Source organism: Artibeus jamaicensis, unplaced genomic scaffold (assembly GCF_021234435.1).
Source record: "Artibeus jamaicensis isolate MK-2021 breed Jamaican fruit bat unplaced genomic scaffold, CSHL_Jam_final contig_387, whole genome shotgun sequence".
Classification (NCBI taxonomy): Eukaryota; Metazoa; Chordata; class Mammalia; order Chiroptera; family Phyllostomidae; genus Artibeus; species Artibeus jamaicensis.
In genome coordinates, this window is record NW_026521812.1 from 41009044 (window position 1) to 41123388 (window position 114345).

Genomic DNA, 114345 nt, shown 5'->3' on the forward strand with positions numbered 1-114345 from the left:
TTTTGCCATTTTGACAAAAAATATGTATTGCGGTTCGATTCCCAGTCAGGGCACATGCCTGAGTTGCGGGCCAGTTCCCGGCAGGGGACATATGAGAGGCAACCACACATTGATGTTTCTGTCCCTCTCTTTCTCCTTCCCTTCCCCTCTCTAAAAATAAAGAAAGAAAATATTAAAAATATATATATATATGATTTTGATTCGTTCACACCAAACAGCTATTTTGTGTTGGCCGTTGTCACTTTTTTCTTTTTTGACAGTCTAAGGGAAAAAAGGTCAATGCTGCTGAATAAGTTACTGCATCTTTTAAAAGTTCTCACACCACCCAGTGTACCCTTGAAGCACACCAGCTGAAAACTGCTAACTTAGAAACTAGTCTTCCTTTTATTTCCCCAAGAGTTGTAGTTGAAAAACAATAAAAATATTTTTCTTAATCATTGAGGCATTTAATGAAAGAAACTGTATACAAACAAATATAACCTCTTTGTGCCTGAGTTTCCTGTACAAAGAGATGGTATTGATTTAGCCAAAGTCCATTTAGTTTTTTCTGTAAAATAAAGGACATTTTTTATTTTCAGCAATAACTTTATTGATTTGGATATTTTGATTATGTCAGCTATCTCCCATTATTGATTCCTAATGGGTGGAGGCCAGGGGTGCTGCTAAACATACTGCAGTGTGTAAGCACCCCACAGCAAAGAATTATTTGGCCAAAAGGTCAATAGTACCAAGAAACTTCATAAGCCACCTTTCACACCATCCACCAGTCATGGTACCTTCTCCCTACATTGCACAAAATTATTTTTGTGTTTCAGTGTGTTTTTACCTGTCTTGAAATCATAATATGTTGAAAATGTTACCTATTTTTTTCCATCTTCAGTATTAAAATGGCTGCACAAAAATTCACTAATTTCGATGTTTTTTTTAAAAAAGTTGACATGACAACTGTCACAATACAATCTTAAAATTGTTTCAAATGAAGTTAAAGACAACTAAGTGCTACTAAAGCAATCGTACAGAAAATAAAACTTTTCAGCTGACCCAATAAATTCCAATTTTTCCCCCCAGCTGTCACCATTCTGTGAGATAACAGCTTGTGTTTTGGTAGAATTCCGTCTAGAGAATTTCGTATTTCATTTCATTCATACTTTTATTTTGAAGGCTTAGTTTCACAAAATATAGGAAGTGTTATATTGAAAGTTTTCATTGATCTCTGGCTGGTGGATCAGTGGTTTGAGTGCTAGCCTAAGAACCAAAGGGTCGAACCAGTTCAATTCCCAGTTAGGGCACGTGCCTTGGTTGTGGGCCAGGTCCCCAATAGGGGATGCGTGAGAGGCACTTGCACATTGATGATTCCCTCTCTCCCTCTCTTTCCCTTTGCCTAAAAATAAAATCTTTAACAAAAAAAAAAGTACGTCATCTTTGACCCTGTAATACCTTACATATATGAACATTTCCTCATACATTATTTTTGTGATAATTAGTTTTAGGGAGAGAGAGCAAGACAGTTTTTTGTTTTTTTTACAATTAAAGATACTGTGGAAGAATATCCTCCCGATTATTCTGTGGGAGAAAACAGTTTAGGTTATTTTCAGATAACCCTAAGTTACTGTGTTAATATTGTACCAGATGGGAGTCATTCTGAATAACAGATGTAATTAATACATGAGCAACATGGGTCTAGTTTTGTAGTAGTGACTATGTTTTTTAATCTTTAGAATTAGTATTCATTTATCTCAAGTCTCTTAGTTCTGAAATTCTAAGCAAAACTCATTTGGTAGAATGGTAATATACTAATGAACCTGATCAGGAAATAAAAAGCTAAATTGCTAAACCAACCTCCTGAGTTTGCTTTACTGCTAATAATTCAAATATGTTTTAAATATTTTGGAGTTGGTGAATAATCCAAAAGAGTATTGACTGTTCTAAGCATCAGCAGTCTCTTCCTCCACTCCCCTCAGTATAACTGTCTTAAGGTAGAAACCCGACAAATTTCATTAGCAGGATAAAGCATTTTACTTATTTATTTTTAAATTTCATTTATTTTCAGAGAGGGGAAAGGAGGGAGAAAGAGGGAAAGAAACATCAGCCAGCTGCCTCTCTCAGGCTCCCAACTGGGGACCTGGCCCACAACCCAGGCATGTGCCCAGACTGGGAGTCTGGCTGGTGACCTTCTGGTTCACAGGCCGTCACTCAACACTAGCCGGGGCAGGATAAAGCATTTAATTGCACCTTTTTCTAGGCAGCTTGGTGGTTGTGAAATGATTTCCCATTTAAATTGATTTCCCTCTCCTGTTTTTAAGAGCTATTCAAAGGAAGGGCAGCAGTGGTCTGAAAAGAAACTTACATTTTTTTTAAAAAGCTTTAACTTTTGCCTTGACTGGTGTGACTCACTGGAGTGAGTGCTGGCCTGTTTACCAAAAGGTCATCGGTTTGGGTTCCCAGGCTGGGCACGTTGCCTGGATTGCAAGCCAGTCCCCAGTTTGCATGCGAGGGGCCAGCTGATTAATGTATCTCTCGTGCATTGATGTTACTCTCCTTCTTCTCCTTCCCTTGCTCTTTCTCTAAGAATAAATAAATAAAATATTTTTAAAAAAACAAAAAGCTTTAACTTCTCACCATGGCTGGTGTGGCTCAGTTGTTTGGAGCATCGTCCCATAGTCAAACCAAAAGGTGGGTGGTTTTGATTTCTAGTCAGTACACATGCCTGAGTTACAGGTTCAATCCCTGGTCCTGTTGTGTGCGATTTTGGTTTGGGCCTGTACAGTGGGCGACCAATCGATGCTTTTCTCTCACATCAATGTTTCTCTGTCTCCATTCCTCCCTCTCTATGATCTCAGGTGAGGATTAAAAAAAAAAAAAGCCTTAAGTTACACTGAGTCACTCATCTGAAAAGTTTTCATGGTACTCAGCTGGTTCTCTAATCTTTTCTGATTATCCTGTTCTTGTCTAGCCTTATTTCTCTTTTTTCCTCTCTACTTGTCTCCTTGATCTCAACTATATTTACAAGTTTCACAGCACATCTATGTGGCCTCCTGTTTAATGTCAGGGCTTGATTGATCTGTGTGTTATGTGCAGGTCTGCATTTCAGCTGTTTGTGTACATGTTAGAGTGCTCTGCTCTGTCAGGGATTATGTCCTGTGAATTTCTCTTATCCAGCTAGCTACATTTGACCATTTTGTTGTGGTTGTTGTTAATAAGTAAGCCTGAAATATCCTCTCTATCCAAGTCTTACCCTATCCTTTCAGAAGTTCAGGTCTGGATGAACTTCACGTTTACAAATCTCTTAGATCACAGGTGGCAAACACAAAGCCTGCAGGCCAAAATCTGACCCTAAGGAGGGTCAAAAAAAAGGTTTTTTGTTTTTTTTTTTTGCTGGCCCAGCACCTTGTTTCTACCCAGCGGCAGTGCCGAGCTCCTTGCCCCTAGTTAGAGTAGTTACATTTACAAGGTCCTAAACTTACATTTGGCCGTTTAAAGGCAACCACGTGGCTGATGTGGCCCCCCAGTGAAAATAAGTTTAATACCCCTCTCTCAGGTGGTTCCTAAAGACCCAAGTTTCTGAGTGGCATGTTTAATTATAATCACTCTCCTTCATATATATAGTGTACAATAGCAGTGTACAATAGAAATGAAATACAAGCCACATATGTAGTTAAAAATTTTATAATTTGGCCCTAGCTTGTCCTTCAGCCTAAGCTTCCATTGATTCTATAAAGACACTGCTTGCCTTGCCTTTGGCTCACTTCATGCTTGGGTGAGTTCTACCCTACCCTAGTCCAACCACTCAGACAAAAATCCTCTTCAGCCAAAATAGTCATTTTTCCTTGCTATTTAAGTGAAAACCCAAAATTTATCAAGCTGATATAAGATAACTTTAGGAGCAAAACGATGGTTTAAAAGCATCTGACAACACTTTAAAATCTGATATTTCTGTGCTTTGTAACTGCAAGAAGAATCTTTAGAATCATTTGAATTATATTATTGTTATACCCTTCAAATTCATTTTCTGCCAATGGTGTATGTGGTAATTACAATTTCTCATCCTCCTGTGATCAATTTCATATGCTGCTTTACACAGTTGGAAAGAAAGCTATTTAACTGGCAGAGGCTGAATATGTAAATAGGCTAAACCAATTTAAGAATAATACATACTGTGTTATGAGCATTTGAAAACTCGGGACATGGAATGAACTATTTACATAGGGATATTTGTTGGTTTCCTAACTCTGAAGCCCTACAAAAATTGCTACAGTCCTGCCATCAGTGCATCTGTGAGCATTCTTGCAGATTTCTTAGCCTCAGGAAATAAAAAGCAGAAAGTGAACTAATTACATTTTCCTTAAAAACCCTGAGAATACAAGTGGTAGAACTGCTGTCTGAACAGCTCACGTAGAGTTCTTAATTACACTGAATAAAGATAGATATTGAACTCTTTTGCAAAATTGAAGATTATAGGCTATAATTTTAGCCTATAATCTTAGCTGCATAACTTCTGAAAATTACAGGCTAATGCTCAAAATTCAGATTTTTAAAATGTGTTCATTGAGCTAAAATTCCTAAATTTAATGGTAACTATCTTTCAATATATAGGAGAAATTTTCCAATGTTTTTTTTTAAGATTTATCTTAATAAATCTAAGGGAAGGAGAGAGGGAGAGAAATATCAATGTACGGTTGCCTCTCATGCGTCCCCTGCGGGGAACTGGCCTGCAACCCAGGCATGTGCCCTGACTGGGAATTGAACTGCAATACTCTGGTTCACAGGCCCGCACTCAATCCACTGAGCTATACCAGCCAGGGCCCAATGTTTTTTAATAAAAATTTCCAAAATTTTCTTACTCAAGATTTCTCCTTGGATATACTATATTGAGTTTATTATAGCTGAATCCTTTTACCAAAATGGGAAAAGTTACTATTTAGTGAAGGTAAAATTGTATTTTAATTATTTGGTAGCAACACTACTAGAATTGGAATTAAAGTACCAATATTAGTGATTTTAATAATTCTGAACCAAGCTTAGTTGTATGGTGGTTTATATGTACCATGTCAAAGTGCTTTCATTTTTACATTTTAGATTATAGCCTACAGAGAGATAAGAGGAAGGATTGCAAAGTCTTTCCAAAATATTTTCCAAAGTGATTGAAGTCAGGTGAAAGCTATACTTAAGCATCTGTATGTAATTAACATTTTTCTTTTTATGAAAGAAAGCCATTGTGTCTATCTTTAATAAGAAATAAAGTGGAATGTTTTACTTAAAGGGTAACTTTTAAAAGAGGATTAAGAAAACATTGGCCATCTTATATAAGATAATGGTGGTGTTAGATTATAAGCAGCTTTCCAATCTTTAATATTTATCAACAGGCAGTTGGGTATATTTTCAGTTTCTAATCAGTTACTAAATAATTACATTTTCTGAATTTATGACCAACTACCTATTAACATGAAAGTGAGGTTGAAGAGGATGGTTATTCCATCCTATTTTAGAAAGAAAATGACAAACATTATATTAAATGCTTAAACACTTGGTGCTAAGAAGAGACTACCCAGAAATTTCATGGTCAAAACAGCTTTTACCTAGAGAGTACCTATTTGAGTTACTGGTTGTATAAGATTGTAGTTCTTCAGATCTTCAGACCCATTTGAGGTTTTAACTCATTGCCACAAAAAGGGGAGAAGCATTAAATATGCCAGTAATAATTGCACTTTGAACATCTCAAACTCCTATTCACAAAAATCCCGAATGCCTTGAATAACATATTCTCCATATTAAAGAGTTCCTATTTCGAAAAGCCAGGAAAGGGATATTTCTTGGAAGTAAAGAAGGCATTTCAGTGGTTCCTAAAACAAGCAGCACTATTTCCAGAGGTTGATACATAGGGACAGGTTGTACAAGAGGGTGTTATGAAATATAAAATTAAGACTGCAAAAACAACACCACAAAAGCTAAAATATGAATGAACCTTGATGTTTTGAGACATGGGGAGAAAACCAGGTTTGGAAATGCCAATCCTGTGATAGGAGAGAGAATGCTCCCAAAATTATAGGAGGCATCCGTGAGAAGTAAGGACCGAAATGGCTCCTAGGGGTGGGTAGCTTGTATGTATTCGTTTATCCTTTTCCTGACACTTTTAGGCCATATACATAATGGCCTTCAACAAACGGGTGGATATTCAGGGTCATCAGAGATAAGCAGGCCTAATTACTGGTATTCAGGTCTTCAACACCACCTTTTCATATTACTTTGCCAATATAAAAAGCAATTTGTATAATTTGGTGGGTTAGGATTTAATTATGAAAAAGCATTTTATATAGTTAACATTGCTTAGTGCTGTAACTTCTGAGAATTAAGTGAAAGCAGAGATAAATTGTAGTTTTTTATTGCCTTCTCAGGGGCTTCTCCAGATTCTCATCAGTTGAAAGTTTCCCTGGGATATCACCCGTCATTAAAAACAACAACAACAAAAAATCCTTAGTCCTTATATATAAATATGCCCTGTATTACACATTTTTCATGAATGAAATCTCCTTCATTATACTATAAGCCTTTGGAGGTTAGAAAAAATGCATCTAAATCATTTTTTCTGCCATATCTAGTGCAGTGCCTTACACTTACATGCCAGTTCAATAAATATTTGTTAAAATAATGGAGATACTACTGTAGTTGGACGTTTGTGAGCCCTCTAGGTGAATGCATTATCAACTATGTTTTACTTTTTATTTTTTGAAAATATACCCTTAGCATACATAATTGCATCATTTATGAAAAATTTACATATTTAATTGTACTCGCTCTCCATAGCAAACATTAGTGGAACCAGTACTGTCTAGTAGGTATATAGTGCAAGCCACAGATGTAATTTAAAATTTTCTAGCCCTGACTGCCATGGCTTAGTTGGTTGGGTGTTGTCCTGCAAAGGGAAGGGTTCCTGGTTCCATTCCCGGTCAAGGCCTGTGCCTGGGTTGCAGGTTGGATCCCTGCTTGGGGCAGGTACAAGAGGCAACTGATCAATGTTTCTTGCTAACATTGATGTTTCTTTCCCAGTCTGCCTCCCTCTCTTGCCCTCCAAAAATAAATTAAAAAATCTAACATTTTCTAGTTGGAACATTACAGAAGAAACAGGTTAATTTATCTTTCAGCACATTAGTTCTAAAATATCTTTTAACCTGTTACCAAGTTTTAAAATTTGAGATGTGGCCTTGGTCAGGTAGCTCTGTTAGAGCATCATACCAATACACCAAGGTTGCAGATTCGATCCTTGGTCAGGACACCTACAAGAAACCAGAGAATGCATTAAGTATGTGGAACAACAAATGTGTTTCTGTCTCCCTCTCTCTAAAATCAGTTAAAAAATCTTTTTGAGTCATTTAAAAATCTGGTGTGTATTTAATACTTACAGTACATATCTATTGAAACTAGACACATTTCAAATGCTGAATAGCCAGACAATGGCTATTAGCTATTGCATTGGACAGTGCAGGTGCAGAACTTAGGGCAGACAATACAGCTCTTTGGGCCTTAGTTTCCTTCCTGTGAGGTAACACAGCTTTGACTTCGTGTCATCAGCATTTTAGATCCAAATAAAGCTAATTGGTTGGCCTATTTTTGTCATGTTCATAAATCCATAAAATAAGAAACCTTTTTGTATAAGCATTGAATAAAGACATTTTAATAGGTACTTTCTATCTGATAATAGTCTCTAAAATTTATGAAGAAGATGTTTTAGAGTTGAGGATCCAGGAATTGAGATAGATCAAGTTAAGCTTGCTCAATGAAGTACTCTAGTAGAAGGTGGAGTTGGTTTTAGCAACAGGATTGATTGGATATCCCATATCCCCACTGGAAGTTTTAATAAAAGATTAGAAAAAAAATTTCAATCTTGTGTGTGTGTTAAAGTGGACACTAGATTATAAGGTTAGAGAGAAAACATTTAGAAAATAGTATGAAGTAATAGTAACTAATGTACACTGTAATTAAAAAAGAGAATCACTAATGAAATAACTTTCTGAATGAAATAAAGTTTTATTTCATTAAATGATGTATGTATCAACAAGAAAATTTATTTTTTTTGGTTTAGGTGTAGATTTCAAAGAATTGTCTTATGACAAATTTGTTTTCATTTTTTTAATTTCCTGAACGTAAGAATAATATGAAGGTTTAAATTGCCTATTGTCTAGGCAATTTATTAACTTATCCTAATTTCCTCTGCTAAGAAAACTATGGAAAAGAAGTCTTAGTTGATTGTTGTAAAAATGTTTAAATAGAACAGAACATTGGATCTTTAAAATATTCTGGCTATCAGTGAAAAGTTGAGCAGTAATTTCAGAATAGGCCCTTAAGGAAGCAAAAATTTTAAGCAGAAAAAAGACTGGCAATGTAACTTCCTGGAACAGTTTAATAAAATAATTATTAAGTACTCAAGTCCAGAGTAGACATTTGATACATATAGATTAATTCAACATACACCTTTTGTTTGTTCTTAAGCATCCCAAGGGTTTATAGTTTAAATACACTACAATGGCTGCAAAAAATGTTTATAAATGTTTAATTACATATTATCTCAAAACATTAAAAATAGTATTAAACTTCCCAATGATGTTACACAGTAGTCTTTTAAACGGTTTAATCAGAGAATTGTAGCCCAGCTGGTGTGGCTCAGTGGCTTGAGTGCCAACCTGTGAACCAAAGGGTTGCGGGTTCTGATTCCCAGCCTAGGGCACGTGCCTGGGTTGCGGGCCAGGTCACCAGCAGGGGGTACTCCAGGGGCAACCACACAGTGATGTTTCCCTCTCTCTCTTTCTCCCTTTAAAAAATAAATAAAATCTCCTCTCTAAAAAATAAATAAAATCTTTAAAAAGATTGTATAACATGAGTGTATTTGTGATGTTAACACCTAATGATAAGAATCAGTGAAGTGGACACTTTGATGTACTATTGTGGACCATTCTAGGAAGAAACGACAGAATGTATCACGTTTTTACTTTTAGATCCAGTAATTGTATAGATGTTGATCCTAAGGAAATTATTAGAAATGTGTATAGATTAGAGGTCAAGGGTGGTGGTAATTATATTAAGGAGATTAAATAATTAGCATTAACAGAATAAAGGTACATTCTAATGGAAATGTACCTGCATTCTAATGGAAAATGTACCTGATCGTTAAAGTTGGTCCTGTATTCGGAATAATAACATGGGAAAATATTAATGAAACTATAGGTACACTTTTTTTTTTCTTTTGAATCATTTTTGAGCACATCTGTCTCCGCTCTTTGGGCGAGTAAGGTCTTGAGGAGGAGAAATGAAGGCAACATGAGCATACCAGCTCAGGGGTTAGAACATCTTCAAATCCCAGTTTCACTAACTGAATAATTCTGAGCAAGTTCCTCTCCGTTTTAGTAATCTAGCTCTAAAATAAGAGAAACCAAAGTACGTATTGTACAGCCTGAGGGAAATGTGTGAAAGCTTATCACGCCACCCAAATGTTACTTATTATGGTAAGGTTTTCCTGTATCTCTCAGAATAGCGATGAACACACTAACTAAAAACTTAGTAAAGTGAAAGCCCTACCTGACTACAAGGGGATTTAACCTAACTCGTGTATACCCGCCTCACTCAAACACTTGGATTTTGGCTAGGGCCTTGGGGTTGTCAGGGACTGAGCTCCACCTCGTCCACGAGCGCGCAAACGACGCGCTCTCGCGTGTTCCGGCCCAGTGGGTTTGACTTGAACGTAATTCAGAGTCGTATTACTCACGGCCTGCGCAAAACTAGTACTCAGGGGCATCCCTCCCTTCTCCCCTTAGGGGCAGGACCCCACGTTCCATTCCTCCGAGGGTTCGCGTCACAGATACAGTCCCCAGCAGCTCTTTGAGCTCGGGGTGCCATGCAGGCAGGGCCCGGCAGTTGCGGGGGAGGGGGACTGTAGTTTCTCCTGTGTTCAGACACAAAAAACTCTCTTCGCAAAACAGGAGGTTACTGAATGCTGCAGTTTTACCCCCCATTTCCGAGAAAGGTGTCTTGCCAGAGCAGCAGGATCTTTCTTGGGGATGGCGTGCAGCTCCCGCCTGGAGAGCGGGGCGGCTAGACGCTAGGGGGCGCGCCCGCGTGTGACGACCTCGAGCACAACTTGGGGCTCTGCGCTCAGCCCGCGGCTGCGCACGCGCGGCAGGGCCCTTGGGCGGGGCTTTGGGCGTCTGCAGCCGGCGAGCAGTCCGCCAGCAGGCAGCTCTGTGAGTCGGCACTGTCGGAGACACAGAAGCTTAATGGGGGTTTCCTCGACCTCAGCCTCAGTCTTCAGCACAGCTTCACAGCCACGCCAGAGATGGTCCCCTGGGTGCGGACGATGGGGGAGAAAGTGAAGCACCGGCTACGGCTGGACCTGGGACGCGAGATCTGTCGCCAGTACCCGCTCTTCTGCTTCCTGCTGCTCTGCCTCAGTGCCGCCTCACTGCTCCTGAACAGGTAACGCCGCAGTGCAGAGCCAGCCGGGGCCCCTGCGGCTGCTTTCTGAACCCGGGGCCGCTGGCCTGTATGGCTTGCCTCTGTGGCTGCCAACCTGGGCTGTGTAGCTGAGGGGTCTTGGGCCGGCCGCGAGGCCTCTAGGGAGAGCGGTCTCAAGGAGCCCGACCAAGAATCGGGGCCCCGGAAGTGCGGGCGCTGGTTGGGTTCAAGTGTCCCCTTTCCTCAGGCCTAGTCTCCTAAGCTAGCTGCTCTCGATTCTTACCTTTTTACCCAGATGTTTTTCAGAGGGGTGCAGTTTGTATGTCCAGCCCAATTCGAGACCGCACGGGGGCGGACCAGTCAGCTGACAGCGTAGGGTTCAAGGTCCTGCGGGAGCCGCAGTTTTGGCAGTCTCCCCTGGCTCCCCCACCTTCCGCACACCGACGCGGACAATCTCACAGCTGAAGCCGTTCCTCGGTGGTGTTGGTTAAACGGGCGGTCACAGAGATTTGTTGAACCTAAGTCAGAAAGCAAATTGCTACCTGCCTCATCATCTCTAGAATATTCCTAGAAGAGAATATTCTAAAAGAATATCCTAAAAGAGAAGACCGAGGGTTAAAATTGGTAAATTCAGTTGACGTTTTGAAATTGGAAGGTTCTGCCCCTGAAATAAACTTGTAGATTTCTGTTATTTTTTTTTACTACTTATAGAAAAGGTAGCGATTGAATAGGCAGTAGAGGAGGACTTTTCCTTTAAAATTATTTCCAGACTCGCTTTTGGTGGAAAAACGTCTGAGACGTTTGTCAGCGACAGCATCTACGTGACGTTTTCTCTCTTTTGAACATGCAGTCAACCTTACTCTTATTTTTATTGAATTTATTGGGGTGACATTGGTTAATAAAATTATATAGGTACAATTCTATAATATAGCATCTGTATATCATATCTCGTGTTCATCACCCCAAGTCAAGTCTCCTTTCATCGCAGTGTACCCTGCTCTACCTTACCTACCCCCCGCCCTTTTTCTGGTAATCGTCATTGTGTTTTCTGTGTCTGTGTTTTTTTTTTCTTCTTCTTTGGTTTTGCTTAATCGTTTCACCTTTTCACCCACCCATCCCTCCAACCCTCCTTCCCCCTGAAAGCTGTCAGTCTGTTCTCTTTTTCTCTATATTTTGTTAGTTAATTTTGTTAATTAGATTCCACATATGAGTGAAATCATATGGCACTATCTTTCTCTGACTGGCCTATTTCACATAGCAAAACTCTCCAGGTTCATCCATGCTGTTGCAAAGGGTAAGATTTCCCATTCTGTTTTTAACGCTAAATAGTATTCCACTGTGTTTACTACTCATGTGGTACTCAATGTACCACAGCTTTTTTATCCACTCATCTACTGATGGATACTTGGGCTGCTTCCAAATCTTGGCAATTGTAAATAATGTTGCAATGAATATAGGGGTGCTTATGTTCTTTTAAATTAGTGTTTCAGATTTCTTTGGATATATCCTGAGAAGCGGAATTGCTGGGTCATAAGGCAATTCCATTTTTAATTTTTTAAGGTATCTCCATACTACTTTCCACAGTGGCTGCACCAGTCTGCATTCCTGCCAGCAGTGCAAAAGGCACCCTTATTCTTTATCTCGAGGTAGTTGGTCCCTGAGGATAGAAACAGGAGTGAAATCACAGGGAATTCAGTAACTTAATTTAACGCTGAATTTTTCTTGTGACTATTGATGCTTTGATTTCTTATTAGTTGATTCTAGATTTGTATAATATTAGGTTTAAATAGCAATTGATATTTTACTGGAATATGTGCTTTGATTTTCATAGTAAGATGTCTGTAGGAGTATTGAAGAAGTAGAATCCTCAACAGAGTACAAACTAATTATTAAGTACTTACTTGCTTTTTCTCATCTCTGGAAGGTATTCCAAACTAGACTAACAGATTTAGTATGAAAGACATGTAACTTTATATGATTATTAAGTTTTGTCCAGGGATTCTTACTTTTGTCCTTTGAGAGTCAGGTCATTTTAGGTCATCTAGGTAAGGCAACCATGTAGGAGCATGTTGAACTAGATTTCTGAGCTTCCTGACTTAAACATAGTTTTGATGTGGTTAAGGAGTCCTAGAATACTGTATAATTTGTATACCATATCATCTGTACACTCTATCTTTATTTGTATTATACAAAGAAAGAAGGAAATAATACTTGACTGTTACCTCCAAGTGGTTGAGCTTTTGACTGAAATTGCTTTTGCACGTATTTTTTGGTATTTTTTATTTGTTGCTGTTGTAATCAGCAGAAATGATCTTAAGCAGTAGACTTTTTAAAATTTATTTTAATTAATTTATTTTATTTTTAAAATATATTTTATTGATTATGCTATTACAGTTGTCCCATTTCCCCTCCGCCCAGCACATCCCCTCTTACCCACGTTCCCCCTCCACTTTAGTTCATGTCCATGGGTCGTACATATAAGTTCTTTGGCTTCTATATTTCCTATATTATTCTTACCCTCCCCCTGTCTATTTTCTACCTACTATTTATGCTACTTATTCTCTGTACCTTTTTCCCCTCTCTCCCCTTTTCACTCCCCTATTGATAATTCTCCATGTGATCTTCGTTTCTGTGGTTCTGTTCCTGTTCTAGTTGCTTGCTTAGTTTGCTTTTGTTTTGTTTTAGGTGTGGTTGTTAGTACCTGTAAGTTTGCCATCATTTTACTGTTCATATTTTTATCTTCTTTTTCTTAGATAAATTCCTTAAACATTTCATATAATAATAAGGGCTTGGTGATGATGAACTCCTTGAACTTGACCTTATCTTAGAAGCACTTTAGCTTCCCTTTCATTCCAATTGATAGCTTTGCTGGATAGAGCAATCTTGGATGTAGGTCCTTGCCTTTCATGACTCGGAATACTTCTTTCCAGCCCCTTCTTGCTTGTAAGGTCTCTTTTGAGAAATCAGCTGACAGTCTGATGGGCACTCCTTTGTAGGTAATTATCTCCTTTTCTCTTGCTGCTTCTAAGATTCTCTCCTTCGTTTTAATCTTGGGTAATGTAATTATGATGTGCCTTGGTGTGTTCCTCTTTGGGTCCAATTTCTTTGGGACTCTCTGAGCTTCCTGGACTTCCCGGAAGTCTATTGCCTTTGCCAGATTGGGGAAGTTCTCCTTCATTATTTGTTCAAATAAGTTTTCACTTTGTTGCTCTTCCTGTTCTCCTTCTGGTACTCATATAATATGGATGTTGTAATGTTTAAGATGTTCTAGAGGTTCCTGAGCCTCTCCTCATTTCTTTAAATTCTTGTTTCTTCATTCTTTTCTGCTTAAATGTTTCTTTCTTCCTTCTGGTCCACACTGTTGATCTGAGTCCCAGTTTCCTTCCCATCACTATTGGTTCCCTGTACATTTTCCTTTATTTCACTTATCATAGTCTTCATTTTTTCATGTAATATGTGACCAAATTCAACCAATTCTCTGAGCATCCTGATTACCAGTGTTTTGAACTGTGCATCCAATAGTTCTCTTTCTCTTTGTTGCTTAGTTGTAGTTCCTCTGAAGCTTTGATCTGTTCTTTCATTTGGGCCATTTTTTTTTGTCTCCACGTGCCTGTTACTAGTAAGGGGTGGAGCCTTAGGTGTTCACCAGGGCAGGGCAACCCACATCACTGCGTTGTGACACTGTATGTGGGGAAGGGGTCTGAAAGGGAGCAATGGCACTTGCTCTGCTTTCTGCCATATTTCAGTCACTTCCCCTGCTATCCACAAGCAAAGTGGCCCTTCTGGTGCTGATTCCCAGGTGGGTGGGTTTGTATATGTTCTAGGATCCTGCGGGTCTCTCCAACAAACTCTCCTGTGAGGTTGGGAGTTTCTCCCGCTGGCGCCTCAACCCCCACAGGTGTTTTCAATTAGTGGTTTGAGGCTTTATTTCCCCGGTGCTGGAGCCCTGGGTTGCGTGGTCTGTTTTGCTCCCCAGCTGTTCCTCCTGGTTTATCTGCACACAAATGTGGAACCACCCACTCCACCAGCCGCCGCCTGGCCAGGTCCTCCAGTCCCGGCCTTGCTGCTAGTCCTCTTCACCCAGCTGCCCATCTCTGCCCCTCCTACTGGTCTCGATGAATGCTTCTTCTTTAACTCCTTCGTTGTCGGACTTCCATACAGTTCAATTTTCTGTCAGTTCTGGTTATTTTTCATTTTTAAATTGTTGTTGCCCTTCTTTTGGTTGTGCGAGGAGGCACAGTGTGTCTACCCTACACCTCCATCTTGGCTGGAAGTTCCATTATTCTTTTTTTTAAAGAAAAATTTATTTACTTTTAGAGAGAGGGGAAGGGAGGGAGAAAGAGAGGGAGCAAAGTGAAACATTGATGTGCTAGAGATACACCCCCAACCAGGGATCTAGCCCACAACCTTGGCATGTGCCCTGGCAGCGAATTGAACTGGCAGCCTTTCAGTTTGTAGAAAAGGCTGGTGCTCGGTCCAGTGAGCCACACCAGCCAGGGCATGTTAGTTGTGAAAAAAGAATGGTTAGAATCTTTTTTCCCAGGAAAAACCCTTTGTAAGATGCAGAAATGTGCATATAGTGTACTTTTCAGTGTACTATTTGATTTTCTTTAAAATTCACATGTACATGTCTATTCACATGTACATACAAACACTTATGGTTGGACTATCTCTGGAATATTGTTATCCCAGGAAACATGCCCCTTCTGAGAATGGAAGAGGGCTAGGTACATCTGTTCAGAAATTTAAAAATATATTTAATACATAAAAACATTGGGGACATAATGATGGAAATAGAAGAAATGGGAAGATAAGCTCAATATCTATTTTCAATAAATGATTTTTAAAAATATTATTTATTTTTAGAGAGGGGAAGGGAGAGAGAAAGAGAGGGAGAGAAACATCAGTGCATGGCTGCCTCTTGCATGCTTCCTGGCCCACAACCCAGGCATGTGTCCTAGACTGAGAATTAAATCTGAGACCCTTTGGTTCACAGGCAGGCACTCAGTCTACTGAGCCACAGTAGCCAGGGCAATAAATGATTTTTTAATTGAAAGTTACTAAATGTTTAATGAAAGAAGGACTGATTTATACTCCTCATCATTTTTTTTAAAAGATTTTATTTATTCTTAGAGGGGAAGGGAGAGAAACATCATTGTGTGAGAGAAACATTAATTGTGTTGCCTCTTGCATGGGCACCCTGACTGGGGACCAGGCCCATAACCTAGGCATGTGCCTTCCACATTGTGGGACAGTGCCCAACTGAGCTGCCCTGGTCAGGGCATACTCCCCACTCTTGAGCCATGCGACAAAGAAGGCACGTGCATTTTGAGACATCCTGTAGGCAAAAGATCACAAATGTCTAATAATACACATGGCAAATATAGCACTTAGGAAGATGGTCCTGTTTGTAGACCACTTGTATTAATCCTTCCATTACAACTGTTTCATCATCAGTAAGTGATTTCTACACAGGCACTTTACCACTTCGTTTTTAGAAATAACTTTAAAGGAAATTTTCACTTTTAAATCTCCACTGGTTAGTATGAAGATTTGAAGCTTTCCCTGTGTGTGGTTAAATTTATGGAAGTTTTTGAAATTTTTTTCTTATAGTTTTGAAACGAACTCCGTAAGATCTTTCAGGGTGTTACTTAGCATATAAATTTTTCTTTCAATATGAATTAAGATTATGGATTTTATCCATGGTAAGATAAAGGGATATAACCTTCAGACATTGTAAGTGATTTGTTGAAAAAGTAGAGTAACATACTTTATATATTTCAAGTTATTTATAATCTCACCTTTATGCTATTATTAGGACAAATTAGGAACATAGTTACAATTATAAAGATTTGCCACAGTTTTGAATATTTGAATGTTAGAATAAGGAATATTTTAAGTTAATTCTAACAATAATAGTAATAGTAATAATAGCTAACACTTTGTGAGTGCTTTGTTTGGCTAAGGTATTGTGTTGAGTTTTCATTTATTAATGAGGCAGTTTATTGTTGTGGTGGAAAGTTTTAAATATGAAGCTTGACTGTAAGAATTGGTTCTGACTCCTCCATTTACCAGTTATATGACTTCAGATAAGTAATCTAGCTATTTTGTGTCACAGTCTCCTCATCTCTTAAATGGGGATAATGCTAGTACCTACATTATATGGTTATTTTGATGATTAAATAGGTTATTACATGGAAATAGTGCTTAAAATAGTGCTCAATACATAGAACATATTCTTATTAAATGTTAGCATTTACTTTTGGCTCATATATTCTTAAAAATATTGTAAGGTAGGTATACTATTATTAGCCTCAGTTTTTTTTGAGATATAACTTACAGAAAACTGTCTAACACATAATTAATTTTTTTTTAAATAGCTCTTTTTTCTTTAAGATTTTATTTAGTTATCTTTAGAGGGGAAGGAGAGAGGGAGAGAAACATCAATGTATGGTTGCCTTTCGTGCATCCCCTGCTAGGAACTGGCCTGCAGGGAACTGGCCTGCAACCCAGGCATGTGCCCTGACTGGGAATCGAACTGCAATCCTCTGGTTCACAGGCTTGTGCTCAATCCACTAAGCTACACCAGCCAGGGCTAACACATAATTAATTAATTCATAGAATTTTTAAATGTGATTGCCTACGTAACTTAAGGTAGAAAATTATCTCTAGCACCTCTGTAGTCTCCCTTGTTAATAGCCTCCTCAATCACTGTTTATCACTTTGGCTTGTTTTGAATTTCATGTAAATGAAATGGTCTTGTGTCTGGTTTCCTCCTCTCAACTCAGAGATTTATCTATATTTATGCATAAATCAGCAGTTTATTCTCTTTTCTTATTTTGTAGTATTCTATTGGGAATATGCCATACTTTACCCATTCTATTGTAGAAGTGCACTTAAGTTGTTTACAGTTATTTTCTGTTATGAATAACACTACTGTGAATATTCTTATTTACATTTCTTTTGATATACATATGTACTTTTTTCTCTTTGGTATATGCCCATTAATAGAAATGCTTCATCATAGTGTATCCATTTGTTTAAATTAAGTAGATACTGCAAGACAGTTTTCCAGAGTGGTTACAACAATTTACACTTCTTCTAATAATGTTTGACAATTCTGAATGATATTGTCTGTAGGGTTTAATTTAGCTGTTGTAGTGAGTGTATAGTGTTAGGTCATTCTTGTTATACTTTTCAGTTATTTGATAGTTATTAGCTCCATTTGACAAATGAGCAAAGTGAAGCTTGCTGTTGTAAAGTAACTTGCTCAGGCTCATAGATAGTAAGGAGCAGGTGGGATTCTAATGCAGGTCATTCTGATTCAGAAGTCTGAGCTTTTAAAAATTATATTACAAAGACATGAAGAATAATATTTATTATTAACTTCCTAAGTAACATTGATTCCTATAAATTATGAAGTAAGAAAATACAATGATGTTAAAAATCACTCATAAATTTACATTCAGAGATGACTACGTTTGTTAACATTCTAATCACTTTTATCTGCAATTTATAATTTTATCATATATATAGCCTTCTGTATATGGTACCTACTTTTTAACACATTATTTCCTTTATTACTTTTTAAATTGCCACAACTGACTTACGTACACTTAACTTAGTATGTAACAGGCTTTTAGCACTTTTATATATTTATTTAGTCATCCTAACGACTCTATGGATTACATATTATTTTTTTGTGTGTACTTTTACCTTTATTTTTTAAAGAATATTTTATGAATTAGGCTATTACAGATGTCCCATTTTTCCCCCTTTATCATTCATCTGCTCTGCACCCCCTCCTTCCAGCATTCCAGCCCCACCTTAGTTCATGTCCATGGTTCGTACATATAAGTTCTTTGGCTTCTCCATTTCCTATACTATTTTTAACCTCCTTCTGTCTATTTTGTACCTACCAATTATGCTTCTTATTCCCTGTACCTTTCCCCCCTCCCCACTGATAACCAACCCTCCATGTGATCTCCATTTCTGTGATTCTGTTTCTGTTCCAGCTGTTTGCTTAGTTCATTTTTGTTTTTGTTTTTAGGTTCAGTTGTTGATAGTTGTGAGTTTGTTGTCATTTAACTGTTCATAGTTTTGATCTTTCTTAAGTAAGTCCCTTTAACATTTCATAATATAAGGATCTGGTGATGATGAACTTCTTTAACTTTACCTTATCTGGAAAGCACTTTATTTTCCCTTCCATTCTAAGTGGTAGCTTTGCTGGGTAGAATAATATTGGATGTAGGTCACTGCTTTTCATTACTTTGAATATTTCTTTCCAGTATGTTTTTTTTTTTTCTATAAAGTTTCTTTTGAGATAGCAGCTGGTAGTCTTACGGGAACTCCTTTGTAGGTAACTGTCTCTTTTTCTCTTTCTGCTGTTAAGATTCTCCTTATCTGTGGCAGTTTAATTATGATCTGTCCTGGTGTCTTTCTCTTTGGGTCTAACTTCTTTGGGGTTCTTTGAGCTTCCTGGACTTCCTGGAAGTCTGTTTCCTTCTCCAGATCAGGGAAGTTTTCCTTCATTATATGTTCAAATAAGTTTTTAATTTCTTGCTCTTCCTCTTCTCTTATGCCCCTATGATTTGGATGTTGGAGCATTGAAAGTGGTCCCAGATGTTCTGAATCCTCTCCTCATTTTTTTTGGAATTCTTGTTTCCTCATTCTGTTCCGAATGAATGTTTATTTCTTCCTTATGTTCCAAGTTGTTGGTTTGAGTCCTGGTTTCATTCCCTTCACTGTGTTGTTCTCTGTATATATTTTTCACTTTGTATAGTTTTCATGCTTTCCTTTATTTTTTGGTTATACTTAATTATTTCTGAGAGCATTCTTATTACCAGTGTTTTAAACTCTGCATCTAATTCTAATGGGTTGGCTATCTCCTTATCACTTAATTTTTTTTTGGAGTTTTGATCTGTTCTTTCATTTGGGCCATACAAGCTATTTCTTTATCTGGACACACCTGTTATTTTGTAAGTGGTGGAGCCTTAGGTATTCACCAGGGTGAGACAACCCACTTTGCTGCATTGTGTCGTTGTTTGTGGGGGAGGAGTCTGAGAGGAAACAGTACCACTTGCTGGGCTCTTGCCCCTCTTTCAAGAGACTGGCAGTTTCTCTCGCTGCCACAACTCCCACAGGTTTTTACAACCAGAAGTTCTGGGGCTTTACTTTATTTGTGATAGAGCCCTGGGTGTCGTGGTCTGTCTTGCGCTGTAGTTGTTCCTCCTAGTTTATCCACATGCAAATGTGGGACTGCTCAGTCCTCTAGCCACTGCCTTGCCTGTGTGTCCTCTCTACCCAGGCTGCCCATCACTGCCCCTCTTACTAGTTTGGATGAATGTTTCTTCTTTAACTCCTTGGTTGTCAGAGTTTCATACAGTTCAATTTTCTGGCAGTTCTGATTGGTTTTTATTTTTATTTTTTAAAATATATTTTATTGGCCCTGGATGGTGTAGCTCAGTGGATTGAGCATGGGTCGTGGTTCAATTCCCAGTCAGGGCACATGCCTGGGTTGCAGGCCAGATCTCCAGTGTGGGGCGTGCGAGAGGCAACCACACATTGATGTTTTTCTTCCTCTCTCCTTCCCTTACCCTCTAAAAATAAATAAATTAAATCTTTAAAAAGTATATTATTTGATTATGCTATTACTATTGTCCCATATTTAGCCCCTTATGCCCTTCTGCCTTACACCCCCTTCCCACCTGCATTCTTCTCCTTAGTTGATGTCCATGGGTCATACATATAAGTTCTTTGGTGATTTTTGTTTTTAAAAAACAAAAACTTTCTTTTGGTCGTACAAGGAAGTGAAACATGGATCTACGCCTTCATCCTGGCTGGAAGTTCTACTTTTATTCTTTAAATTAATATTATTTATTTATTTTAATATATCTTATTGATTATGCTATTACAGTTGTCCCATTTTTTCTCCCCTTTACTCCCCTCTGCCCTGCACCCTAATTTCCATCAGCATTACCCCGCCTTAGTTCATGTCCATGGGTCATACATGTAAGTTCTTTGGCTTTTCCAGTTCCCATATTATTTTTAACCTCCTCCCCCTGTTTGTTTTGTACCTATCATTTGTGCTTCTTATTCTTTGTACCTTTTCCCTCATTCTTCCCCTCCCCTGCCCCTCTGATAACTCCATGTAATTCTACTTTTGTGATTCTGTTCCTGTTTTAGTTTGCTTAGTTTGTTCTTGTGGGTGTTTTTTTAGGTTCAGTTGTTGATAGTTGTGAGTTTCTCATTTTACTGTTCATATTTTTGATTATCTTCTTTTTCTTAGATAAAACCCCCACTCCAGCTGTCATCATGCTCTCTGTTTATGAGTCTGTCTCTATTTTCCTTGTTAGTTCAGTTTGTTCATTAGATTCCGCATATGAGTGAAATCATATGGTATTTGCCTTTCTCTGACTGGCTTATTTTACTTAGCATAATGTTCTCCAGGTCCATCCATACTGTCACAAATGGTATAGTTTTCTTTTTTTATGGCCAAGTAGTATTCCATTGTATAAATGTCCCATAGTTGTTTTATCCACTCATCTACTGGTGGACACTTGGGCTACTTCTATATCTTGGCAATTATGAGTAACACTGAAATGAACATAAGGCTGCTTGTGTCCTTTTGAGTTAGTATTTTGGGTTCCTTTGGATATATTCCCAGAAGTGGGATTGCTGAATCAAAAGGCTGATCCATTTTTAATTTTTTGAGGTATCTCCGTACTGCTTTTCACAGTGGCTATACCAATCTGCATTCTACCCATAGTGTAAAAGAGTCCCCCTTTTTCCACATCACATTTCCAAATGTGAGAACCTTTTTTAGGTTGAGGGCTCTACCAAAGCACGTGGCATTTGGCCCAGAAGCCATAGTTTATAGTTTGTTATCCTGACTTAGAAAATTCTTCATTGCTCTCTCTTTTTCCCCTCCCTGGCCTTTGATTTCTTGAAGAAATTTGGTGATTTGTGCACACTCTGGATTTTGCTGTTGGTTTTCTCATGTTGTTTTTTTATTCTCACTCTGACATTTTTTGTAGACAGGGAGTTAGATCTGTAGGCTCTTTTAGGTTTAGATTTTTTCAGTGGAGTACAAGAATACTTTGGTACAAGAAATATTTCACTCAAGTATTTCTGTTATATCATTTTTATATCAAAAGTAGCCTCACTTTTTGTGGATTCAGGTGATGATAGCTGATACTTTGCTAGGTAAGGTATAAAACAGACTTTCAAAAACCAAAACAAACTTTCTATTTGTTTTACCACTTAGTTATTCCCTGAGTCAGTTACTTCATTATAGTTACTTCATCATGATGATTTTCTCTTTCTTTCATTCCTTCTGTAGTTTTAAATTTGAATTTTTTTCCTTTTTTTTCAGTAGAATTGCTTTATTCGATGCAGTAGGTCTGTTTAGTAACAATGAAGAGCAGCTCAAATTGGAAAAGTAGGGTAAATGCTTAGTTTTCTCTTAATTAGTGTTTAGAGAAATTGGTGACCTAGTAACTTTCAGTAGTATCCAGCTAGCGGTTTCCTTATTTTATTAATTTTTCCAAAGAACTAACATATTTTGTTATCTCTGGTCATTGTTGTTTATTTTATTGATTTGTTCTTCTCTACTGTTTCCTTTCTCTTTTGTACATTTCAATATGCTGTTCCCCCCCCAACTTTCTGAATGCTTAGCTTGTTGGTTTTCAGCATTTCTTTTTGGTCTTTTTTTCTGATTAATGCAGGGTTTCTCAACCTCACCACTAATTTGGGTCGGATACTTTTTTGTAATGGGGGGCTGTTCTGTGTGCATTTTAGGATATTTAGCAGGAGCCTTTGCCTCCAGCCACCTGACGTCAATAGTGCGCTCCTCCAATTCTACTATCTGCAGTTGTGACAATAAAAAAATGTCTCCATTTGTTCCCTGGTAGGGGAAAATCACCCTTGGTTGAGAACTTCGGGGTTAATGCATTTAAAGCTATCGGTTTCCTTTTTAAATAATGCCTTAGTTATAGCCCACACATATTGCATGTAATATTTATTGTCTTTCAGTCTAAATATGGATCTACAATCCCTAATCTGTAATTCTGAAATCAAAAAAGCTCCGAAGAAGTAATTTTCTTCCTAACTTTGGCATCAATTAATTACATTTAATTACAAAACTTGACCTGAACAGATGTAAGACTACTTACAGTATTTATTTCTTATTTTTTATTGTTCATGTTTTACTGCAGACATATTAACATCTGATTATGGTATACTGAATCAGACCTCATTGGGGGTGTTATCTTATGTATGAAATATGTACTATAAAACTCTGCAAGAATCCTAAAAAGTAAGAATTCTGAATCATATCTGTCTGGCTTAAAATGATCTTTGATAAGCAGTTATGGACATGAATATCATTATTTTCTCTGTGAATACCTCTATACCTCGAGTTAGTTTCTAGACATGAATTTATTGAGATGACATAAGACAAACAAAAACTCATTGACAACAGTGTGGTTGTCTATGGTAGTTTCCATAGGGTTGTTTTTTTTTAACTTGATTTCAGGTGTGCTATTTTAATTAGAGTGAAGCTTTGTATAAAGGAATGGGAAGAAATAAGGGTATAAAGGTGAGCTGGGAGTGGATCGAAAGGGACCATAAAGGTTTAAGGGGTTCGTATTTCATTCTGCGGGCAGCATTAAGCCCTGGCTGGTTTTCGAGTGGGTGGTAACCTTGTTAATGTTTAAGTGCTGAGTGAGAGAGTTTAGTAATAGGTGTATAGTGGATGTTTTCTTCACTTCCATTTTTCTTCTCTCTGTGGACTGACTTCATTTTCTTCTTACTACATAGTCATTTGTAGACTGAAAAGCCAGCACCAAAGTTTATTATACTTACTTCATTTACTTACAGTTAACATAATGTGGTAACTGTCATTTTGACTGAATAGTTGGGGGGGCTGATATTTCATAAAATCTGATAACTGAAACTTGTGCATATCAGAACTGTGCAGTATGAGGGCTGCCTGACACTTGAACATGACTGTTAACTTGTAACACTATGACATTGGTTTTTTTAGATTAATCTCAAACCTGCTTCTTCCTTGTAACTGTGCTCAGATCTTAGCCACATAGTTCTCTTGCTTGAATTCCTGTACCTCACCTCCAGTCCCTCATTCTTCTACCCTATGCTATTCTGTTGTTTTTCTCTTACTCAAAGTTTTTATGTAGACATTACTTTCTCTGAAAAAAATTTCTGTCATTTCAAATTTGGGCTGTTTATTCTGCCTCAGGTGTTCCCATGTTATGTGTACTTTCTCTGTCATAATATAGAACATATGATCACACTGTATTGCACTCATGTACTTACGTGTTATACCTACCAGACAGCATTTTCCATGCAAATAGAGACCATGGCACTCCTGGTTCCTGCTATGTCCTCACAACCTAGTACTGTGTAGAATAAAATAGGCACTCAGTAAAATTTTTTAAAAAATTTTTATTTATTTACTTTTAGAGAGAAAAGAAGGGAGGGAGGAAGAGAGAGAGAGAGAGAAATGTCAGTTGGCTGCCTCTTGGTCACCCCCAACTGGGGACTTGGTCCACAACCCAGGCATGTCCCCTGACTGGGAATCAAACCAGCGACCTCTTGTCTCAAAGGCTGTCACTCAGTCCACTGAGCCACACCAGCCAAGGCTATTTTTTTTTAATGAAAAATAAGAATTTTGGTGGGGTATGAATAGTACAATATCACTAGATGGTAATCTGCAAGATTGAAGATGCAAGATGACGTATAGGCAAGTTAAACATGACGTCCTAAGGACCAAATTTAGAAATATTGAGAATTTATACTTCCTAATATTTTATTTTTAAGATTCTCCCCATTTTATTTATTTATTTATTTTTAAAATTTAATTACTATTGGCAATACATTTGTTTCAATTGTACAACATAATGATTAGACCTTTATATACCTTACAAAATATACTTCTTCATACTTTAACTGAAATGTTCTTTTGATAGCATATATTCTGTGATTCTTATAAGCTAATAAATACATAACAGCAAATCAAGATTTGAGAAAGTGCTTCAGTCTGATATAGTAGGTGCTTAATAAATACTTGTTAAATCAATGAAGGAACAACTTAGTGTTATATTTATTTTGATTCTAATACTTATTTTCATTTATTTCTAAGGTATCTTCCTGTTTTAATGATCTTCTGGTCATTTGTTGCTGGAGTTGTCACATTCTACTGCTTATTAGGGCCTGATTCTCTCTTACCAAATATATTCTTCACGATAAAATACAAACCCAAGGTAAAATTTATGTGTTCTTATTTATAAAAGTCAGTATGTATGACCCTGTGCCATTTGATGTTATCATTGAAAGTGTGCTAAAGCAGTGATTATTGAAAAAAAAATAATCTACTCCTTAATAATGGAAGAGATCATAAAATTTTCAAAGTGAAATTTATATATGTGTATAATTTTAAGGTCTATAGTTCTCCTAGGAAGAGCTGTAAAAAGAAAATACAGCCCTGGCTGGTATAGCTCAGTGGATTGAGCCTGGGCCTGCGAACCAGAGGCTCACAGTTCGATTCCCAGTCAGGGCACATACCTGGGTTGTAGGCCAGTTCCCAACAGGGGACTCACAAGAGGCAACCATACATTGATATTTCTCTCCTTCTCTCCTTCCTTTCCCCTCTAAGGATAAATAAATAAAATCTTAAAAAAAAAAACAAACGAAAATACAAAATTCTCAGATAATTGTATCCACAGTTTTAAGGTGTCCTCTAACTATTTTAACAATGAGGACAGTAAATTTAAACAGAGATTCCCATAGTTGGTTGTATAGTAGAATCCCCTGGGGAATCTGTAAAGACTCCTGGGCCCTACAGATTTTGATTAAATAGTTCTGTAATAACTTTGTAATCAGTACTCTTCTTTTTTTTTTAAAGATTTTATTTATTTTTATAGAGGGGAAGGGAAGGAGATAGAGAAGAGAAACAGCAACGTGTGCTTGCCTTTCAAGTGCCCCCTGTTAGGGACTTGGTCTGCAACCCGGAGCATGTGCCCTGACTGGTGATCAGACCAGTGATCCTTTGGTTCACAGGCTGGTATTCAATTCACTGAGCCACAAGGGCATAATCAGTATTTTTACAAAAGCTTTCCAGGTCGTTCTGAGGGACAGGCACAGTTAGGAAACTAACCCTGTTAATTTCCTAAATGTCTATTTGTTTTGTTCCATATAATTAATCAATTTGCTTAACCAAAATAATTTGTATTTTTGAAATTTAAGAAAATGGTAGTATATTAAAACTATCTCTGGTAAAGTCTGTATTGTGTTAATCAGGATTTAATGGGATCTTTTAAAGTCTTACATGATAATTCCTCAAATCGATGCAGTCCCTCATCTCAGGTTTGGTATTTCTACTCCAGAAAACACACATGAAAGTGGTGCTCTGTAACCCTGCTCGTTACCACATAGCTTCTCCCTCACTGAATTCAAGATTCGGAGAAATAGAAACTAGTTTTTTCTTGTACTTTTGCAGTAGAACATTATTTTCAAAAATAGATTGATTGTTTTTTTAATAAACAAGCATGACAATTGAATTGTATGTAACCTTGGAAATATGGCTTAGGTATTGTAAAGCATTTCATTAGGGATTTTTGGGCTGTTGTCTGTTTAGTTTAGCAAGTAGTATTTATTACCAAGAGTGGTTTTAGTGTTAAAGGAAACAATAATTTTAAAAAGTATTTTGTCATACATTAATCAACAAACTTTGGAAAAATTGATTCTCTTTAGTAAAGATAGTATGTAAAATAAAGATATATTTCTCCCTCCCCTCCCCCAATTTCCCTTTTTTTAGCAGTTAGGACTTCAAGAATTATTTCCTCAAGGTCGTTGCTGTGCTGTTTGTGGTAAAGTGAAATGTAAACGACATAGGTAAGTCGAACTGTTTTTATTTGTTGATCCTTCCAAATATATTTTGGATTTCAAGCAATTTAACTGTATGATTTGTTTTAGGCCTTCCTTGCTGCTTGAAAACTACCAGCCATGGCTAGACATGAAAATTTCTTCCAAGGTTGATGCATCTCTCTCAGAGGTAACTGATTTAATTAATATTGCCAAATATGCTCAAGCAAGAAATATTAAATACTTATGGAAAGTTGAATTATGGAACATCTAATATATGCTACCAAATTAATTCCTGGCAAGATAGTTGATTATTATGAACTATGCTACTTGAATGGTAAGCTAGAAATATTTTTAGATCCCATGTCTAATTTAAATGGACATTTTAACCAAAGAAAGTACTGTTCTACCTAGTTACTGCTTAACTCCTATACATAGGAGTTATTTTTATGATAGGGCAGTAGAAATAATCAGTTATATTTTCAAAACAAAGAACCTGAGCTACAAGGAGCAAATGTATATTTTACTGAATTATGACCCCAGTTTTGACACTTACTGAAGGGTAGAATGGGAAATGGGATTTCTTTTCACTGTTTCTGCATAATGTAGGAATGAAAAGCATGTTCTCTTATCTTTGTTCCAGTTACATTTTATATGTACCTTTTTTGTAATGTATTTTATATATAGTTATTTCTTTTAGAGACTTGTCTTCTCTGTTGATTTGAGGAAGCAGTCAAGTCCTCAAAGGCATGCAAAGGGGTCTTATTTATTCCCAGAACCAAGTGTAGGACTGGCTACATTGTTGGTAGCTGAGATACATGTATTGAATTAAGAAATTGAATAGTGTGTGGGGGGGAAATACAGACAACTCTAATTGAACAACAATAAAATTTTTAAAAAGAAACGGAATGGTAATTAGTTGAAGAAGAGCATTAGACATCTGAATCCTGCCTAATTATTCTTTTTCCCAGTTTGTATCCATCTGTAGCTGAAACTTTGCTGCATGAAGGCCAACCCCCTGGCATTTTTCTTTTTTATTTTTTCTGTAAGGTCTTATTTTTTTAAATTAAATTTATTGGGGTGACATTGGTTAATAAAATTATATAAGTTTCAGGTGTACAATTCTGTAATACATCATTGGGCGTTCACCACCCAAAGTCAAATCTGTTTTGTCACCATATATTTGACACCTTTTACCCTTCACTACCTTACCCATCCCCCTTTCCTCTGGTAAAAACCATGGTCTTCTCAGTATCTATGAGTTTTTATTTGTTCATTTGTTGCTTTCAGTTTTATATCCCACATCTGAGTGAAGTCATATGGCTTTTGACTTTTTCCACTATAAGGTGTTTTTCATCCTCAAGATTCCCTGATTTAAGACTGTGCTGTCCAATATGGTAGCCTCTAGCCACATGTGGCTACAAATAAACACTTGAAATGTGTTGAGATATACTGTATGTATAAAGTATACACTGGATTTTGAGGACTTAGGAAAAAGGAACATAAACTGTGCTATTAAATATTTTACATTGATTACATGTTGAAATGATAAGATTTTGGATATATTGTGTTAAATAAAATATGCCATTAAATTACTTTAATGTATTTTGTTTAAAAAATGTAGCTAATAGAAAACTTAAAATTATACATGTGGATCACATTATTATATTTCTGTTGGAGATTGCTGATTTGAATTTTTTTAAAGCTTTCATGTACTTATCTTTAGAGGAGAAGGGAAGGAGAGAGGGAGAAAAATATCAATGTGTGGTTGCCTCTCATGCAGCCCCTGCTGGGAACTGGCCTGCAATCCAGGCATGTGCCCTGACTGGGAATCGAACCTCAATCCTCTGGTTCACAGGCCCAGGCTCAGTCGACTGAGCTATACTAGCCAGGTGATTTGAAGTCTTTTGAAGACAAGATCTCTAGCAAGACAATTTTTTTTATGTCATTGACACTTCATTTATTTCTATTTATTTATTTATTTATTTTTGAGGGAGGGAAAGGGAAGGAGAAAGAGAAGTAGAGAAACATTGATGTGAGAGGGAAACATTGATCAGTTGCCTCTGGCATGCCCCCAACTAGAGACCTGGCCTGAACCCCAGGCATGTGCCCTGACTGGGAATTGAATTGGCAGCCTTTCGTTTTGCAGGGTGATACTCAACCCACTGAGCCACACTGGTCAGGGCTGGGGTGATTTATTTCTTTAAAAATAAAAAAGGAAACTTCGCCAAACTCTTTACCTAGTGTCTGGCATTTATTGGTGTTCGATAAATATTAGCTCCAAATTTAAAAACATTCCTTTGAAAAGATCTTGCTATATAGGCAGGAGCTAGACTAGGCTCCAGGAATGAAAAGAGATAAGGTATGGTTCCTTTCTTCTAGGAACTTCATCCTGGGAGGGGAATTACATGTATAAGCAGGTAATTATAATATAATGTAATACAGGGAATAATGGAACAAATATATAAGGTATATTATTAGTACAGAAGAAGTAGCGCATAAACTGTTGAGGGGGGCAGTCAGGAAGTATGGCTAGAAGTTTGCCAGATTGAGTTTGGGGAAGGGCATATCAGGGTTTGGAAAGAGCTTTTGAAAGGAAAGAGAGGCTTTGAAACAAGGTATAATGTTCAGTAAGCTGGAGAGTAAAATGTGGAAGATACAGACAGTAAAGAGACAGTATTCTGGTAGCTAATACTTATTGATTACTTATAGTATATTAGGCACTGTGCTAATCACTGTACTCGCAATATTACATGTAATCACACAGCCTGTGAAGTAGGTGCTGTTAGAGATGATTTAACCAAAACTGGGGTTTAGAGAGTTTAAATAATTTTCTGAAGTTTCATAGCTGGTTGGTAGCAGAACTCAGTCTAAAACTCAGGTCTGGCTTAGTCTTTAACCGTTTTTTATATGGCCATTTTGAAATCGGATTGTTAAAAGACTTAAAAGAACCATGCTGAAGAAGTTTAATTGATTACAGAAGCCAGTGTGTAACTAGAGTTTTTAGATGTGACTCACAGGATGCAGTGGGAGGTAAAAAGGAAATAAATGGTCTCAATTGCTGCTATGCAGCTTTCCCCCGCCCCTTCAAAAATCAGTGCAGCTCCACTTTTCTTACTTTGATATATTGTGGTTTGATATATTGAGGCTTTCATGCAAGGGAGGGATGTGATCAAAATATATGTTTAAGATCACTTTGGAAGATGGGGATGGAAGCTAGCTTGTAAGGAGGAAGATTCGTTTAGAGGCTATTGCTACACAATAGGGGTGAGATGATGAGGACCTGAAAAGTGGGGCTGTAAAAAAGAGTTATGTAGGATGTAAAATCAGTAGTGTTTGGTGATTGATCTTTCTGAATCTGGGAATGAAGTAAGACCAAATGTTTAATGGTAAATTTTCTAATCTCTCTGATACACTATCCCTGCTTATATCCCAGCAGATATAACTAATATTTAGGTTTTTTAAAATATATTTTTTATTTTATTTTTTTTAAAGAGAGGGGAAGGCAGAAAGAGAGGGAGAGAAACGTTGATGTGCAAGGGATACACGGATTGGTTGTTTCTCACATGCCTCCAGCTGAGGTCCTGGCCCACAACCCAGGCCTGACTGGGGATGGAACCAGAGACCTCTTGATTTTTGCAGGCCGATGCTCAATCCACTGAGCCACACCAGTGAGGGCAATGTAACTAATGTTTAGTTTTTGTAATAAAAAATCCAAATCTTGTTGCCTTTATATTTAGGGAATTCACAACCTTCATTACTGCTGTCAGAGAAGGTACATAGGTATATAGTCAGACCAGACACATTGTTTCATTCCCTCTCTGCTGATTTTTAAAGTTACTGTCCAGTGTGGCAAGTCCTTTTAAAAATTAATATATTGCTACACCCAGACTAAAAAAATGGAAGGTTTATTATCCAGGGTTTCTTGTGTTTTTTGTTACTTTTTCATATATAACTTGAACAGCTAAAACTTTCACAAATTGAACATATCTATATAACCAGCACCCAGATCAAGAAACAAAACATTGCCTGCAACCCAGAAGTTCCCTTCTTGCCTGCTTCCAGCCACTATCCTCTCTTCAAAGGGATCACAGACACTTAATTTTGACCCCTTAAAAGGAGTCAAACAAGTCTTATGTACTTGTTTCTTCATTCTATTTTGGGAATACCGATTTACAGAGAGAGTTAAGAATACAAAAGACTAGCTTATTGCTTTCCTTCTTTCCAAAGAACTTTCTTGGTTCAGTGAAGCTTCAGAGTCAGGAACAATTTAACATTTGTTTTTAATGAGAATATTTAGAAATGTCTATCTCATTTTAATAGTAATTTCTTAATGGAGTTTCACAGTTTTTCAAGGGTTTTCTCATATGTTCTCTTTGATTATCACAACCACCATGTAAGGTTGGCAAATGCATCTTACCATGTGTATGTTAGTGATTGGGCTAATAAAATTGGTTCTCAATAATATTATATATTGCTTAGTAGTGTATTTCCCAGATTTAGTTAATTAATTTTTTCTTTAAAATGTAATTTTTATGCAGGTTCTTGAATTAGTGTTGGAAAACTTTGTTTATCCGTGGTACAGGTATGTTCTTTCTATAAAGCTTTTTTTCTTTGGTATAGTGAATACAATTAAGTGAAGTGTGCTAATAGGTGTTTTTGTGTAGGTGGGGATTTCTCAACTGTGGCACTATGGACATTTTACGCCAAGAGATTCTTTGCTGTGGAGTGCTGTACCAGTGATTAAAGGATATTTAGCAGTAACCCTGGTCATTTCCCACTAGATATCCTCCTCATACTTTAAAGTATCACCAAAAATGTTTTTAGAGATTGCTAAATGTTACCTAGGAGGCGTAATTGGCCCTAGTTAATAACCACTAATGTAAGCAATCAATTAATAGTTTAGTGATAGCAAAGAGGAAAGAAACGTAGGCCGCTTTTTGAAAGAAAGTAACTTGTAGAATTTTTCCTCACTCCTGAATATAATGAATGATTTAGTATTTTGTGTAGGCTTTTCATATTTGAAATATCATTATGCATTTATTTTTTGAACGTTTCTTTTTTTTATTGTTGTTGAAGCACAATTGTCTCCGCTTTCCCGCCACCACCCTCCCTCACCTCCCATCCTCATGAACATTTCTTTTTACCTTCAATCCCATTTATCCTCCACTTAGAATTTCAGCATGCAACTATGTTTATCTTTTGCTCATTTGATCCAGTTATGTGACCTCCTTCACTAGTGAATTTTTCATGTGATTTCCCATTGTTATTATGAGGTCTTGCATTTAGAAGGAAAACTTATATTCAGGTATTTCATTAAATTGACAGATAATTTTAAAAGCATTTTCCTGGAATATTAAGATTTTGTTTTCCAAAGTAACTTTGTTGTTCATATCTACTATGGATAGTAAAAGTGCCCTGTACTTTGCAAAATATAGAAAATACTCTAAATCTCAAAATATATAGTTTGAGAATTATAAATCCAAGTTACCTCATTTAATAAATACATATTTTCTTAATATAAGCATCAAATATTTAGTTATATATTTGAACACAAATTATAGATGCAGTATTTCATGACATGTATCCTAATTTCATATTGTTTCAGTATATTTTGAATTTTCTAATTAAAAAATGCTAGTGGTTAAATTGATCCATAGTGTATTAAAACAAATGTAATATCCAGTTTATATGGCATATTTTCCTGAAAAGCAATGTAAATTAATTTTTTATGTTCGATTTTGGCTTAAATATGGGGCATTTGCCATTTAAATAAAGCTAATGGCTGTGTAGACTTCCTCCTCCTCACCCCCTAAGTTATGACTCTTCAGACATATAATCTATATTTCTAAATGTTAAAGTATATATATTTTTCTTAATATAGCTATTGATGGTGTAACATCCCCTTAGCTGGAGTTCATAATGGGAAGGATGGTTGGTAAAATTATCTTCATTATTCTACCAAGGGACCTAACAGCACCATCAGTTCTGTATATCACCATTACACATACTTTTCTTTCTTACTTTGATTAAGGGAAGTGTCCTAATTCTTTTAGGGACCTCAAGACCTTAGGAAAATGAAAAGTACCTCCTTAGAGGAAGGTTGTTAAAATTTCTTTTTAAAAAGTTTGAGGTTTCTTTTTTAAGCATATGTTATTGATTATACTATTACAACTGTCCCATTTTTTCCCTTTACTTTATTCCCCTCTACCTTACAACTCCCCTCCCTCCGGCATTCCCCCCCAGTTCATGTCCATGGGTCGTTCTGTTTAAAAAGTTTGAATTTCAATTTCTTCTTTTTTGAGTGAAACACTTTTTTCTCCTATATTTGGAATTGATTTATATTATTAATCTATAAATATTTTAAACTAAGTAAAAATTATATATTTAATTTTATTGCTTTTTCAAAATTATAATTTGTTTCTTAGAAATTTCTTTGATGATGCTTAGAAAATGATCTTAGTATTATGAAAGTATGACTATAAATATGGATGTCTACGTGGAAGTGTAGGAGGTCTGTCCAGAAAGTATCACGCAATTGTGGTATGAAAAATAGAGACATTTATTGAAGAAGATACAAAGTAAAAGAAATATTGTACACAGGATAATGATGCCCCAGTTGCCTTCAAAGTAGGCACCTTGGGACCTCACACAGTTCTCCCAGTCCCCATTTGTTGCTCTGTTGTATTTTCCTGAATCTCATTGATGGTCTGAAATCTCTTCCCTAAGGGTGATTTTAGTTTTGGGAAAAGGCAGAAGTTACAGGGCACCAAATCTGGGATTTAGCGGGACTAAGTCACGAGGGTGATTTGATGTTTTGCCAAAAAACTCTGCATAAGATGTGATGCATGAGCAGGCATGTTGTTGTGAATCATCTGAATAGTTTCTACAGAGGATTCAGTCTTAATGCAAAATTTGATGCAGAGTCATTGCTCTGCTTACTTGTTTTGAATGTGATGGCTGCACAGTACACATACTCACTCAACAGCTTCTACTGCCCCCACTGACTATTACAGTGAAGTTGTCATTGTTCACACACGCACATTCCAGACCACTCTTCTCAGCTGCTAGGTTACATTGATGTCATGCAAACTGTTTTTGTTATATTAGCAATGGCTACACTTCTTCCGACAGACCTCATATACTACAATTTAGTTAATAGTGATCATCTTGGTACTAGACTTATGGGAGATGTTTATTTTCTTCTGTTTATAGTTCTGTCTTTTATTCTGTACAGTAATACATTATTAAAAGAAAATAGGATAAGTATATCGATAAGACAGGAAGCTTTAGACTTTCCTTGGTTTCTGTTTTTTTTCCTTTCTATTTTAAAAATTGATTTTAGGGAGAGAAGAAGGAGGGGAAGAGAGAGAAATAGAGATAGGGAGATAGATGAGAGTGAGAGATTTGTTTCACTTATTTATGTATTCATTGACTGATTCTTGTATGTGCCTGGACTGGGGATTGAACCCTCAACCTTGTCTTGTCGGGTCAGTGCTCTAACCAACTGAGCTACCTGGCCAGGATTTCTTTGGTTTCTAGAAAATGAAGCTGTGTATTTCTCTGAACTGCTAAATGCTTGTTTTTCTCCTCAATTGAAGGGATGTAACAGATGATGAGTCCTTTGTTGATGAATTGAGGATTACACTACGTTTTTTTGCATCTGTCTTAATTCGAAGGATTCACAAGGTATATATTTATAATGAGGAATTTGGGACCTTTATGATTACTAAAAAGAGTTTTAAAAATCTTTTACTTACTTTATCCTATACTGTATGTATTTTTTCCACTTTTCATATTTTTAAGATTAAAAGATGAATGGATGACTTGATTCATTGATCAGTTTTACTTAAATGCTTGCATATCTTGGTTTGTAGCAATTAGAAATAAAAAGGCAACTATAAGAAAAATAGTCATGTTCCATTTTGATGAATTTACTGTGTAAATGGTAATGATTATGATTTATTTTTTTAAAATGTTTGAACGATACTTTGTGTATGTTTGGGTCTTTGCCCACAGATATTCTTATAGTGTGTTGGCTGTAGGTATACATGCTTGTCTACTGTCTTGTCATTTCAATAGAATTGAACATATTGACAGTAAATTGGTATATAATATCTCTGCTATTATTAAACAAAGATAAAGGTAAATCTTGTTAAAGGTTTCTGTACAAATTTTAGAAATGAACAGTATAGTCAACTACTGTAGAAAAATAATGCAAAAATGAATAAGCAGTTCACACAAATAATAAAGTGCCAGTGAATAATTGGAATTATGTTATCTCATCAAATAAATACAGTTTTTTTGATATGATACCATTCTTTTGCCTATCAGTTTGGGAAAGAAAAAATTGTGGGAGAACAGCTAGAGCAAGTATGAATCCCAATTGGTTTAACTCTTACGTTGGGAGGCACTTTGGAAATCTCTGATAAAAGATTTAAAGTGTTGTACTCCCAAATTTAATTCTATTTTTAACAATTTAAAGAATTGATCAGAGTTTATGTAAAAATATATGTCAAGAACTCATTTCAGTATAATGAAAAACTGTTTATTTAATGATGATTGTTGGTTATTTAGTATAATATGTGCCAACTACAGATTCCTATCCAGGCATGAAAAACCATTCTGTAGAATAGTACTTATTTCCATGGGAAATAACCTTATATAGTTAAGTGGAAGGGGCTGGAAGATAATACATGAAGCATTTTTCTAGTTTGAAAGCAAAGCTCACATATTGAAGCTTGTTAATATGTATATTAAGGTCATAAATATTCTTATCACTGTTAACTCTTATGGTGGTGAGTTGATGCTGTTATTTACCTTTTTCCATGAATTTCTTTCTGTTCACCATTTGTTATTTTTGTAGATAGACAAATGTTGATAAACATTAATCATATTTTTAAAAAGGTTCTGAGACAGTAGCAGATAATTTAATAGTAGACAAAGTAGAATAAAAGATTTAGTAAGAAATATCAATTGATTGATTATAAGCTAGTTAAGTTGTAACTTAGAGTAAGTCAATAAAAATGAATTGATCAAAAAGCTGATTCATTACAGTGAATTCACCTATAGGTATTAGTAGAACTCTGCTACATTAGGTTTTTAGATAGCCTAGTGATTTTAAAATCATAGTGCCCCATACTTGAAGTAAGCAATGCTATATGTATTTTTTTTGGTAACAACTTTATTGAGATATACTTTATATGCCTTATAATTCACTCATTTAAGGTGTACAACTCAATTGTTTTTTGAGTATTCCCAGAGTTATGCAGTCATCACCACAGTCAATTTTAGAACATTTATATCACCCTAAAAGAAACCTCATACCCTTCTGTCATAAGCCCCCTCTCCCCCATCTCTTTAGCCTTAGCCAGCCACCATTCTGTTTTCTGTTTCTATAGATATGTCCATTCTGGACATTTCATATAAATGACCACATACAATCTGTGGCCTTTAATGACTTGTTACTTTTACTTAGCATAATTTTTTTAAGGTCAATTAATGTTGTTTGTCATGTTGTAGCGTGTATCAGTACCTCATTCTTTTTCATGTCTGAATAATAGTTCATTGTATGAATATGCTGCATTTTGTTTATTCATCCCTCAGTTGATGGACCTGTAGATTGTTCTCACATTTTGGCTGTTATGAATAATGGTGCCATAGCATCTCCATACAACTTTTTCTTCGGTAGGGTAGGGGAGATACATGTTCTTATTTGTTTTAGCTACACACTTAGGATTTTAATTGCTGGGTCAAATGGTAACTATTTAACTTTTTGAGAAACTGCCAGACTGCTTTCCACAGTGGCTGTATCATTTCACAATCCTACTAGCAGTGTTTTAGGGTTCTGAGTTCTCCACATTCTTGCCAGAACTAGTTGTTATCTCACTTTTTGATTCTAACCATAGTAGTGAGTTGTAAACCAGTCTCTCATTGTGATTTTAATTGCATTTTCCTGCTAATGATATTGAACATCTTTTCATTTACTTATTGGCCATTTGTGATCTTTTTTTTACAAATGTCTTTTCAAATCCTTTGCCCATTTTTACCTGGGTTTTTTCTCTTTTTATTATTGAGTTGTAAGTGTTCATTATATATTAATTTATCAGGTGTATAATTTGCAAATATGTTTTTAAAGATTTTATTTATTTTTAGAGAGAGGGGAGGAGAAGGGAAGGAGAAAGAGAGGGAGAAAAATATCAGTGTGTGGTTGGTTGCCTCTCGTGTGTCCCACACTGGGACCTGGCTTGCAGCCCAGGCATGTGCCCTGACTGAGAATTGAACCAGTGACCCTTTGGTTTGCAGGCCGGCACTCAATCTACTGAGCCACACCAGCCAGGGCTGCAGATATTGTTTGAGTTTTTATGCTATATATTCTTTCTTTTATTTTGTCTGTATCACTATCCTGGGAAATAAATGGGTCATTATCATACCCATTGTTATAAAAAGTTAGAAACTTTGTCAAAGTGTCATAGTTAGTGGACAAAGGATTAGACCTGGGCCATCATATTCCTAGTACAATGTTCTATCCTACCACTGACTGAATAGTATAAATTGGCAGTTTGGGGATAATGAAAACAGTGAATCATTTAAGGTCTATACTTTTTGTGTGTGTTTTTAAAATTAAAGTTGAGTGGCAAACCCCTTATTTTTACCATTTTGATTCTGAACTGAAGTCTTTAAAATGCAGCTCACATATGAAAATTTTCATGAGTCTTCTCAGAAGACAAGATTTTATAAAATGTTTGAAAACTAAAACATGTTGTTTATTTGATAAATATGCAAATAATTTGTAATCATTGAGTACCAAGAAGCCAGAGAAAAATGAAGAGTAATGTTATTTTGCAACAAGGCATACTACCAGCAAAAATAACCCGTCTTATTGAAAGTGATCTTATATAGTCCTGGCTGGTATGGCTCAGTGGATTGAGTTCCATCCTGTGAACCAAAGGGTCACAGGTTTGATTCACAGTCGGGGCACATGCCTGGGTTGCAGGCCAGGTCCCCAAATGGGGACGTGTGAAAGGCACCTGACCTATATATATATCTCTCACATATCAAGAGACATAAAGAGAGGGAGTTTCTCTCTCTCTTTTTCTCCTTCCCTTCTCCTCTCTCTAAAAATAAATAAAAAACCAAAGTCTTAAAAAAATAAAAAGAAAGTGATCTTATATAGGCAAAAGATACATGTAAACTGCTCTGGATTTTATTAGTAAATCACTAAAAATTGTGAGTTTGTGATCCATTATGCTTACTAGGTTTATCAGCTTGTGATTTTTTCCTGTTTAATATATAATTTAAAAATAATTGAAAGGTTAACACAAAACTTAACACTATTATGATGAAATTTTCTCATCATGCTTTTGATAAAGGGAAAATGTTGAGTTTGGTAGTGGAAGATAAGCCCGTCAAATGTCAAAGTCCAGTAAACATGCTTTTTGGTTATTTATTTGCAATTTATTTTAGTTACATTTTTTTGTTTCTTTTATGTGTATTCATATAAGCCCTCAATACTTTCTCACTAAACTATCATAGTCACTACAGTTTCCAGCTTTTAAATTGAAAAATGTCTATGGGGAATGATGAAACTTATTATTATTCTCATATACCTTAAAACCAGGATTTAGCTTGTCAGCTGAATGAAAAAGTTCAGTTACAGGTAACCTCAGTAGACACAAGTTTATAGTCTCAAAGGGATAATAAGTTACTTGAGATTTTCGCTTGCATGCATTTAAAGCACATTAAAGAATAAGTCACAAATAAAGATATTTTGTGAGAAAAATTGAGTTTACAAGGTATGCATATTAAGGTATTTTCATTACTGTGGTAGAAAAATTCTCTGACGTTATAGCTAGTATGATCTAAGAATATAAAGTGCTTTTAAAATTGTTTTTAAAAGATTCCAAATAATACCTCTAATTTTTTTAAGACCATATGTTACAATATTTTAAATATACATAGTGTTCTTGCCATTGTAACCTAGCAATAATTACTTAAAATTTTTTATTTTAATGTTCAATTCTTCTAGGTGGATATTCCATCTATTATAACCAAGAAACTATTAAAAGCAGCAATGAAGCATATAGAGGTGATAGTTAAAGCCAGTCAGAAAGGTAATACAGTTTTCTGCTACAAAGTTTGAGTGATTTTGTTTTTATACATCAACTTTCCCCTTAAATATCTAAGTATGAGTACTGGTACATTAATTGATACATTCACAAATACTGTGTGAGTATTTTTTAATCTAAAATATTTTTAATAGTTTCTTAACCGTATAAGTGATTGTGAAAATTCAAGACTCTATAAAAATTAAAGTACAATTCACTTTTAGATATATTGTTGATTTCTCTTGTATTTTTTGAATGATAAAATAGAATGATAGTCTATTGCCTTCATTACTTCTTTCAAGGTTTATTTCACATCTCTTTCCCCTTTCTCCTTAATGATTTCACAGTTTTGACCTATCTTATATACTGCCTTTCCTATACATTACTATTGTGTTGATTTAACAATTCTTATATGTTACCTCCCTACTAAACAAAAATGAATGACTGCTGTAGAGTCTAAACTGTATTTTTAAACCCTTTTCTATCTGGTCAAATATTTTGATCTACTCTTGTTTTACTGTGTATTATGCTTTAGCCAGAACGACCTATTTGCAGTTTCTCATGGGTGTTTTGCCCTTTATACAGTCATGATTTACACATAGCATGTGTTTGGCAATTTTTTTTTCTGACTAACAAGTAAAATCTCAGGACTTTCATTGCTCTTAGATCAAGCTGAAATGTTCCTTTTTAACAAAATAGCTTCACGCTGTATACTTAGTTCTTTGCCAAACTGAGTTCCTTTGCATTCGCATTTGGTATTCTTTTTCAATGTTTTCTGCATAATGCTATTCTTTCTCTTTAAAAAAATATTTTTAAGACTTTATTTATTTTTAGAGAGCAGGGGAAAGAGGGAGAAGGAGTAGGAGAGAAACAATGATGTGTGAGAGATACATCAATCAGTTGCTCATGCATGCCCCCAACTGGGGACCCTGCCTGCAGCCCAGGCATGTGCCCTGCCTGACTGGGAATTGAACCAGTTACCTTTTGGTTCACAGGTTGGCACTCAATCCACTGAGCCACCGAGCCACATCAGCCATGGCCAGAATACTGTTCTATGCAAGATGACCATGTAGAAGAGGTTTCATGGTCATATTTTCTGTAAATTGCTACATATAATATTCCCCTTCTGGAAATTCCCAGTAAGTACTAGCATCCCAAAATCTCTGAGTAGTCCTGCAGCAAAGAAATAGCTTTAACTTTAATTCAGCACATCCCAAAGTTATTTGAGCATGAAACCAGTTTTTCTTCCTTCATAATATTAATGAATATAATCAGAATACCTTTGGGGAAATTTCAACAAGGCAGAGTTGAAATTAAATTATTAGTTTATCCTTTAGTATGAATCATTCCTCCAGTGTGAGAAACATTTCTAATTGTATATTTAAACATATTTTCTGTGTTCATCTTACAATGTTATAACGAGTAAGCATAGTTTTACTTCAACATAATTAAAAAGTGGAATAGTTTGAATATGTAATTGTTACATTAATAAATGAACTTTTAAAATTATTGTCTTGTTACTGATAAAACTTATTAGAAGAAGATAGTAACTTTGTTGTAGCCATTCTGTTAAGGTTACTTTACTGTTAAAGAAATAGGAAAAGTGTTTTTTTACTAGTAAATATTATTCTTTAGAGAGGTTTTTTAAAAATCCTCACCTGAAGATATGTTTATTGATATGAGAGAGAGAAAGAGAAACAGAAACATCGACATGAGAGAGAAACATCGGTTGGTTGCCTCCTGTTTGTATCCTGACTGAGGAACGAACCCACATCCTAGTTATGTGCCCTGACTGGGAATCAAACCTACAACCTTTTGGTGTATGGGATAATGCTCCAGCTAACTGAGCCACCCAGCCAGGGCTAGAGAAGTTTTAAGTTTACAGTAAAATTGAGCATAAAGTGTAGAGTTCCCATGTACCTCCATCAACCTATTATTAATATCTTGTGTTAGTTGCTACATTTATTACAATTGACACACTAATGATACATCATTATTAACTGATGTCTACAGTTTTCATTAGGGTTTTCTCTTTTTATGGTATATTCTATGGGTTTTGACACATGCATAGTGCCAGCTATCCACTATTATAATATCATACCAAATAGTTTTCCTGTCCTAAAAATTCCCTGTTTGCCCTACTCATCCCTCCTCTCCTTTCTTCATGAACCCTGGCAACTATTGATCTTTTTTACTGTCTCTATATTTTTGACTTTTCCAGAATGTCATATAGTTGGAATCATATGTGATAGCCTTTTCAGACCTGCTTCTTTCATTTAGAAATATGCATTTAAGTTTTCTTCATGTGTTTTCCTGGCTTAATAGCTCATTTCTCTTTATTGGTCATATTCTATTATATAGACATTTTATTTATTCATTCTACTATTGAAGTACATCTTGGTTGCTTCCAAATTTTGGCAATTATGAATAAAGCCATAAGCATTTGTGTGTAGGTTTTTGTATGGAAAAAGTTTTTTGAATACATTTTTAATTTTGTTCTAAAGACAATCATTTTGAACTTAGACTGTGAGTAAATAGAATCATCTTTTTATTTTTAGCTGAATTGGTAAGTTTAATAAAATCCCCAAATTATATTGTCTCTATGGGAGTGATGTTTTCTGTTTGTAGATAGACCAGTTTGAGATTTATTGTTGAGTCTTTGCAAGATAGGTGTTGCTAGTATGCTCTTACTTGTGTAAAAAATGGTTCTAATCCAAAAGAACCTATGCACCCCAATGTTCACAATAGCACAATTTACAATAGCCAAGAGTTGGAAGCAACCTAGGTGCCCATCAGTAAATGAATGGATCCAAAAACTATGGTCCATATACACAATGGAATTTTATGCAGCAAAAAGAAAGAAGGAGCTCCTACCCTTTGTAACATCATGGATGGAACTGGAAAGCATTACACTGAGTGAAATAAGCCAGGCGTTGAAAGACAAATATCATATGATTTCACCTTTAACAGGAAGCTAAACAACAAAACAAACAAGCAAGCAAAATATAACCAAAGCCACTGAAATACAGAACAGGCGGACAGTGACCAGAGTGGGAGGGGAGGGAATTTCAGGGGGAAAGGGGAAGGATTCACAGGAACTAGTATAAAGGACACATGGACAACAACTAAGGGGGGGTGGAAATGGGAGGAAGGTGGGGAGCACTGGGGGGGTTGGCTGGGATGGGAGTTAAAGACAGAAAACTGTACTTGAACAAAAATTAAATTTTTTAAAGTATAGGAACAAAAAAAATGGTTCTCAATTTAAAAAATTACCATTCAATCTAGATTGGATTCATTAATAACATTGTAATTACTGAAATTCTTAAGAACTGTTATCTTATTTAAAGGTCCTGGTATTCTAAATATGACAGTAAATTAGATAAAAATTGTAAAAATAGTTTTCAGATTTTTGATTTTTCATTTCTTTAATGCATAAATTAGTTCTCTAAATTCTTTGGCCCCACAGTTGCCCATAACTCAGGATATAGTTTAAGGTTCATCTCTTCATTCATATTCATCCTCTCTTGGTGTTCTCTCCTTAATCTGCTTCTTGAGAATGGTGATTACACAGGGTGGGATGGAAGTATTGGGTTGGCCAAAAAATCCTATACATCTTTTCCTTAAAACAAAAGACACATTTTTCATTTTCACCAACAACTTTTATGGATTTTGATTTTTTGAGTATGTTGGCTATCTCCCACTGTTGGCTTCTAGTGGTTAGAGGCTGGGGTGCTGCTAAACATTTTCCAATGCATAAGACAGTTTCACAGCAAAGAATTATTTGGCCAAAATGTCAATAGGACCAAGAAGCTTCACAAACCACTTTTGACACATCTGATCAGTCACAGCACTTTCTCCATACACTGCACAAATCTTTTTTTGCATTTCATTTGCATTTTTACCTTTCTTGAAATAATAAAGCACAATATGCCTAAAATGTTGTGTGTTTTTGTTCATCTCCAATATTAAAATGGCTGCATAAAACTTCATTCGTTTTGTTAACTAGTTTTTTTTAATGTGAGCTGATATGACAGCTGTCACAATACAGTCTAACAAAATTGTTTAGAATAAAGTTAAAGACAACTTAGTGCTACTAGAACCATAGTATGGAAAACATGTAATGGACTTTTGGGCCAACCCAATAGGTTTACAGTTGCTCTTATGGCAAATAATACAAGAGTAAATAATAATACAAGACTAAACACTGTGTTTTGCATACTCACAACTGTAAACCTACTCTGCCCCACCCTGTATTGGTGTTTTCTATCTATGTATGTACTTCCATGGCCCTTAGAAATAATGAATAGCCCTGGCCAATGTGGATTGAGTGCCAGCCTGCAAACCAAGGGGTCAGTTCAATTCTCAGTTAGGGCTCATGCCTGGGTTGTGGGCTGGGTTCCCAGTCAGGGGCATGTGAGAGGCAACTACACACTGATGCTTCTCTCCCGCTCTTTCTCCCTCCCTTCCCCTTTCTCTAAAAGTAAATAAGTAAATAAAATCTTTAAAAAAAAGTAATAATGAATATGTATATGTGCATATGCATGTATATATTTAGCATTGATTTAATTTAAATTTAATAAATAATTATGCAGAAGGATTCAGTCTTTCATCGTGAAGGTGTCTGTCTCGTTGTCATAGATTCTAGGGGTGTTTCCGTTTGTGGTGTAAAAATTGCTGACTGGTCAGGCAGTGGATATACTGGTGAATAGTGGGGATAAATATATGCCCAGTTTTCTAGCATCTATATTTTGCTTATACTCTCAGTTAAAGTTTCTTTCCCCCTCTATATTCTTTTTATCTTTTGCCTGATTCCTTTATGTTCTCATTACCTTGAACCGTAAAAATCTCTCATGTATGACAGATACTGAATAAGTTCCAATCTAGTGATTTATTTATTATGTATGAATGCTTGCTTAATCACATCAGATATTATAATTATTTACACATTTTTAATGACATCTTTTCAGCATTCATAAGTATTTAATAACTATTAATGTGGAAACTGAGGCTCAAAGGATTATATATCATTTGTTCAAGATCATATCAGTAAAGAAGTTGAGCTTAGATTTAGCATAGCTTGGTCTTATTTTATTTTTAAATTATTTTTTCCTTTTAAATATTTTCTTGTTCATGTTATTACAGTTATACCAATTTTTCCCTCTTTGCCCTCTGCACTTCTCCTGTCCCTCATTCCCACAGTCAACGCCCTCACCATTCGTTATCCATGACCCCGGGTCTTGCACATATTTTTTTGACTTTTCCCTTCACCTTCTTTCAACCTTCACTTTCCCCTCTTGCAGCTGTTAGTCTGTTCCATGTTTCTAAAGCATAGCTTAGTCTTCTTATTTTAAATCCCAGCTCATAACATGAATTTTGAAAAGACCAGCACCCCAAATTCTTGGAAAATGCTTGCAAATATTTGCATAATTATAAAATAAAATGCATGTCTTGTAAAAACTCCTTCTTTGCCAGTCCTGCTTTCATACCTTTGGTATAGCTAACCTTCATCTGTCTACTTAGTACTCACATTATTAGAGTGTATATGTTGGCTTTTTAGGTAAATGTGCTTGCATTCCCTTTCATTAAAAATAGGAGTAAATAGTAAAAAATAGAGCTTTTGAATTAGGGCTAAGATTTTCTTCATAGACTCCATGATTTTAAAACTTGACATGACATGCAGATAGGGAAAGCATGACTTGTTTTTCTCTTAGGCTTTTGAGGGCTGTAAAAAGGAGTAGCAGTACTATTACTTTTAAGTTTTAAAATATTAGTTTAGTGCTTGACCTTTTAAGAAATCTTTGTTAATATAACTTTTATCTTAAGTTAATATCAACATTTATTAAATAATCCATCTGTTTGTGGATACCTTACACAATTCATCTGTACCTCTTCTGTCCTTATATTCTAGGCATAAGATACAGAATTCAACCAGGGAAGCCATTTTATTTTACTGTAGTTGCTCAAAAGAGTTACCCAAATGATTTTGGTGTGAAAGCAGAGACAATAAGAATTTCAAGAAGGGTTTTGTCCATGTATGAAGGACACATGCACAAAACCGAAGGGGGGCAGGATCAAGGGTGGGAAGTGGGGATGGCTGAGGTGGAGGGGGGTGGTGGGAGGAAATTAGAGACAACTGTACGTGAACAACAGTAAAAGCAAATGAATAAAAAACAAACAAATGAAGAAACAAACAAAAGGTTTTTTTGGTATTTGTAGAGGATATACGTTTGATAACAAGAGCTTTGTGTATGCTAGAAGATGTTTCCTTTAGTTTTTTCCACTTTAAAATAATATTTGCTTTTGTTTACTCTAATTTGTAAAGTAGTGACATCAGTTCAAATTCTTGTTTGCCAAGGGGAAAAAGGTTTTTTATTGCAAAATTTTAAAACTTCCAGACAAGAGGAAAATTACTTTTTTATATTCTTTTTTTTATGATTCTACTTTTATTTTTTTATAATAAATTTTATTTAGTTACTTTTCAAGTACATTTTTTTATCTATTTCTCCCATCCCACCCCCGCCCTGTCTCCCCCCTCCCTCCAATTTCCCCTCCCCCAGTCCTCATCCCTGTGTTTTTCATACTTGTTCCTCAAAATCCCTCCCCCTTGTTCCCCTTAAATTCCCTTCCCTCTCCCCCTCTGGTCGCTGCCCACTTGTTCTCTATTTCAGTGTCTTTGTTTTTATTCTGGAAAGCATTATGCTGAGTGAAATAGGTCAGGCATTGAAAGACAAATACCATATGATCTCACCTTTGACAGGAAGCTAAAGAATAAAACAAACAAGCAAAGAGAATACTTTTTTATATTCTGTTTGTGAAAAGTTTCCCAGTAAAATACATAACAAAAAGAAAGATGGGCTAGGAAAAGAATGACTAAAATGTTTCTTAGTGGAAATGGCCAAAGTTATTTAATGTTGTTTAACTTTTTTTTCAATATTTATTTTTGTTTGTATTTGTAGTGGAAAATATAGAGTTTTTACAGCAAGCTGCTTTAGAAGAATATGGTCCAGAGCTTCATGTGGCCTTGAGGAGTCGAAGAGATGAATTACACTATTTAAGGAAACTTACTGAACTACTTTTTCCTTACGTTTTGCCTCCTAAAGCAACAGACTGCAGGTATGAATAGACTGGAAAATGTCAGAGCAGTGTTTGCACATCATGCCATATGAATATTGCTATTCTTGATCATATTAGGAGCACACTAAAACTTGGGTTTTTAAAATGCTATTTAGGTGCTGAGTGTTCATGATGTGTTGTGTTGCTTAGAATTTTTTTATTTGATCTGGGGAGTCAGATAAATATGAAATAAAATTAATTAAAAATTTTTAAAAATTTTATTTATTGATTTTAGAGAAAGAAGAAGGTGTGGGGAGAGAGAGAGAAAGAAAAGGAAAGGCCCTGGCTGGTGTGGCTCAGTGGATTGAGTGCTGGCCTGAGAACTAAAGGGTCACTGGTTCAATTCCCGGTCAGGGCACATGCTTGGGTTGTGGGCCAGGTCCCCAGTAGGGATGTGGAAGAACCGCAACCACACATTGATGTTTCTTTTTCTCCCTTCCTTCCCCTCTCTCTATAAATAAATAAATAAATAAATAAATGAAGGAGAAAGAAAGAAACATGAATTTATTGCTCTGCCTACTTACGCATTCATTGGTTGACACTGTCTGTGTCCTGACTGGGGATCCAGCCTGCAACCTTGGGAATGATACTGTAACCAATTGAACTACCTGGCCAGGGCTAAAATTACTTTTCTTATTTGAGATCATTATACTTTGTTACTTTCTTGGGGGTCCATTTCATTTTATTTTATTTCATTCTGTTCTATTTTACTTTTTTTTTTTTTTGCTTTTTATTTTTATTTATTATTCAAGTACAGTTGTCTCCATTTTCCCCTCACCACATCCCCCTGCCCCATCTCTCCCTGCCTCCCACCCTCAGTCTTACCCCCTTTGGCTTTGGGCAAAGGACCTGAACTAACACTTCTCCAGGGAGGACGTACAGAGGGCCCAGAGACATATGAAAGGATACTCAGCATCACTAGCCATCAGAGAGATGCAGAATATTTTTTAATTTTTATTTATTTATTTTCTTTTTGAATTTATTGGGATATCATTGATTAATAAAATTATGTAGGTTTTAGGTGTACAATTCTATAATACATCATCTGTATATTGTGTGTTCCCACCCCAGGTTAAGTTTCCTGCCATCACCATTTATTCCCCTTATACCTTCTTCTACCTCCCCCTACTTCACTTCCCCTCTGGTAATCACATTGTCTGTGTCTGTGAGTTCTTTGTGTTTTTTTTATTTATATATTTTTTGCTTAATACCTTCACCTATTTCACCCAGCCCCAATTCCCTCCCCTCTGATAGCTGGCAGCATATTCTTTCTGAGTCTGTTTCTATTTTGTTAGCTTATTTTCTTCATTAGATTCCACATATGAGTGAAATCATATGGTACTAGTCTTTCTCTGACTGGCTTATTTCACTTAGCATAATGCTCTCCAGATCCATTCATGCTGTTGCAAAGGGTAAGATTTCCTTCTTTTATATATAGCTAAGTCATATTCCGTTGTGTAAACATAACACTGCTTTTTTATGTACTAATCTACTGATGGGTACCTGGGCTGCTTCCAGATCTTGGCTATTATAAATAATGCGGCAGTGAACCTAAGTCTGCATATATTCTTTTGAATAGTGTTTTGGCTTTCTTCAGATATATTCCCAGAAGTAGAATTACTGGATTATAAGGCAGTTCCATTTTGAATTTTTTGAGGTAACACTACACTGTTTTCCACAGTGGCGGCACCAGTCTGCACTCCAACCAGGAGTGCATGAGGGTTCCCTTCTCTCCATATACTTGCCAGCACTTGTTTGTCAATTTATTGATGATAATAATTCTGACAGGTGTGAAGTGATATTTCATTGTGGTTTTAATTTGCATTTCCCTGATAATTAGTGCCACTGAGTATCTTTTTATATGTCCTCTTTGGAGAGGTGTCTATTTAGGTCCTTTGCCCATTTTGCAGTTGGAGTGTTTTTGGTTTTGGTGTTGAGTTTTACAGGTTCTTTATTAATTTTAGATGTTAATCCCTTATCACGTGTATTCGCAAATATGTTCACACATTCAGTAGGTTATTTTTCATTTTGTTGGTTTCCTTTGCTGTGCAAAAACTTTTTAGTAGATATAGTCCCATTTATTTATTTTTTGTTTTATTTCCCTTGCCCAAGGCAATATATTAGAAAAAATATTGTTATGAGAAATGTCTGACATTGATGTTCTCTTTTTAAAGTCATGCACATTATGACAGAAACAATTTGAACAAATGGTACAGACAAATTTCGGTTTTAAGGTATTCACCTGCAGAGAATAGTTAAGCCATCATCTGGTCCTTTCTCCCTTGTTTTGACAGGAGCACCTTTAGATTATTCCATAAAGTTACCTCAGTGCTCTTACCCTAATAATCCTGGAAGGAGAAACCATGACTTATTTTTCCTGATGCGCTATAAATATTACTTTATTTTATTTAAAATTTTTTTAAAAAATTAAAAAATTTATTCCAATATTTTAATCAAATGTTTTTATTTTAAACAAAATAATTTATAATATTATCTATTATAAAAAGTTTATACTATTAAACATATTAGTTTTAAACATTACTTTAAAAATACACTAAAAGGTTACCTATTCCAAGGTGGGAAGTGTTTTTTAATGCTCACCTAAGTTATTCCTGCTAAGGAAATGCCTTTTTTTCTCTGAAGTAGTATTCTCTTTTAGCCAATTAAGGGCTCCAAGTGTAGTCTGTGAACCAGTAGCATGAGTGTTACTTGGGAGCCTGGAAGAAATGAAGAGTCTTGGGACATACCCCAGACCTGCTGTGTCATAGTTTGCATTTTAACAAGATTCCCAGGTAAAAACTGATGTAAATCAATAAATATATACACCATTGTTTCTTTTTTCAGATCCCTGACCTTACTTTTAAGAGAGATCCTTTCTGGTTCGGTGTTCCTTCCTTCTTTGGATTTTCTAGCTGATCCAGTAAGACTTAAATTTTTTTTCTTTAACCGCATTAAAATTTATCATCTTAAATGTTTTCATGTATACAGTAGTGGTATTCAGTAATTTATAAAGTTGAGTAACCATCACTACTGTTCATCTCCACAACTCTTCTCATCTTACAAAACTGAAACTTTATACCCATTAAACAATAATTTTTCATTCCTCCCTTTCCCCAGCCCCTGGCAACCCCCACGCTACTTCCTGTCTCTATGAATTTGACTACTTCATACATCTAAGTGGAATCTTGCAGTGTTTATCTTTTTTGCGATTGGCTTATTTCACTTAGCATAATGTCCTTGAAGTTCATCCATGCTGTAGCATGTATCAAAATTTCCTTTTCAAGGCTGAATAATATTTTGTTATAAACATATAAAATATTTACTTATTCACCCATTTCTTTTTTTTTAATTTATTTTTTATTGATTATGCCATTACATTTGCTCTATTCCCCCCTCCCTTCCCCTCCACCCTGCATACCCTCCCCACCATTTCCCCTTTAGTTCATGAACATGTGTCTCAAATTCTTTAGATTCTGTATTTCCCCACTATTCTTACCCTCCCCCCTATCTATTTTCTATCTACTGTCTATACTACTTATTTTCTGTACCTTCTCCCCCCCTTCCCCCTCCTCCCACTCCCCTGTTGCTAACCCTCCCTGTGATCTTCATTTCTATGGTTCTGCTTCTGATCTAGCTGTCCTCTTAGTTTTGCTTTTGTTTTAGGTGTGGTTCTTAATAACTGTGAGTTTGCTGTCCTTTCACTGTTCATCTTTTTTTATCTTCTTTTTCTTAGGTAAGTCCCTTTAACATTTCATATAGTAAGGGCTTGGTGATGATGAACTCCTTGAATTTGACCTTATCTGAGAAGCACTTTATCTGTCCTTCCATTCTAAATGAAAGTTTTGCTGGGTAGAGCAATCTTGGTTGTAGATCTTTGGTTTTCATGACTTGGAATACCTCTGTCCAGCCCCTTCTTGCCTGTAAGGTCTTTTTTGAGAAATCAGCTGACAGTCTGATGGGAACTCCTTTGTAGGTGACTGTCCCCTTAGCTCTTGCTGCTTCTAGGATTGTCTCCTTCATTTTAATCTTGGCTAATGTAATGATGATGTGCCTTGGTGTGTTCCTTCCCGGGTCCAACTTCCTTGGGACTCTCCGAGCTTCCTGGATCTCTCGGAAGTCTATTTCCTTTGCCATCTTGGGGAAATTCTCCTTTATTATTTGTTCAAATAATTTTTCAACTGGTGGTTGTGCCTTTCCCCCTTCTGGTACCCCTATAATTCGGATGTTGGAACGTTTAAAGATGTCCTGGAGGTTCCCAAGCCTGTCCTCATTTTTCTGAATTCTTATTTCTTCATTCCTTTCTGCTTGATCATCTTTTTCTTCTGTCTGGTCCTCTCCCTTGATTTGAGTCCCAATTTTCTTTCCATCACTATTGGTATCTTTTGTATCAGCATTCATTTCAATTAATTTAGCTTCCATATGTTTCTCTAATTTGTGACTAAAATCCACCAGTTCTGTAAGGATCTTTATAACCAGTGTTTTGAACTGTGCATCTGAAAGACTGGCTATTTCTTCATCACTTAGGTCTATTGGTTCTGGGGCTCTGAGTTGTTCTAGAGCCATTTTTGGTTTATTCGTGCTGTTTAGTGAGCGGAGCGAAGCCTTAGTTGTTTACCAGGACGGGGAGACCCAGGTCGCTGGTTTGTGACGCTGTGTGTGGGGGCGGGGTCAGAGAGGGAGCGATGGCGTTCCTCTCCACTAGCCCAGCGCAACCAGTCACTCAAACGCCTCGGGCTTGCTTATCCGATCCTAATTTTGCGAGCCTGCTGCACCGCGGCGGGTTTCCCTCCTCACTGGTTTCTCCGCACGTAAATGCGCGCGACTGAGCAACCCACTGCGCCTATTCCCTGTGCGCTCCGGCAGCCAGCTCGCTGGCGATCAGCCCTCGGTTGCCTGCGCGCCCCGCGCACCGCCCCGGGAATTTTTTCTTGCTAACCTGCTCTGCTTCTGGCCTCGCTCCTCGTACCGGTCCAGCCGAGTATCTAGTTGTCCTTTGGACTCCGTATTGTCGATTTTCCGTGTGGCTTGGTTGTGACTGCTGTTAAAAATAGTTGTTCTTAGATTTGGTTGTGCACAGAGGCGAGGTGGACCCTCCACCTACTTCTCCATCTTGGCGGAAGTCCCCAAGCTTTTCACAATGTTTTTTAAAATTCTCTGAGGTTGCTGTGAGTGGGTTTCTTGGCTTCCATATGCCCAGCCATCAGCGTCCAGCGTCAGGACTGACCGGGCCCCTGGAAAGGGCCAGTGGGCATCCAGCTGGTCCCCACGAGGTCTCTGCTGGGCCCCATTTCTTGTTAGACACTTGAGTTACTTTTGCTTTTGATCCAGTAAGAATTTGAAGAAACGGGAATATTTTATAAACATTTTAAATGCCAAAGTCAGATTAACTTTCTTTGTCCATTTTCTTAAAAGTGGAATTATGCATCGTAGATTTTTAAAAACTCCCTCTGTATTACGTAAGTGCACATGCTTTGCCACTGCTCTGTTTCTTTCTTAATTTTTTAGAAACTTTCATAATATAAATGCCACAAAAAATCTGGACAGAATATAATAATGGAATTATTCTGACCTATGTTTATGATTTTTTATTAGGATACTGTGAATCATTTGATCATCATCTTCATAGTCGACAGTCCAGTGAGTATTTAACATATTAGAAAACACTTCACATGGTATTGAACCTTGATGCCTATCTGTTAGATCAATGACTATTTTAATGAATTAATTCTCTTTCCTTAAAGCCTGAAAAAGTAACTGAACCGCCTTCTCCTTTGGTTCCATTCTTGCAAAAATTTGCAGAACCTAGAAATAAAAAGCCATCTGTAAGTATTTTCAAAATAGCTTATATTACTTTTTAAAACAATTTTATTATGTATTTATATAGCCTTAATTGACACTTCCTCTCATACTGTGTTTAGGTGCTGAAGTTAGAATTGAAGCAAATCAGAGAGCAGCAAGATCTCTTATTTCGTTTTATGAACTTTCTGAAACAAGAAGGAGCAGTGCATGTGTTGCAGATTTGTCTGACTGTGGGTGAGGCTTACCTGTGTACTTTATTAAAGTCATCAAAAAATTTTTTAAATAGGCCCTGGCTGGGTAGCTCAGTTGGTTAGAGTGTCGTTCATCTGTGCCAAGGTTGCGGGTTCAATCTCAGGTTAGGGCACATACAAGAAGCAACCAATGAATGTATAAATAAGTGGAACAGCAAGTCTCTCTTTTCCTTTCTCCCTTTAAAATCAATAAATAACATTAAAAATGTTTAAATATATTCAAATATTTAAATCAGCTCTGATGTTGTAGTTGTCATCTATCATCGTACTAAATTTATTTACTAGAAATTCTAAAGAACACCTATGAATTGTCTTACAAGTGTCCACTCTTTCTAGATTGGGACATAATTTATAACTGACTTCAAGCAAATTCTATTAGCAGAAAAAAACTACTCAAGATTAAGTATAATGAAAATATTATACTCAGTTATTAGCCTATGTGAATAGCACTTTATAATAGTTTTCATTAAGGATTACAGTTTTTAATAAAATAATCAAATATAAAGGTGTTTCATTTTGATTTTAAACTAACATTTTACATTAGATTTATGAGACACTTTATGGACTATAAATTAATGTACTTAATTTCTTATTAAAATGCCATTTTAAAAATTTAGCTATAAATTACATATGAAACCCACAGCACTTAAATGAACAGTTTAATCAGTTTTGATGGATCTGTACATCTGAATAACCTACACCTTTATCAAGATATAGATCATTTCCGTTTCCCTGGAAAGTTCCTTTAGTGCCCTTAAATGATCCACCCCTGCTCTTACCAAAGCAATCACGGGTCTCATTTCTCTCACCACAGAGTAGTTTTGCCTGTACAATTTCCTTATGTAAGTAGAATTACATAGTATGCATTTTTTTGTGCCTAGTTTTATTGATTCTGGGTAATGCTTTTTAAGATTAGTCCATGTTGTTGTATAGATAAGTAATTTGCTCTATTTTATTGCTAACTAGTATTCTTTTGCATGAGTATTCCACAGTTTCTCCATTCTCCTTGTAATTGGCTATCTGGACTGCTTCCACTAATGGGCTATTATGAATAAAGTTTCTATTAACATTCCTGTACAAGGCTTTCTGTTGGACACATGTTTAATAAATGAAAGAAGAATTGCTGGGTCACAGGATAGATACATGTTTAATTTTATTAGAAACTGTCATAATGTTTTTTGAAGTGGTTGTACTAATTTATTCCCCCTAGCAATTTGTGAAAGTTCTGGTTGCTCTTCATCTTTAATAAAATTTGGTGGTGGTTATGTTTTTAATTTTTGCCAGTTAGGTGGGTGTATGGTGGTATATAGTGCTTTTAATTAGCATTTATCTAATGAGTACTGGAGTTGAACACTTTATCATATGCTTATTGATCATACAAATGTTTTTTCTATAAAAGTGTTTCTCATTTCTGTATCTTTTATTGTTTTTTTTTTTTGGTCATTACATTATAAGAGTTCTTTACATATTATAGATACAAGTCTTTTGTCAGACGTAAGGATTATGAATATTTTTCTCCACACAATGGATAGTCTTTTCATTTTCTGAATAGTGTATTTTGATGAGAACTTTTTAATTTTGATGAAATCTATTATATCTATTTTTAATTTTATGCTTAGTGCTTTCTGAGACTACCATAAGAAGTCTTTGCCTATTTAAGTCAAGATACTTGCCCATTTTCTGTAGATCCATTATAGTTTTATTTTTTACATGCAGGTTTGTGATCTATCTTGAAATAATTTTTGTGTTGGTATTAGATGGGGGGGAGGTTCGGATATTCCAAAAAATATCCATTTTAAAAATTTATTTATTTATTTATTTTTAGAGAGAGAGAGAGAGGAAGGAAGGGAGAAAGGGAGAGAAACATCAGTGTGTGGTTGCCTCTCATGTGGCCCCCACTGGTGGACTTGGCCTGCAACCCAGGCATGTGCTCCAACCGGGAATCGAACCGGTGACTCTTTGGTTCATAGCCCGGGCTCAATCCACTGAGCTATACCAGCCAGGGCCAATATGCATTTTTTAAAGAGATATTTCTTTCCCATCTTGAATTACTTTGGTATCTTTGTCAAATCATTTGATGATATATGTATAGCTATATTTCCGGATTGTATTCTTTTCTGTTGACCCACATGTCTGGTTTTCTTTGGTCAATGCCGCAGTCTTGATTAGACTATATACGGAGTCTTGAAGTCAGATGGTCTAAGGCCTCATACTTTATCCTTTTTTTATAATGTATTTTATTGATTATGCCATTACAGTTGCCCCCTTTCCCCCCTTCACTCCCCTCCACCCTGCACACCCCATCCTGCCCACATCCTCCCCCCGTTAGTTCATGTCCATGTGTCACAAGTTCTTTAGCTTTTACGTTTCCCACACTAGTCTTGCCCTCCCCCTGACTATTTTCTCCCCATCGTCTATGCTACTTATTCTCTGTACCTTCTCCCCCCACTCCTCCTCCCAACCCCTGTTGCTAACCCTCCATGTGATATCCATTTCTGTGACTCCATTCCTGTTTTAGCTGTCCGCTTAGTTTGCTTTTGTTTTAGATGTGGTTGTTAATAACTGAGTTTACTGTCCTTTCAGTGTTCATCTTTTTTATCTTCTTTTTCTTAGATAAGTCCCTTTAACATTTCATATAAGAAGGGCTTGGTGATGATGAACTCCTTGAATTTGACCTTATCTGAGAAGCACTTTATCTGCCCTTCCATTCTAAATGAAAGTTTTGCTGGATAGATCAATCTTGGATGTAGGTCCTTGTCTTTCATGACTTGGAATACTTCTTTCTAGCTCCTTCTTGCCTGTAAAGTCTCTTTTGAGAAATCAACTGACGGTCTGATGGGAACTCCTTTGTAGGTGACTGGCCCCTTATCTCTTGCTGCTTCTAGAATTCTCTCCTTCATTTTAATCTTGGATAATGTAATGATGATGTGCCTTGGTGTGTTCCTCCTTGGTCCAACTTCTTTGGGACTCTCTGAGCTTCCTGGACTTCCTGGAAGTCTATTTCATTTGCCATATTGGGGGAGTTCTCCTTTATTATTTGTTCAAATAACTTTTCCACTTGTTGCTCTTCCTCTTCCTTTTCTGGTACCCCTATAATTTGGATGTTGGAATGTTTAAAGATGTCCTGGAGGTTCCTAAGCCTCTCCTCATTTTTTTTTTAAAATTTTTGTTTCTTCATTTTTTTCTGTTTGGTTGTTTTTTCTTCTTTCTGGTCCACTCCATTGATTTGAGTTCCAGTTTTGTTTCCATCACTATTGGTTCCCTGTACATTTTCCTTCATTTCACTTAGTGAGCCTTCATATTGTCATCTAATTTGTGACCAAAATCAACCAGTTCTGTGAGCATCCTGGTCACAAGTGTTTTGAACTGTGCATCTGTCTCTTGGTCGCTTAGATGTATTGGCTCTGGGGCTTTGATCGGTTCTTCTGTTTTAACCATAATTTTTTGGTCTGGTTGTGCCTGTTACATATGAGGAGTGGAGCGTCAGGTGTTCACCAGGGTGGGGCAACCCAGTTGCTGGGTTGTGATGCTGTATGTGGGGGTGGGGTCACAGAGGGAACAGTAGTGCTTGTTCTATTCTCTCTCGGATTTCAGTCCCCTCTGCTGCTTCCCACAAGCAAATTGGGCCCTTTTGATGTGGGGTCTCAGGTGGGTGGGCTTGTGTATGTTCTAGGATCCTGTGGGTCTCTCCAGTGAATTCTCCTGTGAGGCTAGGAGTCTCTCCCGGCACGTTTTCAATCCGTGCTTTTAGGTTTTATTTCCTGGTGCTGGAGCCCTGGGTTGTGCGGTGTGTCTTGCTGCCCGTTTTTGCCTAGTTTATCTGCGCCCGAATGTGTGACTGTGGTCAGCCCTGTGCCACCTGCGCTTCCTGGTCTGGCAGCCACCACCTTTTCCTGCTGTGACCCCTCTCCACTGGCTGCCAACTCTGCCCCTCTTACTGGTCTGGTTGAATGGTTGTCGGATTTCAACTTTTGTACAGTTCAATTTTCTGTCTGTTCTGGTTGTGTTTTTGTTTCTAAATCTTTGTTGTCCTTAATTTCGGTTGTGCGAGGAGGCACAATGTTTCCACCTACCCCTCTATCTTGGCTGGAAGTCATATTTTATCCTTTTTTAAGATTGTTTTGGCTATTTTAGGTTTTTGGCATTTCTATATGAATTTTAGAATCAGATTGCCAATTTTTACACACAACACACACACACACACACACACACACACACACACATAACCTGCTTGGATTTTTGTATTGTATTACATTCAGTCTGTAGATCAGCTTGGAGAGTAATGACATTAAACAGTATTTAGGTTTCTAGTGCATGAACATGTTATAATTTTTCATTCATTCCAGTCTTATTAAATTTCTCTTTACAATGTTTTATAGTTTTCACGTTTTGTGTTGTGTTTGCATGTATTATTCAAAATAATTTTTGAAATTGTTGCTAATATATAGAAATATTCTTCCATATTAATTTTGTATCTTGTGACATAGCTGAAGTCATTTATTTGTTCTAGTGGCTTTTTTGCAGATCTCGTAGGATTTTCTATGTACACAATCATGTCATCTACCAATACACAGCTATACTTTTTTTAAAATAATGTTTATGCTTTTTATTTCTTTTTCATGCCTTTTGCAATGGCTAGGACCATCACTATAATGTTTACTTGAAGTGGTGAGAGCTGACATCCTTGCTTTGTTTCTGAACTTGGGGGGAAATAATTTAGTGTTATACCACTAGGTATGATACTAGCCTAGATTTTTTGTAGCTTATCCTTCATCAAATTGAAAAAAGGTTCCTTCTGTTCCTTATTTGATGAGAATTTTATTATGAATAGATAGTGAATTTTTTAATGCTTTAAGTGCACCTCAATAACGTATTTTATCGTCACCAAGTTATTCCTAATTTTCCCCTATTATGGTACTGTAGTGATGTCCCCTCTTCATTGGTAGTCTGTAGTTTTTCTTAATCTTTATTGCTAGGGGTTTATCAAATTTATAAATATTTTTGATTTGCTAATTTCCAGATTTTATTTTTAGTATTTCTGTTCTTTTACTGACCTTGAATTTAGTTTGCACTTCTTTTTCTGCTTTAGGCTAAAACATTGATGATTAATTTGTACTGCCAAATTTTTCATTAGTATAAGCATTTAAAATTATAAATTTCTTTCCATGAATTGTGATAGCAGAATTCCAAAAAATTTTAAAAGGTGTACTTTTTATTGTCATTCAGTTAGAAATATGTTCAAATTTTTGTGTTTATTCTTTGACCCTTGGGTTATTTTGAAGTGTATTGTTAAATTTACAAAGACCTGTCGATTTTGAAGTATTTTACTGTGATTAATTTCTAATTTAATATTGTACTGATGGGACAACATATTTTCTATGGCTTTAGTCATTTGAAATTTATTGAAACTTATTTTATAGGCCATCTATATGGTCTGTCTCAAGGAATGTTCCATGTACATGTGAAAAGAATATCTGCTTTGCCGTGTTGGGTAGCGTTCTATAAGTGTCATTTAGGTTAAATTTATGGATTGTGTTCAGACATTCTAGATTCTTTTTGATTTTTAATTGATTTGCTACTTTCCCCCTTTGTTTTATTAATTTTTTCATATATTTTTGTATTCATCTGTATTTTATTTATTTTTCTTTTTGTAAAGTATATACTTTTTTAAGATTTTTTAAATTTATTTTTAAAGAGGGGAAAGGAGGAAGAAAGGGAGGGAGAGAAATATCAGTGTGTGGTTGCTGCTTGTGCATCCCCCATAGTGGATTGGGCCTGCAACCCAGGCATCTGCCCTGACCGGGAATTGAACCAGTGAACCTTTGCTTCTCAGTCCAGCACTCAGTCCACTGAACCACACCAGCCAGGGCTTTTTAAAATATATTTTATTGATTATGCTATTACAGTGGTCCCATTCTTCCCCCCCACCCCTTTATTCCCCTTCTCCCAGGACACCCCTTCCATCTAGCATTTTCCCACCTTAGTTCATGTGCATGGGTCGTATATATAAGTTCTTTGGCTTCTCCATTTCCTATGGTATTCTTAACCTCCCCCTATCTATTTTGTACCTGTGGGTTATGCTTCTCATTCCCTTTTCCCCCATCCCTTCCTTTTCCCTCTCCAATAATCTCTCTCCATGTGATCTCCATTTCTGTGATTCTGTTCCTGTTCTACTTGTTTGCTTAATTTGTTTTTGTTTCTTTAGGTTTAGTTGTTGATAGTTGTGTTTGCTGTCCTTTCACTGTTCATATTTTTATCTTCTTTTTCTTAGATAAGTCTCTTTAACATTTCATATGATAATGGCTTAGAGATGAATTCCTGTAGCTTTACCTTGTCTGGGAAGCACTTTATCTGCCCTTCCATTCTAAATGATAGCTTTGCTGGATAAAGTAATCTTGGATGTATGTCCTTGCCTTTCATGACTTCGAATACTTCTTTCCAACCCTTTGTTGCCTGTAAGGTTCCTTTTGAGAAATCACCTGATAGCCTTATGGGAACTCCTTTGTAGGTAACTGTCTCCTTTTCTCTTGCTGTTTTTAAGATTTTCTCCTAATCTTTAATCTTGAGTAATTTTGAGACAAATCTTGGTGTGCTCCTCTTGGTGTGCTCCTCTTTGGGTCCAACTCTTTTGGGATTCTCTGAGCTTTCTAGACTTATATGTCTATTTCCTTTGCCAAATTGGGCAAGTTTTCTTTCTTTCTTTTTTTTTTTTTAAGTTTTTGTTTATTTATCTTTAGAAGGGAAGGGAAGGAGAGAGGGAGAGAAATATCAATGTATGGTTGCCTCTTGCGTGTCCCCCTGCTGGGAACTGGCCTGCAACCCAGGCATGTTCCCTGACTGGGAATTGAACCGTGATCTTCTGATTCACAGGCCCACACTCAATCCACTGAGCTATACCAGCCAGGGCTGGGCAAGTTTTCTTTCATTATTCTTTCAAATAAGTTTTCAGTTTCTTGTTTTTCCTCTTCTTCTGACATCTATGTGATTTGGATGTTGGAATGTTTAAAGTTGTCCCAGAGGTTCCTAATCCTCTCCTCATATTTTTGAATTCTTGTTTCTTCATTCTGTTCCAGTGAAATGTTTATTTCTTCTTTTGTTCCAAATTGTTGATTTGAGACCCAGTTTCCTTCTTTTCACTGTTGACTCCCAGTGCATTTTTATTTCACATTGTATAGCCTTTACTTCTTTTTTTATTTTGCATCCATAACTCAATCATTTCTGGGAGCATCCGAATTACCAGTGTTTTGAACTTGCATCTGATAAGTTGTCTATCGCCTTACATTTAGTTCTTTTTGTGGAGTTTTGATCTGCTGTTTCATTTGGGCCATTTTGGGGGGTGGTGTAGCTATTATGTTGTAAAGGTCAGATCCTGAAGTATTCACCAGGGTGGGGGCAACCCACTTTGTGGTGTTTTGGCTCTGTATGTGGGAAGGGGTAAGAGAGGGAACAGTGTGCTTGCTCAGCTCTCACCACTCTTTTAAGAGGCTAGCAGTTTCTTCTCCCAGTTTATCCGCATGCAAATATGGGACCACCCAGTCCACCAGCCCCTGCCTTGCTGGGAGTTTTCCCCTTCACAGCTACACATCTCCACCTCTCCTTCCAGTCTGGATAAATGTTTCTTTTTTAACTCCTTGGTTGTTGAACTTTCATACAGTTTGATTTTCTGGCAGTTTTGGTTCTTCTTTTTGTTGTGTGAGGAGGTGAAGTGTATCTACCTATGTCTCCATCTTGGCCAGTACTGTAATTTTTTCCATGTATTTTGAACTTTATTTAAGATTGTTTTGTCTTCTTGAGGAATGTATCCCATCATGAATATATTATTATGCTCTTTATCTCTGTTTTGAAGTTTTCTTTGTTTGATATTAATATAGCTACACCATCTTCTTTACATTTGAGTTTGAATTCTATATATTTTTGTAGACAATTAAACTGTTTAATGTATTTCCTGTAAACAGCACATAGTTTAATCTTTTAAAAAATCTGGTTAGATAATCTTTGCCTCCTAATTGCAGTCTGCAGGACATTCACACTTAATATTATTATTGTATGCTTATTGTTAGATGTCCTGTTGTGGTGTTTTCTGTGTGTTTGATATATTTGTTTCTTCTTGTCTTTCTTTGAGTTACTTGAATATTTTTTAGTATTCCATTTTATTTCCTCTATTAACTTTTTTGTCTCTTCTGTTTTCTTCTTTCTTTTTTTTTAGTGTTTGCTCAGAAATTGCATTACATGTCTTTCATTTGTTGCAGTTTTCATTTAAAAATATTTTATTGCTTCAGAACTGATATAAGAACCTCAGTATACCTCAGATTACCCACTTCCTGCCTTTTGTGCTTGTTACTGTTGTAGGTGGGAATTACTTTCTTCCACATGGTCACAAGGAAAGCATTCCAAGGATCCATGCATGGGAGATTGTAGAGTGCAAGGTGGTTTATTCATGTGGAGATAGAAGCTGCCCCTGCTAAGTTTCCCATGTCCTATCTCCCTGTGTAACATCATGGAAAAGGTTCAACCGTGTCTTCAGCAAGGCTGAAATAAAAATCATTGTCCAGAGTTTCTGCTTCATATTTAAGTCCCTTGGAGCCTGCAGGTGGCTGCTAAGCAGTCTCAATCCCCATTGTGCCTGGCACCAGTCTATTTCAGGCTCCTTCCTGGAGCCTGCCTGTGGAGCCGGTACCACTGTGGGCCATGTAGCTGCTAGGGCTTCATGGCCGCATGCATCCAGGTGAGAGATTGTGCGAACGAACTGGGTGAGAGCATCACTGGGTGGGCAGGAGAGAGAGAGAGCTCCTTTGTTCCCCTGAGGTTATATTAGCTTGGGTTGGGATGGACCACGTGCCCTTTCAAAAGAATGAATGAACTTCACAGGCTTTCACAGGCTTTGGATGGGCCACCTCTCAACCAATCCATTCTTTCCTTAGGCATACTGACAGTCCTCTTTGGTCACGCTCATGCACCTTTCCCTGCACCATTTTGACTTCTGGTGTGCATGTGCCTGTTTTCCTCTGCTTCAACCTGGCAACCTAGTACTGGAGGGGGAAGGGAGGAGGCTTAATCCTGTTGGCAGAGCACAATGCCGTAATCCCCCAGGCATGAAGCTGTAGCAATCAGGCTCCTGTTTCCGAGTTTATTAAGCTCAATGCCTAGTACCCTTTGCTCTTTTTTCTTTTATCATTATCATGATTTTACAATTTTCTCTTTGTTTTTGGTTTTGAGTAATTTGACTATAATATGTAGTTTTCTTTTTATTTATTTTGTTTGGATATTACTGAGTCTTGGATATGTGGTTGGGTGTCTTCCATCATTTTTGAAAATTCTTGGCTGTTATTGCTTCAAATATTTTGACTTATTTTTTTCTGTTGCTTTTGAGACTCCAGTTATATGAATTTCCTATCATCAAAAATATCTTAAATATTCTGTTGCTGTGTTTTAAAGCTCTTCCTTTCTGTGTTTCAGTTTGGATAATTAAGAATTGAGGTAAAATCTATATCAATAACTCTTGTAATAAAAAAGTCAATATTTTGTCTGTCCAACTATTCTTGTTTGTCATTTTAGGAAAAAAAGACATTTGCAGAGTCTCAGCTCTATCACTAGTCTGTAACCTTCACGGTGGAAGGAATATTGTTTAAAAGCTTGGCTGCAACTTAAAAAAAAATCTCTTAGTTTTCACTGTTGTTTAGTGAATCAGATTTTAAAATCTGACACTTGGTATAAGAAATTAATATAGTATGTTCTTTAAAGAAAATTTTAGATAAAAATTAAAATAAGAAAATTTTAGAAATGTATTTACTTTTTCTAAATTCTAGAAAAGTTGTATTGTTATGCAAGTATTTATATATCCTATAATAGTGTATAAATATTTGAGTCTTTCTTTCATCTAAGTAGTGATTTTACTTCCAATTAGTATTTTTTAATTAGTTTTTATTGATTACGCTATTAGTTTCTATTGATTACGCTAATGAGAACTCTCCCATCCAGTTAAGTCTTTAAAAAAACTTGAAATGATGAACTGTTTGTTTATAATTGCTGCTTTTAATATTGATTACAATTAGATTGGGGCATGAAGTTTTCATGCAAGTTGTATATTAAAATAATTCACTTTTTTCATACTCTTTTCTAATTTGCTAGAGGAATTCAATGATAGAATTTTGCGACCAGAGTTATCAAATGATGAAATGCTGTCTCTTCATGAGGAGTTGCAGAAGATTTATAAAACATACTGTTTGGATGAAAGTATTGACAAAATTAGATTTGATCCCTTCATTGTAGAAGAGATTCAAAAAAGTAAGTCAAAGATGATGGATGATGAGAATGAATTCTATAGCTTTGTACAGTTTTCAGAGTTGTCTCTTGTATCCTGTTTATTATTGCAACAGTTGTGTGAGACACACAGGCATCCATAATCTTACTTTACCAACTAGATGAAAGCTTTGATGAAGAAACTCGTTCATAGTTCATATAACTAATACTTGCCAGAACTAGAGTTTGGTTATTCTAATTTCTCATTCTAGTGTGATTTCTATACCTTATAGTGGATTTTCTATAAAACATGTTTGTATGCTATTTGACTATCATGAATTTTAAACTAATATATATTTATGCTATTCATAAACAATTTCTACAATGTAATGTTTTAAAAATAGTTGCTGAAGGCCCATATATAGATGTTGTGAAACTTCAAACTATGAGATGCCTTTTTGAAGCATATGAACATGTACTTTCTTTGTTGGAGAATGTGTTTACTCCTATGTTCTGCCATAGTGATGAGGTAAGTCAAAATATTAATCTTGTTTGATGATTTTTCTGTAAAACTTAATAGTGGCTTTGAAAGCATTAGATGAATAATTCAAATAAAAAGCAGAAAAAACATTAATTAGGAAACTGAATGCTCTTTTTATTGTATAACTTAATAGAGATTAAAAGTTAATTTGTAGAAACAATTTCCAATGCCAAAACTGTGTGTGTGTGTGTGTGTGTGTGTGTGTGTGTGTGTGTGTGTAGCTAGGTAGATTGTGACCAGATTGCTCTACCTCATTTGCCAAATGCCTGAGTGGCTTGGTGGAACTTTGTGGAAATAGAAACCTCATTTTTGTATATACGTAATTTATAGACCTATGGAAATCAAGTGCGATATTTTAATCCTTACTGTATTTTACAGTAAGGATTTAAATAACATTTTCTTTAAACTGGAATGTAGTGTGTTAAAATAACATTTCAATATTAGATATTAGTTTAATAAATCACAATTATTTTGGAAGTATTTCAGACAACTTTTAAGAGGTGCAGAATCACCAACACGAAACTCAAAATTCAACAGGTAGGTATATTTAATCATACGTATCTTTTGTTTTTTTACATGTTGATGCTAATTCTTCTGTGATAGTATCATTATCTTTATTAGCTATTTTTCAGGTTCTATTGCTACGTAAGTAGACAAGATATTTTACTAAGGAACTGTAGAGCTATTATACTACGTATAGTAACACATGGCCTGAAACTTTTTTACAAAACTTTTTAACAAGATACACACCATTGCCTCGTTAATCTCATAGTTAATACGTATTAGTGTTTGATTATCTACTTTATGGGAGACTATGGACTGCACACATAAATAAAATACACAGATAACTCAATTTTAGACAGTTCCTCTGCCCCACATCCCAGTGAGTACTTTAAGGAATAGAGTACAAAAAAGTAGAAGGATTTTTCTCCCTTTCCTTTCTGACTCTCTAGAAATGTAAGTGTGTAGGCAGATGATCTAAAGAAAGATAACAGAAGAGGCGTTTTATCCATTTATAAACTAAATAATGTCTTGATTTGTATTTAAATTGTAATATGTACAAAATTGACACTGATATCAAATCCAGAAATGTATATACTCACATTGCTCAGCACCTTCCAGTTTGTCTGAGCAGGAATCTAATAAATATATAAATAAATCGGAAATGAGGTACAAAGAGTAAGTTGATAGAAAATGGAGTCATTTTATAGATAGGTAGTGCTAGGGAAAATGTGAAAATCTTAGCCATGGGAGAAAAAGTGTATTGCATTTTTTGACATAACCAAGGATTGTAGAAATACTGAATATTTCAAATGTTGAGTATTTATTCTTAAATAATGCTTCAGTATAAGTAGTATACATGTAATAACTTCTCTAAAAGGTAGAAAATATCTTTTTGATTCTTTGTAAAATTATCACTTCCCCCCTAAAATTTATATATTGCAGCCATGAAACATTGACTTCAGTTTACAGAAGTCCCATCCCTGCCTTTTAAAATAGCATTCTTTACCCAATCCATGTGTCTCTTCTTTCATTTGAATACATTTCAAACCTTTTATCAAATTTCTTAGCATCACTTAAGAAGCAGGTAAAACTTCTACCTGTTTATAGACTCAGGGTATTTGGAGTACATACTAGTATATTAAGCTTAATGAAACTCCAATATAGGACCATTTAAGGCGAAGTGGTTCTTTGATCTTGCAAGCACGCAGGGTAGCTAAATCCACCAAGTCAGGATTTAGCTAGAAGTTAGGACCCCAGGCAGGGGTCCACTTTGAGAATACCTGGTTGCCTCCAACATATTAATGTACTAATTTTGCTGGCTTTAAAATAGAAAATAAACAGGGAAAAAAATATGGGTTTTTTTCTTTCTGAGTACTGATTATGTTCTTTTAAAATAAAGTAAGTTTTTCTTGTTATTGACCTGACTCTAATATTAACTTTCAGTCTTATCAGGACTTTGTTTAATGACTCATTTATGACTATATAGAATAAATAAAAGACTTTGTTTATATTATTTCCTTGAAAAGTTAGTGTAGCATTGCTAATTTGCTGTTAAGTGACTTAAAATATGTAAAATATTTGTTCATATATTTTGTCAATTTTCTATTTAATTGTATCTTAAAAGTAAACTTTTAATGCATATTGTTTCATTCTATACTGAAAACTCAATGTAAAAATATTTAGAGATATTCGTTAACTTTGCTTTTTAACTTAAAACATACTTTTTAAAATATGCAAACTAAAAATGTGTGAAGCATGCATAATTTTATTTAATACAGACATGAATTTTATGCTGGAAAATACAGGTCTGCTTTCTGTGCCAAGTTTTTGGTAGTATCTGCATACTTTCCACTGTGTCAAACAAATGGTATGCCTAAATGAGGGCAAAAAATATAAAATTATTTTCTGACATATTGTGTTTTTAAGAACTTCTTTTTAATGATCTAGAATTCATGCCCCAAACTCCCTCAAAACAGCCCTCATATTTTGTTTTTCTTCCCTTTATCATGTTATTCATAAGAATTCATTCCCTTTTCAAAGATGAATGTTGTCCACCCGTACCTTTTAAAGCTTTTAAATTTTGTTTTGTGTTCTAAAGTGAAACTTGTTTAATATCTGGACTTTCTCTCTCCCCTTTCCTTATATAATTTCACATATCTGTTATTGCAGAGGTAGCCTAAGTTTGGATGATTTTCGGTAAGTTTTGAGACAGCATGTGATTCTTTTCAGTATGTTATTTGTGTAAGTCCAGAAGGAACACCCAAAGCAACCTGAGTACAACTAAAAAGGAAAATAATGAAACATTGTGTTATTACTGCCTTTAATATTAGCTAATTGGGGTATCTTTTAAAAATTAACCTCTACTTTGATTATTGATCACATAGGGGATTATAGATCCCCTATTTGAAATAGCAGTATATTCTTATGTCATCATAAAATAAAAATGTCAGTATAAAAATGAAATGATAAAGCTAGTACCTAGCTTTTCAAGGTTATTGACTCATTTTTTTGTTATTGATTTTGCTAAATTACTTTTAGAATTATTGGTGTTTAAAGAATTTTTAAAAGCAACAAATACAATATTTCTGTATTTCTGGGCATAATCACAAGTGAGATATTTTAGAAATAGGTCATAATTCAAAAAGCCCAATTGTTTTATGGTCTATCTGGGTTGTAGAGACTAGAATAATCTATCTAAATTCTAGATGTTTAGATTTGAATAATATTTTGTCAACATTTTTCTTGTTTTTGGAAACATTTCTATCAGAGAGAATTGTGTTTACAGTTCTGGATTTTTAAAAAACACTAATTGCATGCTTGCTTAAATGAAATAATCTAGTTTAGTACTTTTTTTACTGTTAAATACTTAATTTATTATTAGAATTTTTCCAGTTTTAAAATGAGTTTGATCTGCTCCTTGGACATGTATAATATGCGCATGTTGTTATATAACTGGTGTGGTTGAAGCTTGATCAGTTTACTTCTAGTTCTGTAACATTATTTTAGTAAATTTTGCTTGTAGAAATTATTGCTATTCATTGAGCATTCAAAGCAAACTTTTAGGGATTTAAAAGTAGTCATTTTTATTTGGGTATCTGTTGTAAGGGCAGTAGTACATAGTGAGCATGAGTTTTAAATTGGATAAAAATCCAATTTAAAAGCCCAGGATAAAAGTCCTGGGAGCTTGTTATATTATGCTTTTATTTATTGAAACGTGGAGCAGTAGGCTTAAATAGAGGAAATTTGGCTTTTTTGTAGTTGTTTTCTAGGTGTTTCTGCTTTTAGAAATTTACTTTTGAAAAACATGACAAAACCAATACATATTAGTTTATTATGAGTAATAGTCGTACATGGCAGAGCAACCTGCTTTCTTAGGCTACACTTGCTTTTATTCTTATACTCAGTACTAACCCTTCCCTTTGGCATTTTTTTCTTTTTATTATTTTTGAAGTTACATAAGATGCATTTTATACTGCACTTTTTATTAAAACATATTTTGCTTAAAAACTTTCAGTCATAGAAGACAGATTTTTTAAATTAAATTCTGTCTAAAATGAGTACTGAGGTCATAGTTTTATATATTTTTCTTTTTTTAATGCAGGTTGTAGCTTTTGTTTATTTTAAAGATTGTATTTATTTATCTTTAGAGAGAGGGTAAAGACGGGAGAGGGAGAGAAACATCAACGTGTGGTTGCCTGTCCTGCGCCCCCTGTTGGGGGTACCTGGCCTGCAACCCAGGCATGTGACCTGACTGGGAATCGAACTGATGACCTTTTGGTTGGCAGGCCAGTACTCAACCCGCTGAGCCATACCAGCCAGGGCGAGCAGTACAATTTAAATGGATACTTCACTTTGAACTTTGTCTTACAACATTAAAAAAAAAAAACTAAGCCCTGGCTGGTGTAGCTCAGTGGATTGAGCGTGGGCCTGCGAGCCAGACAATCTCAGTTCGATTCCCAGTCAGGGCACATACCGGGGTTGCAGGCTGGTTCCCTGCAGGCCAGTTCCCATCAGGGGATGCATGAAAGGCAACCATACATTGATGTTTCTCTCCCTCTCTCCTTCCCTTCCCCTCTAAAGATAAATAAATAAAATCTTTAAAAAAAAAATCTATTATTGCCATACCTGTTATGTATGGCAATAATAACCATGTACCACTAGGGGGCTCTCATTTTAAAAACATTTTAGTTCAGTTAATGTTTTAAAGTAAAATAGGTAAATTTCAAATATTTGTTAATAAATATTTTCCCATTTATGCCTCCACTTTAAAACTTTAAATCTTTTCCTTTGAGATATTTTGCCAGTCTATGACTGAGAAATCTGAAAAATTATGTTAGCTATAACTTCACAACTATTTTTCTTCATTATTATTTACAGTAAACTAGACTGTTGAGATAATTGGCTTGTGATTGATCCATTTTTTTTATATTTAGGAGCACACAGAAAAGAGGAGAATCATTTGGAATCAGCAGAATAGGTAGCAAAATTAAGGGAGTATTCAAAAGTACCACCATGGAGGGAGCAATGTTGCCTAATTATGGTTTAGCTGAAGGTGAAGATGACTTTGTAAGTAAATATTCTTCAGTGTGATCCCTGTATAACTTCACACTTACAATGATATAAAATAATTGGATATACTCGTTATTTTTCCTCTTCTTTATCCTCTTTCCTACTTCTTTTATATTCCCCATTCTTCCATCAGTTATTACAGTTTCATGGTGCTAATCTAATCTTTAAAATTCCTGAGCACTAAGTTACTGCTTACTAAGGCCAGAATGGTTTCTGTTAAGCTGAGTCAAACAATTTACCATATTTTGTTTAGGCTTTAACTTCATATCCTGATCTTATCCCTTTCCAACCATATGGTCCAGACATACAGCGTTGTTCATAGATGTCCTAAACTCTTGCTCCTCAAACTGTGACGTATGGGTTATTTGTATTAGCATTACCTGGGAGCTTGTTATAAATGCAGAATCTCAGGCTTTATCCTGGACCTACTGAGTTATAATTTACATTTTAATAGTTCATTTATATGTATATTACACCCAGCATGCTTTTTTATATCTCTAGAGTTTGGCACATGCTGTTCTTGAAATGCCCCCCAGTGAGCCCTGCTGTGAGTCCCCAAGAATTGCACATTTCCTCCTTTGTACTCCTATTAGATCATATTTAAAGCACGCACTATAGTGTATTTGAAATTATGTGTTTATGATTGTCTTTCCTAGGAATTAGTGAGTTCAATAAAGGGAACTACTGTCTTATTGGTACTTTTTATTCATTTAACAAATCTTAATTGAGTTCAAATCTTCATTGATTTCAAATCTTCATATTGCCTTTTAATGACTCTGAGCATTGGCAATAAGATAATTAACACATAGACTTTGCGGAAGAGTCACAAGATGGCAGTGGAGTAGAAGGATGTATTGTGTACCTCCTCACAAAACCAAACTGTAAATAAAACTAAAGAGGGGAATAGTCACCCGAAATAAACTGAAGACTACCGGAAAATGAGACTTTTAACTATTCATGGGCAAAAAACACCATGAAACTGTTAGAAAGGGTGAGGTCATTAAAGGGGCTGGTCCTGTTCACACGGGCAGTGGGCTGAGATGGCAGTGTGGCAGTGGGAGCTTCCCCTTGAGGGGAGAAGCTGGGACCGCAAAATAGGCTCTCAAGCACAGAGCATCAGTGCCAGTATCAGATGACCATGTAGCATGCAGCAATGAAAGACCATGGGGTTTTTCTCTGCCAGAGAGAGATAAGACCTGCTGGAGACAAAGCCACTTTTTTCCCTAATTCTTAAAGGGGCCAAAGCACAGGTTTTGTGTTTGCAACCACTCACCTTGGGCCCCAGTGAAGGGAGGGAAGTGCACATTGGAGTCATGTAAGGAAAGTGTGAAGTAGGAGGCACTGGGGAGGGAAGTAGAGGAGTGGCTCTGGGTTTTTCTGTGCTAGGATATACCTGGATTCCGCAGCAGTCATCTTGCTTGAGAAGAGCAAGAATCTCCCTGGAGAAAAGCAATTACCTTACCCTGTGGGATATTGCTTACCCCACCCTTCCTCTGCAGTCTTGTTCCCTCTACCCCACATCTTTTTTCCCTTTTTATGGTTTTTTTGTTTTGTTTTATGTGGGTTTTTTCCTTTTCTTTTTTCTTTTCTCCCATCCTGCATCTCAACTCCTGTTGAGGAATCAAGAACCTACAGAGTCTCAGGGGGTGTCAGGAGAAGCTGTAGGGCACAGTCATTCCATATGCTTTCCAAGACAAACAGACTGACAATTCCCCCTCATGGGAGAGGCATAGAAACACCACTCTAGTGTTCAGCATACTCAAAATTTGGCTATGGAGACCCCACTCATTTGCCTACAAGGGGCTCTGCCCTGCCAAGTCCTGGGAAATAATCCCAGACAGACTCAGACTAGTGGCTCAGGGACAGGGACACATACTCACCATCTTTCCTGAAATCTAAAAGGCATGTGCCATGGGAGATCCAAGAGTCCCATCTCCCCTAATTCCAACAGAAGCCCTGTCAGTAGCAGTTGGGTCTGTGACTAGTTTAAGACTGACAGCAAGTGACAGAGACAGGCAGAGGCAGATCCTATGGTGACTTGGGATGTTTGCTGACACACCCCTTGACCCAGTGTTGATAAAACACAGCTCTGCAGAGCAGCTTGGCCTATCCTGGGAGAAGCCAAGCCTGGGGATATCAGTTACAAACTGTGGATGACCTGTAGCTTTGAATGGGCTGCCAAGGGCTAGACATGGACAGTACCTGACATTGGCATAAACTAGCCTCAAACAGCATCAGAACTATAGCCAAAGGAAGAACTCAGCAGGCAAGCACTAAACTCTGCTGAGCTGAAGATCACTTTGTTTTTCACATTATTTTCATGATTTTTATAGCCTTTTTATTTTTTCTATTTTTCCCTTTTATTTTTTAAAAGTTATATTTTATTATGTCATTACAGCTGTCCTGATTTTTCCCCTTTGTTCCCCTCCACATAGCACCACCCCCTCCTTCAGGCAGTTCCCCCCACCCTTGTTCATGTGCACAGGTTGTGCATGTAAGTTCTTTGGCTACTCCCTTTCCTATACTGTATTTTACATTTCCATGGCTATTCTGTAACTACCTATTCATATTTCTTAATCCCCTTTTCTCTCACCCATTCTCCTACACCTGCCCTTCCATCTCTTTATCTTTAACCTTTAGCATTTTAATTATGATGTATCTTGGGGTGGACCTTTTGCATCCATCTTGTTTGGGATTCTGTACTTCCTGGACTTGCATTATCTATTTCCTTCACCAAATTAGGGAAGTTTTCTTTCATTATTGTTTCAAACATTTTTCTAATTTCTTGTTCTTTCTCTTCTCCTTCTGGCATCCCTATGATGAGAATGTGGGACCTTGAAGTTGTCCCACAGGCTGCTAATAACTACCCTTTTTTTTTTTTGAAATCCTTTTCTTCTTGTTTTCTGATTGGTTGTTTTTTGCTTGCTTATGTTCAAAATCATAGATTTGATTCTCAGCTTTATCTCCTCTACTGTTGTTTCCCTATAAATGGTTCTTTATTTCAATTAATATATCCTTTGTTTCTGCCTGGAAGTTTTTTTATGCTGCTAAGGTCTTCACTAAGGTCTTTCAGCATCCTTATAATCAGTCTTTTAAACTCTGCATGTGAGAGATTGCTTATTTCCATTTTGTTTAGCTCTTTTTGTGGTGTTTTTATCTGTTTTTTCATTTGGGCCTCATTTCTCTGTCTCCTCATTTTGGCAGACTCCCTGTTTCTTTCTTTATATTAGGTGGCTGCCTTGACTCCATGTCTTGGTAGTGTGGCCTAATGTAGTAGGTGTCCTGCAGGGTCCATTGGTACAGCCTCCACTATCTCCTAAGCTGGGTATTCAAGGTGCACCCTTCATGTGGGCTGAGTATACCCTCCTCTTATAGTGGAGCCTTGGTTGCTGTTGGCAGATCAATGGGAGGGATATACCCAAGCCAGTTATCTGCAAGGATTTGCTATGACTACTTAACACCAACCTCTGCCCTCCATGGAGGACCAGCTGTGGAGGGGCAGGGTGATGGTGCTCCAACATGGTCTGGAGCTGTCCACTGGGTGTGCTGGCCCCTGGGGTTTTCCAGGTAGTGCAGGCCAAGATCAGCCCCAACCTGTGTTTTGCCCAGGGCCACCCTGCCTGAGTTATAAAGCAATCTGAGATGGCTGCTATTTGTGCTGGGCTTGGAAACTCTTGGAGATGCCAAGCTGTGCATCTAGGCTGCTACTTTTGGGCCTGGAGCTCAGTGAGACCAACTATAGCTTGCTTGAGAGGATTTAGGAAGTTGCGAAGCATAAGCAAAAACCATTCAAATGGAAAAGCAGCTTGGGTTGGCCCATAAGTTGGGTGGTGTAGAGTCTCTAGGGAACTCCATGACGGGTCAAACAGTGTTTGCCAGGTTGATGGAATCTTAGGTGTGGCACCAGTGTCCTGGCTCTGTGCGGGGAGGGTTTAGAAAAGGGACAGTAGCCTCTGCTCACTTTGATGTCAGATATCTCAGCCTCCCCCTGCCCACCACTGGCACTCCTGAAGCTGCCATCCCATTGCTGGAGCTCAGAGGGAGGGAGGTTGAGTAGGTAAGTCTGTATGTGGGTTTTTAAAGAGGAGCTGCTTAGGGATCCAGCAGTGTTTTCCACTGACTCAATCCTCACTGGTTTTTGCAGTCAGAAGTTCTGGGGACTTATCTTCTGGTGCTGAAACCCTGCTCTGGGGTGCCTTGTGTGGAGCGGGGACTCCTCAGTCCAGAGATATTCCTCCCATATTTTTATCTACCACATGTTGGTTTGAGACCAGCTCATTTTGCATCATTGCCACTCCTACCAGCCTGGAAGATGTGGTTTTTAAAATTATGAACTTGTCAGACTTCCATTCAGCTCAATTTCTGTCAGTTCTGAGCTATGGTTGTTTTATATTTTAGTTGTAATTTTGTTTTGGTTGTGCAAAGAGGCGAGCCATGTCTGCCTATGCTACCATCTTGACGGGAAGTCTCTTTTCCTTTTATTTTTGTTCTATTTTTTCTTTCATATCTCTTATTTTACTCTTACCTTTGATTACTCCACTGTTCTTTCTTTTCTTATTTTTGTTATTCTTTCTTGTTCTTTGTCCCTTTTTTTTGTTTTTCATATTATTCATATTTTTTTCACTTTTCTCCTTCCATTATCACTTTTCTGCCCTTTGGTCTTCTCTAATTCTTTTTTCCTTTTTTTCTACTTTCCCCGATACTCCATTTCCCTTTCCACCTTTATTATTATTTAATCTTTTGTCAGTGAAATTGCTGATGTTGTTGGAGGGGGTTGCTTGTTTTGGTTTCATTTGTTTGTGTGTTGTTTTGCTCTATTCTATCACCACTGTACAACAGCATATAAGATGTGGTGTGGTTTGAGTCTCTCAGTCAGCCTGCTGGAGGGGGATTCCACCAACAAACAAGCCAACAAACCCAAATACAACAGGAGAGCCTGTATAAACCACACAAAGGAGCACTCCTAGAGCAACCAGATCAGGAGATCAAGGAGTCTGCACCTGGATCCCACAGAACTCGTACTACATAATTCTATCCCACAAACCATAAGTCAAAGCAGATGTATCTAATACATAAAAACAATAAAAAAAGGAACAGATAAAATGAGGAAACAAAAAATCATGTCCAAGTGAAAGAAAATAAGAAATCTCTGGGAAAAGAGCTAAATGAAATTGAGACAAGCAAATGATCTACCATAGAGTTCAAAGTAAAGTTTATAAGGATGCTCAAAAACTTGAGAACTACATCGGCATGAAAAAGGACATAGAAATGATGAATGAGATCCAGTCGAAAATGAAGAATTCAATATCTGAAATGAAGAATACATCAGAAGGAATTAAAAGCAGGCTAGATGAAGCAGAGGATTGAATTTGTGATTTGGAAGACAAGGTAAAAAAAAATCACCCAGTCAGAGCAACAAAATGAAGAAGACTTTAAAAGAATGAGGTTAGTCTAAGAGAGCTTTGGGACAACATGAAATGTACAATATTCACATTATAGGGATACCAGGAGAGGAGAGGGAGCAAAAGATAGAAAGCCTGGTTGCAGAAATAACAGAAAACTTACCTAACTTGGTGAGGGAGAGATTCACACATGTTCAGGAAGCACAGAGAATCCTAATCAAAATGAACCCAAAGAGGGCCACATCAGGACATGTCACAACTAAAATGGCAACATTTAAAGACAAAGAGACTCTTAAGTAAGAGAGAAATGTTAGCTCCCTACCTACTAGGGAGCTCGATAAGTCTGTCAGCTGATTTCTCAACAGAAACACTTCAGGCCAGGAGGGATTGGATAAAGTATTCAAATGATGAAAAGCAAGGGCCTGCAACCAAAATTACTCCATTCAAAAAGGCTATCATTTAAAATTGAAGGTGAAATAAAGAGCTTCCTAGACAAAAAAAGACTAGAGGAGTACATTTCCACCAAATGAGCAATGCAAAAGATGCTAAAGGGATGGCTTTAAGAAGAAGAAATAGAGGAACACAGGTACAAAGGGGAAAGATGGCAATGAATAAGTACCTATCAATAATAACCTTTAATGTAAATGGATTAAATGCTTTTGAAGTGCCAGTCAAAAGACATAGGGTAGGTGAATGGATAAGAAAATATGACTGGCATAAATGTTGTCTATAAGAAACCCACCTCAGAACTACAGATTTACACAGGTGGAAAATGAAGGAATGGAAAAAGTATTTTGTGCAAATAGGGGTAAGAGGAAAGTGGGATAGTAATACTTCTGTCTCACTAAATAGACTTCAAAACAAAGACCATAACAGACAAAGGGGGCAGTCGAAGAAAAGGATATAACCGTTGTAAACATACATGGATGCAATATAGGAGCACCTAGATATATAAAAATGGACTCAGAGGACTTTAAGAAAGAGATTGACAGCAATACAGTCATTATAGCTGATTTTAACACCCCACTGTCAACAATGGACAGATCATCCAAACAAAAAATCAACAAGAATATACCAGCATTAAATCACACACTATGTCAAGTGGCTTTAATTTATATATATATGAAATTTTATCCCTAAGAAGCAGAATATACATGCTTCTCAAATGCACATGTAATATTCTCAAAGATAGATAATATGGTCGGACACAAAGTAAGCCTTAATAAATTCAAGAAAACTGAAGTTATATCAAGTAAGCATTTTCTCAGATCAAAATGGCTTGAAAGTAGAAATCAACCTTGAGGAAAAAACTCAAAAGTGTTGCAATACATGGAAGCTAAATAACATATTATTGAATAATAAATGGATTAACAATGAGATCAAGGAAGAAGTAAAAGGTACTTGGAAACAAATGAACACACACCAACCCAAAACTTATGGGACACAGCAAAAGTGGTCTTGAGAGGGAAATCCATAGCACTATATGCCTACCTAAAGAAGGTAGATGAATTTCAAATAAACAACCTAAATAACCTTATACCTAAAAGAACTTGTACCTAAGAAAACAATAACAAAGCTCAGAGTAAGTAGAAGGAAGGAAATAAGCAAAATCAGAGCAGGAATAAATGACATAGACACTAAAAAAAAATAATTCAAAAGATCAATAAATCTAGGAGCTGGTTCTTTAAAAAGATAAAGTTGACAAATTTAATCAAACTCATAAAAAAAAAAAGACCCAAATAAATAAAATCAGAAATGAAAGAGGTGAAGTAACAGCTGACACCACAGTAAATACAAAGGATTGCAAGAAATTACTATCAAAAACTATATGCCAAGAAATTGGACATCCTGGGTGAAATGGATAAATTTCTAGAAACATACAGTCTTCCAAAACAATCCAGAATAAGCAGAGAACCTGAATAGACCAATAACAACTCGTGAAATGGAAGTGGTGATCAGAAAACTTCTGGCACACAGAAACCATGGACCAGATGGCTTCAAGGGCAAATTATATCCATCATTCAAAGCAGAACTAATAACCATCCTGCTCGAACTATTCCAAAAAATTCAAAAGGAGGGAAGACTTGCAAGTTCTTGTTATGAGGCCAGCATTATCTTATTCCAAAACCGGCTAAAACACAACACAGAAAAAAAATTATAGACTAATACTGTGATGAACATAGATGCTAAAATTCTTAACAAAATGTTAGCAAACTGGGTTCATAATATATGAAAAAATATACACCACAATCAACTGGGATGTATTCCAGGGATGCCAAAATGATACAATATTTACAATCAATAAATGTGATATATCATGTAAATAAAATGAAAGACAAAAATTACATGATCATATCAATACATGCAGAAAAGCACTTGATAAAAATTCAGCACCCATTAATGATGAAAACACTCACCAAATAGAGCATACATCAAAATAATAAAGGCCATATACAAAAATCCTACTGCCAACATCATTCTCAATGGGCAAAAACTAAATGCATTTTCCTTAAGATCAGGAGCAAGACAGGGGTGTCTGCTTTCACCACTTTTACTCATCATAGTACTGGAAGTCCTATTCTCAATGATCAGGCAAGAAGAAGAAATAAAGGACATCTAGATTGGAGAAGAGGAAGTAAAACTCATTCTCAAACAACATGACATTGCACATAGAAAATCCTATAGGCTCCACCAAAAAACCATTCAACCTAATGAATTTGGCAAAGCAGCAGCAGCATACAAAGTTAATATTCAGAATCAATGCCATTTTTATACAACACTAATTAACTATAAGAAAGAGAAACTAAGAAAACAATCCCATTTACTATTGCAACAACAACAAAAACACCTATGAATAAATTTATCCTAGGAAGTGAAAGACTTGTACTCAGAGAACTATAGGAAAATAAAGGTAGAAATTGAGGAAGATGCAAGTGGAAGCCTAGGTATATGGTAATGTTCATGGATTGAATTAACATCATTAAACTGTCCATAGTACCCAAAGCAATCTATAGATTGAATACAATTCCTATTAAATAGCAATGGCGTATTTCTCAGATCTAGAACAAATATTCCAAAAATTTATATAGAACCAAAAAGGACCCCAAATAGCCACAGCAATCTTGAGAGAAGAACAAAGTTGGGGGGATCACAATACCTGATATCAAACTATACTACAAGGCCACTGTAATCAAAACAGTCTGCCACTGGCATAAGAACAGACATATAAGTGTGGCGTAAGTCTGGTACTGGCGTAAGAACAGACATATAAATCAATGGAACAGAATAGAGACCCCAGAAATAAATCCATGTCCCTATGGTCAGTTAATATTTGACAAGAACAAAGGAGACAAGAACATACAATGTATTAAAGACTGTTCAATAAATGGTGTTGGGAGAATGGACAGATATATGCAAAAAGAAAAAAAGAAACTAGACTACCATCTTACACATACACCAGGATAAACTCAAAATGAATAAAAGACGTTAAATATCAGTCTTGATAGTATAAAAACCCTAGAGGAAAATATAGTCGTTAAAATGTCAGGTATCTCACGTAACAATATTTTTGCCAATATATACCGTAGGACAAGGGAAATAAAGGAAAAAATAAACAAATAGGACTACTGGGGATTAAAAGGCTTCTGTGCAACTAAAGAAACTGTCATCAAAATGAAAAGGGAACTGACTCTATGGGATAACATAATTTGCCAATGATACATCGGACAAGGGTTTAATCTCCAAAATATATAAAGGCTCAACACCAGGAAGACAAGCAATCTAATTTAAAAATGGGCAAAGGAAAACATACAAATGACCCATAGACATATGAAAACATGATCAACATTATTAGCCATCAGATAGATGCAATTTAACACCACAATGAGATATCACCTTACACCTGCCAAAATGGCTGTCCATAAATCAACAAACAACAAGTGCTAGCAAGGATGTGGAGAAGATGGGTCCCTAATGTACTGTTGGCAGGAATGCAGACTGGTGCAGCCTCCATGGAAACTGGAGTTTTCCTGAAAAAAGTAAAAATGGAACTGCTTTTGACCCAGTGATTCCACTGCTGGGAATATACCCTAAGAATCCCAAAACATTGATTCAAAAGAATTTATGCACCCCACACTTATAGCAGCATGATTTACAATAGCTGAGATTTGGAAACAGCCTAAATGTCCATCAGTAGATGAATGGACCAAAAAAAAAAACTGTGGTACATTTACACAATGGAATGCTATGCAGCAGAAAAAAAGGAATTCCTATCTTTTGTGACAGTATGGTTGCAACTGGTGACTACTATGCTAAGTAAGCTAGTCGGTGAAAGATAAATACCATATCTCATTTGTAAGAGGAATCTAATGAGGAAAATAAATTGATGAGCAAAATAGAACTAGAGGCATAGAATCAAGAGTTGTAAGGGGATGGGGGTGGTGGGAACTGAATGAAAGGAGGTGAAGGGATTTGTCAAAACATACACAAAGGACTCATGGACATGTACAATGGTGTAGGGAACTATGAAAGTGGGGGCCAGGCTGGGTGGAGGCAGCAAAGGAGGGGAAAGTGAGACAACTGTGATAGCATAAACAATGAAATATTTTTTTAAGGCATAGAGTTTCCCTGTAAGGAATCTATTAACCTGGGTGTAAAATGGAGACATAGTAGTAAATGAAATGGTAATAACTAAGAAACAGCAGACAAAAGAGTAAATATACTCGTTTGCCCTCTCTACACCTTCCTTTTGACTTCTTTGTCATTACACTGATGAATTGTTAAGGAGAATCATTGCTTCTTTATAATTAAAATAAAATCTTATTTTTTAAAATAATTTTATTTAGTTATTTTTCAAGTACAGTTTTTTGTTATTTTTTTCTTTTTAGATAATTCACATAGCATTTTTTTCCCTTTAAGCCCTGTTTCTCCTTAAATAGAATAAAGACAGTAGACAGAGGAAGGAATCTTTTCAAAATAATACTTTGTTATATTTTTTAACTTTAAGCATATTACTAGGTCTGTCCAGAAGGTATCCAGCCACATAATATGAAAAATAGAGGCATTGAAGAAGAAACAAAATACAACATTTTACATGTTGTATTTTGAAACATTGTACACAACACAATGATGCCTCAGTCCCCTTCAAAGTAGGTACCTTGGGACCTTACACAGTTCTCCCAATCACCATCAGCTGCTCTGTCATCATTTCCTGAATCTTATCAAGAGTCTGAAATCTCTTCCCTTTCAAAGGTGATATTAGTTTGGGGAAAAAGCAAGAATTTCAGGGCGCCAAGTCTGGGCTGTAGAATGGCTGAGTCACCTAATTGATTTGCTGTTTTCCCCAAAAACTCTTCAGGAGATGTAATGTGTGAGTGGGCACATTGTTGTGATGAAACTGCCAATCACCGGTTGCCTATAGCTGTGGACTTCTGAATCATCTGAATAGTTTCCACAGAGGAATGTTGAAACTTAACACAAAATCTGATGCAGATTCATTGTTCTACTCACTCAGTCATTTTGAGTGCAATGGCCACACAGTACATATGCTCACTCAATGGCATTTACTGCCTTACTGACTAGTACAGTGAAGTCATCATTGTTTATGCATGTGCATTCCAGTCCACCCCCCTTGGCTATCAGGTTACACCTGTGTCACTCAAACAATTCTCTTTATATTAACAGCAGCTGGACTTTTCTGGGCAGACCTTGTATAATCTCAATTTTTTAATAGTATAGAAAAGTGAAAAAAAAATAACCACCCATAAGCCTACCACCCAATAACCACTTCTACTAACATTGAAGTGATTTTCTTTTAAAAAAAATATCTGTCCCTTTCTGCCTTCGTTGATGAGGCTATATATATATATATATATATATATATATATATATATATATATATATAGTTTACTGTCCTCTCTCTCCAGTTAATATTATAACAGAAGTAGTTACCTATATTACTGTGAACTTCTGAAAACATAATTTTTGTGGGGGAAGATGTACTTTTTATGTTCTTCCTAATTACTTGAAATACAACTTGTATTTTTGCTTCAGGAATAGAAAGGTATTTTTAAAAAATAGAGAGTCTTTGGTAGTGGCACAGATGAAAATTTTTTATTGGAACCAAAAATGATAATTGGAAGTAAGAGAAGAGGGCAAAGTAATCTCCAATATGAAAAGGAAGTAATAGATGGTGTGTTGACCCAGACCCAGATGGTGTCACTTAGAATTTAGAGGGCATTGTGCTAATTTTAAGCTGTGGGACCTCATGGAATCTTTTTTGTCTTGTTTAGGAATTTTAGCGGAAAGGAAAATTGTCACTAATGGTCTTATTAGGAATTATGGAAAGTCATTTTAGTCTGAGAACAAAAAGGATAATTGCTAAGGGACTGTGTGGGAAGGAAAAGAATTCATTAGAAGGTGCAGCACTAGAATTCTGGAAATGTACCCACTACTTGTTTGCTCTTGAGTGCTACAGCCTGTGACTCATTGCCTTAAAAAGTGTGTTTATCTGTAATATTTTGCCCCCTTGGACATAAGTCAAAGATGTCTAGAGGACCAGGTGGTATTATAATGTGCTAATTCAGAAGTTTTCTTTCAATTTAATGTGATAGAGATGTTTTTTTTCTTTCTCTTTGTTTATTCCTAGAACATGTTTATTTTTTAATAATAATTGTTCTTCAAGCAGTTTTTTAAAAATATTATTTTAAACATTTATTTTATTAACATTTGAGAAGCCAGGACATTAAAACAATAACTTTAATTGTATAGAGGTGTGTCCCTTTCAGACCTCTTTTCTAATTTTATATAATTTAATGCTGCAGTAAATACTTGTGCCTTTTTCCCAGTTTAAAACATTTATTTGGAATACATACTTCTATTAGAATAAATTCCCAGAAATGGAATTACTTGGTTGAAGTTGTTTTATGTCTCTTTATAAATACACGATGTCAAAACGCTTTCTAGGAGGGCTGTGCCAGTGTGTCTAGTAACCAGCAGTGCAGGGTGGGACACAAGTAGGTTTACAGTTGTGAGTATGCAAAAGTTCACTTTATTGTTTTTTTAAATTTATTATTTTCCATACCAACAACTGTTTTGCTTACTCTTTTATATCACAGATCCAGTTTATCTGTGCTATCTCCATCAATGGCTGGTGACATTGATAAAATTTTATATCTCTAAGTGAAAAAATATCAGTACATTTTTTCTTTTTATTACCAAAATTAAATATTTTTCTATGTATTTCTAAAAATACATTTTTCCAGTACTCTGAAGTATCTATTGCCTATTTTCTTTTGAATTTTCACAGGTGATATAACAAAACCTGGAGTTGATGCTGGTAGTTTATTTTTATTTTTTATATCTTTATATTTTCAGTAGAATATTTGATATCACCTACTTTCAGAAGTATTTAAAAATTATAGAATTTATATGGACATACTACTTTATAGTTCTAAGTCAGGCCTGAAGGTCCTGGAAATATTACATTTTTCCTGGTGATTTTTTTCCAGATTGAAGAAGGTATTGTTGTAATGGAAGATGATTCTCCAGTGGAAGCTGTGAGCACACCTAATACTCCCCGAAACCTTGCTGCGTGGAAAATTAGCATTCCATATGTAGACTTCTTCGAAGATCCCTCCTCTGAAAGGAGGGAGAAAAAGGAAAGAATCCCTGTGTTTTGTATTGATGTTGAAAGGAATGATAGAAGAGCAGGTAGGAAGATTTATGGGTGTGTTTCTTAAAAGATTCTGGTTCATCTGTATTTATCAGGAATGATAAACATTTTGCCATTTATAACTATTGGGTATGACTGCAGATCCAAAAGATAATTGTGTAGAAGAAAAAAATTAAATGAAAGCTTAGGATTTTCTAGGTTATCTCTGTTACTAGTTAATTAATTAATTTGTCCAACCGACACTTACTCAGTGGATGCCTGCAATTGCAAGACACCTAACAATCCAGCAAAGTATTTGATATGATTTTATTTTAATGGTTTTGCTCCCATTATCATTAGCCATTATACTTAATTGACTATTATTTATGCCTATTGCACTATAGGAGATATTATACCAATATTATTAAGACAGCATTTCTTCTCCTCTGTTGTTGTCAGCAAATTAGAATTGATAAAAATATGACCAAACACAATTTTACAAGTTTTCTTCATGTTTTGCTTATTTTTTTCTTTTGGTGGTTTTAGGTGTGTACTGTACTAATGATGGGGGTAAGCAGTGTCCATAGCAAATTAAACAGTCACCATGCCAGGCTGTGTCATGTGCCTAGTACTTAAAATCTGCCTCTTGTCTCTTGGAAAATTATTTAAAAATTCCTATTCAGCTATAATTCCCTACCAATATAAATATGTGAACATGTAGTAACTTTTACCTCCTTTTGAAAGATTTATGTGTGCTATACTTTTAAATATTTTGGGAATATACTTTTGTTTTTGCCTTTTTGACATTTTTTGTTCTTTATTTTTTTAAACTTTGACTTAATAATTAATCATAAAATCAATACCAAAAAAATCTTAAAACTTATGTCGTGTGGGTAATTTTTGTCACCAGTGCTGTAGATTTTTACAGTCAGTATAATATGTGCTCCAAGGAAGCCATGGCCTACAGGGGGAAAGAAAGTGTATCCTTTAAATACTACATTGATTTTACGTGTGTAGCAAAGTAGCAATTTCAGGATTTTTAAAACCAAAACTAAATATAATATAGACATTTAAGACCAGTGAAGAAAAAAAATAGGATTTGCCTTATGGTTTGTGTTGTGACCATAGCAGGTTGGTTTTTCTCTGAATACAGGTGTCATTTTTGGGTTGTTGTGGTTTTAATTAACTTGATCCATTGCATTTCCAAATCAAGGCTAGAATGACATTAGATGCTAATAATAGCAGTTAACACTTGGGGTGCTTACTCTGTGCTTTGCACTGTAGAGTAGTGCCTTACGGGTATTATTTTATGTAATAGGTACAATTATTTTTATCTAAGCAAACTAAGGCACAGTGGGGTTAATTTATTTGTTCAAGTTTACATCCAGGGTGTGGCAAAAGTAGGTTTACAGTTGTAAGTATGCAAAACAGTTTATTCTTGTATTATTATTTATTAATTATTATATTTTCCATACAAGCAACTGTAAACCTACTTTTGCCCCATTCTCTAAATCATTAGTACTATTTTTTCTTATTATTATATTTATTGGGGTGACACTAGTTAACAAAATTAAACCGGTTTCGGGTATAAACCATTAGTTCTTGCTATCCAGTATGGTAGCCACTGTCCACATGTGAAAATTAAAATTAAGCTATATTAAAATTAAAATTTCATTTCCTATGTTAGCCATATTTTAAGTGGCTAATAGCTAATAGCTACTTTATTAGTACAGATAATATAGAACATTTATAGAATATGCAGAAAATTCTATTGGATAGTGCTCATCTATACTATATTAGATCAGAATAATTAGTAAAAAGTTCAGAGAACCAAAACTGACTATAAATTTTTAATGAAATACATATTGATGAAATTTAAAAAATAATCATAATTGCATAATATTTTGAAAGTTGCTGTCAGCTGTACGATTCTGTTGTAGAAAAATGTATATATTATTGAGATGACTTCATAAATAGGTGAATTTACCAATGTCTTCTAAATAATTTAAAATGAAAATATGGATTAAAATATGGGATAAAAATCACATTATTAAATATGATACCAAGAAATAAATTATGAAGACTGGAATAATTTCCACATTTGTATACTTAATGTTTTAAGTACTGCATCTTTTTAATAGTAGTTGATAAAATTACTTATTACTCAGTGTGTAATTCATTCAATTTACAGTTGGGCACGAGCCTGAACATTGGTCTGTCTATAGAAGATACCTTGAATTCTATGTACTTGAGTCAAAACTAACTGAATTTCATGGTATGTTGTCCTCTTGGTATAAAACATTATATTCAGCCTTACCTTTCTTGGAAGCTATTGAACCAGATTAATTTTTTGATTTTAAGTAACATTAACAAGGAAATGTAATAGTGACACTTGTGTACACTGCTGTTGATAATAGGAATGTATTACTTTTATCTTATTTTTGTGTGTTTATATATTAAAAGTTTTTACAATACACATTTATTGCTTTTTGAATAATAATACAAAAATATAAAAGATAGCCCTGACTGGATAGCTTAGTTAATTAGAGCATTGTCCTGATATGCCAAGTTTGCTTGTTCTATCCACAGTCAGGGTACGTACAAGAATCAGCCAATGAATGCATAGCAAGTGGAACAATCGATGTTACTCCCTCGCTCACTTCCCCCTTCCTCTCTCTCTTAAATCAGTTTTTTAAAAAAGTAAAAGATAGCTATTTTTTTATTGTATTTTAGAAAAGGCTTTCTTTCCCATTTAATTTTTATCTTGATGGTAGATAATTTAAGTCAGGCATTTCAGAATTGCTGTGTTCTTTTACCATGGTCTTTCTTGGTAGACATGTTTACAGTATGTATCATGGCGAATGTTTCAATTTTGCTTAGATGTAGATATGGAGACAAAAGTTGTAGATGAATGTTTCTTCTGAGGATAATTAATCAGAAAAGGAGATCACTTTTGCTTTTTAGTTCTTCCTCTCACCTCTCAGTCTTTCTTATCTGTCTACTTACATTAGTTAATATCAGGGATATAGTTATGAAGTATTTCCAGTCATTTTGTATGTAGATTGATGGGTTTGATTTATGTACTCTGAATTCTTTCATTTTAGAAAAGCTCTGTGGAGTGTCTCATGGTTCAAATTCAGATTGGTTGTAAATTGAGAAGGGCAGGGAACACTTCTTTACTGTATAAATAAATCCCATGATGAGATTATAGGAAGATAAAACAAGGTCCCACTCCATATCTTGCCTAGATTTTTATTTTGTACTGGTCTTTAAATGGTTTTCTTTTTGTCTCTTCCAGTCTCATGCAGTACTATCCCTGTCTTGTTCTTTCTCTGATAACTTTTCTTTTTGGTTTAGAGTTGAGAGACGATCATTTATCTCCATATTTTAAAATCCCAGATTAACCAAATTTGGTTGATTCCCAATAAAATTTTTCCATTTTGGTATTAAAATTTCCAAAATCAGCCCTGAGAAAGCATATCCATGGTTTTTAAATTTTGTTTTTAAGCATATATAGCATTGGCAGTATAATTTGTTCCCATGAGAGAGTGGGTATTTCTTTAGTAAGATTTTGTTTTAACAATATCCCACTGATTTCAAAGTATCTCATGATAATTTTTTGAAATTGTTTTTACTAGTATACAGCGTTAAATATCTATCTATATATAAATAAAGGGTATCAGTGAAGAATAGTGATATTTTGGGTAGCAGTAATTCTAGTTCAAACTTCTGTGCTCTCTGAACTTGTCAAGATTTTTTATTTTTATTTATTTATTTATTTATTTATTTTTGAACTTGTCAAGATTTTTTAAAGAATGATATATTTCTATAAGGCAGAATTATGAATATGAATTTGTTATAGTAAATTATAAATTAGGTTTTTAAAGTAGCATAACATAGTAATAATTTTCATTTATATTAATTTCAGGCACATTTCCTGATGCCCAACTTCCTTCCAAAAGGATCATTGGCCCCAAAAATTATGAATTCTTAAAGTCAAAGAGAGAAGAGTTTCAGGAATATCTACAGGTATATCACCAGCTTAATTTAACACATTGCTGATCACACATTCTCTAATTTCTCTTTTTTCTCTCATATGTATATGGTTTGCTTTATGAGTATGTATCAATGTAGATTTCTAAAATTCTTTTATTTAAAATTTTAATAAGATGGAATTATTGTCAAAAGTATACATTTTAAAAATTGATAAGCAAATGAAATACCAGATTTTTAAAAAATTGTATTTTATTGATTATGCTATTACAGTTGTCCTGCTTTTTCCCCCTTTGCCCCCTCCACCTAGCACCACCCACTCCCTCAAGCAATCCCCCACCATTGTTCATGTCCACGGGTCATGTGTATATGTTCTTTGGCTACTCCATTTCCCATACTATACTTTATATCTACATGGCTGTTCTCTAACAGTCTATTTGTACTTTGTAATCCACTCACCTCCTTACCCATTTCCCTACAACCCCGTCCCATCTGGCATCCATCTTTGTTCTTCTTCTTTTCTTAGTTTGTTTTTTAGATTCAATTGTTAATAGATATGTGTTTATTGCTATTTTATTGATCACAGATATCATCTTCTTTTTCTTAAATAAGCCATTTTAACATTTCATATCATAATGATTTGGTGATGATGATCTCCTTTACTTTTTTTCTTGTCTGGGAAGCTCTTTATCTTCCCTTCCATTCTGCATGATATCTTTGCTGGGGAAAGCAATCTTGGCTATAGTTCCCTGCTTTTCATGACTTTGAATATTTCTTGCTAATCCCTTCTGGCCTGAAAAGTTTCTTTTGAGAAATCAGTTAACAGTTTTACGAAAACTCCCCTGTAGATAACCAGCTGCTTTTCTCTTGCTGCTTTTAAGATTCTCTCCTTATCTTTAACTTTTGGCATTTTAGTTATGTTGTGTCCTGGAGTGGGCCTCTTTGCATCCATCTTGTTTGGGACTCTCTGTGCTTCCCGGACTTGCATGTCTATTTCATTCACCAATTAGGGACATTTCCTTTCATTATTTTTTTCAAATAGATTTCTAATTTCTTGCTCTTTCTCTTCTCCTTCTGGCACCTCTATGAAGCAAATGTTGGAATGCTTAAAGTTGTCCTAGAAGATGTTTACACTATCCTCAAATTTTAATTCATTTTTCTCCTTGTTGCTGTGATTGCTTGGTTTTGCTTCCTTATGTTCCAAATCATTGATTTGATTTTTGGCTTCATCCACTCTATTGTTCTTTTCCTGCAAATTGTTCTTTATTTTGATTAGTCTATCCTTCATTTCTGACTGGATCTTTTTTATTCTGTTGAGGTCCTAACTAAGTTCCTTGATCATCCTTATAAGCAGTGTTTTGAACTCTGTGTCTGATAGATTGCTTATCTCCATTTTATTTAGTTCTTTTTCTGGCGTTTTTTTCTGTTCTTTAATTTCGGCCATGTTTCTGTGTCTTCTCATTTTGGCAGACTCCCTGTGTTTGTTTCTATGTATTAGATAGAGCTGCTATGACTCCCTGTCTTGGTAGCATGGCCTAATGTAATAGGTGTCCTGTAGGGTCCAGTGGCACAGCCTCCCCTGTCACCCAAGCTGGATACTGAATTGTGTCTCTTGCATGTGGTTTGAGTACATCCATCTCTTGTAGTTGAACCTTGGTTGCTGTTGGAAGATCAATGGGAGGAATTTACCCAGGCCAGTCAGCTGCAAGGATTGGCTGTGACCACTGACCACCAACCTCCGCCCTCCATGGAGGATCAGCTGTGTAGGGGCAGTATGGTGGTGCTCTGATGTGGTTTGTTGCTGTACACTGGGTTGTAGACCCTGGGGTTTCCTGGGTGGTTTAGGCCATACCTGTGTTTTGCCCAGGCTACCTGGCTTGAGCTATAAAGCAATCTGAGATGGCTGCTACTTGTGTTGGGCTTGGAGATTCCCAGGCAAAGCCAAGCTGTGAATCTAGGCTGACTTCTCTTAGTGCCAGGCCTTGAGCCACTTAGCAGGAGGTACAGGGGCTGGGGGCTCACTGAGGCTTGCGGTTGCTTGTTTGAAAGTATTTAGGAAATTGTGAAGCATGAGCCAAGACCAGCCATTCATATGGAAAAGCCATAGTTAACAGCTGTAAGTTGGGTGGGATGGAGCCTCTGGGGATCTCCAGGGTTGAGCAAACAGTATTAGCCAGGTTGATGGAGTCTCAGATATGGTACCCACCTGCTGGCTATGTTGCTGTAGAGGGGAAGAGGGTTCAGAAAAGGTATAGTTGACCCCTGCCCACCTTTCTGTCTGGGAGAAAGCTATGATCCAGCTCTTGCCTTGATTCTAGACACTTCAGTTGTTCTCTGTATTCCACTGGTGCCTTTTAGGCTGCTACCCCAGTGCTGTAGCTCACAGGGAGTGAGTCTGAGTAAGTCCATGTGTGTGTTCATTAAGGAGACCTTCTTGGGACTCCAGAAGTTTTTTCCATCTACTCAGCCCCCACTGATTCTTGTTGCCAGAAGTTATGGGGACTCGTTTTCCTGGGACTGGAACCCTGGAGTGGGGGCCTGTTGTAGGACTGGGAGTCCTTGCCGAATTTTTATCCACCACACATGGATTTGGGACCAGCATGTTCCACATGTCTGCCCCTCCTACCAGTCTGCATGGATGTGGTTTCTTTAATTATGTAGTTGTAAGACTTTCATTCAACTGGATTTCTGACAGTTCTGAGTGTTGGTCGTTCTGTAATTCAGTTGTAATTTCAATGTGGTTGTGCAAGTAGGCAAGCCGTGTCTACCTATGCTGCCATCTTGACCAGATACAAAATACCAGATGTTTTCTTAGAGGAAAAAAGGTCTTATGTTGGGCTTTGTTTTGGTGTGGGATGTTAAAGAAACAAAAAGTTTGGTGTAAAAGATTAAATACATTCCAAGAATGCTGGGTAGTTTTTGTTATTTTTGTCTTATTCTATGTTTAATTTTGCGTTCAGCACTTTTTTAACTTCAGAATCTTCCCTCCTGTTTTATTCCTCTGTTCCTTTCCTTTTTCAGTTTGAAGATGTTTTTCCAGTTTCTTGTCGATCTCCTGACTCTCTACCATTTAACAGTTGGAACTGAATTCCATTTTTCTCAGAGTGTGGGCATTGTGTTATATAAACAATGTAATTGGTACATTTTTTTTTATTGTTGGAATAATCAACTTAAAAGTTGCTTACTTGAGACTTCTCTAAATGACCAACTGTCTTTAATCGAGTATATAAGACCAGAGTATACTTTTGCTTTACTCTTTAAAACATTTTTTTACATGAGTTTTTATTAAGTAGTTTTTATTAAGTGCGAACTCAGTTAAATTCAGTTCCTTATAGTCAAAAACAAGTACTTTATGAATTAAATATTCAACAGTACTAAGAGGTATTTACATTTTATTTCTTATATTTGAACTATTGAATACTTGAATTCAGAAAATATTTTTATGTAATTTTTTATAGTGTGAAAATTGAAATGTGAATTAACTGTTAACTACTACAGGGTCATTTGAACACAACACATAGTGTTAACCTGTGTCTTTGTTGATATCATAACCCATTATTTGAACTAATTCTAAAAACTAGAGTACCTCCTTCTAGAACTCTTTTTCTGGTAATACTAAGTTAAAGGTTACAGTATTACTATTTTGTTTATACATAGGGTGGAGCAAAAAAGTAAGTTTACAGTTCTGTGGAAGATAATGTAACAATAAATAATAATGCTAGAATAAACTCTGTTTCATGTACTCATTACTGTAAACCTACTTTTTCCCCACCCTGTAGATGTCTTCTCATAAAGTTTAGTAACTGTTTCATAGTTACAAAACAATATTGCTAAGAAATGGGTTAATTTTGGCTTTAAGAGGTCAGTTTGTCTATAAGAAAATAATACAGGGTTAACAGACAACAGATCCTCCAAGTTATTTTACATTTCCCCATTTAGTTTTTGCTAAATCCTTTTAATTTTTGCCAACGTCTTTTAATTAGCAATATAGTTATATAATATATTTATACTTGTTTATAGTTGAGAAACAGAAATAATATTAGCTTCATGTTTAATCTTTCTGTGTATAAGGTAAGTGCTAAATGCTTTTATGACAACATTAAAAAGTAGGTTGTATTATTTTCATTTTACACATGACATGAGGAAACTGACTTTTTGGCAATTTAGGAACTTTTCTAGGAACACCTAGCTAACAGACAGAAGAGCCAGAATTCAGATCTGTTTAGTCTGACTGCAGAGGCTGAGGGCATATCTTCTATGTGGTACTCTTCTTCCTATAAATGTTATTTTATTATTATTCTGAATGTGAAATTGCTTTTGAGGGTTTAAGATCATTTCCTTGGTTTAAAAAATTATTTTAAAATAGTTTGATCACCCTTCTAGATTTTTAAACTTTTTTTTCTTTTGTTCATTCAAGAAACTTCTGCAGCATCCAGAACTGAGTAATAGTCAACTTCTAGCAGATTTTCTCTCTCCTAATGGTGGAGAAACACAATTTCTTGATAAGATACTACCAGATGTAAATCTTGGTAAGTCAAATTAGAGAATGAAACATAAGAGGATAAACTGAAAAGAATCAGCATTTTCACATTAATTTAGAAAAATAATCTATATAGTAAAGCCATATATACACTATATAAATTACACTGTTAGTAGGAATATAAATGGGAAAACCACTTGAAAAAACAGTTTAGTATAAAACTAAATGACCCAGCAGGTTCTCTCTGAGATATATATTCTAGAGAATCTTATATTCGTATTTAAGAGTGTTCATAGCAGCATTGTTTATAATAGCCAAAACTGGAGATAATACAAATGTTCACCAGCAGTAGAGTGGACAGATAAATTGTGGTGGATTCATAAAATGAACACCTATAGCAATGAATACCTATAGCAGGTAGCATCTTGTAATAGATAACCTTAAAAACATGAATGAAAGAAGCAAGACATAAAAGAATATATATAGCAATTTCTTTTATATAAAGTTAAGTACAAACCAACCTAATATAATCTAGAAAAGTTTGAATAAAATTGTTAAAGATCGTAATGGAAGAAAAGCAATATTTCTAAATATATTTATTAATCTTAAGTCTCTATAGACCTAAAATAATCAGTTAAATATTACAAGTAGGCATTTGGCTTTCATATGTATCTTTCCAAATTAGTTGAGCCAAAATATTTCTCATGTGTGTGTGGAGGGGTCTTCTTATCAGGGGAACATGTGAGGACATTTACATTTGGTTATAGGACATAGAATTGTATATATCTGGTTACTGTGCAGGTTTGATTCAAGGAGAAAAATGTTCAAAGTGACTATTTAAACAACTGGATGAATGTGTTACTTGCAGAGACGGAATAAATTAAGAGCAGTTCTGAACTTGTTGAGATTATAGAATTTAATTGTAGAAATTGTGTAAGGCCAGGAGATAGGCAAGGAGTAGAGATATGAGTGCTATTTGATATCAGATTGAATAAATCATTTGGTTCAGAAGAGCGTGTACTACAGAGAAAATCATAGAATAAAGCCCTGTAATTGGAGGACCTTTGGAAATTCTAATGAGGGAGAAGTGTTATGAGGGAGGGGTACCAGAAAGAAAGAGCTTGATGGGATGGTTGGGTGGTTTGCATGTCATAAAGCAGTCTCTATTTTTAATTTCTATTATTATATCTCTTGCTTTTGCCAGGAGTCTGCTTTTTTCTAAATTGAAATAAAAGAAATTTAAGTGTTATTTATCAATTTTGCTAATTTTTAGTCATTTCTAAATGCTTGAAAAAAATTTTTTTACAGAATTTTTAATGTATTTTTTTCATTACCATTTAGTCTCCTTATACTTTCCTACTCCCTGAAGTCACCACACCTGTTGTCTGTGTCTATGAATCCTTTTTCCTTTTAGCTCAATCTCTCTGTCCCCTACCCTCCCCCCACCCAGCTGTCATCCTGCTCTCTGTCTATGAGTCTGTCTATTTTGCTTGTTAGTTCAGTTCGTTCATTAGATTCCACATATGAGTGAAATCATATGGTATTTGCCTTTCTCTGACTGGTTTATTTCACTTAGCATAATGTTCTCCAGGTCCATCCATACCATCACAAATGGTACAATTTTCTTCTTTTTTATGGCCAAGTAGTATTCCATTGTGTAAATGTCCCATAGTTGTTTTATTCACTCATCTACTAATGGACACTTGGGCTGCTTCCATATCTTGATAACTGTAAATAATGCTTCAGTGAACATAGAGGTGCTTATGTTCTTTTGAATTAGTGTTTTGGATTCCTTCAGATATATTCCCAGAAGTGGGACTGCTGGGTCAAAAGGCAGATCCATTTTTAAATTTTGAGGTATCTCCATACTGCTTTGCACAGTGGCTGCACCAGTCTGCATTGCCACCAATAATGCAAAATAGGTTCCCTTTTCTTCACAACCTCACCAGCACTTTTTGTTTCTTGATTTATTGATGATAGCCATTCTGATAGATGTAAGATGATATCTCACTGTGGGCTTAATTTACATTTCTCTGATGATTAGTGACATTGAGCATCTTTTCGTATATCTATGGGCCCTCTGTATATCCTCTTTGGAGAATTGTGTACTCAGGTCCCTTGCCCATTTTTTAATTGGGTTGTTTGTTTTTTGGTGTTGAGTTCTTGTAAGTTCTTTATAAATTTTGGATGTTAACCCCTTATCAGATGTATCAGCAAATATGTTCTCCCATTCTGTGGATTGTTTTTTTTTAATTTTATTGATGTTTTCCTTTGCTGTGCAAAACTTTTTAGTTTGATGTCCCATTTGTTTATTTTTTCTTTGAGAAAATCTTCAAGAGAACCTGGAGATAAAATCAAGAAAAATTTGATAAACAGGATTAGAATATATATTTTTAATCTTAAATACAGAATATATACTACTTAAATCACCAATTTAAATGTAGCAATTATATACTTATTTTATTTTTTAAAGTGTTTTTTATTGATTATGCTATTACAATTTTCCTGATTTTTTCCCCTTTATACCCCTCCATCCTGCCCCCTCAACTCTTGTGCATTCCACCCCCCTTAATTTGTGTCCATGGGTCATATATATAAGTTCTTTGAGTCCTCTGTTTCCTATATCATTTTTTTTCTTTCCCCATCTATTTAATGCCTACTAATTATGCTTCTTCCCTGTACTTTTCCCCCCCTATTCTTCCCTTCCTTCTCCCCACTGAACTCCCTCTGTGTGATGTCCATTTCTCTGATTCTGCTCCTGTTCTGGTTGTTTGCTTAGTGTTTGTTTTCATTGTTTTTCTTTTCTTGTAGGTTCATTTGTTAATAGTTGTGAGTTTGTTGTCATTTTATTCATATTTTTTATCTCCTTTTTCTTATATAAATCCCTTTAACATTTCATATAATAAGGGCGTGGTGATGATGAACTCCTTTAACTTGACCTTATCTACGAAGCACTTTATCTGCCCTTCCATTCTAAACGAAAGCTTTGCTGGATGGAGTAATTTTGGATGTAGGTCCTTGCTTTTTATGACTTCAAATACTTCTTTCCAGCCCCTTCTTGCCTGCAAGGTTTTTTTTGTGAGAAATTAGCTTTATGGGCACTCCTTTGTATGTAACTGTCTCCTTTTTTCTTACTTCTTTTAGGATTTTCTTTTTGCTTTTAATCTTGGGTAACTTAATGATGATATGCCTTGGTCTGTTCCTTTTTGGGTCCAACTTCTTTGGGACTCTCTAGGCTTCCTGGACTTCCTGAGATTCTATTTCCTTTGCCAGATTGGGGAAGTTTTTCTTCTATTTGTTCAAATAAGTTTTTGATTTCTTGCCGTCATTCTTCTCCTTCTAGCACCCCTATAATTCACATATTAGAATGTTTCAACCATTAGAGAATCCTCAGCCTCTCTTCATTTTTTTGGATTCTCGTTTCTTCGTTCTGATCCAGTTGGATGTTTATTTTTGTCCTTTTGTTCCAAATCATTACTTTGAATCTTGGTGTCCTTCTTGTCACTGCTGGTTCTCTGAATATTTTGCTTTATTTCATTTTGGGTATCTTTCATATTTTGACCAAACTCAATCAGTTCTGTGAGCCTTTTGATTAGCAGGGCTTTAAATTCTCCATCAGATAGGTTGGCAGTCTCCTCATTGATGAGTTCTGAGTTTTGCTGTGTTCTCTCATTTGGGCCGTATTTCTTTGTCTTGGCACATCTGTTAAGTTGTAAGGGGTGGGGCCTTAGGTATTTACCCAGGCAGGGCAACCCTGTTTGCTGCACTGCCTGTGGGGTAGAGGCCAGAGAGGGAACAGTGCAGCTTGCCTGCTCGCCTGCTTGTCTCTAGAGCACTTTCCAACAGACTCTCCTGTCAGACTGGAAGTATCTCCTGCTGTCACAACCCCACCCGTAGCCCACAGTCAGCTCTGAGTCTCAGTTTTCCTCTGAGGTCAGTCTCTCCCCTGCCGGCAGTCAGCCCCACCCCTCAGCTACCTCGCCATGGTTTTTCTGAGTCATTCTGCACAGTGTACCTTACCAGTCTGGTTGTTCTGGTTGTTTTTTTCTTTAATTCCTTGCTTGTTGGAGTTCCATGCAGATCGATTTTCTGGTGTTTTTGGTTGTTTATTGATTTTAGATTGGTTGTTATCCTCCTTTTGGTTGTGTGAGGAAGTGAAGTGTTTCTACCTATGCCTCCATCCTGGCTGGAACTCTCTAAATGTAGCAATTTTAAAACTTTTTTTTGTATATTTTTGGATATCTTTATATTTTCACCATTGTTTAAAATCTTTTCAAAATATTTTTTATAGAAAATTTCAAATATACACAAAAGTAAAGAAATTTATAGAATGAATGCCTTACTCTATTTTAGCAGTTATCAACACTTGGCTTGTTCTATCCCTTCCCCCACCACCCACCCAACTGGATTATTTTTAAGTAAATCCCAAATGTTATATTTATAAATAGTTAAGTATACCGTAGTTATTGTAAATTTTTGTTGTGTGAAGTGGGCAATTGTAAATATTTCTTATGATTTTATTTTTTACTTGGCTGTGTTAGTATTTAAAATTACTTAGTGAAGTATTCATATAAGCAATTATGATGTATATTATACCTTCATAAAATTAATAATATAATTCTAATTGCAGGGAAAATTATAAAGTCCGTTCCTGGAAAACTAATGAAAGAGGTAAATAACTAGTTTATGTATATTCTGTTGTATAACATGATAGTTAAAAGCATATTTAAATACTAGTAAATTTTAATGGGTTATACGATACTGAAAATCATAGTCTTAATTTTCTATTTTCATACTATGATCTCTGTGTTACCACAGAAGGGTCAGCATTTGGAACCTTTCATCATGAATTTCATTAATTCTTGTGAATCTCCAAAGCCTAAACCCAGTAAACCGGAACTGACCATTCTTAGCCCTACTTCTGAAAACAACAAGAAGGTACTGAGCATCGCCTTAAAGAGCCATTAAGTTTGAAGTTGTCGTACTTGAAATAACTTTTCCATTGTAGGGAGAATCCTGTATTGATTTAATGGATGGCACTTTTAATTTTCGTTTATATGGAAATCATTTGTACAGTGTAAGGAGGGTATTGCAAATAATAGCCTGGTTCTTTGTTTTAACAGTTTAAATGTTTCTTTAGATAATGTATTTGCAAAGTTATATTTCTGTATTTGAGATATTTTTTAAAAGTGGTTTTCTGAGGTTATAAATCACCAAATTCTAATAACCAAGGAATTACTTGCTATAATGTATTTGTGTTTATTTGATGGTATTACTAATTGTAATGGTTTATAAAGTATTTTATCTATTCATTAAATAAGTATTTTATTGTGTGCCTACTACTGAGTGTTAGGTACTGGGAATATATATTCTCTGTCTGCAGGAAGCTCAGTTTAGTGCCATAGTAGTGCCCAGCCTGGGGAGCTACGTGAACTCAAAACTCTGCCCCTAAAATACCTTCATTATTTGTTGTTACTTTAACTTGATTGTTGGTAAACAGAAATACAGTTGATTTTTGTGTATTGATTTTTTTAGTTCAATAATTTTTCTAGACTTACATTAATTTTAGTAATATATTTATTAATATTTTTAGATTTACAAACTTACCTGGCAGATGACGGCAGGCTTTGTTTCATTATGGTTAGGACCTGATATACAGAAGGAATGATTTCAGTGTTTCACCATTAAATAGTACAGTGTAGCTTTTTTCATAGATACCCTTTATGAGATTAAGGAAGTTTACATCTGTGTTTATAGGTGACCAGTCTTCTTATTTTGTCCTAGTCGGACGTTGGTATTGATGATATATTAGCCTTTTTCTAATTTGCTAGTACAGTTATTGGAATTATTAGTTTTTAAAATAATTGATAGAACTTGTTGGTAAAGCCATCTAGGCATTGAGTTTGATTGTAGAAGATATTTTTAAACCAAATTTAATTTCTTTAGTGATTATAATATTCTCCAGGCTTATTATTTTATGAATCACTTTTTAATAGGTTATAGTTTTCAGTAAATTTTCCATTTTATCTAATTTTAAAATCAGCCTAAAGTTGTCAATAATATTCTCTTTTTATTTTCTCTAACATCAGTAGTTATGTTCCCTTTTGTTTGTATCTTTTTCTTTTCTTTTTTGATCAGTCTTGCCAAAGATTTTGCCCATTTGTTTTTGCCTTTGTTGATCTTTTACATCAAACTTTATTTAGTTCCTTAATTTCTGCTGTTTGATTATTATTGAGAATAGATGTTTTTTTGCAGTTTGGGGTAAGTAGGAATGAGATTTAGTTGCATTTCATCATTCATAATACTTCATATCTTGTTTTTTTTTTAACATTAATCAAAGTCCTTTCTGGGTTTTCACTATCTATCAGATAGTGATATCTATCAGACAAAGATATCATTGTCCAGATGAGCTTTGCTTAAAGCTTATGTTCACCTCTAAACAACCTTTAGTTAAATAGCAATTTATGATTTTTAAACCATGTTAGTTTTAAAATTAGCTATCATTAATACCTTTATACATTTTTATATGTTCGTTTGCTCTTTTTGGTGTAAAGAAATGGAGTTATAAATAATGAATTACCTGTTGTGTCTGAAATGAATGTAGATTTTTATGTACTGTTTTGGGAGGAATATTTTTTAAATTCAATTTTAGGTATAAGTGTGAAATTTTAGGCAGATCCTAACCAGATGTTCCATTTTGATTAGAAAAAAATGTAAATGTTTGTGCTCTTTGTTACTTTAGTCTTAGTGATTATTATCATTAGGTGTAATAAACTACATATTTCTTTATTTTTTCAACTTTTACTCTAGCTTTTCAATGACCTGTTTAAGAATAATGCAAACCGTGCTGAGAATACAGAAAGAAAGCAAAATCAGAATTATTTTATGGAGATGATGACTGTTGAAGGAGTTTATGACTACCTGATGTACGTAGGTAAGATCAATGTGGTTGCTATTAAAATATGGTTTTCGTTCATGTATCATATTTCTTCTATGATGTAAATTAGTGCTCTTGAGTATTGCCCCATTGCGACTTTTTTGAAAACTGTAAATACTTCTTTTATAAGAATTTAGTACAATTTGGTCTTGAACATATTAAAGTTACTGGTGTTAACAAATAAAATATTGGCCATTTGTGTTTTTCATATTGGAAAATATTAAGACAATTATCTTAACAACAAAGTATTTTCTGTGATGCTTTCAGGACGAGTGGTTTTCCAGGTTCCTGACTGGCTTCATCATCTTCTAATGGGAACTCGAATCCTCTTTAAAAACACTCTGGAAATGTATACTGACTACTATCTTCACTGTAAACTGAAACAGTTGTTTCAGGAGCATCGTTTGGTCTCACTTATAACACTTCTCAGAGGTTTGTATTTTCTCATGTGTGTGATGTTTCATGTACTCTTAATGATTTTACTCAGATCTAAAAGTCTTGTTTTCATTTGTTTTATTAGTATTTGAGGAAATAAATATATTTTTTAATTTTTTTAAATTTATTTTTATTGATTATGCTGTTACAGTTGTTCTATTCCCCCCTTCATTCCCCTCCACCCTACCCCCCGTCCCCACCATTACCCACCCTTTAGTTTATGACCATGTGTCTCAAGTTCTTTAGATTCTATATTTCTTATACTATTCTTGCCCCCCCATCTATTTTCTATCTACTGTCTATGCTACTTATTTTCTGTACCTTCTCCCCCCTTCTCCTCCTCCCACTCCCCTGTTGCTAACCCTCCTTGAGATCTTCATTTCTATGTTTCCACTCCTGACCTAGCTGTCCTTTTAGTTTGCTTTTGTTTTAGGTGTGGTTGTTAATAACCATGAGTTTGTTGTCCTTTCACTGTTCATGGTTTTTAAACTTCTTTTTCTTAGATAAGTCCCTTTAACATTTCATATAATAAGGGCTTGGTGATGATGAACTCCTTGAATATTTTGTGTATAATAGGTGAAATTCCAGAAAGTATTTTTTTCTTTTTAGATGCTGTCTTCTGTGAAAACACTGAACCTCGCTCTCTCCAAGATAAGCAACAACGAGCAAAACAGACTTTTGAAAAAATGATGAATTACATTCCAGGTGTGATATTTAAGAAGTAGTTTAATGTAGATTAACACCCCATTGGGTCACAATGGATAGGAATTATTTAAGCTAGTTTTTACTGTGAGTTTTCATTTTAGAAATAGTTATAAAGGCCAATAAAATTAACTCACTAGTTAAATAAAATTTCTTTTTTATGATGATAGCCCTGAGGACTTTAAGACAGGGCTATTTCTACTCATATAAATAGTTCTTTTTGAATAACTTATGATCAGAGTAGTCCAAGTGACATACTTGTGGGACAATTGGAATCTTGCTGCCTACTATCAATACCTTTCATGTGCCAGACACTAATGTAGAGTGCAAGGGATTTTTTAAAAATGTACTTGCATAGCTCAAGTCTAGCAGGAAAACATATATACAGTCAAAACATGCATGTGACAATAGAGTTATGTTCAAGTCACGAAATATCTCAAAGGAGGACCCTTAAAGGAGGTAGGCTCAGGCCACTAAGTGAATGAATGGTAGTAACCTCTTACTGAGATGAGAAATACAAGGAAACAATGTCAGGGGGTTAAAACAGAGGATATTTAGTTTAGGACATTTTTAGTGTGAAGTGCCTATACATTATTCAGGAGGAAATGTCTAGTAAGCATTTAGCTGTCCCTGTTTGGAAATTGGAGGAATGGTGGTATGGGATAGAGACATGGAAGTCACAAGTGAATGGATAATAATGCTCAGGGGGAAAATATAGAATAAGAATTGAAAATGGCTGAGGACTATACCTTACAGAATTCTTATCATTGAAAAATTACTCCCAGAACATTTCTACTCTTGTATGTGATGACAGTGAAGTTCAATCCCTGGTCTGAATGTAAAAGTAGACAAAAGCTATTTTTGAGTAAGTCTTCTGTTATAACATGATGTAGCATTCATGGTTTTAACAGTCTTAGTTTTGATATTCAGGAACTGCAGGGAAAGCCAATGAATGTAAGAATCTGTTATTTTTCTGAGGCAAAAATTTGAATTACATCTACTTTGACACTTTCGTTTGGGAAAGAGTAATTTAGCTAGTGAGTAAGCTTAGCATGCCATTCTCTTGTCCTCTGCTTCTCATTTCTTAGTGACTCCTGAAGGATCTGAAAGGATCACTTATTGTTGTCTATTATGCTTCATGCATATTAACTGGGAAATTCTATGTAGTATTATTGAATTAGAGGATTCAGAAAGATCCATATTGGGTTGAATAACTTGAAAACTATCAAGGATCTACTGGGCTTATTGTAAATTGAATTTGGCCTTTGCCTCCTAGGGTTAGATTTACCTCATAGAAGCAAACATAAAGCAACAATTTTGTGTGACCAGCACTAAGAGTTTCATGATGATTGGGGGAAGGGACAAATATTTGAACAACTTGTTTACCTATGAATGATTTGCTTTTCTTGTATGGGGGGAAACATTCAGTAGAGATTTTAATAAGAACTAATTCTTTTTGGTAACAGGAATGATGCACTACACTTTTTTGACTCTAAGTTAGTGTTTAAACATTTCCTAAAAGGATTGTTTTGTAAGATGGTTAATAGTAATTATGCAAATAGTACAGAAACAAAGTGTTCATATTCATTGAGGAAAGCCTGTTAAAAATTAAGCTTTTTTCCTGATATTAAGATATGTAAACATGAAAATGAATAGAGTATAAAGTAGGAGCCATCCTCTTCCTCCAGTGCAGAAATAGCCATGTGCTCCAGTTGGTGTTAATCTTCAACAGACATTTTTTCATGCATTTCTATACACGTGTGTACAAATATACAGACATAATTTTAGGGTTGTGTTTTGTTTTCCCTGGATGGAATAATGCAATATGTATTATTTTCCAACTATCTTTTATCCCTTAGTAGTACATGCAAATTTCTTTGCTGCAACATTCTGTGTGCTTGCAGTTTTCTTTGTGCACGCGAGTCTCCAAAAAGGGGATGCCCAATACTGCATTTCTCAACTGGACCATAGAACCCTTGCAGAAACCTGGTTTAGAAAATTTTTGATTTATAGTTTTTGCATAATATATGAGACACAGGGCAGAGATTTTCTTTTATGATTCAGTTAATGATGAATCACTTCATGATATAAAATTGTTTCACATGTGGCTTTCTTGTTTAGATCTGATTGTCAAGTGTATTGGTGAAGAAGCTAAGTATGAAAGCATCAGGCTTCTATTTGATGGCTTACAGCAGCCAGTTCTCAACAAGCAGGTAAAATAAATCATTAAAGCAGCTTGACTAGAGTTGGCTAGGTTTCAGTAGGATCTGGTGCAGTTTTTTAAATATTTTATTTATATTTTAGGGGGGGAGGGAGAAAGGAAGGGAAACATGGATGTGAGAGAGAGACACTGATCAGTTCCCAGACCAGCACTCAACCCACTGAGACACTCCAGCCAGGGAGGGTCTGGTGTATTATTAGATGTGAAGTGACACTGTATTAAATCAAGGCAGTGTAATTCAAACATTCAAACTGAAAAAAGTGTTTTATTTGTGTTACTCTTTCTAGGTAACTACTTTTTTTTGTTTATAACATGAATTATTTTGATTTAAAATAAACATGTTCATTGTAGAAAATTTGGAATATACAGAAAATTCATGAAATAAAACAAAAATTTAAAAATTGAGAACTTCATCATTCAGATAACATGAATAACCAGTTAACATTTTTATATTTAGAGTCTGTACGTACCTGTTAAGATCTCAATGCAGTTACAATTTTGTGTCCTGCTTATTTCTTTAAAATTTTTGTTACATATAAAATAACGTAAAATGAAATACAAGGCATAATAATAAAATGTCTACATGTGAACACATGAGGGTCTAATGCTCATCTTAAGAATAGAACATTATAGATACTAGTGAAGCTATTTTTGCGCTTGTTTGAGGTTGTCAATTCTATTTCCCGCTTTCCCATTTAGAAGTAACCATAGTCCTGAATTATGTGTTTATCATTTTTATGGTTTTCTTTGTCTAATGCCTTAAAAATTTTTTTTGTGCTTTAGCTGACTTATGTTTTATTGGACATTGTAATACAAGAACTGTTTCCAGAGCTCAATAAGGTAACTGAAAAGCAATGATTTTATTCTTTATGTTTTTAATCATATGCTAACATTTATTTTAATAGGGACATAAAAATTAAGGAAACCCTTGTGACTATAATCCTTTTAAAAGTGAACAACCTTAACAAATGGCTCTCTATCGATATTTTCTCTATTCATCATGCTCAAACTTAGAATGGATTTTGATATCAATAACTGAATAGCTTCTGCCTTGATGTTGTCCCTTCCTAATTAGAAGCAGAAAGGGACATTATACCCTGTAGAGTCTTCATAGAGGAAGGTTGTGAGGGTAAGTCCTAGCATTAGAATAGACCAAGTTCTTCAGGCTGTCATCTGTAACACTGAATGCTGGAGTATTTTTCTAAGTCAGACTTTACCATTTTTGAAGCAAGTGAACTTATATTAACCCAAGAGCACAAAATGGATTTTAAAAGAGGATGGTAATACTATTATATTGACTTCTGAAGATTTTCAAGTTTGAGCAACAATTTAAGTCATTATTTTTACTGTTTCTCTTTTTTGGCTAATGGCTTTGGTCTGATGAATTAACTTCTCTTCAAGGTTTTGGTATAGGAATGAAATGCCAGTTTCACGGAGTAAAATAATTCAGATTTGGACTATTTACCTATTATTTTGTTACATTAATGTTATATGTATATTAAAATAGGATGGCAGTTATGTACATTCTGTGTTCAATTTACAGTGAGAATTGGTACAGGTAACCTTTACCTCTCTGAGACTTTATAAGATCTGTCCCTATACCTTGCCCTGTACCTTTTCTCATCTCTAAAACATAGATATTACCTAAGGCATATGCCAGCTAATTTATTTTGATTTAATTTATATATATATATAATTTATATGACTATAAATAGTTTATATGACTTTATATGTCTATGTCTTAGGTAGAATTTTAATATCCTAGAACTGTGGAACTGTTAGACAATTCACAAATGAACCGTATTTTATTGTCTTCCAATAAGGAGATTTATTTTTATTTCAGGTACAAAAGGAAGTTACCTCTGTGACGTCCTGGATGTAACATTTAGATTTGGGATTGAATAACCAGTTGAAATTTCTGCTGTGTTAGCATAGTAGATATATACTGTTTTCTCCCTTTACTTTTGTATATTCTTGTATATATCATGTAGTTTTGTGTCTGAAATTTTGATGTTTTTGTTTTAATAAAGACTAACACAAAGTTAATTATGATTAGAAGTGATTGTGTTTCATAGCCTTTCATTTTACACCTGTTTTTATCTAAATTTTATTAGAACATACATCACTTGTTATTGATACATACATCATTTTTTAGGAGCGATAACTCATAATCCTCTTAAGCTAAACAGATAAGGCAACAACCTTTGTATTGAATCATTTTGAAAATAATTATACTTAGCGTGGAGAAATAGGAGTAAAATTTTGTTTTCTTATTTAGAGTTGATACACTTTAAGAAATTTATTTTCCCCTTTTCTTCATTTTTTACATAGTTAACCGTATGTCTGTAGAGAAGACATCCTTCATGAGTTTTCAGAACAAACAAGGGACTTCTTGCTTGTGTTGGGTGACTGACAGGTTATAGCCCTTTTTGGTGTGAAAAGTTACTTGTGATCATGTGGTTGCAACTACATTTCACTGAATGTATGTAACTACGCTCCAAAAGCTTACAGATATAAGTAATTTAGTCATGCTGGTTTTCGGTTTATCTTGTCGGTTGTCTCTCCAAAAGAAACATGTAGAATTCACTGTGTTCCTTGAGGAAAGTTAATTTAAATTATTATTTTAAAAGATTCAGTGTTTAGAATTCTACTTACAATTCCTTCCCATTTTGTGCTTTTCTGCTTGAAACATTTGTCTCTCATGATTGAGCATTTTGTGTTTTGTTACTAAGTTGTAGAGTCCGTTCCAAATATATTGATGGCGTTTCAGCTATGTATTAGGCACTAAGCCGGGCTGTGTGGGAGCTCTAAATGTAATTTGGAAAAATAACACATTTAATCGGATTATTCACTTATTTTTACAAGGTTTAAAAAAACCTTGCAAACCCCCGACTGGATATTGAACGGGCGACCTTTCAGTTCACAGCCTGGCACTCAATCCACTAAGCCACATCAGCCACAGCATGGTGTTGTAAATTTTTGAAAAGTTTTTGTCTATAATTTTGTTACATTTCTAATTGCTTAAAAGTTGTAGAATATGTGTTTCCAAGAATCAGTGCTTTAAGCCTTAAACATTTGGTAATTTCTCAGATGTAGGTAAAAAATTAATCCGCTGACTCTTCACATTTAAATATATAGCATTTTGAACACTTATTTAAAATGTCACTGTGAACTAGAAAAATAAAGTATTTTACAGCCCTTTTTATGATATCTTCACCTACTTGCCTCTAAATTGTGATATTGTTTATGTAGATGAGAAAAACGTGAGTGTGTAACTCTGCTTGGGCTGCCATTACAAAATACCACAGACTGTGGGTGGCTTAAATAATAGTAATTTATTTTTACAGTTCTGGAGATTGGGAAGTCCAAGATGTGAGTGCCAGCACTGTAGGTATGTTTACATGACTTCTGCACACCAGCAAATGGGGAGAGAAAGAAAAAATCTCTTTCTTCGCCTTCTCCTGGCCTTTCCTCATCCTCCTCTTCTCCTTTTCTTCTTCCTCTTCTTTCTCCCCTTCTCCTCCTCTTCCTCCTCCTCTTCCTTTCCTTTTTTCCCTCCTCCCTCTCCCCTTCATCCTTCTGCTGTTTCTTGTTCCCCTCCTCTTCCCACTCCTCCTCTCTATTATTATTATTATTATTATTCCCTTCTCCTTCTCATTATTATTTCCTCCTTCTCCTCCCCCTTCTTCCTATTCTTCCTCCTCCTCTTCTCCTTCTATTTCTTCTTCTCCTCCTCTTCCTTTTTTCCTCCCCCCTCTCCCTCCTGCTTTTTTCTTCTGCCTCTGCCCCTCCTCCCCCTATCATCACCATCATTCTCCTCCTCCTCCTCCTCCTTCTTCTTCCCCTTTCCCCTCCTTACCCTTCTTCCTCCTCCCCTTCTTCCTTCTCTCCTTCTTCCTCCCCTTCCAGTTTTTTTCTTCCCCTTCCTCTCCTCCTCCTCCTCTCCCCTTTTTCTTCTTCCTACTCTCCTTCCTCCAACTTATCTTCTACTAGTTCTACTGGATTATGGCCTCACCCCAGAACCTCATTTAACTTTAATCACTTCCCAATGGCCCCATCTTCAGATACATTCACGTCGGTGTTTATGGTTTTTAACATAGGAATTTTAGGAAGACACAATCCATAGCAGTTGGTGAGTGCTATTTAAAGAAAATGTGGTATATAAAAATTCACACATAAAATTAATCATTCACATTATAAAAGGGAAAGAACTAGATGCAATATCTATTGGCTAGGCATTTTGTATATTACATGGTCGCATTATATTATCCATCACAGTAACTGTGAGATGGTATTATTCCTATTTTATAGGAGAGGATATTGAAGCCAGAGAGAGTGGTGAAGTTAAAATCGAACCTTAGATCTGTCTCTCTAGTCTTCATGTTCTTGTCAGTGTTTCCTTGTGAAAGGAGATTTTATTTCCAAAACTAATCACTTTCTGGATCTTTTTAAAAAGTATGTTTCCTTTGTGTTTCAAAAATTTTACTTTGCACCTTCCTTTCTACTCATCTTTATATATATAAACTGTGTTCTCTACTGCATGAGCTTTCACATTTTGAAATGTGTTTATAGAAACAACTATCAGTGTTTCTAGTTGGGGAGATAATATGAAATTAAATATATGGAAAACACTTTGAAATTTATGGAGGACATAAGCTTGTGATATAAATATAATCATTTAGTTATAAGAAAATTTTGAGAAATGGTTGAAAGCAAGCACTTAAATTATCATTTATTGACTTACTAAAAACCATTAGATTTTACAATTGAATATAAACAGAAGTCTATTTTGCCACTCTTCTTAGCAGACTGTTTAATGCTATATATGCAAGTTGTAATTTCAGATACAGTCAACATTAGAATAAAGATGACTACATAAATGAATGATCAAATGAAGGAGTCTTGCTAGTCCACTATTACTGTACTGCCCTTTCAGTGTGTGTTCTTTTCTGTGTATCCAGGAGTATCTTTAACAGTGCTAGATACACAGAGGAGAAGTCTTTAACCGTAGGCCTACAGGCCCCAGAAGATTGTTAAATCCAATCAGAATTATTTTTTATTTCTCTTTTTTGTTAATTTGATATTTGTAATTTTTCTACAAAATTATATTAAAGTATTGTTTTACTTCAGGTAATGGATGTGTCTGTATTGCAACAAAACAATTTACATAAAGCAGTGGTAGGCAGGGTTTGGCCCTCAGGCTGTGTAGTTTGCTAATTCCTGATGTAGATCAAAAGCGGGGAGGGAAAAGGGGTACTGTTAAGCAAACTGTAATCACCTTCATATTAGGAAGTGATCTAAATTGTGAGGGAAGGAGGCTGCACAATTTAATTTTTGGAGAAAGGCAGCCATCCTTCTTGGGGAAGAGTTGATTGATCTTTTGATTTTATTTTATTTATTTTTTTTTAATTTTTTATTTATTTACTTTTCAAGTACAGTTTTCTGTCTATTTCTCCCATCCCAGCCCACTCCACCCCATGCTCCCCACCTCCCTCCCATTTCCACCCCCCTTTAGTTCTTGTCCTTGTGTCCTTCATGCTTGTTCCTCCAAATCCCTCCCCTTTTTTCCCCTTAAATTCCCTCCCCTCTCCCCTCTGGTCACTATCCCCTTGTTCTCTGTTTCAATGTCTTTGTTTTTATTCTGCTTGCTTGTTTGTTTTGTTGTTTAGCTTCCTGTTAAAGGTGAGATCATATGGTATTTGTCTTTCAACACCTGGCCTATTTCACTCAGCATAATGCTTTCCAGTTCCATCCATGTTGTTGCAAAGGGTAGTAGCTCCTTCTTTCTCTCTGCTGCATAGAATTCCACTGTGTATATGTACCACATTTTTTTGATCCATTCATTTACTGATGGGCACCTAGGTTGCTTCCAACTCTTGGCTATTGTAAATTGTGCTGCTATGAACATTGTGGTGCATAGGTTCTTTGAAATTGATGTTTTAGGATTCTTAGGATATAATCCTAGCAGTGGAATTCCTGGATCAAAAGGCAGGTCGATTTTTATTTTTCTGAGAAAATTCCATACTGTTTTCCATAATGGTTGTACCAGTCTGCAATCCCACCAACAGTGAACTAGAGTCCCCTTTTCCCCACAACCTCTCCAACATTTGTTGTTTGTTGCTTTGTTTATGATAGCCATCCTAACTTGTGTAAAGTGGTATCTCATTGTGGTTTTAATTTGCATCTCTCTGATGGCTAGCAATATTGAGCATCTTTTCATGTGTCTCTGGATCCTCTGTATGTCCTCCTTGGAGAAGTGTCTGTTCAAGTCCTTTTCCCATTTTTTAATTGGGTTGGTTGTCTTCTTAGAGTGGAGTCATGTAAGTTCTTTGTATATTTTGGAGATTAAACCTTTGTCTGTGATATCGTTGGCAAATATATTTTCCCATACAGTTGGTTGTCTTTTATTTTAATACTGTTTTCTTTAGCCACGCAGAAGCTTTTTATTTTGATGAGATCCCATTTGTTTATTCTTTGCTTTAAATTCCTTGCTCTAGGGGACATATCAGTAAATATGCTGCTGCGTGAAATATCTTGAGATTTTCCTGCCTATGTTCTTCTCTAGGACTTTAATGGTTTCACAGCTTATATTTAAGTCTTTTATCCACCTTGAATTTATTTTGGTGTATGGTGTAAGTCGGTGCTCAAGTTTCATGTTTTTGCACGTAGCTGTCCAGTTCTCCCAACACTATTTGTTAAAGAGGCTATCTTTACTCCATTTTATGTTACTGCCCCCTTTGTCGAATATTAATTGACTGTAGAGGGTTGGGTTGATTTCTGGGCTCTCTGTTCTGTTCCATTGGTCTATGTGGCTGTTTTTATGCCAGTACTGGGCTGTTTTGATTACAGTGGCCTTGTAATACAGTTTGATATCAGGTATTGTGATTCCCTCCTACTTTGTTCTTCTTTCTCAAGAGTGCAGCTGCTATTCGGGGTCGTTTATGGTTCCATATAAATTTTTGAAGTGTTTGTTCTATGTCTGTGAAATATGCCATTGGTACTTTAATAGGTATTGCATTGAATCTGTAAATTGCTTTGGGTAATATGGACATTTTGATGATGTTAATTCTTCCAATCCATGAACAAGGTATATGTTTCCATTTGTTTGTGTCTTCCTTGATTTCTTTCTTCAGTGTTGTGTAGTTTTCTGCATACAGGTCTTTTACCTCCTTGGTTAGGTTTATTCCAAGATATTTTATTTTTGTTTTTGCTATATCAAATGGGATTTTTTCCTTGATTTCTGCTTCTGCTGTTTCATTGTTGGTATACAAAAATGCCTTTGATTTCTGGATATTGACTTTGTAACCCGCTGTTTTGCCAAATTCATTAATTAGTTCAAGCAGTTTTTTGGTAGAGTCTATAGGGTTTTCCATGTACACTATCATGCCATCTGCAAACAGTGACAGTTTTGTTTCCTCCTTTCCTATTTGGATGCCTTTTATTTCTTTTTCTTGCCTGATTGCTGTGGCTAAAACTTCCAATACTATATTGAATAGAAGTGGTGAGAGTGGACATCCTTGTCTTGTTCCTGATCTTAGTGGAAAAGCTTTTAGTTTTTGCCCGTTGAGTATGATGTTGGCTGTAGGTCTTTCATATATGGCCTTTATTATATTGAGGAATGCTCCCTTTATTCCCATTTTGCTGAGTGTTTTTATCATAAATGGGTCTTGTACCTTATCAAAAGCTTATTCTGCATCTATTGATATGATCATGTGGTGATCTTTTGATTTTAGAAGGATTAGAGTAAAGGAGAGTCAAACTGCTCTGCACAATGAAAAGGGTAGATTTTTTTAGGTAGAGAAATTGTTTTCTTTAATTTATGAACAAGTGATGATGTAGAAAAAGAATGGGTGGCTTTTTATCTGAGTGAGGATGATAGCAGAGAGATAGAAGAGAGGAAATTACGCACAATTCATTCAACAAATGTGTATTGAGCGCTTGGTGTGTGCCACTTGTTGACGGTAGAAATATATTGTGCATTTACATTCAAACTGAGGGAGACACAATAAAATAAGTAAAGAAATCATATAGTATGTTAGAAAATAATAAGTACTCAGAGAAAAAGATAGTGGTATGGATAGAGGGTTGCAATTTTAAATAGTGTAGTAGGGGACATTGAAGAAAAGACCTGAAGGAGGTGAGAAGTCAGGTCATGCAGCTTTTTAGGGGCCCATGTTCCAGGTAAAGAAACTGCAAGTGCAAAAGTTTGAATTGGAATGTGCCTGTTTTATAGGAAGAATAGCAAGGAGATCAGTGTGGCTACACATGGTGAGTGAGGTGAGATGGTGTTGGAGGAGTGATGGGAAACCAGGTCACAGAGGGCCAGGTGATAACTCACTTTTACTAGAGTGTGATGGAAAGATTTTGAGCAGATGAGTAACATGATCTTATATTGCTGTAGAATCACAGTGTGTGCTGTATTGAGAATATTGAAAATAGACTAATGCCTATCCTTGGGCCCATAACTCAGACTAAGACAATCAGACACTATAATTATGAGGTCTGGGTTGTACACTTTCACCCAGGGCTAGGAGATTGGTCTTTTAATGAACTGTTTCACCACAGCTACCTGGGATAGGAGAGGTGTAGTGTCTCCCCCAAAGTGAGGGCTCTTTCCAGGAGTGGGAAGAGACGTTGGATATACAAACATGCAAATCTGCTTTTAGATGTTAACTAGTTGTGTCTTCCACTCAGCTGCGACAGTCTATAACTGCAGGGGTGTGTCCTGCTCATCCCTGTATCAGCTCCAGCACCTCCTCAGTTAAGGTGATCAATACAAAGAGACTCATTTGTGAGGGGTGGTGAGGTGAGTTGAGGTGGAATGTACATGAAGGGTGTTAAGAGGCAGGGATGTGGCCTGTGGTCTAGGTCCCTTGCCTTCTTTATGACTGTTGCCAGAGGAAAGAAATATTGAAGACGTCAGGGCACATACCTCTATCCATGTTCCTGCACCAGTGCTGCAGGTAAGGTGATCATGTCATCTAACCTTAGGATACTCAAGATTTCTGAATCACGAATAGGTGTTTCAGGAGGAGGAGGAAGCAGAGAGAGAAATTAGAGAGAAAAGGAAGGGGCTGTTGTAGAGGTAATGACTACTGAGAAAGTTATACGGAATGTGGCTGAAATATTAAAAGAAGTGCACAAGAGATGCATTTAATAGGATGGAAGGTGAGCTGAGTACCAGAGGAATAGAGAATTGGTATTACTAAAGCATTGTAGAGTATTGAGTTGCACCAAGTCCTCAAATTTTTACAATTCACTAATATTTCTAATAGTTAAACACAATTTACTTCCTGTTCAGTACTTCTGGCGTTAAGTGTATGGCTGGTATCTAGTGGAGGTTAGCAGTTGTCTCAGCTGTGGTATTGAGTGCACCAGTGTCCCCTGATTAAATTTGAAGGGAATGAGTAGTTCTTTGGTGCAGTGAGTAAAATGTAAGTACCTCAATAAATCTTGGTAAAGGGGGCCGCTCTGTCTGTGGGGTAACTAAGTCCCTGTCTCATTACTTCACTAATAAACTCATTTTTTTCTTTAAACTCTATGCTGGCTTGCGTTTGAATTCTTTCCTGTGTGATGTGAAGAGTCCACAGTGAGGTTGCGGACCCTTGGGTCCCTGGATTCCCCACAATTCCTGCATCACCGTGGCAGGACTTCAGTCATAAACCCCAGTACTTGTGAATGTGAACTTACTTTGAAATAGGTTTTCTGAAGATGATTCAAATAAAGTCATTAGAGTGGACCTAATCCAATATGTCTGTGTTCTTATTTTTTAAGTATATTTTATTGATTATGCTATTACAGTTGTCCCATTTTTTCCTCCTCTTTATTCCCCTGTGCTCTGCACCCCCCTTCCCACCAACATTCCCCCACTTAGTTCATGTCCATGGGTCATACGTATAACCCATTCTTTGGCTTCTCCATTTCCTATACTATTCTTAACCTTCCCCTGTCTATTTTGTACCTACCATCTATGCTACTTATTCCTTGTACCTTCCCCCCCTTCTCCCTGCTCGCTGCTGATAACCCTCCATGTGATCTCCATTTCTGTGATTCTGTCCCTGTTCTAGTTGTTTGCAGAATTTGTGTTTTTAGGTTCAGTTGTTGATAGTTGTGAGTTCGTTGTCATTTTACTGTTCATACTTTTAATCTTTTTCTTAGGTAAGTCCCTTCCTTTAACGTTTCATATAATAAGGATTTGGTGATGATGAACTCCTTTAATTTTACCTTATTTGGGAAGCACTTTATCTGCCCTTCCATTATAAATGAGAGCTTTGCTGGAGAGCAATCTTGGTGTAGGTCCTTGCCTTTCATGCCTTTAAATACTTCTTTCCAGCCCTTTCCTGCGTGCTAGGTTTCTTTGGAGAAATCAGCTGATAGTCTTATGGGAACTCCTTTGTAGGTAGCTGTCTCCTTTCTCCTTGCTGCTTTTAAGATTCTATCCTTATCTTTGATCTTGGGTAATGTAATTATGATGTGCCTTGATGTGTGCTTCCTTGGGTCTAATTTTTTGGGGACTCTCTGAGCTTCATGGGCTTCCTGGAAGTCTATTTCCTTTGCCAGATTGGTGAAGTTCATTATTTTCTCAGATAAGTTTTTTATTTCTTGCTCTTACTTTCCTTCTGGCACCCTTACAGTTTGGATGTTGGAGTGTTTTAAAGTTGTCCCAGAGGTTCTTCAGCCTCTCCTCATTTTTTTGAATTCTTTTTTTTTTGGCTGGGGAAAGAAAAGGGTCTTTATTAAAGTTATTGTCCAATTTGGAGTTCCTGGCTCCAATCCATTTTCTTCTGCAAACACAGAAAGAAGCCAGCCACCCCTAGGACCAGAATCAGAGTGCAAACATACCATACTATTCTTCCTGGGACGCAAGGGTGTTACACAAATGGGTCTTTCATGTCTCCAGCTCTGGGCTGTCTTTTTGGAGTATTTGTGGGGCTGCCATCTCCACTGCCTGGCTGCAGCTTCCTCTCTTCTGTGGCTGGTGCCCACTGCCAGATAACTGTAGCCAGTCATGCAAAAGGATCTGTTGGCAGGGCCTCAGCACCCAAGGCTGTTCATGCCCCTGGGGCCAGGGAACATTCTTGGCCTGCATAGCTGTGCACTGCTCTCAGAGCAAGAGAATAGGAGTGGTCCTGGAACCATGCCTTGTGACATGGGGCCACAGCATCCTGTAGGTGGCCACTGGTGAGGGATACATCCCTCTCGTGGGACTTGGCTTTGCAAGCTTGCCCCGGACTCACTTAGCATAAGATCAATTTCCAAATTTATATAGTTTAAAGTGGAAAAAGTTCTTCTTTTGTATCTCAGGAAAAGAAGTAGAAATCTGTGGCTTAGGTAGCCCCTCAGTTCCTGGCACCATCAGCTGTGTTGGCACTGCGATCTCCAGTTAATCCAAAACCATGTGGCACCTTCTCATGGCCCACCACAAGAGTCCTTTCACCCCTTTCCTTCCCAGCAAGGTCTCTCCTGCTTCCTAAGCCAGGTGGCAAAAGGGAGCACCAAAGCTGCATGGTCCTGACTCTCACCAAAGTCACATGGTCCCAATACTTTTTTTGAATTCTTACTTCTTCATTCTGTTCTAGTTGAATGTTTATTTCTCCCTTGTGCCCCAAATTGTTGACTTGAGTCTTGGTTTCCTTCCCTTCACTGTTGGTTCCCTGTATAATTTTCTCTATTTCACTTTGTATGTACTTTATTTTTCCTCCATTTTGTGGCCATACTCAACCATTTTTGTGAGCATCCTGATTACCAGTGTTTTGAACTCTGCATCTGATAGGTTATTTAACTCTTCATCACTTAGTTCTATTTTTGGAGTTTTGATCTGTTCTTTCATTTGGGTCATATATATATGTGTGTGTGTGTGTGTGTGTGTGTGTGTATATATATATATATATTTTTATTTTTTGCTTTAGTGTGCTTGTTATGTAGTAAGGGGCGGAACCTTAGGTATTTGCCAGGGCAGGGCAACCCTCTTCTCTGCGTTGTGGCACTATGTGGGGGGGAGCGGTCCGAGAGAGAACAGTGCTACTTACTAGACTCTTAGACAGCCTTCAGTCACTTCCCCTGCTATCCACAAGCAAATTGGGCCTTTCTGGTGCTGATTCCCAGGTGAGTGGGTTTGTGTATGTTCTAGGACCCTGTGGGTCTCTCCAACGAACTCTCCTGTGAGGCTGGGATTTTCTCCCACTGCCACAACTCCCATAGGTCTTAGTAGCCAGAGGTTTTGAGGCTTTATTTCCCTGGTGCTGGAACCCTGGTTCGCATGTTCTGTCTCGCTCCCCAGTTGTTCCTCCTGGTTTATCTGCACGTTAATGTGGGACCACCCGGTCTGCCAGCTGCCAGCTGCCACCTTGCTGTGTGTCCTCTACCCTGGCTGTCTGCTTCCGCCCCTCCTACCCGTCTGAATGAATGTTTCCTCTTTAACTCCTTGATTGTCGGACTTCCATACAGTTCAATTTTCTGGCAATTCTGGTTATTTTTTTGTTTTTAAATTTGTTGTCTTCTTAGTTGTGTGAAGAGACAAAGCATATCTACCTATGCCTCCGTCTTAGCCAGAAGTCCTATGTTCTTCTGGAAAGGAAATTTAGACACAGAATCAGACATACAAGAGAGACAAGGAAATACAGAAACATGGGGAGAACACCCTCTATAAGGCAAGAATTCCCGAGTCTACTAGAAGCTAGGGGGGAGGGCTGCGACAGATTCTAAAGCCCTTAGAAGGGATTCACCCTACCAATTTGATCTCAGACTTCAAACCTCCTGAACTGTGAGATGACGAATTGTTGTTTAAGCCACCCAGTTTGTGGCACTTTGTGACAGTAGCCCCATGAAATGAATCAGCGACTTTTCCTAGTTTTGGCAAATCTAGCCATCCATCCATGGGACTGTGCATTCCCTGAGGGAGCAACTTTTCTGATGGACAACAAGCTATTAGCAGCATAAGCTTCCTTCTAAGAAACCCAGCTCACTGATACAAACTGGCGGCTCTGCCACCAAATTGATTTAATGTCTGACTGATCAAAGTTTGTTGTGTCATCTGTATGCTTGAAGAGTCTTAGATGCACAACCAGTTCAGATAAGTTCATGAAAATCCCCAACCCTAACCTGGGCATTTTTAATTTTTAGGAAACCATTACAGGCTTCAAAACAGTTTTTACATTTGATTCAGTATATGAAATGCCAGAAAATTTAGTGGTATTACTTAAAATATTCTGTATTTATTCTTCTAAAAATTACATGCATTTTTCTTGTTTTGGGTGAGACAGGGAATAGGGAGTGTTATCAGACAGGAAGCAGCCTATGATCGAAGGAAATGACATCCGTGATAAACTGTCAGGGTCTCCTCCAGTCATATTGTCTTGTGTTATAGGTGTTCACTTAAGAAATAACTACCAAAGACAAAGAGCACATCACCGATTTCATTGTTTGGAGTCTACAATTGCAATTTCTTATATCATGGCATAATACCTGCACACACATATTTAGAAAATTTAGAAAAATGTTCATTAAAGTTCGTGCTACATTAGGATTTATCCTATTTTATTAGGCCAAGCATAAAAAATATTCCCCAAATGCACCTCTAATTTTTCTTACAATCTTGACATTGGTCTATTTATAGCTATGTGTATATACATGGAACTGAAGATATTATTACTGCAACAACCTTTATACAGAGCTTATGAAACTAAAAAATATATATTCTGTATCAAGAGTACTTAATACTTGTAAACATTAAGAAACATATTCCCTCTCCAAACCTCTAGTTCTGTTTACTATTTTTTATTCCAATTTTTATTATGTATATTTGGAAATGTTTCTATATCATAAAAAATAGATTTCACACACTTCACAAGCCTGGGTGACCAATGACCAGACACCGACAAGATATTCTAGCACCGCAGAATCTGCTTCCATACTCCCTTATTGTCCACACAGGTTTCTGTTTGGTTTTGTTTTATTCTGTGGTCATTGTAAGTGTTGTTTTTGGGGGGATGAGGGTTGGAAGTGCTTACTGTTTTTTAAGGTGGCTTCCATTTCTCATTTATGCAATGTTGAGCAGGTTCACATGCTCCCACTACCACCTTAAGCAAGTACTTTGTTCTTTGGGAGTATATCACCTCATCAGTCTGGGTATTTCCTAACACCCACTCAGAGCAGCTCAGTCCCAGGCAGGAGTTCTTATATCTAGACTTGATAATAACTTAAGAGTGATCAGATTTGGAGGCAGAGCCGACTTTAAACTTTTGTTGTATCCCATTTTTTAAAACCCACCCTTGTCTCCCCTCTGTTTTCCATAACCGGGGGAGGAAGTGTGTGTGTTTGTGGTGCAACTAGAATAAGTACAGTGCTGGCACTTGCTAGGGAGAGACCCAGCCAGGTTTAGAATTACAACTTGTCTTAGATGGTTCTCTTAAAGTTAAGGGGGGAGGAAAGAGCATAGAGGCAGAACTGATGGAATCTCATGAAATTATTAACTATACCATGTCAGGCTCTAGGCTGCTACTCCTTAGCAAATATCTACTTGACAAATCTAAATGTCCTTCAGCTCTTCCCATCCTATAACGAAAGTTGGTCCTGGGTGCCCTGTCCCTGCCCTTTCTCCCTGCCCCTCGACTTGGCCTGTCCCATTATCTGCTGCATCATTTGTTCCTAGACTCATGGAAAGCACACAGGTGGCACAAGAGAGACCCTGTGTTTAGTCCATTAAACTTGCTATAGCAACAGGAGCTAAAAAGGTAAAAAAAGATAGAGACCAGAGATTAAGTAGAGACTTCATCCATTTGCATGGGGCTATTGATCATTATGAAAAGAGACCATTAAATATCATTACAAAGAGTTTAAAATTTGTATATGTAAACTAAAGATGGTTGGCCTTCTTCATAGGGCTCATTTTAAATTCTTTCCTTTGTGTTCACTAAGCTGCCCATCTGATTGATGATGTCATTGTCTTCATTTAAGATACACTCAGCTGCCCTGGTGGGTGCAGCTCAGTGGATTGACTGCCTGCCGGCCTGCGAACCAAAGGGTTGCCAGTTCGATTCCCAGTAGGGACATAGGCCAGGTTTCCAGTAGGGAGTGCATG

At 36.0% G+C, this 114345-nt stretch overlaps 1 protein-coding gene across 6 annotated transcripts; it reads left to right on the forward strand.

Annotated features, from left to right (window-relative positions):
• The first annotated feature begins 10171 nt into the window (after positions 1 to 10171).
• Positions 10172 to 101324, forward strand: SNX14 (sorting nexin 14). Of its 6 annotated transcripts, XM_053664754.1 has the most exons (30): positions 10372 to 10461; positions 22656 to 22756; positions 24602 to 24722; positions 26276 to 26352; positions 26434 to 26512; positions 30864 to 30907; positions 33924 to 34011; positions 38351 to 38435; positions 45386 to 45542; positions 48387 to 48462; positions 51135 to 51179; positions 51284 to 51364; positions 51461 to 51575; positions 61721 to 61876; positions 62236 to 62360; positions 62851 to 62909; positions 65046 to 65072; positions 67310 to 67442; positions 80356 to 80557; positions 82690 to 82773; positions 84427 to 84527; positions 88909 to 89020; positions 93602 to 93642; positions 93790 to 93909; positions 95782 to 95905; positions 96176 to 96340; positions 96953 to 97048; positions 99167 to 99258; positions 100050 to 100106; positions 101110 to 101324. In XM_053664754.1, the coding sequence occupies exons 2-30, from the start codon at positions 22713 to 22715 to the stop codon at positions 101146 to 101148; spliced, it is 2745 nt and encodes a 914-aa protein (XP_053520729.1). In that variant the 5' UTR covers positions 10372 to 10461; positions 22656 to 22712; the 3' UTR covers positions 101149 to 101324. The 6 variants fall into 6 exon arrangements, with proteins under 6 accessions (XP_036999722.2, XP_036999723.2, XP_036999719.2 ...); XM_037143827.2 differs by lacking the exon at positions 22656 to 22756 and having other exon boundaries at positions 10172 to 10461; XM_037143828.2 differs by lacking the exon at positions 22656 to 22756 and having other exon boundaries at positions 10235 to 10461; positions 26279 to 26352.
• Positions 101325 to 114345: the final 13021 nt, after the last annotated feature.

Coding starts and splice junctions, on each gene's coding strand:
- SNX14 (XM_037143827.2), top strand. CDS start 10,322: ATGGTCCCCTGGGTGCGGACGATGGGGGAGAAAGTGAAGCACCGGCTA. Junction 67,443..80,355: donor CTGAAGGTGAAGATGACTTT/GTAAGTAAATAT, acceptor ATTTTTTTCCAG/ATTGAAGAAGGTATTGTTGT. Junction 96,341..96,952: donor ACTTATAACACTTCTCAGAG/GTTTGTATTTTC, acceptor TTTTCTTTTTAG/ATGCTGTCTTCTGTGAAAAC.